Source organism: Solea solea, chromosome 11 (genome assembly GCF_958295425.1).
Source record: "Solea solea chromosome 11, fSolSol10.1, whole genome shotgun sequence".
Classification (NCBI taxonomy): Eukaryota; Metazoa; Chordata; class Actinopteri; order Pleuronectiformes; family Soleidae; genus Solea; species Solea solea.
In genome coordinates this window covers 25,307,242-25,440,626 of record NC_081144.1, presented here as the reverse complement: position 1 = coordinate 25,440,626, position 133,385 = coordinate 25,307,242, and the positions used below count along the sequence as shown (strand labels likewise).

The 133,385-nt window shown below is 40.8% G+C and overlaps 8 protein-coding genes and 1 long non-coding RNA gene across 16 annotated transcripts; 6 read left to right on the top strand and 3 right to left on the bottom strand.

Annotated features, from left to right (window-relative positions):
- Window positions 1-10,185: 10,185 nt before the first annotated feature.
- On the bottom strand, window positions 10,186-26,157 carry atp6ap1lb (ATPase H+ transporting accessory protein 1 like b). Its single transcript, XM_058644048.1, has 7 exons — window positions 26,005-26,157; window positions 17,403-17,440; window positions 16,929-17,011; window positions 14,421-14,659; window positions 14,218-14,268; window positions 12,742-12,985; window positions 10,186-12,415 (listed from the first exon to the last, which is right to left on the bottom strand). The coding sequence occupies exons 1-7, from the start codon at window positions 26,142-26,144 to the stop codon at window positions 12,179-12,181; spliced, it is 1,032 nt and encodes a 343-aa protein (XP_058500031.1). The 5' UTR covers window positions 26,145-26,157; the 3' UTR covers window positions 10,186-12,178.
- Window positions 26,158-34,558: 8,401 nt separating this feature from the next.
- LOC131468111 (galactose-specific lectin nattectin-like) lies at window positions 34,559-40,409 on the top strand. Its single transcript, XM_058642006.1, has 5 exons — window positions 34,559-34,639; window positions 35,079-35,219; window positions 38,998-39,132; window positions 39,205-39,325; window positions 39,636-40,409. The coding sequence occupies exons 3-5, from the start codon at window positions 39,007-39,009 to the stop codon at window positions 39,704-39,706; spliced, it is 318 nt and encodes a 105-aa protein (XP_058497989.1). The 5' UTR covers window positions 34,559-34,639; window positions 35,079-35,219; window positions 38,998-39,006; the 3' UTR covers window positions 39,707-40,409.
- Window positions 40,410-44,042: 3,633 nt separating this feature from the next.
- Window positions 44,043-45,164, top strand: LOC131468110 (galactose-specific lectin nattectin-like). Its single transcript, XM_058642004.1, has 3 exons — window positions 44,043-44,174; window positions 44,247-44,367; window positions 44,678-45,164. Exons 1-3 carry the CDS (start codon window positions 44,049-44,051, stop codon window positions 44,746-44,748), a joined length of 318 nt encoding a protein of 105 aa, XP_058497987.1. The 5' UTR covers window positions 44,043-44,048; the 3' UTR covers window positions 44,749-45,164.
- A 1,174-nt stretch (window positions 45,165-46,338) lies between these two features.
- LOC131468109 (galactose-specific lectin nattectin-like) lies at window positions 46,339-52,484 on the top strand. Its single transcript, XM_058642003.1, has 6 exons — window positions 46,339-46,389; window positions 46,749-46,835; window positions 47,048-47,188; window positions 51,360-51,494; window positions 51,567-51,687; window positions 51,998-52,484. Exons 2-6 carry the CDS (start codon window positions 46,749-46,751, stop codon window positions 52,066-52,068), a joined length of 555 nt encoding a protein of 184 aa, XP_058497986.1. The 5' UTR covers window positions 46,339-46,389; the 3' UTR covers window positions 52,069-52,484.
- Window positions 52,485-53,695: 1,211 nt separating this feature from the next.
- On the bottom strand, window positions 53,696-85,706 carry LOC131468105 (acetyl-coenzyme A synthetase, cytoplasmic-like). Of its 7 annotated transcripts, none has more exons than XM_058641993.1 (19): window positions 84,928-85,706; window positions 83,459-83,654; window positions 80,191-80,282; window positions 79,974-80,077; window positions 79,820-79,892; window positions 78,600-78,675; window positions 77,500-77,644; window positions 77,315-77,347; window positions 75,282-75,419; window positions 74,405-74,575; window positions 73,657-73,790; window positions 72,773-72,905; window positions 72,556-72,612; window positions 71,881-71,961; window positions 71,675-71,783; window positions 70,965-71,033; window positions 70,621-70,797; window positions 69,958-70,032; window positions 53,696-55,345 (listed from the first exon to the last, which is right to left on the bottom strand). In XM_058641993.1, exons 1-19 carry the CDS (start codon window positions 85,052-85,054, stop codon window positions 55,218-55,220), a joined length of 2,118 nt encoding a protein of 705 aa, XP_058497976.1. In that variant the 5' UTR covers window positions 85,055-85,706; the 3' UTR covers window positions 53,696-55,217. The 7 variants fall into 7 exon arrangements, with proteins under 7 accessions (XP_058497976.1, XP_058497975.1, XP_058497977.1 ...); XM_058641992.1 differs by lacking the exon at window positions 53,696-55,345 and adding an exon at window positions 67,533-69,181 and having other exon boundaries at window positions 84,928-85,703; XM_058641994.1 differs by lacking the exon at window positions 53,696-55,345 and adding an exon at window positions 67,533-69,181 and having other exon boundaries at window positions 77,315-77,344; window positions 84,928-85,702.
- LOC131468107 (galactose-specific lectin nattectin-like) lies at window positions 58,113-59,614 on the top strand. The gene is made up of 2 exons (XM_058642002.1): window positions 58,113-58,255; window positions 58,328-59,614. Exons 1-2 carry the CDS (start codon window positions 58,130-58,132, stop codon window positions 58,481-58,483), a joined length of 282 nt encoding a protein of 93 aa, XP_058497985.1. The 5' UTR covers window positions 58,113-58,129; the 3' UTR covers window positions 58,484-59,614.
- LOC131468106 (galactose-specific lectin nattectin-like) lies at window positions 60,370-66,324 on the top strand. Of its 2 annotated transcripts, XM_058642000.1 has the most exons (7): window positions 60,424-60,452; window positions 60,566-60,669; window positions 60,812-60,898; window positions 61,111-61,251; window positions 65,198-65,332; window positions 65,405-65,525; window positions 65,836-66,324. In XM_058642000.1, exons 2-7 carry the CDS (start codon window positions 60,604-60,606, stop codon window positions 65,904-65,906), a joined length of 621 nt encoding a protein of 206 aa, XP_058497983.1. In that variant the 5' UTR covers window positions 60,424-60,452; window positions 60,566-60,603; the 3' UTR covers window positions 65,907-66,324. The 2 variants fall into 2 exon arrangements, with proteins under 2 accessions (XP_058497984.1, XP_058497983.1); XM_058642001.1 differs by lacking the exon at window positions 60,566-60,669 and having other exon boundaries at window positions 60,370-60,452.
- Window positions 85,707-85,745: 39 nt separating the features above from the next.
- On the top strand, window positions 85,746-87,809 carry LOC131468108 (uncharacterized). The gene is made up of 3 exons (XR_009241675.1): window positions 85,746-86,069; window positions 86,684-86,824; window positions 87,275-87,809. It is a non-coding gene; the product is annotated as an uncharacterized LOC131468108 (long non-coding RNA).
- Window positions 87,810-104,256: 16,447 nt separating this feature from the next.
- Window positions 104,257-114,556, bottom strand: LOC131468927 (protein Wnt-2b-A). Its single transcript, XM_058643640.1, has 5 exons — window positions 113,984-114,556; window positions 109,661-109,881; window positions 107,699-107,976; window positions 107,168-107,432; window positions 104,257-105,399 (listed from the first exon to the last, which is right to left on the bottom strand). Exons 1-5 carry the CDS (start codon window positions 114,163-114,165, stop codon window positions 105,170-105,172), a joined length of 1,176 nt encoding a protein of 391 aa, XP_058499623.1. The 5' UTR covers window positions 114,166-114,556; the 3' UTR covers window positions 104,257-105,169.
- Between the last annotated feature and the right edge of the window lie 18,829 nt (window positions 114,557-133,385).

Genomic DNA, 133,385 nt, shown 5'->3' with positions numbered 1-133,385 from the left:
TGACGGTATACGACGCTCTGGCGGTATGTGGCGCTCTGACGTATGTGGCGCTCCGACGGTATACGACGCCCTGACGTTATACAACACGACAGAGCGATGGTATACGATGCAACAGAGGGATGTATGCGACGCTCTGACAGTATACGACGCTCTGACGGTATATGACGCAACAGAGGGATGTATGCAACGCTCTCAGGATTTGTCTTGGCAGCAGCAGTGGCATCTTTTAAGTACATGCCGTGCAGAGCTGAATGGACGATTAAAAAGCTTCTTTTCTTTTCTTGGAAATTGCTCAGATTCTTCAGCGATGCCTCGTGTGCTGCTGAAAAGTCGGTATACGGTATACGACACTCTGACGGTATACGACGCTCCGGCGTATACGACGCTCTGACGGTATACGACGCTCTGGCGGTATGTGACACTCTGACGGATGTGACACTAGCGGTATGCGATGCTCTGACGTTATGTGACACTCTGGCGGTATGCGACACTCTGGCGGTATGCGACACTCTGGCGGTATGCTGTATGCGACACTCTGGCGGTATACAACGCTCTGGCGGTATGTGACACTCTGGCAGTATACGATGCTCTGGCGGTATGTGACGCTCTGACGGATGTGACACTGCGGTTTGCGATGCTCTGACAGTATACGACGCTCTGGCGGTTTGCGATGCTCTGACAGTATACGACGCTCTGGCGGTATGTGACGCTCTGGTGGTATGTGACGCTCTGGCGGTATGTGACGCTCTGGTGGTATGTGGCGCTCTGGTGGTATGTGACACTGGCGGTATACGATGCTCTGGCGGTATGTGACGCTCTGGCAGTTTGTGACGCTCTGGCGGTATGTGACGCTCTGACGGATGTGACACTGGCGGTATGCGATGCTCTGACGGTATGTGACGCTCTGGCGGTATACGACGCTCTGGCGGTATGTGACACTCTGGTGGTATACAACGCTCTGGCGGTATGCGACACTGACGGTATACGACACTCTGACAGTATACGACACTCTGGCGGTATGTGACACTCTGGCGGTATACGATGCTCTGGCGGTATGTGACGCTCTGGCGGTATGTGACGCTCTGAGGGATGTGACACTGCGGTTTGCGATGCTCTGACGTTATGTGACGCTCTGGCGGTATGTGACGCTCTGGTGGTATGTGACGCTGTGGCGGTATACGACGCTCTGGTGGTATGTGACGCTCTGACGTATATGGCGCTCTGGTGGTATGTGACGCTCTGACGATATACGGCGCTCTGGTGGTATGTGACGCTCAGACGGTATACGGCGCTCTGGCGGTATGTGACACTCTGACGGTATACGATGCTCTGACGGTATACGACGCTCTGACGGTATGCGACGCTCTGGCGATTTGTGACGCTCCGACGGTATACGACGCTCTGACGGTATGCGACGCTCCGACGGTATACGACGCCCTGACGGTATACGGCACTCTGACGGTATACGACGCCCTGACGGTATGCGACACTCTCACGGTATACAACACGACAGAGCGATGGTATACGACGCAACAGAGGGATGTATGCGACGCTCTGACAGTATACGACGCTCTGACGCTATATGACGCAACAGAGCGATGGTGTACAACACTCTCAGGATTTGTCTTGGCAGCAGCAGTAGCATCTTTTAAGTACACGCCGTGCAGAGCTGAATGGACGATTAAAAAGCTTCTTTTCTTTTCTTGGAAATTGCTCAGATTCTTCAGCGATGCCTCGTGTGCTGCTGAAAAGTGGCCTCATTTCACAGACTTGACATTCTTGCTTCAGAGAATTGCAGATGTTCAGATGTCATTTGAGTGCATTTAGAACAAAGTGAGGAAGATTCTCCTTCAGCACCAGTTGTTATTTTCTTCTGTTAAATCTAAAATTGACAGTTTAGAGTTGTGAAAAAAACTAACTCAGATTAAAGTTTGTTTTCCCATTTTAAAACAAAGGGTTCATGTGTTCAGCAGAGCTGTGGCTGCCTTCTCTTTCTACTCATTTCATTACACTATATTATATATTGATCATAACTGTATACAGTCTGTCTGAGGTTGATTTTGTCTGTAATTAATATTCCCCAAGACTATGATTATTTACTAAATATTAACTCATATTAGCCGCCATGAAAAATGCTGTTATCAGACTCTCAGAGCACCAAAGTCCTCAGGAGTAAATTTCAGGTCGAGTCCAGCACAAGATCCCGTTTCCTGCATCTGAAGCTGAGTTTCCATCCGGATTCAGTACGGTACAGTATACATACGTTATTTAACTGTAAATATAAATATATAGTACTATCTTATAAATGAAGTCTGGAGTTTATGATTCGACCTTCATAGTTACACATTTCTTAACCACCATCAAACTCTGTGGCAGCTACAACAACTTCAATTAAGCAAGTAATTAGGTCATATATCAAAACAATGGAGAACCTGGATGAGGAGGGAGCGGAGATGTTCAGAAGAGGAGATGAAAGACGCAGAAGAGAAAAGGAAAAGGAAGCAAGGATGGGTCGGGGAATTAGACGAAAGAGGGGAAGGGACAAAGAGAGAGAGAGAGAGAGAGAGAGAAAGGGAGAGAGAGAGCATCTGCTTTTAAAAGCATGAATGAGAGAAAGAAGAAGGTGCAGAGGAAAGATGGGCCGGTAAATTGGAAGCAACTGGAGCAGAGTGTAACAGAGGCTGAGGAGGAGGGAGATTTGTTGGGCCATATAATCCGGTTTTTAAGAGTGTTGACATGGTGACGAATCAGCTCGGCTCTCCATGCCGTTCGGTTTGTGAGGAAATGGAAAAGCCGCTCTGACACTTCTCTTCGTCTCGTGTTACAAACCAGCAGAATTATTTGGCGTCTATTTTTGCCTCGATTACCTCCGTGGAGGCCGTCTTTGTGAGCAGGATTAAAGACGCAAATACTCCACTGATTTTATTTCACATTAATGGGGAAAATGTATTAAACTGAGGAGCGTGTTTGTGAATGTCTCAAAAAATAAGAGAGATTTTAACGTCAGACGAGTGAGGAACTTTTTTTAGTTTTGTAAGATTTTTCTTTCCCTTTAAATCTGAAACAGAAAATTTAATCTGAAACATTTATCAGAAAAGTTAAATACACCTGATTTTCTTTTTATTCAGGAGAAAAATGGAGCTTTACTTGTCCACTTTTTTTTATTTACTTTAAGGAAGTAGCCTTGCATTACGGACGGTGCCATCTTGTGACGCCCTGTTTCTAGCCTAGATTCCACATTTCAAAGCAGAAGCTTACGAGACAAAGATTCACATGAGTCACACAAAACACACGAAGTGTCCGCGAAAGTTCCACAAATCTACTCACAATTTTGAATGATCTGATGTTAGAAAACACTCGGCCAACAGAACACAGTCAATCAAAATCAATCAAAGTCAATCAAGCACTTTCCTTAAACAGCTGCCTGTATGTGCACCACAGAACAGAACATGACATACTGAAGCAGAAGTGTGTTTTTATCCTTATTCAAACCATTAAAGAGATGCTTGAAGTAATATAAGGACTTTTGAAAACACTTAGGGATGCACAGTGTCGGTATCTGCTGATATCAGCAAACACTGAGATCCCCTGATCTGACTGATGACTGAAAAAGCTGCTGCCTCCCTGACTTCGATGCTAGCGCCCTCTACAGCTATTTTTATTTAGGTTCATTCATTGTGTGCAAACGCTGCAGGAAAGCGACAAAGACTGATGTTGACCAAGATCCCGAGGACAATCCCTTGTCCAGATGCAGAGCATCTTAAGCTGTGTCAGCCCATTTGGTCCTTGAATTTGAGAGAAACGGTCCTGGGAAGTCCTTGAATTTCATGTCAACCAAGGTGTGGGAACCATAGGTTGTACAAGCCAAGTTGATTGGAGCATTCTTCTCAGCAGACAACAGAGCTTTTCATAAACTGCACTTCATGATGTGTCCTCACACTGAGGTCGTGTCTATAGATGCAACTCAATCCAGTAAACAACCAGAGAGCGGGGGGGCGGTGCCGCGTCTGTGTGAGCGATACAGCCATCTTCATAAACGACAGTAATACTAAAAGCACTATGACAACATGCATAATTAAAGGCACTCTGTCCTAAAAATAGAAGACTGGGAAAGAGACGGAACAGAAATAAGAGCTGCGAGAGAAACCAGAGAAAGGTAGAGAGCGTTCAGACGCTTCCACGTCTCTAATGAGAGTTCAGAAGAGTGGAGTTCCACTTTTCTTATTTGGGAGTAAACTTGTCAGTTTCACCAAACAAACAGCGTGAAATGTGTGGAGTGTCTGTCTGAGAGAAGAAAAGACGACGTGCCTTCACATGTGGAGGAATCACAGGAAGCCTGAGAGAATGACGTCTCCGGTATTTGCATCACTTTGCGTGACAGATTAAAAATTGGCTGAAATATGCTCTACATTCACCACATGTTCACAGTGATATCGCCCAAAGCCTCCCATTCCATTTAACTCTCCCTGCCACTTCAATTAAAAAGAAAAACAACATCTTTCTGTAACACGTCCTCCCTTTACTTCATTATTCTGTCTCTCCTCCTGTCACTTCTTGTTTGCACTCTCCTCTTCAAAGCCTCGTGCGTCGCTGCATCTTCTTTAAAATGTTCCGTCTGTCGTCAAATCGTTGTGCGTCAACAAGTCGTTAACCTGAAGAACTGAAAACAGGAAATGACTGAGAGACTGAGCAGAACTGAGGGGAAACTCATGTTATTTACATTGATTTGGCAGAAATGAGGGTGATCATGAAAGAAAACCTTCAACTTCAAAGATCTTACATCACATTCCAATGTGAGGGACACATCAACGTCTACAAAGATCCAAGTTCTTCCTAAAAAAAGTATTTACAACGACGCATGTTGTGAATCCTTAGTCGCACAATCAATTCCTCGACCTTGAATGAATGCTAATGAGGAGTCTTGTCGGACTGAACGAGGACGGTTTCGTCTCTACAAAGGAAGGATCCTCAAAGGATAACACGTCAAGTGACCACCAGAGAAGACAAAGACAAACACTGGAGAAGACGGCAGAAGAGCAAAGGAGAGAAGAAATCGACCGAGACCCAAGAAAAAGCAATTCACCAAATGGCTTCTGAAGGTTGGTCTCCTGCTTGGCAGATGCTTGGCAACATACCATCCATGGTCTACTGCAGATGAACCAGTAGACCATGGATGGGCACAAATACATCAAAATGTATTTCCAAATCAAATACAAAATACCCACCTTAAAAATGTATCAAAATAAGCTACAAAATACAGCAGCCAAAAATGTATCAAAATAAAATACTGTATTTTTGTATTTTCAAAATACTACGAAATACTTCTTTTTAAAAGCCTTTTTCGTCTATCCCTTCACTTGTGCACAGTATCTGGAAAAACATCTGAAAGCAAGAGACTCCTTCCATAATCAGTCAACAGATTAGATATGCTGACCCCTCATGTTAGACATCCCAATATAAACTTCTGCCCTTACTCTATAGTTGTATTACATTGCCCACTATGAATCAGTGACAATAACTCAAAGACAATCCAAATGGATGATTTATTTTGAAATTTAAACTACAGTAGGAAGCATAAACACCACCACTACCACACTTGGTGAGTTTTCATCACAATGCACAACAAAAAAGTAAAAATAAACAGTAACAGTAACTGAGGTTGTTGGCATGCAGAGCTTCAAGCTTAGCCTCTATTGCAAATAAGGTTGGAATTAATTCTGCGTAATAGCACGGTGACTGGCTCTGCAATTGATCAATTGCCTGCGCAAGGGGTTTCAGGACTTTGGTATACTCTTCAATGTACTCCATCTCTGCATCCTTAAACATTGGCAGGTTTAACTTTGTCATGAGATCATGGAGTGTCTCGCGGATGCTGCAGAGCTGATGAAGGCTGTCATATAGAGAGTGCCAATGCTTCGCACAAGGTGTAATCAACCTGAATTTCAGTACTGCAGACACCACTTCAGCACTTTTAGGCCTTCCTGCTGCATTCCACAGTGCAGAACATTTTCCCATTGTAGAGTTGTTAAGACACGACAAGCTAGAGTGTTCTTTCATGGCCTTTTTTGCATCAATTGTCGCAACCAGACTTAGAGTATGGCACGCGCATCGCAAATGAGTTGGTAAAATAATGGCAGTCTCATTTTCCTCGGAGTCTGAAGAGTCTATTGCGATAAATGAGAGATCTTCTCCACCGTTTTGACTCTCCTCATCCACACACACCACTGAAATATTAAATTCTTTAAATGCTTTTACAAAATTGGACCCATTGTCTGTTACTGTAGCAACAACACGTTCATGGGACAGCCCATATTCGGCGTGGATTTCATCCAGTGTCCCTAACCCTAACCACATATTGACAATGACTTACAAAACTCCTATGTAGGCTACATGAAACAAACGGAACCCGTGTAACAACAATAACTTTAAAAATGTGATTCTTTGAATGTTCACTGGCGAAATCAAAGAGAGTGAAACTAACACAGCGAGTTAGTTAGCAGCTAACATTCAAAAGTGAAATAGCCTAGCCTTACAAAGAACACCTGAAATTACACTGAACAGGAACATGCCATAAAAAGAGTGATTCATGGTTGAGAATAAATGTGTTACTAAAATGAACTAGGTCAATTTGGATGCTCACCTTGCTTTGAAACAACTTCTGACAGGTAACGACAAAGTACCAAGTACCTGACTCAATCTGCAGCACTGTACGTTTTGTGTTGTGAGTGCAATCATGTGCATACCCATAGCAGAAAGTATTTTACAGTATTTTGAAAATACAAAAATACACAACACTGAGGTATTTTGATACAAAATACGAAGGCATTTCGATCATCTCAATAAAATACAAATTACAAAATAGTATTTTGTATTTGAAATACGTATTTTAAATACATGTATTAGAAATACTGCCCATCCCTGCCACCATGGATGGCATGTTGCTTTGTGGACGTCTTTCCTCCACAGAACGTACAAATATAACATTTACTCTGTTTGGCAGCAGAATACAAGAGGCTGTTTTCTGGGACAGACTTTAACGCCACACCTTCACGGATTATATTAAGATTTATCCCAGTTATATTTTAAAAATGTGTAAAGTCAGTGCATGCACTTAGCACAGCTGTCAAAACAACCTATTTTCTTTTATATGAATGTTTACAGCACTCGATCTGTAGAGGGAAAGCACAGCTTTACACAAAACCACAGCTCACAGAGAAACTGCTGTCTCAGCTCCACAGTCTGGGCCGTCTCGGTGATAACCAACTCATTTGCAATGATAACGTGCCCAAGAGGCTGAAACGAGGCCGTTCACCGCGGCCGTGCTGATAGAGGATGAAGAACCGCGGAGGCTGTGATTGGCTCAGCCATGAGGTTCAATTAATGTCTAATCACGGTTTCCTAAGACACATCGAGAAAGGCCCATCAGTGATCGACAGAACAGAAGAATCCCAGGAGAATTATTATCTCAAACTATTTACATAAGACGACAAGAGATGGAAAAAGAAGAAAGGCAAGAAGGACAGACGGTTGAAGACCGATCCTCGAGACCTGGTTTCACTGAGGTTCTTTCTGTTTTTGTTTCTGTTTGAAGACGTTTGAAGGCACTTTTGTCTGATGAAGATACAACGTTCTGGCCCAAACATTCAAACGCTTACAAAACTAATTGTCCCTGGACCACATTTACCTGCTGATCTCTGCTCTACGACAGCGGGGGAAGCTCTGCTTCCTCTAAAATATGAACATTTCATGAATAAATGTTTGCTAGAACACAAATTCCTCAACCGTTTATCACAGATCAGCGTTATTTTCATAATCGATGAATCAGTTTTTGGGTATCCTGCGATAATACACCTCAGCTACTTAAATGTGAATATTTTCTGGAGGAGAATGCATGTAGTTCTGACGGTCATGGACATGGATTCCCCCAAAAAACTGAACCCACCTGCCATCGTCAGTGTCCTCCCTCCCTCTCTCTCTCTCTCTCAGAATGTAAAGCAGCTTAGACGGTTGGGCCCGGCCCGCTCTTCAACAAAAGGAGTTGTGCAGCTCGTACCCTGCGGACCGATGCTTTCTGGCGAACAGCTTTACATATAAAACAGGCCGGCATATCTGTCTATGCGCAGGCTGTAGCCGGCAAAGTCCGAATCCCAAGCTCTGAGCGCTCCTGAGCAGCATCCTCTCTGTGGAGTTCTGCACAGAGACAGATTAACAACAAACAGTCAACACCGTGGCTGAAGGCAGCAACACTGAAGTAAAAAAAAGAGTAAAAAACGCTGAAGTAAACACTGGGTTATTAAGACTTCATATATACAAACATATACTATACATTCAGAATTTTAAAAAGTGCTGAGTAACCATTTGGTCATTTCACACTTAAAAACGATACTTAATTAATATTGTGTTTGAACTGCGACGTGCAGTTTTTCCAGTTTTTAGGTTTTCAATGTAATACGGGATCCAAGTGAGATAGGACCATGCTATGGCCTCTTTAAGACACAATCTCCCACAATTGGAAAGAATGTCTTTTTATTGGAAATTTTGAATTTTTTAGACGGCATATATTTTCAATGATGACTTGAGGAACAGCTCTGTCTATATTACAATTTATTTTCAAAACCAAAACATAATAAAGTATTGCTCCAGTCTTCAGTTTTATGCATTACATGTCTTATAAATAAGTCATCAGATCATTGATCAATATGTTAATTTTAACCATTTTTATGTGAAGATAATACTAATTATAATGATAACATCCTATTCTTCATATTTTAAATGTGAACCTTCTACAAATATCACTGACTGCTTTGTTATGCTGACATCTAGTGGACATATGTGAAAGTTGCATGTTCAAAAAAATGCACCCACAATCCTCTGTACGTCATAAACATCATAAAACAGCGCCGGATTTTAACAACGTGGATCAAATTATCAAATAAAACACAAGAGAACATTCACTTTAATCAAGACATCAAACACGTTAGCAAATGTGTTTTTTTATATATTTCCTGTTGAACCGGAAGTTTACTTTGAAAGGATCGACAGAACTTTTAAAAAGGTAAAAAGATAAACTAAGGGTTTTGAGACAAAAAAGAGCGAACGTTGCAGCTGGAGTTCATTCGGCGGTTTAGTTTTCTGAATTCCAAACTAAGTTTCTAAAGAGAGTCTACATATATTGTTTTGTTTTCAATCCATTAAATTTCAACGAGGTGAGTGTTTTCTTTTAAAAATAAAAAACCTGAACAGAATCAACGAAAGATGGTGAGTAAGCAATCACTGAACAGTTTGTTCCAGAAAGACTGAATACAACTAAACTACAGTGAGTCAGAGCAAAGGAAAAGTTCACAATTACCTGAGTTTACAGTCCTCACATGAATCAGTGACACGTTCCATTCACCTCACACGTTCACGCGGTTTAAATCAGTCACTGTTTTCAATTTGATGTATTTCAAACTTGCAAATATCATGGTTCAAGTCCTCAAAAATTATTCAATTTTAATTGTTTCATGGAGCAAAAAAACCCAAAAACCCTCATACTGATTCATTAAATATACAAATAGTTGATAACAATATTCAAAATGTATTATGTTCTGCCTGTTGGTCACATGATAATTAAGTGTATGTCACATGTTACATTTCAGCAGGAAATATTGGAAAAACTCTCATGTAAACAAGATTTCCAATATTACTCTACAATACTCAACAGCCATAATTCTTCTATCACCTGTAGAATCACTTGCTGCCACTAGATGTCCCTGTAGATCACAAGCATATGGAAGATGAATTTGAAAGAAAATGAAATTTAGTTAAAAGTAACAAATATTTTCATTTTATTCACTTTTAACAACGTAGATTTTGTTTTATTCTGTTATTTTTTATTTTTGTAACTGAAAAGTTGTATATGACAGAGACATATTATTGAACTATAGAAGGAATTTAAAAAAAAATGAAGTTATATTTTGAGGATTAAGAGATCAGTGGCTCATTTACAGTATATAATGTCATGTGACCCTTTATTGAACTAAACTCTTAAGCATTTTAATTTTAATCACAAAGTTTCAGCAGTGACTTAGATGCAAATATGTCAAATATCAAAATCTGGTTAAAACATGACTTTTAAGACACCATTTATTTCATCGTCGTTAAATTCAGAATGAACCACTTCACAAACAGCAGCCGCTACTTTCAGTGTCAACGTGGCCGTGACAGCATCGATACATTGATTTACATATAATAACCACAGCACACGTTTTCCTCTGAACACCATTTATTGTTCACTCTACACCAGTTGGTCGTTGAACAACTGTCGCCTCCACTCATTTCATATTTTGTAGGATACATTTATGACCAAACACATTTCACACTGCTACAGATTGACAGAACTGCCATATCGAATGTTAAGATATCTATTTACTGTCATGCTGTTGTGTTTTTTATTTTTTTAATCAGTAGTAATGACTCACTGATGTCACTGTTAACTGCTGCTAGTGTGGCCTCTGGCAAAATAATGATAAGAGTATCTGTAAATTGCCAGATGAGCGGGAACGGCATTCCACGGTATCGTCCATCGATGGTTGGAATTTGTACTGTAATTTACAGTTAAGATGGAACCAGACCTTTAATTGTCGGGTACAGTATGAAACAAAATAAGATAGACAGTGTAATATGTTAATACGTTGTAGAAAAGAAAAGAAAAAAATCATAATGCATTGACACCAATCCTCATAGCACAATGTCTTACTTGTACCTATGTTTATTAGTTGTGCAATATTTGATGATCGTAAACCGCTATGATCGTATAGAGATCGTATCTACAGCTTTGTATATCCTTTTGGTTATGAGGATTAGCATAGTCATCCTGTACCTAATAGTATTTTATGGTTACATTGTATATAAAAAAAGAATAAGATGACCTCCGCGGAGTGACATTTCTGTACATGTACGTGTTTTTTTTAGTTTTTTTGTACACAGCTGTAACGTTAGCTTTCACGTTCACATTGTCTTACACTGTCGCTCACCATGTTTTATGGCAACTCCATTGTAGCTTCACTTTGGCAGTCAGATCCAGTGGCGTCGATGGAGGACGCCGTGGCCTCTTTTTGTTCACATGTCGACTCTTAGAGAGTCAAGTCATCCCAAGACCCCGTGTTCCTGCCATGTACGCCCTCAGACGGGCCGTCTTGTGCAGCATAGTTCCTTGTAAATAGTCTTTTATAGTTTGTTTTTGGTGTTAGCGCTTCGGCGACTAACCAACCAACGTTGTGCTAGTTTATAGAACCCCCCCCCCACACACTTTGAACCCCTTCAGTCTGGCTGGTCTGTAAAAGGCCGTTTCACAGTTGAGTCCCATGCGAGCAGTCATGATCGGGGCAAGGCGAGAGAGACGCCAGAGGCTCTGAAGGGTCAGTTAGTGCTGGTCCGTTCACTCCAGCCAGATGCTAGACCAGTGGTTCCCGATACTTCCATCCAAGTCACACTCAAAAAGCTTTTCAAGCTCCTTCCGCTTTGTGCCATATTTGATCATTTTTTATCTGCATCTCATGCAAGACTCTCCATAATCCTTATTATTAGGAAACACTGCACTAGCCCAGACAGACCAGCGGTTTATGGCATGCAGCTGATACGGCTATTTTAGCTATAAAACTTGTCTGTTTTGAAGTATATGCACATTTCTTGCAGCAGAATTCGACAAAATACACTGTAATGAAAGCTGGAAGGTTGATGTGAGTGTAATAAAAGCTTGATGTAACATACATTTAACCAGGAGCATCTGACATTAGCTGTCTTAGCTACAGTTGCTAGCCTGTTGTGGTTTTTAATGGCTGGCTGGGGTAAAGGCCTGTTGTTGCCCTTCAGGGCCCGGGGGCTGTCCTCGACCTTTAGGATCAGGAACCATCTCCCAGGGAGAGGCTTGAACATCCAAAGGCCTTCATAAAAACATGGATGCCAAGATGCAGGTCAGTGAGGAAAGAAGAAAAAGTATCCAAGCCACGGTCTTTCATGTTTACTTAAAGTAGTTAAGACTAAGGTTTTGGTAAGAACAGGCAAAATTGTCATTTTTCTTTAAGAAATGTTCAGTGGAGGATACTTTTTCACTCTTGGATTCACTTGCTCCTCGGCTTCTCCGCTTTTTTCTCCCTCTCTTCCCCTTTCTTCATCCTTTCGCTCTTCTCTTTTCCCTTCACAGGCTGTTCTTGTCCGGTAACTCGGCCTCCGGACTACGGGGAAAATAGACGGTAGCTTTGTGTTCCTCGTAGCGGTCAATGTGCTTGAGGTGTACCACCATGTGCAGAGCGTAGGCTAAGACAAGTAGCAGGATCAAGGATGTCACCAAGCCCATGAGGATGGCCGGCGTCAGGAAAGTGGCGCAGTCGCTGGCTGATGCAAACTTGTTCGACTGCACATTGAAGGCCTGGATCTGGAAGAGCAAAAGAGATGGTGGAAAGATCAGATTAGACTAAATAAAGAGGACAACTGGCTCTTGCTGGGTTTACCAGGCCTAGAGACATCGGGCAGATGAACGGATCGAGATAACTGAGCAGATGGCTGAACAGACAGACTGCCAAACAGACAGTAAACGGACAGACACACTGACTGACAAGCAGCCAAAGAGGCGGAACACAAAAGGAGACTGTTGGCAAGCTAACAAGCACGTGTGCACTCATGAGGTACAAAGATACATCAGTGATTGTGCCAACATTGTAAGAAGACAAAAAGAAGTGGGCTCCATGTGCCAGAGTATACCTGGAAATCAGTGAAAGTGATGTGCCAGTTAGCGGATGTGTCAGTGTGGGAGCTGGGCACTAGCAGGGTGTCATATTTGTGCAGGCTGCTGACGTGCTGGCAATGGTAGGATGAGGTGGCAGGAGCGTAGACCTCGCTGGCGTTGAACGTAGCCTCTTGGGTCCAGTTGTAGTGGATGTGAACGCTGTCTAGTGTGAACCAGTTTTGACCGGCTGCCTCATAAAAGGTGTTGGACATCTGAAGCCTGACAGAAGAGCAACCCAGTTAGCTACATACACACATACAAACCTTCAACCTATAGGCCTTAGTTGTGATTGTATTATTATATGCTGTATGTTGATGTGATGTGTATGACACACTGATACTTTTACACAAATTCATTTCTTAACAGAATTGAACTGAATATTTTTCTATAGAGCTCCGGACATCATGTAACTCATTCCCTATGAGCCGCCATGTTGGCAGGCAAAGATACAGCCAACGCAAACAGGACCGGTGCTGGATTCAACCTGTCAGAGTTTACTGTCACTTTAAATCCACGGAGATCGACCAATATGACGCAAAATTTGACAGACTGAATATATCTGAGCCTTATAATGCCCCCGGCCATGCATTGTACGAGTTTGTAAACAGGTGGAGAGAACATTATTCCAGACCTGCAGTGTCCTGATATCTTCAACTTCCTGATTATTGGTGAATCTCCATGTCCATGATTTACAGAGAGTTAACCACAAAATCTGTTGCTTGTATTTGTTCCCATTGCTCACTGTGAGCACGTTTCATAGCAGTGATTCACTTTCACCGTCCCTCTGAATCTGTGGGGATCTGGTGAAATGTTCTCCGTTAGCCTGTTAGCCTGTCTCCAACACAGCACAGCACAACATCTATCCACCATCTTCACTTTTATGACAAAAACAGCCAGAGAAAGACAAGTTGTCTGATTTATGTGTTGCCAATGGGGGTCGTTACCTTGGTTGTGTGACGTCAGCTATACCGGAGCTCTACTGGCTATTTTCCAGATTCTTATTACATGCAACATATTGTTGATTTAAAGGAATTTAACATAAAGAATCCACAAACATGAGATGTTTGGTAATGATTTGGTCACCCAGCTCGTAACAATTCATCTAAAGCTGTTTTCAGACATGATCTTTGAATAATGTCCAGAAATTTGGGTTTGGACTTTGTTGTTCACATATCATTTAGGTGTCTGGCATGGAAATAGATATTATCTGAAGGAAAAGTTCCAGAGAATGTCTAGCAACATACAGCCATTCCACAATCTTGGAATTTTGACCACGAAAATGTAGTCCGTTTGTCCGTGCATCCAATAAAGTGTCAGCCAAATTTAAAAGGATTACCTCCCAATGTTGGTGAAATATTACATTATATATATATATATATACACATATATAAATATATATATATATGCAATGCTGGTCAGTAAAAATATTTGAATTAAACGTTGCATTTTACCTGATTACTAGACCTCGCAAGTCCTCCACATCTCCGAACTTTAATGAAAGGCTGTTGCAGAAGATACAGTGAAATTATAAAATGAATGTACAGTTCTTATACGTTCTGTAGATATTTCTATGACTTTCTGGGTGAGGTATCAAATTTATGCAGATGACAAACAAACAAACAAGAAGTTGCTCCTCTGATCCAGTTTGACTTACGTAGCTTTGTCCTTGGTGCAGACGGACCCTTTAGTGTCCACGGGTGCAGTGGGGTTGAAGACCTTCTCTGTCAGATCGATGAAGGTGTGATTCCTGTAACGGATTGCCAGGCGCTTTGCCTTGAACAGAATACAGATCTTCCCATTGTAAGACACGCTCAGAGGCCCATAAGGACCCATCAGAGACTGGAGTAGCTTCCTCTTGCTGTGGGACATTCCCGGCTGGTGCCAATTAAAAGGCTGCAAACACAAAGAAAGGAATTCGAAGCTCAGGGTACATCTAAGAGAAAGTTAGACAGCATCCGACAACAAAACACATCACCCAGGAGCCAGGATTTTTACAAAGAGGCGGTCCCCCCTTCTGTGTGTTCTTGCTAAATGCAATTTAAAAAAAAATCTCGTCACAAATTTCATATGAAGTCAATGCAAAGATGCATCAGATGACATGTTAATTGATAATTGATCAGTATCAAGGTTTTACAGACGTTGTGACATTTCTGAACCCAGCCAACATAAGGGTTATATTCGGACTGAAATTATGGGTCCTAAGTGGGTTTATCCACGGTTTCCATGGTGGCCCCACTCATATTTGGCCACATGGGCTTCCCATCCATCCATCTATCATCATCTACTGCTTTATCCTCCACAGAGGGTCGCGAGGGTGCTGTGCCAATCTCAGCTGACATAGGGCGATAGGCGGGTTCCACCCTGGACCGTTCCACATGGGCTTCCCATGTTACTCAAAACATGTGGGACCTGCATAATTTGCCCACTTAGTACCCAGGTAGCCTGGAAGGGGTCTTAAGTGGCCATGGGCATGAAGTGAGTGGGGCCACCATAGAAACCACGTACAAACCTGCTTGGGACCCACATGGACATACTATCTGGGGGACAGATAAAATGATAGTTGTGGTATGTGGACACCTGGAGCAGTATAACAGTTCTACTTTGAGGACTTAGCTGTGGTACAGACTTCAAACTTGGCAGTTGACTTACTAATGGACTTAAAAAATTTGACATTGCTTGGAAATGAAATGCAAGAGATGTCTGTGGAAATGTGACAGATCCAAGCCAGCGTGTCAGTATGGGTTACATTTGGGCTGACAATATGGGTCCCAAGTGGGTTTGTCCACCCGTGTTTGCCCACTTTAAGCTCACCACCACTTTGTAACCTTTCCAAGCTACTTGGTTACTAAGTGGGCATGAGCTTGAAGTGGTAACCACAGAGAAACCCACTTGGGACATTACATTACATTACATGTCATTTAGCAGACGCTTTTATCCAAAGCGACTTACAATGGAATTGAGTACAATCAGCCAGGGGTAGAGTCGAACTTGCGACCATTGCGACCATGATGTCTTTCGCACACAGGGTACCGGACTTAACCACTGAGCCACTCTACCCCCATATTGACCCATATTGTCAGCCCAAATATAAACCTTATGGGGCCCACAAGGAAAGAAGATGCTGGCTGGTATGTGCCTCTCTCACACAGAGCCCACTGCATTCGTTCTGAGTGCTGCACTGGTATGAAACTATTTGCCAAAACATAACATCCAGACCAGGCTGAAACGTGTGTCGCTGCACTGTGTATATAATTACATAGTAACTCAGTTTTGTATCAAACTGATGAAACTGAGTGTCACAAGCTCGTTCTCCGATCGCAAAGTGTCGCAAAGTTATGTGTGAAGTTCATTCTTCCGCCCACCACTGATTCTCAGAGTTAATTGTGTCCTCACTGTAGAAAACAGATGTCTTCTGAACGTGCGTGTAGCACTCGTTGCTGAACCAGAACAGATAGAAAAACTGGCTTTTTAATCTCTTTTGCATTTGGGCTAATCCAGCTCTGCTTTTACAAGACATGGAGTCACGGCCACAACGGCCATGACGGCCATGATGGCCATGACATTATCTCTATTTGAAATAGAAAGACTGATGGAAATGGAATGACAATGTATATGTACATATATATATATATATATATATATATATACAGTATGTATAAATACTGCTGGGAATTATTAATGTAGAATAGCTTGGAGGAGGTTAGTGGGAGGAATCAGTTAATCCTCGATGCATCAGCTGATGCAACATATGGTTTCACTGTGTTTTCAGTCACATGTGTGTGTGTGTGGGGGCGGGGGGGTGGTTGGACCAACATCCAAGGTCAAGTGTGAGGCTCAGTGGTGTGTGTGTGTGTAAACTCGCACTTATATCTTTGTGAGGACATTTCCTGTGGTTCTCATAATGTTAAAGGGCTTCTTTAGGGTTAAGACCCGGTTTTAGGGTTAAGTGTGTGTGTGTGTGTGTGTTCTTGTATTTGTTGGTTTGTTAGGACCAAAACAAACATACGGAAATCAGGACATTTTGACTGCTGCTTTTTGGGGGGGTTAAGACCAGGTTTTAGGGTTCGACACTTAGTTGTGATGGTTAATGTTAGGGTGAAGGACTGGGAAATGGATTATATCGAGGGTGTGTGTGTTTGTGTGTGTGTTTGTGTGTGTGTACCTGCAGTATTCTCCTGAGTGGGCTTTCATCTTCAGGCGTCAGAGTAACCTCTTCACTATCTAAGCCGTAGCCGCCATCTTGACCTGAAAATCAAACATTACCATACCATGAAAAAACGTTTATATCGGTGCACTGTGCATATATGTACAGATATGTACACACACACACACACGGTGCTGCATTGCAGACTTAATCACAAGAGTTGGTGTGATTTCACACTGACGACACACACACAGGGATTTTGTGCCCACGTCTGAGCTCAGGCTCTATTTCCAGGGGTTTTGCGTCATCGCTGTGACTCATCAGCACTTTGTTTCACTGTTTACAAATAACTGCTCAGCCTCATGCACAAACATATGATTTACCATCACACACACACACATTATTAGTCCCATCCTTGTTTCCGACACATCGGCATCAGAATAACAGGTTTGCTTGAATCAGACCTTGTGTCACTCTGCGTTTGTTACTTACTTGATGTGACTCTTGTTGCTTGTTTGGGATTCTCTTTGCTGCGGAGAGAGAGAGAGAGAGGAAGAGAGAGAGAGAGAGCGAAGACTCAATGAGGTCGTGTGAACACAAGGATGTAGGGAAGTGTTTGAGCTTGCCATGTGTTTTTGTGATAAAGCTATTTACACATTAGCATGTTTCACTTGATATTGAAAGTGTCTTTCAATATCTATATCGGGGCGCATGGTCGGTGTAGTTGTTAGCTCTCTTGCCTTTGCAGCAAGACCCGGGTTCAAGCCCCGGTTGGAACAAGGGCCTTTCTTCATGGAGGTCACATGTTCTCCCTGTGTGTGCGGGGGGTTTTACCGGGTTCCTCCCACAGTCCAAAAACTTCCAATATAGAGATTAGGGATTAGGTAAATTGGTCACTCTAAAGTGATCGTAGGTGTGAGAGTGAGAGTGAATGGTTGTTTGTCTCTCTGTATGTGTGGCCCTGTGATGGACTGGTGATCTGTCCAGGGTGGGTGACCCCAACTATCACCCTTCTGCACTTGCATCCACCTCGGCACTCTCACCCTCTGTCAGTCCACTGCTCCTATCCAGTGGAGTTCTGTCCAAGACTTCTTCTATGGAGTTTATTCCTCTCTTGTAAGTCCCTTTAGATAAAAGCATCTGCTAAATGCTTAAATGTGGAGAATAATGTTTTTATTTACAGCGTATGATGAACACAAACGTATATGAACACTCACCATCGCTGAGCAAACAACACACAACCAAGAGCTTCCCTTGCTGTCACAGAGCAATATGTGGTGTATAAGACGTGTCCACACACACATGCAGGACAACACTGTGTGAACTACACAAAAAAGCCAGCAGGTTTGAAAGAAACTGAACCTTGCCAGACTTCCTGGGTACTAAGTTGACATGAGCATGAAGTGGGCACATTCTGCAGGGTTTCAGTCACATGGATCCCAAATGGACAAACCCAGGAAACCATGGACAAAGCTACTCAGACTGAATATAAGCCTTATGCCAATTAAATTGGTAACTTTTCTTTTTAATCTCATCTCCTAATGAATTCTCTAATCTTTGGAGTGGTATTAATGTTAGAGTTTTTGTAATGAATCGACTGAATATCATAGACAGTTTTCCACATGACTGATGTTTGATGTGCGACTGACCTACATACGTACACAGCTACGTCCTTTACGCTCACATGTTGGCCCCGCCTGTCTTGCTCTTGGTCAAACTAAAGCCCCGGCAAAGCCTCGGGACTTTCTTAAAGCTAATCCTGATCCTTTTAACCGTCTAATCAGAGACATAATGCAGCAGCAATGGGCTTACCCAGCGGCGCTGCCATATTGTGTTGGTCCGTACTGTCTGTCATCTACATCCCGGTCTGTCCTTATACCGATCATCTGGGTCTGACATCGCTAATCTCCACACAACAGTCACTTATAATGGGCTTGACGTGACTTTCTTTATGTGTCTTCCCTCCCGTTTGTCTTCATGTCTCACGTGAATTACAGCACAACAAAGCTTCATCTGGAGTGGAATAACGGATGCTGTGCTTTCAGGGGAGACCTTTTCAGAAGACGAAGACGACACTCTGAACATGACCTAAATATTCACTCTAAATTTACACACAAAAACCAGTCAATGGCTACTGTCGTCACTCTGTTTCCCTCTGATGGTGACCCAGACTGTGGTTACCCACGCCTGCCCTACTTAAAGCTAAGATAAGTGACATAAGAAAAATCAGCCTTGATTTAGAGACACAAGAGTGTGTTTCAGCTGCTTAAAATATGTCCACAAGTCCTTTATTTTCTCCCAAATAAAACAACTGAGGCGTCTCTGGAGTCCTGAGTGACGTTTGGGCAGGTGAGACAAGAACAGGTCAAGAAAAGGTGAGCAGACACTGGCTGCAGTCTCAAAGTGCCAGGCGTCATATCAATGCCAGCAGCGTGAGGCAATAATCTGCCTGTCTGGTGCTTTTTCACCTGGGCAATATTGTACAGTTTAGTGCCAGATGGATTAGGATTAGCGGTAAGCACAGAGCCAGTCCATCACAGCCCGAATATGGAGAGTCGTGAACAAGATGAAGAGATTAAGCCATGATGTCAGAACTTGCGGCGTTCTGGGCAGCTGAGGCGCTAATTAATAGATTTGAAGTGACCCGTGGAATTGTGACTGAGCGTGCACCAGTCTGAGGATTAGAACGTCATCAGCCGCGTTTCCACCCGAGTGGAACGCTTTGGTTTGGTACAGGACGGTAGGGGCGGGTCAAAATACCTGTTTAGATATGGATAATTGATACTCACGGGCAAATATCAATGTTGTAATGATCAAATTAAGATGCTCTAAAGTAAACAATCACTGCCAGTTTCACTCACTGGCCGTCACTACTTCATGTCTCCTCATGGTGGCGCTGCTCAAATGAATGAGTGAAACTTGGGCAGAAGTCACCTGACTGAAGACGAGTGACTTTACAGCGGGATAACGTTAAGAGATGCTCATCCATGTTCATGACCTTTGACCTTTCTCTATGTCGTGAAGAAAATCCTGCACTTTTTCACACAGCCAACGAGTAAAGGTACTCTGACCAGGACTTAACCAATCCAAACTGAACCAGACTGTACTAAACCGTACTAAACTGTACCACACTGTACCAGACCGCACTAAACTGAACCAGACCGTACCAAACTGTACCAGACTGTACCAGACCGTACCAAACTGAACCAGACTGTACCAGACCGTAAACAGAGCAAATGTTAAGTTAAATCTTCCACAAAGATAAGAAAAGCCTAACACTGAAATATAAAGTCGCAAAAATATTCTTTGGATATTATAAATTAGATTACATTAGATTAGCCTTGTGTTTTGTATGTATCTATTTATACACATTATTTACACAATTTATTTTAATATAGTTGATATTTATGTTAAAATGTCTAATGGAGAAGAGTAAATAGATTAAACAAGGTTCACATGTTCCTTTCCTTCATGATTAGATGTTTGTTTTTATACGTTTCTGTCGACCATTTTCTTCATTAATCGATGACTTGTACTAAACTGTACCAGATGGTACTAAACTGTACAATGATGAAAACACAGCACTATAGTAACTGAGGAGGTTCCACAGACCAAGTTCAGTCAGTTTGCACTCACATTTGATTAATAGATAATATTAATATTAATAATATTAATTAATAGAGTATTTTATTGGTCCTGTTCTCGAATTGGATATTGAACGTCATGTTTTTCAAATGTTTGGATATAAGTCGGTGGTAAATGCAACATTCGTCCAGGTTGTGTTTTCACCTCATCGTTCATTGGCTCGTACCTGATCAGTAACACTGCTCAGCTATTCAGCCACTGGGGCCTTTCCTGCCAACATGGCGGTGTAAACACTGAGTCATGTGACGTCCGTAGCTCAATCTTAGTGGACGAGCAGTGGACAAGCTGTCAATCAAACCTGCCGTTCCGCTCAATCACGTATGAGTGCTTCGATTGTTAGTGTCACCAGCCGAAATACAAAAAACTAGAGCCTTCAAAACAGCAAATCACAAAGCGGTGGGAGGCGTCACTGCGTGGTAACACTTAGTAAGCAAGTGAATATGAAAGAGCTGCCAAAGGAGTTCTTTCTTTCTTTGGCACGTGTGTGAATACCTGCACGGATACGAGAAACCTCCGTGTAAACACTTCACAGCCACTTCTGCGATTGTTGTAAACAAGCTGCATCTGCAGCCTTAGCTCAACACAACAGCAGCAGCAGCAGCAGCAGCAGCTCCCTCCTTCTCTGCACCTACCCAGACCTCAGCTGGCTGAAAGGAGCCAGGGAAGTAGGTGTGTGTGTGTGTGTGTGTCAGTGCTAACTAAAGCCGTTTGTTCCTGTGCCAGTTTCGCGAGGTCAGCAGCGCAGACAGGATTGCTACTGCTGCCCCGTCATTGGCTCAGCCTGTCACATGGTGCCTGGGTGCTGAACAGACCCTTTATATAATCAAAGTGCTTCCAGAGCCACTCCTAGACCCACGTCGCCACCTTAAATATGAGCAGGCACAAGTGCATCCATACGTTTCCCTGGTGATTATGTTCATCCACAGATGGACGATCATCCTTCATGTGAAGGCGTGGCCTCCTGTCTGCTCCTCAAACTTGTAAACAAGTCCCGTTCTGGGCCTGAGCCTCTGCACCCACACACACGCTGCAAGTGACCCACTTCTGATCTTAGGGATCACAGGGATGTGCTGATACCAGGATCAGGTGTCAGGTATCAGGTCCGGTGCTGCCCTCGTGTACTCGCACTTGTATTCGTAAAACTACTCCACGATTACGTATCTTCATGTGAGCTGAGCAGGTGTGACGCAACGTCAGCAGTTTGGAAACACTTTGAGAAAAGCAATGATGACAAAACTGTAACGTGTGCTCTGTCGAGAGGAGCAGGAGAAGAAAGGCTCTAATACGTAGAAATAAAAGCTGAAATATTTGAATTCTTTGTCTTATTTTCATCTGCTAATACTAAAGTGGCAATGGCTGGATGATGGATGGACGGTATTCTTAAGTACTTAGTACTGGCAAGTACACAAATTGAAGTCACTGTACTTGGACAGCATCAGTTTCTGGACTCGTTTGTATGTGGAAATAAATCAGATATGAATCAGATACGAGATGTCAAAGCAGACCAAACAGAAGTTCTCCTTCATTGATGATGCGGACACGATCACATGACTCTCTTTCCACCTGTGAAAAACTTGGCCTGTTTCTATGCAGATGATATAACGAGCCTTTCCAAACAAAACAATAGAAATAGAAAGAAACTAAAATAAACAAATAACAAAGGGAAACAGAGCAAATGTTAAGTTAAATGTTCCACAAAGATAAGAAAACCCTAACACTGAAATATAAAGTAGCAAAAATATTCTTTGGATATCATAGATTAGATTACATTAGATTAGCCTCGTGTTTTGTATGTATCTATTTATAAACATTATTATTTACACAATTTATTGTAATATAGTTGATATTTATGTTAAAATGTCTTTAATTGGTGTGTGGGCACACACTGTATATATGAATTATAAGTATAAGGAAATGAAACAGTGATTAATGGAGAAGAGTAAATAGATTAAACAAGGTTCACATGTTCAACATAAACCATTATTTACACTATTCATGTAAATTAGGTTACAGTTAAATCTGCTGTGAACTAAACTAATAAATCAATCACCTTCAGTTTGTCCTATGAATGAAAATGAAAACGTGAAGAATAAAATAACACGTATGAACGGTGGCCTCGTGTTTATCGACGACGTATCAGACAAAAGAAGAACGTGAAACCCGGCGATGATCGTGTGTCATCATGTACTTCTTCATGATTTCATAAAGTACATTAATATCACTGTGCCTCATTCATGGATAAATTCCTACAGTAGTTCTGACCATGAACGCAGCACGCCATGTAGCCTGCTAGCGCTGCGTTAGCATTATTTTGTATTCTGTTAAATGTGATTTTTATTATTATTTATTTCAAAGAGAATTTGATTTGATGCACCAAAAATTAACCTTTTTATTTGTTTGGTTTTTTTTAAAGTAAAATGAATATACAGTGTATTGTTACTCACTTGTGTAAAACTTTAAAAATGTAAATTTTCTTTATTTAACTTTGCAGCTTCCAAATATTAGAATTCTCTTAAAAATTGTACGAGAGAACTTTCCTCATCACTTCATTATCAGACGTTTGTTTTTATACGTTTCTGTCGAACATTTCCCTGATTAATCGATTGATCAGTGTTTGTCAAACCTGGAAATGATGATGTCCTCAAATAAAAATGATTCCGTTTTTAATGATTTCTTTGTTTCATGGAGCAAAGAAACCAGAGTAGCTATCTATCTAGTAAATAAGCTACAAGGTAGTAAAAAAGCTAGTACAGGAGAAGGTAGTAAACAAGGTAAATGCTAATAAATAAGCTAGTAGTTAAGTTAGGAGTAAATAAGCTAGTTACTTATAAGCTTGTAGCTTATTTAGTAGCTACGTATGTACTAGCTTAGAGGTCATTCACCAGTTACTTATTTACTAGTTTGTAGCTTAGCAGAGGAACTTGTTTCAGTCATTAAAATAAAACTCTCTGATCATCTTTTGAACTGCAATGAGTCATGGACAACATTTAATGGGATAAACACAACACAACTATTTCTAAAATTAACTGTGAACATAAGTTCCTCGTGAGCATATGGAGCGCGATGAATCAGGTTTGTTGTCAGAAAAAGAACAAGGTAAGAAAATAACATCAGCTCATGCTGACCTGTGTTTTTAATCATGTTGTAAAGCTCTTTGCTGCTCGTTTATCTCACAAAATAAAGCTGAGTGCATGTTTTCTCCTGCTCTCAGCAGCAGCAGCAGCAGTGATATATACGCCGTGAATGGCTGCTCTTGTATAAGCTCATATGTTCAAGTGTGTCAGGGCTGCGACTGGAGACGCTGCAGAGTTACGCACAAAAGTTTAATGCAGAGGAAACGAGACCAGAACCCCGCGAGAAATCAGCATAAAAGCTACTCGTGTCTGAGCGACACACACGCACACACACGCACACACTCTGGAGTACACTGAGCTGTAATGAGATCAGTCCCATGACACATTCAACTCTAAATCCAAGTTATTGTTCATCGCATTCATGTCGTCAGATTAGATTGTGTCATAAATGAAAACATGACAGTTTGTTCACATAAAGAATCGTTTACATCACAAACAATGAAGCGGGTTGTGTCTTTGAGGTTGTTTGTTGTTTTTAATCATTGGTACGGTGAAGAGGATTCTGTTACGTCGTCATCTGTGACACAGATTTAGCTCAATATTATTCACAGTCTTTGACGCCGTGAGTTTATCTAGAGCTGCAGACGCAGCTACGCCAGTAAACAAGCTACGACTAGTGAAAAAATAAACGGGTTAATAACCTATAAGCTAGTACATAGGTTGCTAGTGAGTAAGCTAAAAGCTAGTAAATAACCTATAAACTAGAACATGAGAAGGTAGTAAATTAGCTACATGCTTATTTACTAGGTAACTAGTAAATAAGATACAAGCTAGTAGTTAAGTACAGAGTAAATAAGCTAGTTACTTTACTAGCTGCTTATGTACTAGCTTATAGGTCATTTACCAGTTACTTATTTACTGCCAATAGCTGGTTAATAAGCTATGAGCTAGTAAACTAATTTAACTAATAAACTAACTCATACATAAGTAGCTAGGATGCTATGAGCTAGAAAATAACTACAAGTAAATAAGTGGCTGATAATTAAGCCACAAGCTGCTAAATAAGAAACTAGTAATTAAGCTATGATCTAGCAAATAGGTAGCTTGTAAAAAAGCTACAAGTTAGCAAATAAGTAGCTAATAAATAAGCTAGTAAATAAGTAATAAGCTTCAAGCTATTAAACAAGTAACACGTAAATAAGCTTTAGGCTAACTATGAGCGAAGTTATCAGCTAAATCATCATCAGGTTTCGCGATCCATCCATGTTCCACCACTTTATCCTCCACAGGAGGGTCGCAGGGGTGCTGTAATCTCAGCTGACAGTTCGCAGTCCATCGCACGGCCACTCGTGATCCACTGAGGCGCAAATTAGCATTAGCATGTGCTATAGCAGGCAAAGAAGAATTCTGCTCTGGTTAACGTTCTGTCCCACATGTTATTAGCATTATGTAAACATTTAGCTTCCATTTGCCGCACTGATCAATCTTTTCTTTTCACCAGTTTGTCTGTGGACGTAGATCGTAGCATCGAACGCGCCGCGATACACTTGTCCTGTATTTTTGAAGCTGTCAGTAAAGTTTTCCAAGCTGCTGTATCGTTAGCCGTTAGCCTCCCTCAGAGTACGACAGAGAAACACCGCTAACCGTCACTGACCCAAAATCATACGATGTTTTAGTCTGACAAAAAAATGTCTCCTGGATTTAAAAGTGAAGAAGTTAGCCACCAGAGGGCGACAAACTCTGAACCTTAAAATTTGAAGTTTATCAGGAAAACGTTGCTTCTTTCTTTTGTTTCCAGCGTCCAGTTTCAAACACAAACTCTCTTCATCTTCATCTTCATGTAAAGTTCATGCTCTGACTGTGAGGAGAACAATTCAGCTGAAATGTTTACGTGGATTTTGTTTTTAGTGAGTGTGAGAACTGAATGTCCAGATTTGACCTGCAGGGCTGCGCATATGTGTGTGTGTGTGTGTGTGTGTGTGTGTGTGATGCAGACATCAATGGCTGCATCAGTAAACAAATCAACCCCTTTACTCTCCTCTGCTTCTTTCTCCTTGTTTACCTCCATCCATATCTCCTCTCTCCCTCTCTGTCTGTCTCCCCCTCTCTCTCTGTCTCTCTCTCTCTCTCCTGCAGGCCTTAGAACAACACTGTACTGTAGCGAGACTGTGATCGATGTGTGGCGTCTGATCTGATGCAGTCCTCCCTGAGACTGAGACAAACAAAGCAGCTCCAGGTTTCACAAACAGCCAAGGTGAAGTGGGAGAGACGGGACGGCAGAGAACGAGAACATCAGCATCCTCAGCATCCCTGCACGTCTCCCCTCCTCCCCTCCTCCCTCCTCCCTCCCTCCCTGGATGGATGGATGTCTTTACCTTCTGTCCAGGATCTCAGGCACTTCTTCATAGACGAGTCCCGGCTGCAGCTCCTCGTCAGAGAAGCAGAGGCCGAGTCGGCTGAGGCTCAGAGTGGAGAGCAAGGCGAGGGAGCAGAGGAGGAACGCGTGTGCAGCCATGGAGACAATGAGAGGAGACTGCTGCTGCTGCTGCTGCTGCTCGAACTCCGCTTCATAATCTGCTCTGCTGACTCTCCCAGCTCCTGTGAGCGGCGGCGGCGGCAGCCAATGAGCAGCGAGCAGAGCCAGGCAGCGTGCGTCACAGTCTCCCCGGCTGCTGCACCTTCTCCTCCCCTCCTCTCCTCTTTGTCATCCTCTCCCTCCCTCCCACATCTACTCCTGTGCTCTCTATCTCCTCTTCCTCTCTTTCATGCACACACACACACACACACACACACACGACTGCAGGCAAGCCCTAAGTATAGACAGAGGCTCATTCTTTTTCACAACACATCCCATCATACTTATGCTTCCTACAAATAACAGTGTGTGGACCTGCATACACACACGCACACACGCACACACACACACACAAGCGCACGCACACACACACACACACACACACAAGCGCACGCACACACGCACACACACACACACACACACACCAAGGTGGAGAATCACCCTGAGAATGTCAAGGTCAAGATTGTGCAGGAGGATTTGTATTATAATTATTCATTCATTCATTCATTCATTCAGTGCAGATCAATCTGTCTGTACATATTGTGCACACACGTGCGCACGCACACCCACACTCACACACACGTTTGCTTGCGCTCCATTCATAGTGAGGACGCTCATAGACATAATGCAAACCACTTATCTTAACCTTTACCCTAACCCTAAGACCAGGTCTTAAGCTCCAAAAAAGCCTTTTAAAGATGTAGGACCAGACCAAAAATGTCCTCATTGCCTATGGTTTATAACATTGTTGGTCCACACAAAGGCACAAATACAAGAACACACACACTTTCACACACCACCGTACACACGACATTAACAAAAAGGCCACAATCAATGTTAAAAAAAAACCAGATAAATACATAAATAAAACAGTAATATGAAAGAGTAAAAAATAGGTTAAAATATCAATAAATGGAAAATAAATAAATGAGAACTCAACTAAAAACCGAGTTTGAGCTTTTAAAAATATCAAAATAAAAGTTTACACGTGTGTTTACATGTCGACCAACAACTGATACTGACATGAATGTGGATATTTAGATGAAAATAGAGCTAACTTTGTATCTAATGATAAATGGTTTGTCTCCACATTCTGTCTGCACTCGTATATTTCAAATTTTCTTCCCCAACAATCGCATTTTTCAGGCACGAACAAAACGAGCTGCACCAGTAAACAAGCTAGTAAAAAAAAAGTAACTAGTAAATAAGAAACATCACCTATAAGATAGTACATAGGTAGCTAGTAAATACGCTAAAAGCTAGTAAATAAGAAACTGGAAAATAATCTATAAAATAGTAAATGAGCTACAAGCTAGTAAATAAGTAACTAGTAAATAAGCTATCAACTAGTATAAAAGCTATTAGCTGGTAAATAAGTAAATAAGATATCAAGCTAGTAGTTAAGTAAGAAGTGAATAAGCTAGTTACTTATAGGCTTGTAGCTATATAACATTTACCAGTTACTTATTTACAGCCACTAACTGGTAAATAAGCTACGAGCTAGTAAATGAGAAACTATTAAATAATCTTGCAAATAAGCTAGGAACTAGTAAATAACTGGTAAATAACCTAAAAGCTCGTACATAAGTAGCTAGCAAACTACGAGCTAGTAAATAACTACAAGTAAATAAGTTGCTGCTAAATAAGAAACTAGTAATTAAGCTACATGCTATTAAATTAATAACTAGTAAATAAGCTTTGGGCTAACTCTGAGCTAAGTTATCATCAAAAACATCAGCTGCTACGGAAGTTGGCAAAGTCAGGTTTCGTGATCACTAGCATGTGCTACAGCAGACAAAGATGAATCTGCTCTTGTTAACGTTCTGTCCCACATGTTATTAGCATTATGTAAACATAAAATAAGGGAAATACGTAAAAATGGTGGAAAACAGCTCCGTAATAAAAACTAAGTTGCACCAAATTCCAAGAAACTTGGTGGAAACATGTCTCAGACCACGAGGAACAAAAAAGGCCATTGTGACCTCGGCCTCAGCTCAACAGGAAGTTGGCCATTTATAATCTGGTGTCCATCTTGGCATTTATCGTACCAACGTAAAAATCGTGTCAATTTGTACTCGACACATCAAAGATGAAACATGGCCACGGCAAACATCGGAAATTCGGGTGAATTTCGACCATTCGCTGCATAAGAGACCGACCCTGAACACAACATGACCTCCAAACAGGAAGTGGGCCACCAGAAGCAGGACGTGCAGGGCAACTTCGCTGTACGTTGACCAATGTGCACAAAACGTCACATGTGAGACCTGGCCAGAACACGTCAGCACAGAACACAGGGCATAGCGCCACCTGCTGGTGGGGCGGCTGCGAGGGCCTGCACAAGGCGTTGTAACATTTACTTAGCCTACTTCTTAATCCCAGAGTTTTCCCAAACTTTAAGATAACATTTATGTGTATTAAATAATTTTCTCTTTTACCGATGTTTGGATTTGACAGTTTTCCACTTTTTAAAAGTGGGTCCACGTATACAAAGTTTGGGAAACACATTTATTAGGTTCCCCTTTTTTTATCCCATTTATAATTTGGCTTCTATTTTATATTCGATCTTATTATAAGTACACATATTCTGCTTATTTATCATTACCTTTTGATGTGTATAACACATGACTCTGGGTTACAGTTATGTGAGACATTTTAAAATAAATATTTCTTATTATAATAATAATAATAATAATAATAAGCCATGACTGCCTGACCTACATCTGCACTGTGCTGCCACAGGAGCAGAATGAATGGACTTGATCTGCGGGGGGGGGGTCGTGTGCACTGACGCCCTGCAGCTGAGGAAATTGTCCACTGAAGCTGCAAATATGGACGACAGGAGCAGCTGAGACCCGGTCCAACGCTGACTGACGTCCCCGGTGACTGATCCCGTTTCCTCCCCGTTATTTAGGCTCATGTGCGGGTGATTCAGACGCCCTCGGGCTTCTCTTCATTCATCCTTTCATATCTCCTCTCTTTTCAGAGCGGTTACACAACCAAATGTTGTGCCCTACCATCTCAGCGGATTTCCACATGGATGAAATGTGAGGTACTGACTCACTTCTGACTCCTTTTCTGTCATAAATCAAACACCAAAATGCAGAGGTGTCAAAGTCGAGGCTCGTGTTTTTCAGAGCGGTACGGAGGCTTTTCAGCATGTGGAAGAGGGCGGAGCAACAGTTCAGCTATTATTTCAATTTGACATGCCCAATGTCATTTTATGACTTAATATGACCCATTTCTCACAGGAAGCTGAAGTTTAAACCGCTCACTCTCCCAGACCAAAGCCCACAGAGAAAATCATGAAAATCATGAATCTCTGACAAATCAAATATGCAGATCCTCCGCTGTGGCGCCCCCTAGAGAGGGAGAAGTCTTTTTTAATTCAAACCTGTCATGTGACTTTGTCAGAGTTGAGACGATTAATGAGAGAAAGTTTTAGTAGAAATGGAAACAAGTTCATCGCTGACAAAGAAATCCACTGATATGTAACATACAATAATACACTTAATAAATTTAATTGATTTGATATTGATGTAATCAGATTTGTCAATCGTGCGGTCGTTGCGATCTTCACAGAGGTCTCACGCAGAAAAACGGTTGTTGGAGGCTGCAGTCGGCGGCGTGCAGACGACCTGCGACACATGAAATCCACGCGTGAGTCACTGATTTATGTTGGGAAAAAAACTTAACCTTAAATATTTCAAATACGTAAAAATGACAAGAGAAGTGTACAAACATTTGGAGATTGTCACCCTGGATTTCCACTGGACGCGGAACGGCCGCGGAACGGCCGCGGCGCGGTTCTGCTTCGTCCTCTCCCAAACGTCAATCCCCACCGGGCGCGTTACGGCAGCGGCGCGGAGCCTTTGGAGCCAGCGGTATTCACGGAAGATCGCGCGATAATCTCGAACGGACGCGAGATCCCGCGATAGACTGTGTGTATAAAGGAAACAACAACAACACAGCTTCTTTAATTTCTCCACTTCCATAATCAGTCTCTCGTCGTCCATTGTCTCCGAGACCCTCGGATCAAATGACTGTTGACCTGGGAGCACCGGTTATGACGTAACGTTGAGGTGAAGTTGTGACCTGCGTATTGTGTTTTATTTTGAAAGGGGGGCGGAAGTGTTTTACTTTGATACTGTGTCGGACTTCCTGTCTTGTGCGATCTGCTTCGTTGAAATTTACGAGGTTCAGCAGCGGCAACGGAAAAAATAGAACTGATTCCTATCGATAGCGCTGCGGCGCGGCGAGCCGCTTCTGGGCCGCTGCTGATCCGCGCCGCAGCGCGGCCGGTGGGAATGCTCACATTGATTAGAATGGAAGCGATTTGCAACGGCTGCCGTTCCGCGGCCGTTCCGCGGCCGTTCCGCGTCCAGTGGAAATCCAGGGTTAGAAATGAATCAGCCTCATGTTGCCGAAAAGTACCAGAAAAAATTTCATCCAAAGGTTTTTTGTGTGTGTTTTTCTGATACTTTAGTTTATTTTTATTGAAAATACTAAAACAAAATAAATGCACCTCAGACACAAAATGTAGAGGACAGACAATTAGTGTTGTTCAATAACTAGTTAGTAAACTAAAGTAATGTAATGTTTCGGTTTTATTTGTGTTCATTTATCAGTGAAGAAAATGGCATCAAATTCCCGACAAACATGAGCCAAAATGTTACTTTTTAAATCCAAAGAAATGTTTCCACTGAAAATGTGTGCGTTACATTCATCACCTTAAGTACATAAATGTACCACTTATTGACTAAATGTTTTCATCCTTCTTTTTGAGGCCCTGGTTTCACATATACTGTATATATACTGTATGTATATATATATACGCAGCCTATGTGTGTATATATGCATATATACATTAAAAATAAATACTAAAATAATAATTATTATAATTTTTTATTTAATAATGCCTCAAATCTCTGATGTTTGAGAAACTATGGTCGGTTCGTTGTTCATTGAGGCTTTTGTGTTGTTTATATAAATATAAACTATAAACAGTGCAGCATCATTCATAAATGTATTAAAGGAGAAACTTGTGTTGGCATCGATCTGTGGATCTCGACTTTTAAAAACCAAGTCATTTTAAGCAGCCGGCGGTCAGAATTTACCGTTGGTGCCCAGCGCCAGGCATTGGTGGTTCTGGTGATGGTTGTAGGGCTGGTGCTCGGACCACTCGTTAACACAGAACTCGGAATCATCGCTCCACATCCACGTTCCTTCCTGCGAGACAAAAAGTCCTCAGAGATCTCAGCGCTCGCACACATCACCGTGACGACCACAATAAAAACAGAATAAAGCCTCAGTAATAATCAGATTAAACACTCATGCATCACTTACTCTGTCAGAGAAACTGCCCCCGAGCCAAACCTGCATGTGATGACCAGTCAGACACACGGTCATGTCATACAAGGCTGTGAGAGTTCTCTCGTCAGGGTACGAGGCCAGGCGTCCACTTCTGGAAACACATACGCTCTAAAGGGTGAGAGAGAAAATCAGTGATTTTAACATCACACATCCACTGCTGCCTCCATCACTAAGTTCTAATGTCTTATTTTGTCACTTCGGCTTTTAAAAAGTGACACAAAGTGACCACACGAGGCAGCAGAGGACCAGCAGCTCCTGTGTCCCCGCCAGCTAAAATCACTGATTTTCTCTCTGGACTTTGGTGTGGGAGAGTGAGTGGTTTACAAACTTCAGTTTCTTGTCAGAAAAGGCTGTTTCACTGATGAGCCTCAGCAGCAGGGGGCGCTCACACTCATACAACCACAGGAGTTTAGGAGGAGGAGTTTAGCTCTCAGCCATGTGAGTTATAATGAGCTGCTTTAAAGGTTCAGTTTAGGGTTAGTCTGCTTTTTAATGACGCACCTCTGCTTGTGTCCAGAACTTCTCTTTGTGTGAAAAGAAAAAACAGTTCCTGCCAAGTTTAGTCCAACCACTCGGGCAGCGGTGACATTTTTCAGGGCAGTCAGGAGCTAGATGTTGATGACAGAACACAACGATGTATGTATTTATGCATGTACAGTGTAGGTATGTTGATCACATGTTTAAACTTAACGCTTACAAAGTGTCATCTACACATCTACAGCCATCCAAAAATACCAACCTTGACTTTGCACCTGTGGGAAACAAGAAAAAGAAAAAACTTTAGGAAAAAGATCTTCTGAAACGTTTGTAGCTTAAGTTCAATGTCACAGACTTTAGGGGTGGGGCTTTCCTCAGAGGCGGGGCCTTCATAGACTGCACAGATCTTCATGACATACTCATCAAAGTCGTCTGTGTCACCTTCTTTGCCGTCATCCTGTCAGGATTGATGGATATTCTGAGGTTACACACTGACCTAACATGTCTAAATACTGAGGTTCATTTAAAAATGACCTTGTTTTCTTCGACAAGCTCTTCGATTCTCCCAGGATTTCCTTCAAGCAGCGGGCAATGGTCTCCCGACTGTCTTCCGTTTGTTTCTGTTTATACAGACGGTGATGTTTAGTGAAAACAACCGTACACAACTGTAAACTCACTCGCAGATAACAATGTTACAGTGGAACTTTACCGAACTGAGTGAGTCGAGCTCGGAATTCGTCTTCGTTCCTGCGACAAAACCTTTGGTCCCAAACTTGACAAACTGTGACAAAAACCAAACATACTGTATGTCTTATTTTGTTTGCACTTGTTTCTTTTCAGTGTCGAGTATTTTCCGGAGTCACAAAGAAAACCTTAGTGTAGATGTCTCAGCATTCACACACTGTAGTTTATATTCATGTTACTTACCAACACTTCACAGTTCAAACAGAGGAACACCAACAAATAAAGGTGTGATGTCATCTGTTCAAAACAATAATAGTGAAATAAAATAAATAATAATACAAATATATAAAATCATTTTTAAATACAGATATAATAACTTGTAATTTATATATAAATAAACAGTATATATTATAAAAATATTTAAATATTTAAAAAAAATTATAATTTGTTTTCAAATTGTTCAGCGACGATATTCATTTCAATACTTATGACTTATGACCGGGGTAAAAAATCTAACACAGCTATTAATTCAACATGCTGTTGCTTTAAAGCCAAAGCTAGACCAGAAAAAGACAAAACATGATTTTCACATTGATGTCGCTGACCAAATAACAGAATTCAGAAACTTGCAGCTCAACAAGTGAGAACAAACACATGCGTCAACATTACCTACAACTTTGTTAAATGGAATCTTTTTTGTAAGCATTGAAGAATATTAGTGAAAAATAGGTTGTGGTGTTCCACAAGGCTCCACTCAGGGCCCTACTCTTTTTTGAACTTTGGACACGACACCAGACGTTGATGCAGTTTTAAAATCTTATCGTACCAACACGTTTTGTTTTTTTAGGCATCAAGAAAATTATTGTTCTAAAAATATGAGAGAATAAATTGTGGTGTTCCCAAGGCTACATTTTGGGCCCCAAACCTTTTAACCCTTTACATACTGACACTTACCATGGTGCGATGATCAGCTGAGGTTGCACTTTAACCCTCTCATGACGCTCGGACTTGTCACACATCTTCCCCTCAAAGGACATTGTTGAATTATTATAATGACTTTTGTTCATAATCTATTGACACAAACCAGTTTAGGAACCAGAATGTTCTTCAAACACTGTCAAAACTAAATAACTTCTAACAGGGTCATTAACTCATGGTTTCTGGACTCATTTCACTTCATTTCAGATCAAAGCAAAAACAAATTATTTTATTTTGCGTAGTTAAAATTCAGATTTGTCACTGTGGGTCTTTTCATAACTTACCAACCGTTTTTCACGCATGACATGAGCGGCTCTACTGCAAACTCTAGTGCAGATATGAATCATTATCAAAAGGCTCCATTTGGGGCCATACACTTTTTTGACTTTTGAATAACTTTGGAACTTTGGGGAAAAAAAATATTATTTTTAGATTCATTCAACCGTTTTATTTAACGTTCACAAGGTCGTACACTGTAAGAGATCCAACAAAAATTTTGTTAAATCAACTTTCACTGAAAATATATGAATAAATCTTTTCCTGGTTAATTTAAATCTTGTTTTAATTTGTAGATTTTAAAACTTTTAAACATGAACAACTGAAAATATAAATTTGAAAACATGCTCATGGGCATTTTTATGTTTAACATTCGTTATTGGCTCGGTCTATTTTGTACTGTCGTGGCAAAGCCTGATCAAAGCGTGTGGCTCAGTTTTGATAAATATTTGAGTATTTAAAGAGTATTTAAAGAAAATTGTCAGTAAGTTCTGAACAAGTCTTTAATTCAACAATGTCCCGTGATGGGAGGAAGACACGTGACGTGACAGTCCGAGCTATTGAGAAGGTTTATAAACACCAGGTTTCTCTCTCTCTCTGTCTGAGATTCCACGTCTTGCTGCTGCCTCAGCTGATCATCACAACTGGTAAGTGTTTGGGGCCCAAAGTGGAGCCTTGGGGAATGCCACGATTTATTTTATAATATTTTTAGAAAAATATTTTTGTTTTTTGTTGATGCCTATAAAAAAAATTATTTTTAGGACAAGATTTGAGGGAGTTAACGCTGTATCAACGTCTGATGTTGAATCACACGTTTAAAAATTGTACCAGTTTAAAAGACCATCAGCTTCTCGGCATATTAAAGTTTTGTAAAAAAGGTAAAATGTTTATCGGTGTTTGTCAAACTCTGGAAATGATGTTTCTCAAATGTCTTGTTTAAATATAATAACTTAACCAAATTCATTGATTATCCAAACAAAATATGTTATTATGATAATTAATCTAGTCGTAGATTAATCTTTGCAGTCATATCTAAAGTATATGTACATAATTAATGTGCTCATGAATGTTTCCTTGTGTTCACAGGGGTTCAAAGGTCGACGATGTGTTTCATCGTCAACGAAACGAGGTTGTGTGAAGAGTGACAGCTGCCCTGATGGTTGGCTTCAGTTCAGCTATAAGTGCTTCATCTACTACAGCGACCACAGAGTGTGGGACGAAGCCGAGGTATTTTAATCCAGATTTTTATTCCTTCATTTTCACTTTTGGAGTTTTTGGTCTTTTCTCTTTAACTTTAACTTCTCTAAACTCCTGTCATCCACACACGTGATGTGTGATAAAAATTAAATGTTAATTTACTTAAAAACATATTTACATTTTTTTTTAAAGTGAGGACATTTTCAAAAAGTGGGGACGTTTTTCCAAAAAAAGAGGACATTTTAAAAAAGTGTGGACATTTTCAAAAAGTGGGGACATTTTTTAAAAAAAAGGTGAGGATATTTTCAAAAAGTGAGTACATTTTTAAAAAAGTCAGGACATTTTCAAAAAGTGAGTACATTTTTAAAAAAGTCAGGACATTTTCAAAAAGTGGGGACATTTTTAAAAAAGTCAGGATATTTTCAAAAAGTGGGGACATTTAAAAAATGTGGATATTATTGAAAAAGTGAGGACTTTTCTAAAACATGGGGACATTTTAAAATAGTAAGGACATTTCCACCACTGAATAAGGTCACATGACTTAACTGAAAAGTTCACAAAATTCTGCTAATTTGTTTGGGTGCCCAAAGAAAAATCTCCTGGAACCCATCTGTGGGTCCCAGGCCAGAGTTTGGGAACCACTGATTTAACGGTTTCTGTTGATTCTCTTTGTTTCTGTTGATTCTCTTTGTTTCTGTTGATTCATTGTGTCTCTGTTTTTCACTTTGTTTCACTGTGTTTCAGTTGATTCACTGTGTCTGTTGATTCTATTTGTTTCACTGTGTTTCTGTGGTTTCACTGTGTTTCTGTTTCACTGTGTTTCTGTTGTTTCACTTTGTTTCACTGTGTCTCTGTTGTTTCACTGTGTTTCTGTTGTTTCACTTTGTTTCACTGTGTCTCTGTTGATAAACTGTGTTTCTGTTGTTTCACTGCGTTTCTGTTGTTTCACTGTGTCTCTGTTGTTTCACTGTGTTTCTGTTGTTTCACTGTGTTTCTGTTGTTTCACTTTGTTTCACTGTGTTTCTGTTGTTTCACTGTTTCTGTTGTTTCACTATGTCTCTGTTGTTTCACTTTGTTTCACTGTGTTTCTGTTGTTTCACTGTTTCTGTTGTTTCACTGTGTCTTGTTTCACTGTGTCTCTGTTGTTTCACTGTGTCTCTGTTGATAAACTGTGTTTCTGTTGTTTCACTTTGTTTCACTGTGTCTCTGTTGTTTCACTGTGTCTGTTGTTTCACTTTGTTTCACTGTGTCTCTGTTGATAAACTGTGTTTCTGTTGTTTCACTTTGTTTCTGTTGTTTCACTGTGTCTCTGTTGTTTCACTGTGTCTGTTGTTTCACTTTGTTTCACTGTGTCTCTGTTGTTTCACTTTGTTTCTGTTGCTTCACTTTGTTTCTGTTCTTTCACTGTCTCTGTTGTTTTACTTTGTTTCACTGTTTCTGTTTCACTGTGTTTCTGTTTCACTGTGTTTCTGTTGTTTCACTTTGTTTCACTGTGTCTCTGTTGTTTCACTGTGTTTCTGTTGTTTCACTGTGTCTCTGTTGTTTCACTTTGTTTCACTTTGTTTCACTGTGTTTCTGTTGTTTCACTGTGTCTCTGTTGTTTCACTTTGTTTCACTTTGTTTCACTGTGTTTCTGTTGTTTCACTGTTTCTGTTGTTTCACTGTGTTTCTGTTGTTTCACTGTGTCTCTGTTGTTTCACTGTGTCTCTGTTGTTTCACTTTGTTTCACTGTGTTTCTGTTGTTTCACTTTGTTTCACTGTGTCTCTGTTGATAAACTGTGTTTCTGTTGTTTCACTTTGTTTCACTTTGTTTCACTGTGTTTTTTGTTTCACTGTGTCTCTGTTGTTTCACTTTGTTTCACTGTGTGTCTGTTGTTTCACTGTTTCTGTTGTTTCACTGTGTTTCTGTTGTTTCACTGTGTCTCTGTTGTTTCACTGTGTTTCTGTTGTTTCACTGTGTTTCTGTTGTTTCACTGTGTCTCTGTTGTTTCACTTTGTTTCACTGTGTTTCTGTTGTTTCAATGTGTTTCTGTTGTTTCACTGTGTCTCTGTTGTTTCACTTTGTTTCACTGTGTTTCTGTTGTTTCACTGTGTCTTGTTTCACTGTGTCTCTGTTGTTTCACTGTGTCTCTGTTGTTTCACTTTGTTTCACTGTGTCTCTGTTGTTTCACTGTGTTTCTGTTGTTTCACTTTGTTTCACTGTGTCTCTGTTGATAAACTGTGTTTCTGTTGTTTCACTTTGTTTCTGTTGTTTCACTGTGTTTCACTGTGTCTCTGTTGTTTCACTGTGTTTCTGTTGTTTCACTGTGTCTCTGTTGATAAACTGTGTTTCTGTTGTTTCACTGCGTCTCTGTTGTTTCACTGTGTTTCTGTTTCACTGTGTCTCTGTTGTTTCACTTTGTTTCACTTTGTTTCACTTTGTTTCACTGTGTTTCTGTTGTTTCACTGTGTCTCTGTTGTTTCACTTTGTTTCACTGTGTTTCTGTTGTTTCACTGTTTCTGTTGTTTCACTGTGTTTCTGTTGTTTCACTGTGTCTCTGTTGTTTCACTGTGTCTCTGTTGTTTCACTTTGTTTCACTGTGTTTCTGTTGTTTCACTTTGTTTCTGTTGTTTCACTGTGTCTCTGTTGTTTCACTGTGTTTCTGTTGTTTCACTGTTTCTGTTGATAAACTGTGTTTCTGTTGTTTCACTGTGTTTCTGTTGTTTCACTGTGTCTCTGTTGTTTCACTGTGTTTCTGTTGTTTCACTTTGTTTCACTGTGTCTCTGTTGTTTCACTGTGTTTCACTGTGTTTCTGTTGTTTCACTGTTTCTGTTGTTTCACTGTGTCTTGTTTCACTGTGTCTCTGTTGTTTCACTGTGTCTCAGTTGTTTCACTGCGTCTCTGTTGTTTCACTTTGTTTCACTGTGTCTCTGTTGTTTCACTGTGTTTCTGTTGTTTCACTTTGTTTCACTGTGTCTCTGTTGATAAACTGTGTTTCTGTTGTTTCACTTTGTTTCTGTTGTTTCACTGTGTCTCTGTTGTTTCACTGTGTTTCTGTTGTTTCACTGTGTCTCTGTTGATAAACTGTGTTTCTGTTTCACTGTGTTTCTGTTGTTTCACTGTGTTTCTGTTGTTTCACTGTGTCTCTGTTGTTTCACTGTGTCTGTTGTTTCACTTTGTTTCACTGTGTCTCTGTTGTTTCACTTTGTTTCTGTTGCTTCACTTTGTTTCTGTTGTTTCACTGTCTCTGTTGTTTCACTTTGTTTCACTGTTTCCGTTGTTTCACTGTGTTTCTGTTGTTTCACTTTGTTTCACTGTGTCTCTGTTGTTTCACTGTGTTTCACTTTGTTTCTGTTGCTTCACTTTGTTTCTGTTGTTTCACTGTCTCTGTTGTGCCACTTTGTTTCACTGTGTTTCTGTTGTTTCACTGTGTTTCTGTTTCACTGTGTCTCTGTTTTTCACTTTGTTTCACTGTGTTTCAGTTGATTCACTGTGTCTGTTGATTCTATTTGTTTCACTGTGTTTCTGTTTCACTGTGTCTCTGTTGTTTCACTGTGTTTCTGTTGTTTCACTGTTTCTGTTGTTTCACTGTGTCTCTGTTGTTTCACTGTGTCTCTGTTGTTTCACTTTGTTTCACTGTGTTTCTGTTGTTTCACTGTTTCTGTTGTTTCACTGTGTTTCTGTAGTTTCACTGTGTCTCTGTTGTTTCACTTTGTTTCACTGTGTTTCTGTTGTTTCACTGTTTCTCTGTTGTTTTACTTTGTTTCACTGTGTCTCTGTTATTTCACCGTGTCTCTGTTGTTGTTTCTGTTGTTTTTGTCGATCAGAGCTTCTGCATGGACATCGGTGGAAATCTGGCCAAAGTTGAAGACATTGCAGAAGTAACTTTCCTCAACTCTCACCTGAAAGAGGCCACAAAAGAAGTGAAGAGAGTTTGGATCGGAGGCCACGACAAGTTCCTTGTGAGTGGAAAATAATTCCATCGCTGGTAAAACTCTGAGGACACTCATCGTCTTTTGTCTTTCTTCTTACAGGAGGGACAGTGGATGTGGACGGATGGTTCCGCAGGTCCTGCGATGGGGTGGAAGCTGTGGAGTCCAGGTCAGCCCAGCGACAGCAGCAGAGCAGAACACTGCATGGAGATGAACTACTTAGGTAAACAGGGATATTATGGGATGTCATGTCTATGAGAGTTGTCACCATTCCCCAAATCCTGCATTCCAGACTAGTGTAGTCCAAGATCAGTGGACAGGATTAACCAGGACAGAAAGCAAGGACATTTTTAAAAAGTGAAAAAATGATTGACATGAGACTTTGAGATTTTGGATATGGTCGTGTGATCTGCGATCTGTTTCTCAGAATTCAGGCTGTTTTATTTTATTTATTTTAAATGTTTGACATGTGGTCCTAATCCTCTTCCGTAAATACAACAAAAACAAGTGTCTTGTTATCTTTTTAACTGTAGGGGGCATGAACGATGACAAGTGCCATGAAAAGAAACCCTTCATTTGCTCCCGGCCTACAAGACCTTTTTAACGTCCTCAGAGAAGTCACGTCCTCTGGTGTCAACGTCTCCAGGATCTTTTCAACAATTGTGAAGACTATTTGGCAGCCAGCTTCTGTGTGGGTGTATGGAATGGTGCATTATTTGGCAGTTTCTGTGTGGGTGTCTGAAATGGCTCATTATTTGAGTTCCAACATTACATTAAACACAAGATTCAACATTATGACTTAAAAAACATGTATAAAGCTTTTAATTCACACAAATTAATCTGAAATTTCAATTTTGATGAAGCTATTGCTAAAACAGATTTTAACCAACTTAACGGATAAAATGTAATCGAACGAAAGATTTCCAAAGCCGAAGTGACCAAATCAGACATTTGAACCTAGGGATGGAGGCAGAAGTGGATCAACAACTCCTGTGTGTGTGTGATGTTAAAATCACTGATTTTCTCTATGGACTTTGGTGTGGGAGAGTGAGTGGTTTACAAACTTCAGTTTCCTGTTGGGAAAAGTCTGTGTAACAGTGAGATAAAGACGTGAACACCGTGTCCGAACTTCATAAAACTCTCACTTTGTGTTAACACAAATGTTTGCATGCTGCTAAAGTTTGAAAATAACAATATAAACAAGCTCTTAACCAGCCACAGCACAACTTTAACTCCAAAAACATTAGAATATTTAAGTTATTTTCCACACTGAACAGAACAGAGACAAACAAAATAATCAATGGGTTTAAAATAAAGGCTTTTTTGTTAGTTTTTATTATTTGGTGTCCTCAGAAATTCAGCTGCTTCAGTTGTGACTCACCGTTTCATAAAAGTGTCTTGACGTTGTCAGACACTGCCCTCTAATGGATATGACTGAGTATTACACCAGTGTCACACTCGACTCAAGGACATCCATCATTAGAAGAGTGAAGAGTCAACAACAATTTAGATGAAAGATTATAATAATTTGGGTGTTTCTTTGCTCGGAAAAACTAAAATATCTTTGGTTCTTTTGAAGACGTTTGGGACACAACAGTTGCTTTTTTCACCTGTTTCTTCTTCTGTTCTGAATAAAATAATAATTAGTGGCAGTTTTTCCTTAAAGGAGCAGTCAGTGAAAACAGAGTTGGAGGCAGTAGTCATGTCCATTTACTGTCATCGCAGATACTTTGATACAAACAAACCACAGTCAGAGATTAAACACAAACATTTGTCCTTCACCTGAATTAAAAACACAAACACTGTAAGTAATAAGCTACTGCACTATTTTGTTGTTTTATTTTTTTTTACAGTATTATTATGGTAGTGCACTGAGCTCTGCTGTTACTGACGTTGGCACATTGAAACCCACACGGCAACAAACAGATGACATAAAAGACTTAAAAAAATATGACGAGACGAGATGCCAAAGATCCGCTACTCGCTCCGACGTTCACTCGACTCTGAACTGAATTTTCACGTGTGAATAACAGGTTAGTGAGGAGCAGGAGGTTCTCCAGATAATTAAAGTCTTATGTTAAGTTGTGAAAGTTGCAGTGAGACGGATTTAAAAATGACAGAAGCTTCAAAATGGTTTTACTTCTCGGTGATTGAACCATGAGATCTGCTGCAATAACCATTGACACGTCTTTATCTCACTGTCAGACAGACTTTTCCACCAGGAAACTGAAGTTTGTAAACCACTCGCTCTCCCACACCAAAGTCCATGGAGAAAATCAGTGACACAGGAGCTGCTGGTCCTCTGCTGCCTCGTGTGGTCACTTTGTAAATCCAAATGTAGGATTTTAGCTCCTGTGTGTGATGTTAAAATCACTGCTTTTCTCTATGGACTTTGGTGTGGGAGAGTGAGTGGTTTACAAACAAGTCTGTCGTACAGTGAGATAAAGACGTGAACGTGTTCTTAAGACATCGTAGACTTCATCGTAGACTAAAATTTCATCGGTGGAGTGACACGTGTCCTCTGACACACATCGCGATTCAAAAAGAAAAAAACCTTTAACTTTACCTTTATTAAGTATCTATGAAGTCTCCAACCAATCACCACCTGGTTCTAATATTTTCTCGTACACGTTTACATTTCAGTTTAGATCAAAATATTATTTTTAAAGTTTCTGCGTCAGTTTGGAGACGAACTTTGCGAAAGCACAAAACTACAGAAAAAATAAACATCCGTGCTCACAGACAGAAAAATAAAATCCTCTAAATTCTCTCCCAAAAACAAAGACATGGATATGTAGATCCTTTCAAAACAAACACAAATTAACTCATAAGCAGAATTAGCTAATGACCTGCGTTGAGTGCCGGGACGCGACGCACTCAGACGCTGACGCTCATCCTTTCACCTCAGACAGAGCGACTTTGCATGTTAACGTATTTCTGCAGGTTTTTTGGGCTAAAAACACGAAAATAAATAGGATGAAGCGTCTTCCACTTCCACCACAGGTCCACTAGAGGGCGGTCTTACCCAAAAACAACCTCTGGCTTTGCCGCGTCGTCCTCATCAGGAGCCAGAAGTTGTTTTTGTGAGACAAGACCGCATTCGTCCACATTCTCCTCGTCATCTTCTTCTTCCTCCCTGGCTGCGTTCTTTTTTTTTTTGGCTGGCGACGCGCGGCCGTGTGAGGAGAGAGGATCTCGGACTCTGTCACACGGCGGCGCAGTGTCTGTTCTGAAAGAGCTGCTCGACTACGGACGAGTCCGCCAGCGTGGAGATGTCGCCCAGCTCGTGCTCGTCACAGGCGATTTTGCGTAGAACCCTTCGCATGATCTTACCTGCGGGGGGCGCATGTAGAGGTAAAGGTTGAGTACGTCAGTTTTAGTCATTGACAAACATTTTCCTTCATAGTTTTCGTTAACAAAATGATCACTGTTCGACGGGGACATTTTACGATCTGGCAGTATATACAGTCTCACCAACATGGATGCTACAGCACAACAAATGATGGCGCTATTTACCAATTTAAATGCAAGTTTTTGCTGAAAATGTGCGTAAAGCAACAACATTTTGTCCTGATAATACGGAGAAGAACGCACGACCACAGCGTGTCGAGATTAGAGGAGCAGCTACAAGATACATTCAAGGAACCTTGTAAATTTTTAAATTTCCGAAAACTTGCAAAATGCTTTCTGCTGCTGCCACCTTCGGGGTAGTAGATGAACTACAATGGACCGAATGCACGAAGCTAAAATATAATCCAGCTCCATGATTTCCAGGTCGGTTGTGGCAAAGGGGAAATTTGGGATTAAAACTTGCGATATCGTTTAAAAACATTGATGTAGGATTCAACAGCGCAGACTCGCAAAATTTCCCTAAAGTTTTTCATTAGTTTTAATCACCAATGTTACCTTACAACATCCTTAGTGACAACTGAGTGGAAGTTAAGGAGCGACAAATCATTAATCAAATGATTTTTTGGTGTGTTTTAAAATGGCGGATGAGCCAAACCGGATTTCCACATTTGATTTGGTTCACGTATCTGAGTCAACAAATTCTCACAGTTGACGTCAAAAGCTCCTCATTAGTCGCATCATCATAGTTTACGTCTATAACACTTACTGTAGGTGCACTTTGTTTCAGTCGTTTCACTGTGTTTCTGTTGTTTGACTTTGTTTCACTGTGTCTCTGTTGTTTCACTGTGTTTCTGTTGTTTCACTTTGTTTCACTGTGTCTGTTGTTTCACTGTCTGTTGTTTCACTTTGTTTCACTGTGTCTATGTTGTTTCACTGTGTCTCTGTTGTTTCACTTTGTTTCTGTTGTTTCACTGTCTCTGTTGTTTCACTTTGTTTCACTGTGTCTCTGTTGATAAACTGTGTTTCTGTTGTTTCACTTTGTTTCACTGTGTTTGTTGTTTCACTGTGTCTGTTGTTTCACTTTGTTTCACTGTGTTTCTGTTGTTTCACTGTGTCTCTGTTGTTTCACTTTGTTTCACTGTGTCTCTGTTGTTTCACTGTTTCTGTTGTTTCACTGTGTTTCTGTTGTTTCACTGTGTCTCTGTTGTTTCACTTTGTTTCACTGTGTTTCTGTTGTTTCACTGTGTTTCTGTTGTTTCACTGTGTCTCTGTTGTTTCACTGTGTCTCTGTTGTTTCACTGTGTTTCTGTTGTTTCACTTTGTTTCACTGTGTCTCTGTTGATAAACTGTGTTTCTGTTGTTTCACTTTGTTTCACTGTGTTTCTGTTGTTTCACTGTGTCTCTGTTGTTTCACTGTGTTTCTGTTGTTTCACTTTGTTTCACTGTCTCTCTGTTGTTTCACTGTGTTTCTGTTGTTTCACTTTGTTTCACTGTGTCTGTTGTTTCACTTCGTTTCACTTTGTTTCACTGTGTTTCTGTTGTTTCACTGTTTTTCTGTTGTTGTTTCTGTTGTTTTTGTCGATCAGAGCTTCTGCATGGACATCGGTGGAAATCTGGCCAAAGTTGAAGACATTGCAGAAGTAACTTTCCTCAACTCTCACCTGAAAGAGGCCACAAAAGAAGTGAAGAGAGTTTGGATCGGAGGCCACGACAAGTTCCTTGTGAGTGGAAAATAATTCCATCGCTGGTAAAACTCTGAGGACACTCATCGTCTTTTGTCTTTCTTCTTACAGGAGGGACAGTGGATGTGGACGGATGGTTCCGCAGGTCCTGCGATGGGGTGGAAGCTGTGGAGTCCAGGTCAGCCCAGCGACAGCAGCGGAGCAGAACACTGCATGGAGATGAACTACTCAGGTAAACAGGGATATTATGGGATGTCATGTCTATGAGAGTTGTCACCATTCCCCAAATCCTCCATTCCAGACTAGTGTAGTCCAAGATCAGTGGACAGGATTAACCAGGACAGAAAGCAAGGACATTTTTAAAAAGTGAAAAAATGATTGACATGAGACTTTGAGATTTTGGATATGGTCGTGTGATCTGCGATGTGTTTCTCAGAATTCAGGCTGTTTTATTTTATTTATTTTAAATGTTTGACATGTGGTCCTAATCCTCTTCCGTAAATACAACAAAAACAAGTGTCTTGTTATCTTTTTAACTGTAGGGGGCATAAACGATGACAAGTGCCATGAAAGGAAACCCTTCATTTGCTCCCGGCCTACAAGACCTTTATAACTTCCTCAGAGAAGTCACGTCCTCTGGTGTCAACGTCTCCAGGATCTTTTCAACAATTGTGAAGACTATTTGGCAGCCAGCTTCTGTGTGGGTGTATGGAATGGTGCATTATTTGGCAGTTTCTGTGTGGGTGTCTGAAATGGCTCATTATTTGGCAGTCTGTCTGATCAGTATGTGAATATTATATCTATATTGTGACATGATTAAGTTTAACTACTAGTAATTACCAGTTTGTCAGATTGTTTCAGCTTCTTAAATGTGAATATTTCCTGGTTTATTTTGCTCCACAGAACAAAGAAATCATTAAAACAATCATTTATGCACCAAACAACACTTGATTCATCGAGAAAGCAATCGACTTAAAATATTGTAAAGCACTTCATGTGAAATAAATAATATTATTTACTACTTCAAAATCTATTGAATCCTGGGAGTGAATTCAACCAAATGCCGTGAATAAGGTTTTACAGTGTAAAGTGTGATGAAACTCACCAGAGCGAGGTTCTGTGCATGGAGATGTAAACGTGACGAGTGTCAGCCTCTGGATGTTGTTTGAGCTGAAACATCGCAGGTTGAACTTCACGTGTCCACAGACTTCACAGGAAAAACACACAAGCAAACAGACGGCAGCAGGACACAACATACAACATCCTGGAGGAGACACGATATACACAAACTAAACATTGGACTGAAAACAGAGTTCCAACATTACATTAAACACAAGATTCAACATTATGACTTAAAAAACATGTATAAAGCTTTTAATTCACACAAATTAATCTGAAATTTCAATTTTGATGAAGCTATTGCTAAAACAGATTTTAACCAACTTAACGGATAAAATGTAATCGAACGAAAGATTTCCAAAGCCGAAGTGACCGAATCAGACATTTGAACCTAGGGATGGAGGCAGAAGTGGATCAACAACAAAGCAAAAACAAATTATTTTATTTTGCGTAGTTAAAATTCAGATTTGTCACTGTGGGTCTTTTCATAACTTACCAACCGTTTTTCACGCACGACATGAGCGGCTCTACTGCAAACTCTAGTCCGATATGAATCATTATCAAAAGGCTCCATTTGGGGCCATACACTTTTTTGACTTTTGAAAAACTTTGGAACTTTGGGGAAAAAAAATATTATTTTTAGATTCATTCAACCGTTTTATTCAACGTTCACAAGGTCGTACACTGTAAGAGATCCAACAAAAATTTTGTTAAATCAACTTTCACTGAAAATATATGAATAAATCTTTTCCTGGTTAATTTAAATCTTGTTTTAATTTGTAGATTTTAAAACTTTTAAACATGAACTACTCAAAATATAAATTTGAAAACATGCTCATGGGCATTTTTATGTTTAACATTCGCTATTGGCTCGGTCTATTTTGTACTGTCGTGGCAAAGCCTGATCAAAGCGTGTGGCTCAGTTTTGATAAATATTTGAGTATTTAAAGAGTATTTGAAGAAAACTGTCAGTAAGTTCTGAACAAGTCTTTAATTCAACAATGTCCCGTGATGGGAGGAAGACACGTGACGTGACAGTCCGAGCTATTGAGAAGGTTTATAAACACCAGGTTTCTCTCTCTCTCTGTCTGAGATTCCACGTCTTGCTGCTGCCTCAGCTGATCATCACAACACGGTAAGTGTTTGGGGCCCAAAGTGGAGCCTTGGGGAATGCCACGATTTATTTATAATATTTTTAGAACAATATTTTTGTTTTTTGTTGATGCCTATAAAAAAAATTATTTTTAGGACAAGATTTGAGGGAGTTAACGCTGTATTAACGTCTGATGTTGAATCACACGTTTAAAAATTGTACCAGTTTAAAAGACCATCAGCTTCTCGGCATATTAAAGGTTTGTAAAAAAGGCCTAAAATGGAGCCTTGTGGAACACCGCAATTTCATTTGTAACTTTAAGATTAACATTGAACGACAAAAAAAGCCTCTTCATCATTCATACATTGTTTTGTTTTGACTCACGACCTCTTCCTCCATAGATGCCGTGGACTCATTTGCTCGCCCTCCTCTGTTTGGCCAGTGGAATCACATTTTCTCCATCAGTTGCTGGGAAGATAAAAAAAAAAGTCAGAAAAATGTTTATCGGTGTTTGTCAAACTCTGGAAATGATGTTTCTCAAATGTCTTGTTTAAATATAATAACTTAACCGAATTCATTGATTATCCAAACAAAATATGTTATTATGATAATTAATTTAGTCGTAGATTAATCTTTGCAGTCATATCTAAAGTATATGTACATAATTAATGTGCTCATGAATGTTTCCTTGTGTTCACAGGGGTTAAAAGGTCGACGATGTGTTTCATCGTCAACGAAACGAGGTTGTGTGAAGAGTGACAGCTGCCCTGATGGTTGGCTTCAGTTCAGCAATAAGTGCTTCATCTACTACAGCGACCACAGAGAGTGGGGCGAAGCCGAGGTATTTTAATCCAGATTTTTATTCCTTCATTTTCACTTTTGGAGTTTTTGGTCTTTTCATTTAATTTTAACTTCTCTAAACTACTGTCATCCACACACGTGATGTGTGATGAAAATTAAATGTTATTTTACTTAAAAACATATTTACATTTTTTTTTAAAGTGAGGACATTTTCAAAAAGTGGGGACGTTTTTCCAAAAAAAGAGGACATTTTCAAAAAGTGTGGACATTTTCAAAAAGTGTGGACATTTTCAAAAAGTGGGGACATTTTTTAAAAAAAAGGTGAGGATATTTTCAAAAAGTGAGTACATTTTTAAAAAAGTCAGGACATTTTCAAAAAGTGGGGACATTTTTAAAAAAGTCAGGACATTTTCAAAAAGTGGGGACATTTTTAAAAAAGTCAGGATATTTTCAAAAAGTGGGGACATTTAAAAAATGTGGATATTTTTGAAAAAGTGAGGACTTTTCTAAAACATGGGGACATTTTAAAATAGTAAGGACATTTCCACCACTGAATAAGGTCACATGACTTAACTGAAAAGTTCACAAAATTCTGCTAATTTGTTTGGGTGCCCAAAGAAAAATCTCCTGGAACCCATCTGTGGGTCCCAGGCCAGAGTTTGGGAACCACTGATTTAATGGTTTCTGTTGATTCTCTTTGTTTCTGTTGATTCTCTTTGTTTCTGTTGATTCATTGTGTCTCTGTTTTTCACTTTGTTTCACTGTGTTTCAGTTGATTCACTGTGTCTGTTGATTCTATTTGTTTCACTGTGTTTCTGTGGTTTCACTGTGTTTCTGTTTCACTGTGTTTCTGTTGTTTCACTTTGTTTCACTGTGTCTCTGTTGTTTCACTGTGTTTCTGTTGTTTCACTTTGTTTCACTGTGTCTCTGTTGATAAACTGTGTTTCTGTTGTTTCACTGCGTTTCTGTTGTTTCACTGTGTCTCTGTTATTTCACTGTGTTTCTGTTGTTTCACTGTGTTTCTGTTGTTTCACTGTGTCTCTGTTGTTTCACTTTGTTTCACTGTGTTTCTGTTGTTTCACTGTTTCTGTTGTTTCACTATGTCTCTGTTGTTTCACTTTGTTTCACTGTGTTTCTGTTGTTTCACTGTTTCTGTTGTTTCACTGTGTCTTGTTTCACTGTGTCTCTGTTGTTTCACTGTGTCTCTGTTGATAAACTGTGTTTCTGTTGTTTCACTTTGTTTCACTGTGTCTCTGTTGTTTCACTGTGTCTGTTGTTTCACTTTGTTTCACTGTGTCTCTGTTGATAAACTGTGTTTCTGTTGTTTCACTTTGTTTCTGTTGTTTCACTGTGTCTCTGTTGTTTCACTGTGTCTGTTGTTTCACTTTGTTTCACTGTGTCTCTGTTGTTTCACTTTGTTTCTGTTGCTTCACTTTGTTTCTGTTGTTTCACTGTCTCTGTTGTTTTACTTTGTTTCACTGTTTCTGTTTCACTGTGTTTCTGTTTCACTGTGTTTCTGTTGTTTCACTTTGTTTCACTGTGTCTCTGTTGTTTCACTTTGTTTCACTGTGTCTCTGTTGTTTCACTGTGTTTCTGTTGTTTCACTGTGTCTCTGTTGTTTCACTTTGTTTCAATTTGTTTCACTGTGTTTCTGTTGTTTCACTGTGTCTCTGTTGTTTCACTTTGTTTCACTGTGTTTCTGTTGTTTCACTGTTTCTGTTGTTTCACTGTGTTTCTGTTGTTTCACTGTGTCTCTGTTGTTTCACTGTGTCTCTGTTGTTTCACTTTGTTTCACTGAGTTTCTGTTGTTTCACTTTGTTTCACTGTGTCTCTGTTGATAAACTGTGTTTCTGTTGTTTCACTTTGTTTCACTTTGTTTCACTGTGTTTTTTGTTTCACTGTGTCTCTGTTGTTTCACTTTGTTTCACTGTGTTTCTGTTGTTTCACTGTTTCTGTTGTTTCACTGTGTTTCTGTTGTTTCACTGTGTCTCTGTTGTTTCACTGTGTTTCTGTTGTTTCACTGTGTTTCTGTTGTTTCACTGTGTCTCTGTTGTTTCACTTTGTTTCACTGTGTTTCTGTTGTTTCAATGTGTTTCTGTTGTTTCACTGTGTCTCTGTTGTTTCACTTTGTTTCACTGTGTTTCTGTTGTTTCACTGTGTCTTGTTTCACTGTGTCTCTGTTGTTTCACTGTGTCTCTGTTGTTTCACTTTGTTTCACTGTGTCTCTGTTGTTTCACTGTGTTTCTGTTGTTTCACTTTGTTTCACTGTGTCTCTGTTGATAAACTGTGTTTCTGTTGTTTCACTTTGTTTCTGTTGTTTCACTGTGTTTCACTGTGTCTCTGTTGTTTCACTGTGTTTCTGTTGTTTCACTGTGTCTCTGTTGATAAACTGTGTTTCTGTTGTTTCACTTTGTTTCACTGTGTTTCTGTTGTTTCACTGTGTCTCTGTTGTTTCACTGTGTTTCTGTTGTTTCACTTTGTTTCACTGTGTCTCTGTTGATAAACTGTGTTTCTGTTGTTTCACTTTGTTTCTGTTGTTTCACTGTGTTTCACTGTGTCTCTGTTGTTTCACTGTGTTTCTGTTGTTTCACTGTGTCTCTGTTGATAAACTGTGTTTCTGTTGTTTCACTTTGTTTCACTGTGTTTCTGTTGTTTCACTGTGTCTCTGTTGTTTCACTGTGTCTGTTGTTTCACTTTGTTTCACTGTGTCTCTGTTGTTTCACTTTGTTTCTGTTGCTTCACTGTGTTTCTGTTGTTTCACTGTCTCTGTTGTTTCACTTTGTTTCACTGTTTCTGTTTCACTGTGTTTCTGTTGTTTCACTGTGTCTCTGTTGTTTCACTGTGTTTCTGTTGTTTCACTGTGTCTCTGTTGTTTCACTGTGTTTCTGTTGTTTCACTGTGTCTCTGTTGTTTTACTTTGTTTCACTGTGTTTCTGTTGTTTCACTGTGTCTCTGTTGTTTTACTTTGTTTCACTGTGTTTCTGTTGTTTCACTGTGTCTCTGTTGTTTCACTTTGTTTCACTGTGTTTCTGTTGTTTCACTTTGTTTCACTGTGTCTCTGTTGTTTCACTGTGTTTCTGTTTCACTGTCTCTGTTTTTCACTTTGTTTCACTGTGTTTCAGTTGATTCACTGTGTCTGTTGATTCTATTTGTTTCACTGTCTTTCTGTTGTTTCACTGTGTTTCTGTTTCACTGTGTCTCTGTTGTTTCACTGTTTCTGTTGTTTCACTGTGTCTCTGTTGTTTCACTGTGTCTCTGTTGTTTCACTTTGTTTCACTGTCTCTGTTGTTTTACTGTGTTTCTGTTGTTTCACTTTGTTTCACTTTGTTTCACTGTGTCTCTGTTGATAAACTGTGTTTCTGTTGTTTCACTTTGTTTCACTGTGTTTCTGTTGTTTCACTGTGTCTCTGTTGTTTCACTGTGTTTCTGTTGTTTCACTTTGTTTCACTGTGTCTCTGTTGTTTCACTGTGTTTCTGTTGTTTCACTGTGTCTCTGTTGTTTCACTGTGTCTGTTGTTTCACTGTGTCTCTGTTGTTTCACTTTGTTTCTGTTGCTTCACTGTGTTTCTGTTGTTTCGCTGTCTCTGTTGTTTCACTTTGTTTCACTGTTTCTGTTTCACTGTGTTTCTGTTTTTTCACTTTGTTTCACTGTGTCTCTGTTGTTTCACTGTGTTCTGTTGTTTCACTGTGTCTCTGTTGTTTCACTTTGTTTCACTGTGTCTCTGTTGATAAACTGTGTTTCTGTTGTTTCACTTTGTTTCTGTTGTTTCACTGTGTTTCACTGTGTCTCTGTTGTTTCACTGTGTTTCTGTTGTTTCACTGTGTCTCTGTTGATAAACTGTGTTTCTGTTGTTTCACTTTGTTTCACTGTGTTTCTGTTGTTTCACTGTGTCTCTGTTGTTTCACTGTGTTTCTGTTGTTTCACTTTGTTTCACTGTGTCTCTGTTGTTTCACTTTGTTTCTGTTGCTTCACTTTGTTTCTGTTGTTTCACTGTGTCTCTGTTGTTTCACTTTGTTTCTGTTGCTTCACTTTGTTTCTGTTGTTTCACTGTTTCTGTTGTTTCACTGTGTCTCTGTTGTTTCACTTCGTTTCACTTTGTTTCACTGTGTTTCTGTTGTTTCACTGTGTCTCTGTTGTTTTACTTTGTTTCACTGTGTCTCTGTTATTTCACCGTGTCTCTGTTGTTGTTTCTGTTGTTTTTGTCGATCAGAGCTTCTGCATGGACATCGGTGGAAATCTGGCCAAAGTTGAAGACATTGCAGAAGTAACTTTCCTCAACTCTCACCTTAAAGAGGTCACAAAAGAAGTGAAGAGAGTTTGGATCGGAGGCCACGACAAGTTCCTTGTGAGTGGAAAATAATTCCATCGCTGGTAAAACTCTGAGGACACTCATCGTCTTTTGTCTTTCTTCTTACAGAAGGGACAGTGGATGTGGACGGATGGTTCTGCAGGTCCTGCGATGGGGTGGAAGCTGTGGAGTCCAGGTCAGCCCAGCGACAGCAGCGGAGCAGAACACTGCATGGAGATGAACTACTTAGGTAAACAGGGATATTATGGGATGTCATGTCTATGAGAGTTGTCACCATTCCCCAAATCCTCCATTCCAGACTAGTGTAGTCCAAGATCAGTGGACAGGATTAACCAGGACAGTAAGCAAGGACATTTTTAAAAAGTGAAAAAATGATTGACATGAGACTTTGAGATTTTGGATATGGTCGTGTGATCTGCGATCTGTTTCTCAGAATTCAGGCTGTTTTATTTTATTTATTTTAAATGTTTGACATGTGGTCCTAATCCTCTTCCGTAAATACAACAAAAACAAGTGTCTTGTTATCTTTTTAACTGTAGGGGGCATGAACGATGACAAGTGCCATGAAAAGAAACCCTTCATTTGCTCCCGGCCTACAAGACCTTTATAACTTCCTCAGAGAAGTCACGTCCTCTGGTGTCAACGTCTCCAGGATCTTTTCAACAATTGTGAAGACTATTTGGCAGCCAGCTTCTGTGTGGGTGTATGGAATGGTGCATTATTTGGCAGTTTCTGTGTGGGTGTCTGAAATGGCTCATTATTTGGCAGTCTGTCTGATCAGTATGTGAATATTATATCTATATTGTGACATGATTAAGTTTAACTACTAGTAATTACCAGTTTGTCAGATTGTTTCAGCTTCTTAAATGTGAATATTTCCTGGTTTATTTTGCTCCACAGAACAAAGAAATCATTAAAACAATCATTTATGCACCAAACAACACTTGATTCATCGAGAAAGCAATCGACTTAAAATATTGTAAAGCACTTCATGTGAAATAAATAATATTATTTACTACTCCAAAATCTATTGAATCCTGGGAGTGAATTCAACCAAATGCCGTGAATAAGGTTTTACAGTGTAAAGTGTGATGAAACTCACCAGAGCGAGGTTCTGTGCATGGAGATGTAAACGTGACGAGTGTCAGCCTCTGGATGTTGTTTGAGCTGAAACATCGCAGGTTGAACTTCACGTGTCCACAGACTTCACAGGAAAAACACACAAGCAAACAGACGGCAGCAGGACACAACATACAACATCCTGGAGGAGACACGATATACACAAACTAAACATTGGACTGAAAACAGAGTTCCAACATTACATTAAACACAAGATTCAACATTATGACTTAAAAAACATGTATAAAGCTTTTAATTCACACAAATTAATCTGAAATTTAAATTTTGATGAAGCTATTGCTAAAACAGATTTTAACCAACTTAACGGATAAAATGTAATCGAACGAAAGATTTCCAAGGCCGAAGTGACCAAATCAGACATTTGAACCTAGGGATGGAGGCAGAAGTGGATCAACAACTCCTGTGTGTGTGTGATGTTAAAATCACTGATTTTCTCTATGGACTTTGGTGTGGGAGAGTGAGTGGTTTACAAACTTCAGTTTCCTGTTGGGAAAAGTCTGTGTAACAGTGAGATAAAGACGTGAACACCGTGTCCGAACTTCATAAAACTCTCACTTTGTGTTAACACAAATGTTTGCATGCTGCTAAAGTTTGAAAATAACAATATAAACAAGCTCTTAACCAGCCACAGCACAACTTTAACTCCAAAAACATTAGAATATTTAAGTTATTTTCCACACTGAACAGAACAGAGACAAACAAAATAATCAATGGGTTTAAAATAAAGGCTTTTTTGTTTGTTTTTATTATTTGGTGTCCTCAGAAATTCAGCTGCTTCAGTTGTGACTCACCGTTTCATAAAAGTGTCTTGACGTTGTCAGACACTGCCCTCTAATGGATATGACTGAGTATTACACCAGTGTCACACTCGACTCAAGGACATCCATCATTAGAAGAGTGAAGAGTCAACAACAATTTAGATGAAAGATTATAATAATTTGGGTGTTTCTTTGCTCGGAAAAACTAAAATATCTTTGGTTCTTTTGAAGACGTTTGGGACACAACAGTTGCTTTTTTCACCTGTTTCTTCTTCTGTTCTGAATAAAATAATAATTAGTGGCAGTTTTTCCTTAAAGGAGCAGTCAGTGAAAACAGAGTTGGAGGCAGTAGTCATGTCCATTTACTGTCGTCGCAGATACTTTGATACAAACAAACCACAGTCAGAGATTAAACACAAACATTTGTCCTTCACCTGAATTAAAAACACAAACACTGTAAGTAATAAGCTACTGCACTATTTTGTTGTTTTATTTTTTTTTTTACAGTATTATTATGGTAGTGCACTGAGCTCTGCTGTTACTGACGTTGGCACATTGAAACCCACACGGCAACAAACAGATGACATAAAAGACTTAAAAAAATATGACGAGACGAGATGCCAAAGATCCGCTACTCACTCCGACGTTCACTCGTCTCTGAACTGAATTTTCACGTGTGAATAACAGGTTAGTGAGGAGCAGGAGGTTCTCCAGATAATTAAAGTCTTATGTTAAGTTGTGAAAGTTGCAGTGAGACGGATTTAGAAATGACAGAAGCTTCAAAATGGTTTTACTTCTCGGTGATTGAACCATGTGATCTGCTGCAATAACCATTGACACGTCTTTATCTCACTGTCAGACAGACTTTTCCACCAGGAAACTGAAGTTTGTAAACCACTCGCTCTCCCACACCAAAGTCCATGGAGAAAATCAGTGACACAGGAGCTGCTGGTCCTCTGCTGCCTCGTGTGGTCACTTTGTAAATCCAAATGTAGGATTTTAGCTCCTGTGTGTGACGTTAAAATCACTGCTTTTCTCTATGGACTTTGGTGTGGGAGAGTGAGTGGTTTACAAACAAGTCTGTCGTACAGTGAGATAAAGACGTGAACGTGTTCTTAAGACATCGTAGACTTCATCGTAGACTAAAATTTCATCGGTGGAGTGACACGTGTCCTCTGACACACATCGCGATTCAAAAAGAAAAAAACCCTTTAACTTTACCTTTATTAAGTATCTATGAAGTCTCCAACCAATCACCACCTGGTTCTAATATTTTCTCGTACACGTTTACATTTCAGTTTAGATCAAAATATTATTTTTAAAGTTTCTGCGTCAGTTTGGAGACGAACTTTGCGAAAGCACAAAACTACAGAAAAAAATAAACATCCGTGCTCACAGACAGAAAAATAAAATCCTCTAAATTCTCTCCCAAAAACAAAGACATGGATATGTAGATCCTTTCAAAACAAACACAAATTAACTCATAAGCAGAATTAGCTAATGACCTGCGTTGAGTGCCGGGGCGTGACGCACTCAGACGCTGACGCTCATCCTTTCACCTCAGACAGAGCGACTTTGCATGTTAACGTATTTCTGCAGGTTTTTTGGGCTAAAAACACGAAAATAAATAGGATGAAGCGTCTTCCACTTCCACCACAGGTCCACTAGAGGGCGGTCTTACCCAAAAACAACCTCTGGCTTTGCCGCGTCGTCCTCATCAGGAGCCAGAAGTTGTTTTTGTGAGACAAGACCGCATTCGTCCACATTCTCCTCGTCATCTTCTTCTTCCTCCCTGGCTGCGTTCTTTTTTTTTTTGGCTGGCGACGCACGGCCGTGTGAGGAGAGAGGATCTCGGACTCTGTCACACAGCGGCGCAGTGTCTGTTCTGAAAGAGCTGCTCGACTACGGACGAGTCCGCCAGCGTGGAGATGTCGCCCAGCTCGTGCTCGTCACAGGCGATTTTGCGTAGAACCCTTCGCATGATCTTACCTGCAGGGGGCGCATGTAGAGGTAAAGGTTGAGTACGTCAGTTTTAGTCATTGACAAACATTTTCCTTCATAGTTTTCGTTAACAAAATGATCACTGTTCGACGGGGACATTTTACGATCTGGCAGTATATACAGTCTCACCGACATGGATGCTACAGCACAAGAAATGATGGCGCTATTTACCAATTTAAATGTAAGTTTTTGCTGAAAATGTGCGTAAAGCGACAACATTTTGTCCTGATAATACGGAGAAGAACGCACGACCACAGCGTTTCGAGATTAGAGGAGCAGCTACAAGATACATTCAAGGAACCTTGTAAATTTTTAAATTTCCGAAAACTTGCAAAATGCTTTCTGCTGCTGCCACCTTCGGGGTAGTAGATGAACTACAATGGACCGAATGCACGAAGCTAAAATATAATCCAGCTCCATGATTTCCAGGTCGGTTGTGGCAAAGGGGAAATTTGGGATTAAAACTTGCGATATCGTTTAAAAACATTGATGTAGGATTCAACAGCGCAGACTCGCAAAATTTCCCTAAAGTTTTTCATTAGTTTTAATCACCAATGTTACCTTACAACATCCTTAGTGACAACTGAGTGGAAGTTAAGGAGCGACAAATCATTAATCAAATGATTTTTTGGTGTGATTTAAAATGGCGGATGAGCCAAACCGGATTTCCACATTTGATTTGATTCACGTATCTGAGTCAACAAATTCTCACAGTTGACGTCAAAAGCTCCTCATTAGTCGCATCATCATAGTTTACGTCTATAACACTTACTGTAGGTGCACTTTGTTTCAGTCGTTTCACTGTGTTTCTGTTGTTTGACTTTGTTTCACTGTGTCTCTGTTGTTTCACTGTGTTTCTGTTGTTTCACTTTGTTTCACTGTGTCTCTGTTGTTTCACTGTCTGTTGTTTCACTTTGTTTCACTGTGTCTCTGTTGTTTCACTGTGTCTCTGTTGTTTCACTTTGTTTCTGTTGTTTCACTGTCTCTGTTGTTTCACTTTGTTTCACTGTTTCTGTTGTTTCACTGTGTTTCTGTTGTTTCACTGTGTCTCTGTTGTTTCACTTTGTTTCACTGTGTTTCTGTTGTTTCACTTTGTTTCACTTTGTTTCACTTTGTTTCACTGTGTCTCTGTTGTTTCACTGTGTCTCTGTTGTTTCACTGTGTTTCTGTTGTTTCACTGTGTTTCACTGTGTCTCTGTTGTTTCACTTTGTTTCACTGTGTCTGTTGTTTCACTTTGTTTCACTGTGTTTCTGTTGTTTCACTGTGTCTCTGTTGTTTCACTGTGTTTCTGTTGTTTCACTGTTTCTGTTGTTTCACTGTGTTTCTTTTGTTTCACTGTGTCTCTGTTGTTTCACTTTGTTTCACTGTGTTTCTGTTGTTTCACTGTGTCTCTGTTGTTTCACTGTGTCTCTGTTGTTTCACTTTGTTTCACTGTGTCTCTGTTGTTTCACTGTGTTTCTGTTGTTTCACTGTGTCTCTGTTAATAAACTGTGTTTCTGTTGTTTCACTTTGTTTCACTGTGTTTCTGTTGTTTCACTGTGTCTCTGTTGTTTCACTGTGTCTGTTGTTTCACTTTGTTTCACTGTGTCTCTGTTGTTTCACTTTGTTTCTGTTGCTTCACTTTGTTTCTGTTGTTTCACTGTCTCTGTTGTTTCACTGTGTTTCTGTTGTTTCACTTTGTTTCACTGTGTCTCTGTTGTTTCACTGTGTTTCTGTTGTTTCACTGTGTCTCTGTTGTTTCACTTTGTTTCACTGTGTCTGTTGTTTCACTGTGTTTCTGTTGTTTCACTGTGTTTCTGTTGTTTCACTGTGTTTCTGTTTCACTGTGTCTCTGTTTTTCACTTTGTTTCACTGTGTTTCAGTTGATTCACTGTGTCTGTTGATTCTATTTGTTACACTGTGTTTCTGCTGTTTCACTGTGTCTCTGTTGTTTCACTGTTTCTGTTGTTTCACTGTGTCTCTGTTGTTTCACTGTGTCTCTGTTGTTTCACTGTGTTTCTGTTGTTTCACTGTGTTTCTGTTTCACTGTGTCTCTGTTTTTCACTTTGTTTCACTGTGTTTCAGTTGATTCACTGTGTCTGTTGATTCTATTTGTTACACTGTGTTTCTGCTGTTTCACTGTGTCTCTGTTGTTTCACTGTTTCTGTTGTTTCACTGTGTCTCTGTTGTTTCACTTTGTTTCACTGTGTTTCTGTTGTTTCACTGTTTCTGTTGTTTCACTGTGTCTCTGTTGTTTCACTTTGTTTCACTGTCTCTGTTGTTTCACTGTGTTTCTGTTGTTTCACTTTGTTTCACTGTGTCTCTGTTGATAAACTGTGTTTCTGTTGTTTCACTTTGTTTCACTGTGTTTCTGTTGTTTCACTGTGTCTCTGTTAGTTCACTGTGTTTCTGTTGTTTCACTGTGTTTCTGTTGTTTCACTGTGTTTCACTGTGTCTGTTGTTTCACTTTGTTTCACTGTGTCTCTGTTGTTTCACTTTGTTTCAGTTGCTTCACTTTGTTTCTGTTGTTTCACTGTTTCTGTTGTTTCACTGTGTCTCTGTTGTTTCACTGTGTCTCTGTTGTTTCACTTCGTTTCACTTCGTTTCACTTCGTTTCACTTCGTTTCACTTTGTTTCACTTTGTTTCACTGTGTTTCTGTTGTTTCACTGTGTTTCTGTTGTTTCACTGTGTCTCTGTTGTTTCACTGTGTTTCTGTTGTTTCACTGTGTCTCTGTTATTTCACTGTGTCTCTGTTGTTGTTTCTGTTGTTTTTGTCGATCAGAGCTTCTGCATGGACATCGGTGGAAATCTGGCCAAAGTTGAAGACATTGCAGAAGTAACTTTCCTCAACTCTCACCTGAAAGAGGCCACAAAAGAAGTGAAGAGAGTTTGGATCGGAGGCCACGACAAGTTCCTTGTGAGTGGAAAATAATTCCATCGCTGGTAAAACTCTGAGGACGCTCATCGTCTTTTGTCTTTCTTCTTACAGGAGGGACAGTGGATGTGGACGGATGGTTCCGCAGGTCCTGCGATGGGGGGGAAGCTGTGGAGTCCAGGTCAGCCCAGCGACAGCAGCGGAGCAGAACGCTGCATGGAGATGAACTACTTAGGTAAACAGGGATATTATGGGATGTCATGTCTATGAGAGTTGTCACCATTCCCCAAATCCTCCATTCCAGACTAGTGTAGTCCAAGATCAGTGGACAGGATTAACCAGGACAGAAAGCAAGGACATTTTTAAAAAGTGAAAAAATGATTGACATGAGACTTTGAGATTTTGGATATGGTCGTGTGATCTGCGATCTGTTTCTCAGAGTTCAGGCTGTTTTATTTTATTTATTTTAAATGTTTGACATGTGGTCCTAATCCTCTTCCGTAAATACAACAAAAACAAGTGTCTTGTTATCTTTTTAACTGTAGGGGGCATAAACGATGACAAGTGCCATGAAAGGAAACCCTTCATTTGCTCCCGGCCTACAAGACCTTTTTAACGTCCTCAGAGAAGTCACGTCCTCTGGTGTCAACGTCTCCAGGATCTTTTCAACAATTGTGAAGACTATTTGGCAGCCAGCTTCTGTGTGGGTGTATGGAATGGTGCATTATTTGGCAGTTTCTGTGTGGGTGTCTGAAATGGCTCATTATTTGGCAGTCTGTCTGATCAGTATGTGAATATTATATCTATATTGTGACATGATTAAGTTTAACTACTAGTAATTACCAGTTTGTCAGATTGTTTCAGCTTCTTAAATGTGAATATTTCCTGGTTTATTTTGCTCCAATGAACAAAGAAATCATTAAAACAATCATTTATGCACCAAACAAACACTTGATTCATCGAGAAAGCAATCGACTTAAAATATTGTAAAGCACTTCATGTGAAATAAATAATATTATTTACTACTTCAAAATCTATTGAATCCTGGGAGTGAATTCAACCAAATGCCGTGAATAGGGCTCTGGTCACCAGAGCGAGGTTCTGTGCATGGAGATGTAAACGTGACGAGTGTCAGCCTCTGGATGTTGTTTGAGCTGAAACATCGCAGGTTGAACTTCACGTGTCCACAGACTTCACAGGAAAAACACACAAGCAAACAGACGGCAGCAGGACACAACATACAACATCCTGGAGGAGACACGATATACACAAACTAAACATTGGACTGAAAACAGAGTTCCAACATTACATTAAACACAAGATTCAACATTATGACTTAAAAAACATGTATAAAGCTTTTAATTCACACAAATTAATCTGAAATTTCAATTTTGATGAAGCTATTGCTAAAACAGATTTTAACCAACTTAACGGATAAAATGTAATCGAACGAAAGATTTCCAAAGCCGAAGTGACCGAATCAGACATTTGAACCTAGGGATGGAGGCAGAAGTGGATCAACAACAAAGCAAAAACAAATTATTTTATTTTGCGTAGTTAAAATTCAGATTTGTCACTGTGGGTCTTTTCATAACTTACCAACCGTTTTTCACGCACGACATGAGCGGCTCTACTGCAAACTCTAGTGCAGATATGAATCATTATCAAAAGGCTCCATTTGGGGCCATACACTTTTTTGACTTTTGAAAAACTTTGGAACTTTGGGGAAAAAAAATATTATTTTTAGATTCATTCAACCGTTTTATTCAACGTTCACAAGGTCGTACACTGTAAGAGATCCAACAAAAATTTTGTTAAATCAACTTTCACTGAAAATATATGAATAAATCTTTTCCTGGTTAATTTAAATCTTGTTTTAATTTGTAGATTTTAAAACTTTTAAACATGAACTACTCAAAATATAAATTTGAAAACATGCTCATGGGCATTTTTATGTTTAACATTCGCTATTGGCTCGGTCTATTTTGTACTGTCGTGGCAAAGCCTGATCAAAGCGTGTGGCTCAGTTTTGATAAATATTTGAGTATTTAAAGAGTATTTGAAGAAAACTGTCAGTAAGTTCTGAACAAGTCTTTAATTCAACAATGTCCCGTGATGGGAGGAAGACACGTGACGTGACAGTCCGAGCTATTGAGAAGGTTTATAAACACCAGGTTTCTCTCTCTCTCTGTCTGAGATTCCACGTCTTGCTGCTGCCTCAGCTGATCATCACAACACGGTAAGTGTTTGGGGCCCAAAGTGGAGCCTTGGGGAATGCCACGATTTATTTATAATATTTTTAGAACAATATTTTTGTTTTTTGTTGATGCCTATAAAAAAAATTATTTTTAGGACAAGATTTGAGGGAGTTAACGCTGTATTAACGTCTGATGTTGAATCACACGTTTAAAAATTGTACCAGTTTAAAAGACCATCAGCTTCTCGGCATATTAAAGGTTTGTAAAAAAGGCCTAAAATGGAGCCTTGTGGAACACCGCAATTTCATTTGTAACTTTAAGATTAACATTGAACGACAGAAAAAGCCTCTTCATCATTCATACATTGTTTTGTTTTGACTCACGACCTCTTCCTCCATAGATGCCGTGGACTCGTTTGCTCGCCCTCCTCTGTTTGGCCAGTGGAATCACATTTTCTCCATCAGTTGCTGGGAAGATAAAAAAAAAAGTCAGAAAAATGTTTATCGGTGTTTGTCAAACTCTGGAAATGATGTTTCTCAAATGTCTTGTTTAAATATAATAACTTAACCGAATTCATTGATTATCCAAACAAAATATGTTATTATGATAATTAATTTAGTCGTAGATTAATCTTTGCAGTCATATCTAAAGTATATGTACATAATTAATGTGCTCATGAATGTTTCCTTGTGTTCACAGGGGTTAAAAGGTCGACGATGTGTTTCATCGTCAACGAAACGAGGTTGTGTGAAGAGTGACAGCTGCCCTGATGGTTGGCTTCAGTTCAGCAATAAGTGCTTCATCTACTACAGCGACCACAGAGAGTGGGGCGAAGCCGAGGTATTTTAATCCAGATTTTTATTCCTTCATTTTCACTTTTGGAGTTTTTGGTCTTTTCTCTTTAATTTTAACTTCTCTAAACTCCTGTCATCCACACACGTGATGTGTGATGAAAATTAAATGTTATTTTACTTAAAAACATATTTACATTTTTTTTTAAAGTGAGGACATTTTCAAAAAGTGGGGACGTTTTTCCAAAAAAAGAGGACATTTTAAAAAAGTGTGGACATTTTCAAAAAGTGGGGACATTTTTTAAAAAAAAAGGTGAGGATATTTTCAAAAAGTGAGTACATTTTTAAAAAAGTCAGGACATTTTCAAAAAGTGGGGACATTTTTAAAAAAGTCAGGATATTTTCAAAAAGTGGGGACATTTAAAAAAATGTGGATATTTTTGAAAAAGTGAGGACTTTTCTAAAACATGGGGACATTTTAAAATAGTAAGGACATTTCCACCACTGAATAAGGTCACATGACTTAACTGAAAAGTTCACAAAATTCTGCTAATTTGTTTGGGTGCCCAAAGAAAAATCTCCTGGAACCCATCTGTGGGTCCCAAGCCAGAGTTTGGGAACCACTGATTTAACGGTTTCTGTTGATTCTCTTTGTTTCTGTTGATTCTCTTTGTTTCTGTTGATTCATTGTGTCTCTGTTTTTCACTTTGTTTCACTGTGTTTCAGTTGATTCACTGTGTCTGTTGATTCTATTTGTTTCACTGTGTTTCTGTGGTTTCACTGTGTTTCTGTTTCACTGTGTCTCTGTTGTTTCACTTTGTTTCACTGTGTTTCTGTTGTTTCACTGTTTCTGTTGTTTCACTGTGTTTCTGTTTTTTCACTGTGTCTCTGTTGATAAACTGTGTTTCTGTTGTTTCACTGTGTTTCTGTTGTTTCACTTTGTTTCACTGTGTCTCTGTTGATAAACTGTGTTTCTGTTGTTTCACTTTGTTTCACTGTGTTTGTTGTTTCACTGCGTTTCTGTTGTTTCACTGTGTCTCTGTTGTTTCACTGTGTTTCTGTTGTTTCACTGTGTTTCTGTCGTTTCACTGTGTCTCTGTTGTTTCACTTTGTTTCACTGTGTTTCTGTTGTTTCACTGTTTCTGTTGTTTCACTATGTCTCTGTTGTTTCACTTTGTTTCACTGTGTTTCTGTTGTTTCACTGTTTCTGTTGTTTCACTGTGTCTTGTTTCACTGTGTCTCTGTTGTTTCACTGTGTCTCTGTTGATAAACTGTGTTTCTGTTGTTTCACTTTGTTTCTGTTGTTTCACTGTGTCTCTGTTGTTTCACTTTGTTTCACTGTGTCTCTGTTGATAAACTGTGTTTCTGTTGTTTCACTTTGTTTCTGTTGTTTCACTGTGTCTCTGTTGTTTCACTGTGTCTGTTGTTTCACTTTGTTTCACTGTGTCTCTGTTGTTTCACTTTGTTTCTGTTGCTTCACTTTGTTTCTGTTGTTTCACTGTCTCTGTTGTTTTACTTTGTTTCACTGTTTCTGTTTCACTGTGTTTCTGTTTCACTGTTTTTCTGTTGTTTCACTTTGTTTCACTGTGTCTCTGTTGTTTCACTGTGTTTCTGTTGTTTCACTGTGTCTCTGTTGTTTCACTTTGTTTCACTTTGTTTCACTTTGTTTCACTGTGTTTCTGTTGTTTCACTGTTTCTGTTGTTTCACTGTGTTTCTGTTGTTTCACTGTGTCTCCGTTGTTTCACTGTGTCTCTGTTGTTTCACTTTGTTTCACTGTGTTTCTGTTGTTTCACTTTGTTTCACTGTGTCTCTGTTGATAAACTGTGTTTCTGTTGTTTCACTTTGTTTCACTTTGTTTCACTTTGTTTCACTGTGTTTTTTGTTTCACTGTGTCTCTGTTGTTTCACTTTGTTTCACTGTTTCTGTTGTTTCACTGTTTCTGTTGTTTCACTGTGTTTCTGTTGTTTCACTGTGTCTCTGTTGTTTCACTGTGTTTCTGTTGTTTCACTGTGTTTCTGTTGTTTCACTGTGTCTCTGTTGTTTCACTTTGTTTCACTGTGTTTCTGTTGTTTCAATGTGTTTCTGTTGTTTCACTGTGTCTCTGTTGTTTCACTTTGTTTCACTGTGTTTCTGTTGTTTCACTGTGTCTTGTTTCACTGTGTCTCTGTTGTTTCACTTTGTTTCACTGTGTCTCTGTTGTTTCACTGTGTTTCTGTTGTTTCACTTTGTTTCACTGTGTCTCTGTTGATAAACTGTGTTTCTGTTGTTTCACTTTGTTTCTGTTGTTTCACTGTGTTTCACTGTGTCTCTGTTGTTTCACTGTGTTTCTGTTGTTTCACTGTGTCTCTGTTGATAAACTGTGTTTCTGTTGTTTCACTTTGTTTCACTGTGTTTCTGTTGTTTCACTGTGTCTCTGTTGTTTCACTGTGTCTGTTGTTTCACTTTGTTTCACTGTGTCTCTGTTGTTTCACTTTGTTTCTGTTGCTTCACTGTGTTTCTGTTGTTTCACTGTCTCTGTTGTTTCACTTTGTTTCACTGTTTCTGTTTCACTGTGTTTCTGTTGTTTCACTGTGTCTCTGTTGTTTCACTGTGTTTCTGTTGTTTCACTGTGTCTCTGTTGTTTCACTGTGTTTCTGTTGTTTCACTGTGTCTCTGTTGTTTTACTTTGTTTCACTGTGTTTCTGTTGTTTCACTGTGTCTCTGTTGTTTTACTTTGTTTCACTGTGTTTCTGTTGTTTCACTGTGTCTCTGTTGTTTCACTTTGTTTCACTGTGTTTCTGTTGTTTCACTTTGTTTCACTGTGTCTCTGTTGTTTCACTGTGTTTCTGTTTCACTGTCTCTGTTTTTCACTTTGTTTCACTGTGTTTCAGTTGATTCACTGTGTCTGTTGATTCTATTTGTTTCACTGTGTTTCTGTTGTTTCACTGTGTTTCTGTTTCACTGTGTTTCTGTTTCACTGTGTCTCTGTTGTTTCACTGTTTCTGTTGTTTCACTGTGTCTCTGTTGTTTCACTGTGTCTCTGTTGTTTCACTTTGTTTCACTTTGTTTCACTGTCTCTGTTGTTTCACTGTGTTTCTGTTGTTTCACTTTGTTTCACTGTGTCTCTGTTGATAAACTGTGTTTCTGTTGTTTCACTTTGTTTCACTGTGTTTCTGTTGTTTCACTGTGTCTCTGTTGTTTCACTGTGTTTCTGTTGTTTCACTTTGTTTCACTGTGTCTCTGTTGTTTCACTGTGTTTCTGTTGTTTCACTGTGTCTCTGTTGTTTCACTGTGTCTGTTGTTTCACTGTGTCTCTGTTGTTTCACTTTGTTTCTGTTGCTTCACTGTGTTTCTGTTGTTTCGCTGTCTCTGTTGTTTCACTTTGTTTCACTGTTTCTGTTTCACTGTGTTTCTGTTTTTTCACTTTGTTTCACTGTGTCCCTGTTGTTTCACTGTGTTCTGTTGTTTCACTGTGTCTCTGTTGTTTCACTTTGTTTCACTGTGTCTCTGTTGATAAACTGTGTTTCTGTTGTTTCACTTTGTTTCTGTTGTTTCACTGTGTTTCACTGTGTCTCTGTTGTTTCACTGTGTTTCTGTTGTTTCACTGTGTCTCTGTTGATAAACTGTGTTTCTGTTGTTTCACTTTGTTTCACTGTGTTTCTGTTGTTTCACTGTGTCTCTGTTGTTTCACTGTGTTTCTGTTGTTTCACTTTGTTTCACTGTGTCTCTGTTGTTTCACTTTGTTTCTGTTGCTTCACTTTGTTTCTGTTGTTTCACTGTGTCTCTGTTGTTTCACTTTGTTTCTGTTGTTTCACTGTGTTTCTGTTGTTTCACTGTTTCTGTTGTTTCACTGTGTCTCTGTTGTTTCACTGTGTCTCTGTTGTTTCACTTCGTTTCACTTTGTTTCACTGTGTTTCTGTTGTTTCACTGTGTCTCTGTTGTTTTACTTTGTTTCACTGTGTCTCTGTTATTTCACCGTGTCTCTGTTGTTGTTTCTGTTGTTTTTGTCGATCAGAGCTTCTGCATGGACATCGGTGGAAATCTGGCCAAAGTTGAAGACATTGCAGAAGTAACTTTCCTCAACTCTCACCTTAAAGAGGTCACAAAAGAAGTGAAGAGAGTTTGGATCGGAGGCCACGACAAGTTCCTTGTGAGTGGAAAATAATTCCATCGCTGGTAAAACTCTGAGGACACTCATCGTCTTTTGTCTTTCTTCTTACAGAAGGGACAGTGGATGTGGACGGATGGTTCTGCAGGTCCTGCGATGGGGTGGAAGCTGTGGAGTCCAGGTCAGCCCAGCGACAGCAGCGGAGCAGAACACTGCATGGAGATGAACTACTTAGGTAAACAGGGATATTATGGGATGTCATGTCTATGAGAGTTGTCACCATTCCCCAAATCCTCCATTCCAGACTAGTGTAGTCCAAGATCAGTGGACAGGATTAACCAGGACAGTAAGCAAGGACATTTTTAAAAAGTGAAAAAATGATTGACATGAGACTTTGAGATTTTGGATATGGTCGTGTGATCTGCGATGTGTTTCTCAGAATTCAGGCTGTTTTATTTTATTTATTTTAAATGTTTGACATGTGGTCCTAATCCTCTTCCGTAAATACAACAAAAACAAGTGTCTTGTTATCTTTTTAACTGTAGGGGGCATGAACGATGACAAGTGCCATGAAAAGAAACCCTTCATTTGCTCCCGGCCTACAAGACCTTTATAACTTCCTCAGAGAAGTCACGTCCTCTGGTGTCAACGTCTCCAGGATCTTTTCAACAATTGTGAAGACTATTTGGCAGCCAGCTTCTGTGTGGGTGTATGGAATGGTGCATTATTTGGCAGTTTCTGTGTGGGTGTCTGAAATGGCTCATTATTTGGCAGTCTGTCTGATCAGTATGTGAATATTATATCTATATTGTGACATGATTAAGTTTAACTACTAGTAATTACCAGTTTGTCAGATTGTTTCAGCTTCTTAAATGTGAATATTTCCTGGTTTATTTTGCTCCACAGAACAAAGAAATCATTAAAACAATCATTTATGCACCAAACAACACTTGATTCATCGAGAAAGCAATCGACTTAAAATATTGTAAAGCACTTCATGTGAAATAAATGATATTATTTACTACTTCAAAATCTATTGAATCCTGGGAGTGAATTCAACCAAATGCCGTGAATAAGGTTTTACAGTGTAAAGTGTGATGAAACTCACCAGAGCGAGGTTCTGTGCATGGAGATGTAAACGTGACGAGTGTCAGCCTCTGGATGTTGTTTGAGCTGAAACATCGCAGGTTGAACTTCACGTGTCCACAGACTTCACAGGAAAAACACACAAGCAAACAGACGGCAGCAGGACACAACATACAACATCCTGGAGGAGACACGATATACACAAACTAAACATTGGACTGAAAACAGAGTTCCAACATTACATTAAACACAAGATTCAACATTATGACTTAAAAAACATGTATAAAGCTTTTAATTCACACAAATTAATCTGAAATTTCAATTTTGATGAAGCTATTGCTAAAACAGATTTTAACCAACTTAACGGATAAAATGTAATCGAACGAAAGATTTCCAAGGCCGAAGTGACCAAATCAGACATTTGAACCTAGGGATGGAGGCAGAAGTGGATCAACAACTCCTGTGTGTGTGTGATGTTAAAATCACTGATTTTCTCTATGGACTTTGGTGTGGGAGAGTGAGTGGTTTACAAACTTCAGTTTCCTGTTGGGAAAAGTCTGTGTAACAGTGAGATAAAGACGTGAACACCGTGTCCGAACTTCATAAAACTCTCACTTTGTGTTAACACAAATGTTTGCATGCTGCTAAAGTTTGAAAATAACAATATAAACAAGCTCTTAACCAGCCACAGCACAACTTTAACTCCAAAAACATTAGAATATTTAAGTTATTTTCCACACTGAACAGAACAGAGACAAACAAAATAATCAATGGGTTTAAAATAAAGGCTTTTTTGTTTGTTTTTATTATTTGGTGTCCTCAGAAATTCAGCTGCTTCAGTTGTGACTCACCGTTTCATAAAAGTGTCTTGACGTTGTCAGACACTGCCCTCTAATGGATATGACTGAGTATTACACCAGTGTCACACTCGACTCAAGGACATCCATCATTAGAAGAGTGAAGAGTCAACAACAATTTAGATGAAAGATTATAATAATTTGGGTGTTTCTTTGCTCGGAAAAATAAAATATCTTTGGTTCTTTTGAAGACGTTTGGGACACAACAGTTGCTTTTTTCACCTGTTTCTTCTTCTGTTCTGAATAAAATAATAATTAGTGGCAGTTTTTCCTTAAAGGAGCAGTCAGTGAAAACAGAGTTGGAGGCAGTAGTCATGTCCATTTACTGTCGTCGCAGATACTTTGATACAAACAAACCACAGTCAGAGATTAAACACAAACATTTGTCCTTCACCTGAATTAAAAACACAAACACTGTAAGTAATAAGCTACTGCACTATTTTGTTGTTTTATTTTTTTTTACAGTATTATTATGGTAGTGCACTGAGCTCTGCTGTTACTGACGTTGGCACATTGAAACCCACACGGCAACAAACAGATGACATAAAAGACTTAAAAAAATATGACGAGACGAGATGCCAAAGATCCGCTACTCGCTCCGACGTTCACTCGACTCTGAACTGAATTTTCACGTGTGAATAACAGGTTAGTGAGGAGCAGGAGGTTCTCCAGATAATTAAAGTCTTATGTTAAGTTGTGAAAGTTGCAGTGAGACGGATTTAAAAATGACAGAAGCTTCAAAATGTTTTTACTTCTCGGTGATTGAACCATGAGATCTGCTGCAATAACCATTGACACGTCTTTATCTCACTGTCAGACAGACTTTTCCACCAGGAAACTGAAGTTTGTAAACCACTCGCTCTCCCACACCAAAGTCCATGGAGAAAATCAGTGACACAGGAGCTGCTGGTCCTCTGCTGCCTCGTGTGGTCACTTTGTAAATCCAAATGTAGGATTTTAGCTCCTGTGTGTGATGTTAAAATCACTGCATTTCTCTATGGACTTTGGTGTGGGAGAGTGAGTGGTTTACAAACAAGTCTGTCTTACAGTGAGATAAAGACGTGAACGTGTTCTTAAGACATCGTAGACTTCATCGTAGACTAAAATTTCATCCGTGGAGTGACACGTGTCCTCTGACACACATCGCGATTCAAAAAGAAAAAAAACCTTTAACTTTACCTTTATTAAGTATCTATGAAGTCTCCAACCAATCACCACCTGGTTCTAATATTTTCTCGTACACGTTTACATTTCAGTTTAGATCAAAATATTATTTTTAAAGTTTCTGCGTCAGTTTGGAGACGAACGTTGCGAAAGCACAAAACTACAGAGAAAAATAAACATCCGTGCTCACAGACAGAAAAATAAAATCCTCTAAATTCTCTCCCAAAAACAAAGACATGGATATGTAGATCCTTTCAAAACAAACACAAATTAACTCATAAGCAGAATTAGCTAATGACCTGCGTTGAGTGCCGGGACGCGACGCACTCGGACGCTGACACTCATCCTTTCACCTCAGACAGAGCGACTTTGCATGTTAACGTATTTCTGCAGGTTTTTTGGGCTAAAAACACGAAGATAAAATAGGATGAAGCGTCTTCCACTTCCACCACAGGTCCACTAGAGGGCGGTCTTACCCAAAAACAACCTCTGGCTGTGCCGCGTCGTCCTCATCAGGAGCCAGAAGTTGTTTTTGTGAGACAAGACCGCATTCGTCCACATTCTCCTCGTCATCTTCTTCTTCCTCCCTGGTTGCGTTATTTTTTTTTTTGGCTGGCGACACGCGGCCGTGTGAGGAGAGAGGATCTCGGACTCTGTCACACGGCGGCGCAGTGTCTGTTCTGAAAGAGCTGCTCGACTACGGACGAGTCGGCCAGCGTGGAGATGTCGCCCAGCTCGTGCTCGTCACAGGCGATTTTGCGTAGAACCCTCCGCATGATCTTACCTGCAGGGGGCGCATGTAGAGGTAAAGGTTGAGTACGTCAGTTTTAGTCATTGACAAACATTTTCCTTCATAGTTTTCGTTAACAAAATGATCACTGTTCGACGGGGACATTTTACGATCTGGCAGTACAGTCTCACCGACATGGATGCTACAGCACAACAAATGATTGATGATATTTACCAATTTAAATGCGAGTTTTAGCTGAAAATGTGCGTAAAGCGACAACATTTTGTCCTGATAATACGGAGAAGAACGCACGACCACAGCGGGTCGAGATTAGAGGAGCAGCTACAAGATACATTCAAGGAACCTTGTAAATTTTTAAATTTCCAAAAACTTGCAAAATGCTTCCTGCTGCTGCCACCTTCGGGGTAGTAGATGAACTACAATGGACCGAATGCACGGAACTAAAATATAATCCAGCTCCATGATTTCCAGGTCGGTTGTGACAAAGGGGAAATTTGGGATTAAAACATGCGATATAGTTTAAAAACATTGATGTAGGATTCAACAGCGCAGACTCGCAAAATTTCCCTAAAGTTTTTCATTAGTTTTAATCAACAATGTTACCTTCCATAGTGACAACTGAGTGGAAGTTAAGGAGCGACAAATCATAAATCAAATTATTTTTTGGTGTGTTTTAAAATGGCGGATGAGCCAAACCGGATTTCCACATTTGATTTGATTCACGTATCTGAGTCAACAAATTCTCACAGTTGACGTCAAAAGCTCCTCATTAGTCGCATCATCATAGTACACATTTCCTGTTCACTCACCAGATCGGGTCTTGGGGAGTCCCGGAGCGTTCTGGATGAAGTCCGGTGTAGCGATGGCACCGATCTTCTCTCGAACTGTGGAAAACAACAAAACATGAACAAAATCAGACTCACAAACAAAGCTTCCAGACTTGTATACAATCTTTTATGTAAAGAATCAAAAGTCTGATTAAATGACAGTGTACGACATGAAATGAGATTTTTGTTAACCATTAGACAAAGATCAGTGTTGAAATAATGTAACATTTGAGAACCAAACGATGGGAAAAGAAAAAGTGAAACTGCCGTGGATCAGGTCTCTAATCTGATCTGAAGGCGACTTGCGTTCACGCTCAGGAACGTGAACATGTGTACGAAAACCACCTCAGAACGTGGTTCCTGTGATCTGTTCTGGGAACCGATTACTTTACTTGACCGATTCATGACCTGAAGTGACAGAAATAATTACTGTTCACAATTTAACTTCATGTCAAATAAACGTGAGGAATTGTTTTACGTTGCCACTTTGAGCGGTGATCCCAGTTAGCATCTCTGCACCTTACCACATTATATACAACCGATCTGCTACTTTGGGAAAACGCTGATGTCAATATAAGAAACATCACATCTCCTCATCCAAGCCTCAATTTTGTTGAACAGAAAATTCCTGATGCCTTCACACACCTTGTTTTTTGAGTTCCGCCTCCAGCGCGCGGTTGTACGTCACGCCATCGGTGAGCGTGACGAAGCAGTAGAGACTCTCTCCTTTGACAGGATGCGGTCTGCCCACCACGGCAGCCTCGGCGACAGACACATGCTCGACCAGCGCTGACTCCACCTCCGCTGTACTCAGCAAATGACCTGAAGAGATGAGACGGGTGGAGACGTCTATAACACTTTAAATCTCATTACTGTAAGTGCAAAACCATTTAAATACTGAATTAATGATCACACGTCAGAGTCCAAACCTTTAAATGATTGTTTCCACTGGCTGAAACTGCAGCAGAACACTGTAAACTGAATCCTACCTGAGACGTTCAGCATGTCGTCTATCCTCCCCGTTATCCAGTAGTAGCCGTCCTCGTCTCTACGGCAACCTGGAGATCAAAGTTTCATTTACAACGCGCCGCTGAGAGGAAGATGCAGTAACATCCTCTCATGCACTTCATGTCACTCCAACTATTTAATGAGACATCTTTATTTTTCTTGGTGTACAACAAAATTCTACAGAAAGATCATTCATTTGTACCGACTATATTTATGTTTCCACATTTCCTCCTTCATACACATGTTCATGTCTTTATCTCACTGTGAGACAGACTTTTCCAACAGGAAACTGACGTTTGTAAACCACTCACTCTCCCACACCAAAGTCCAGAGAGAAAATCAGTGATTTTAACGTCTCACACTCACACACACACACACACACACACAGGAGTTGTTGATCCACTGCTGCCTCTATCACTGTCTTATCTGTCAAATGTCTTATTTTGTGAATTCAGTGTGAGGAAACCTGTGTTTAGATTGACCTCAGTTACACAAAGTGACCACAAGAGGCAGCAGAGGACCAGCAGCTCCTGTGTCCCCGCGAGCTAAAACCACTTTTTTTCTATATGGGGTTTGGTGTGGGAGAGTGAGTGGTTTACAAACTTCAGTTTTTTCCCCTCTTTCTCTGCGTGTCATCCTGGTTCATCACACCTCAAAGTACTTAAACTATCTGTTTAAACTCCTCCCTCACCGTCTCCTGTGACGTAGTATCCTGGAAACTTTTGGAAGTAGATGGTTTCAAACCTCTGATGGTTTCCATACACTGTCCTCATCACGCCGGGCCACGGCTGTTTGAAAACCTGTTCACACACAGTATAGACAGCAGCGACAGGTCAACGGCACGCTCACGTCGGCTCTGATGGTGTTTTAAATTCATGGTGACATCATTGTCCTGACCAGATATCCTTCACTTGGTCCCTCCAGCTCCTCTCCAGACTCATTCAAAATGGCCGGCACCACGCCAAAGAACGGGAACGTCTGAAATAAAATGACGTGAAGAAATATGTCACAGACTTGGACCATTTTGTTCTCTTGATGATGTCTGAAGGCAGACACTGTACATGTGACCATGAAGAAGATCTTGTACCAAGGTTCCACACTGATGGTCTTCAATTCTAGCTCAACTCTGCTCTCCTGGTTATTGCTTCTTCTCCATCAGTGACAGAACCTGGTACCTGGGAGCCGTTTTTTTAGTTCCTGCTCTGACGAGGTTTAGTTGAGACGACGGTCACTGATTGGTCAGAGAGTGTCGTCACTGAAGAGTCGTGAGCGCATTTAGCAAAGCAAATGTGTAAAATGTCAATATTGAACAGAGTAGTCCGGTGGATTTAGAGACAGCTGCTGTGTCTCTGTCACATTCTGTCAACTCATCTGAACTAATGATTCACTGTCAACCAAAACATCTGCTTTACAAGTCACGTGTTTATGTTGCGGAGAAAACCACGTGCCGTGGTGACTCCGCCCACTTTGAGGAGGAGCTAGAGCAGTATAATGGAATGTGTCCAATCTATCTAGTTTCAACTCATCCATCCATTTTGTGTGTTTCACCGTGTTCGTGGGTTGTGTACTCACGGCAGATCCTGGTTTCATGGGCGTGGCTGCAGGTAAAGGAGTCAACACGTGTCCACCCTGAAAGACAACATTATGCTTTAATGTGAATCCTACATGGTTTGAGAGGCCTGTGCTACCACCAGGGGGAGCCACAACTCAAGAGTCAGCAAACACCGGCTCTTCCAGTGTCCAAACAAGTAGGAGACGGAGGTTCAGAGTGTTTTCTCGGTGAACTTACGGTTTCTGTCTGCCAGAAGGTGTCGACGATGGGACATCTCCTCTCTCCCACAACAGTGTAGTACCACTGCCAGGCCTCGGGGTTGATGGGCTCACCCACTGTGCCCAGAATCTTCAGAGAGTCTCGCTTGTACCTGTGGACAGATGTTATTATTACCTGTTAAATTGTGTGAGCATTGAGATGCTGTTCATGAGTTAAATTCACACACTGAGCTCTGTGAGAGATCTTTTTCACAGCAGATAACTTTCATTACAAGCTCAAACGTGAAGTTTACACCACACGTTTGAAATAATATTACATTCCCAAATAACAGACAGTCCCGTTACTTGGCAACGATAACAATTATAATTGTTGTATTTTTGATTATCATTCCATGAAAGAAAGGTTAAAGAAAATGTACAAAAACCTTCACTAAACACTTGCTTTGGTTATTAATGGACAAGAGAAAACTCACACAGAAAAAGTCAAACGCAGCCATCAATCATTCATTTGTGTAAATTTCCAGAAACTTTCCATTGGAACTTTAGTTTGGGTACTTTGGAAATATTCCAAATTGGAAACTTTCTATGGGAATTTATAAGACTTCATGGGAACAGGAATTTTGCATAATTTAAAGAAAGTGTTTCATATACAAATACAAACATGTTTGTTTTCAAAAACTTTCAAGGGCCTTGAATTGTTTTTAATTCCCAAACGTTCAAAGATTTCAAAGGCCCAAGTCTATTTAGGGCATTGAGAAGGGTCTTGAGAACATTCTTTCAGATTCGCAAACTTTCAAGGATTTCAAGGACCCGTGGGAATCCTGTAATTCGCATTTGGAAAATTCCTGGAACCGTTTGCACGTTCCTGTTCCTCTGCTGTTGCAGGAGGAGAGAGTGACTCACTTGTACACAGGCTCGCTGCCGTACTTCATCAGCATCCTGATGGCAGTCGGCGCCGTGTAGAACTTGGTGACGCGGTATTTGTCGACGACCGCCCACATGCGACCCACGTCTGGGTACGTGGGCAGACCCTCGAACTGAGACAACAGACACACAAGAGTTTAACACACAAAAACATTAACTAATTAATAAATCATCATATATATATATATATATATATATATATATATATATATATATATATATGTACATACATATATATATATATATATATATGTACATACATATATATACATACATATATATATATATATATATATACACATACATATATATACATACATATATATATATATATATATATATACACATACATATATATATATATATATATATATATATATATATATATATATATATATATATATATACACATACATACAGTACATATATATATATATCATTTCCAGGTTTGAGAAACAATCAATATTTTTCAATATTTTATGGACCAAACAATCATTAATATAAGTTACATGTTCTAACTGTGACTTTACACATCATTCCACATTAAAACAAACACTTATACTTTAATTCTGTGAGATATCGTAGTGGAGGGGGGCCCCTCTGGACACCCACTGCCCCCCCGGTCATTTGAGTTTGACACCCCGCATTTTTAAATGGAGGAAAGAATTGTTGAATTGAAGAATAAATAAATGATAGAATGGAGAAATCCCACAGTCCCTGAACTCACCAGCACGCTGGTGGCTCCGTTGGCGAGCGGGCCGTACGTGATGTACGAGTGTCCGGTGATCCAGCCGATGTCGGCCGTGCACCAGTACACGTCGTCCGGCTGGTAGTCGAACACCAGTTTGAAGGTGGCGGCGGCGTAGACCATGTAACCACTGACGGTGTGAAGAACACCCTGAAGAAGAAGAAATAATTCAATTTCTGTGGAAAAAACTTTACATATAAAGACAACCATATCTCCTATTTATTTAACAATTTACTATAAATAAACAATTTATCAGTTTGAGTAATTTTAGAAATAATTAAAACCAGTTTGTGTGATTTTTCAGCTTCTGAAAAGTGAATATTTCCCTATTTTTTCGCTCCACATAAAGAAATCCTTAAAACTGAATCATCATGAAGATAAGATGATTCCTTTACTTGTTCCGCAGTGGGGAAATTTACATTGTTACAGCGGCAAAGACAGTAAAAATAAAGATAATAAATAATAAACATGCATAAGCAAAAATGTACAATATATAAAGATATTAACACTAAGACTATAAAACGAATTACAAAAGAATATACATTATAGACAGTTTGCAGTATGGACTTGATATTTACAGTATAAATAAACAAAGGTTGAACATGGGAAATCGACTGAGAGCAGCGCTTGTTGTACAGTCTAAAGACGTCTTTACTGCCCACCTTGTACTGTCCCTCTCCTGACCAGACTAGATGCTCATTGAGTCGTTTGATTTTGAAAGCCCGGGCTTAGCGGACTATCGCGGTCACGTCTTGTGGGGTTTGTGCAGAAAATCGCTAGGTTTTATAACCGATTATACATTTATGTCGGAATTTGTTCAATGTTCGTGAACAGAGACGCACAAAAACGTACAAACCTTCGGTTTGCCGGTGGAGCCGCTCGTGTAGAGGATGAACAGCGGATCTTCAGACTGGCACCACTCCGGTTCACACTTGTCTGAGGCCCCGCCCACCAGAGTGAGCCAACACAAGTCCACCTCGGGGTTCCACGGAACCTGGTGCGACAAAAAATATAAAGAAACGCACACACAAAATACAAACAAAGTCAAAGTCTGCATGCGCTTAAAAAAAAACGTCCCTAGGATCTAAAGCACAAAAAAGTCGAATAGTTAGTTCAGTGAAAAGAGAGAAGAGGAAAAGTTACAAACTTCAGTTGTAACTTATTCCATTTGTTGATCAGAGCTCAGTCACTTCCTGTCCGACAGGCTGGCTCAGTCACTTCCTGTCCGACAGGCTGGGCCACCATGAAGCTGGCTATGGGCCACGTGTGGCCCACCAGCCACCATTTGAATGGCTGGTTGAACTGCATCTACTGTATCCATAATATTAACCAGTATGTCATATGTAAGCATATCTAGCAGGGTGTGAATCACAGGTTACCTCGCGATACAACAATTCTGTGATAATCAATCGCGATATCTCATGATTGGAGATGTGAAGTAATGGCGCTCAGTGAGTGAAACTGGCAGGGACTGTTTACTCTAATGCGCCTTAATCTGTGAATTAAAATATGGATATTTGGCCTGGCGTATGGATTATCTTGTCACACGAGGAAGGATGACGACGACATGTCACCAAATTTATATTTTGAGCCGCCCCTAAAGTGAGTGATTGAGCTCTGTTCACACAGTCACAGACCTGCAGTCGTTCACAAAGCTGCTCTCATGCTTTAAAGAGGAACCCACACAGATCTGTTAAACATGACGACACACAGGAAGCGCTTCATGTACGACCAAAACGTTTCCTTGTCACTCAGATTAAACAGCTGATGTGAGAGAGAGAGAGAGAGAGAGAGACAGAGACAGAGACAGAGACAGAGAGCAAACACCAGGCTTCACTAAACCTAAATACAAGCAGAGAAGAATCAGGACAGAAAGAATCAGGAGTCTCTGTCTTTAAAATGAAGCAAAACAAACATCTGTGTAACTATATATAACAAAATAAAATAGACATGTGGTGTTAACATCACAGGGCTGCAACTGAGAATGTGAAAGATCAAAATATGCAGCTTAATTAATAGTGAAAATAATCAATACTACTTAGTTCTTGCTCAGTTTTAAGTGAAGGTTCAAAGCCTCCTGAGTCTTTCTCCTGAATTTTGGAATATCTCCTGAGTTCACAACAAACAGAGTGTTAATACAAATCCACAGAATTTACATTTTATTCTGATGAGTTCAGACACTCCAGGGGAAAAAACACAAGGAACATGAGTGAAACTTCCTGATGTTTAACTTCTGCAGGTATGATGTGTGTGTGGTTGTATGAGGTCCACGTGTGTGGATAAATACAGTCAGTGTGATAAATACAGACGCTCTGAGAAGCAGCCAAGGATTTTCTTTGATTTTCTCTATGGACTTTGGTGTGGGAGAGTGAGTGGTTTACAAACTTCAGTTTCTTGTCTAACAGCGACGACAAACATATGCTTAAGATATCGTAGACTTAAAGCTGATGCAGATTTTATTATTAGAGCATTTTGTTAACTTGCTAAGATCTTGTTTTTTTCTGATGTTTCCCGGGCTGCTTCTCTCACCACTACAGTACGTAACATACCGACTACTTTTTATTATATGTCATTATTATTATTATTATTATTATTATTATTATTATTAATATAATAATAAGTAGAAATGTCTATGTGCGTTTGTCATGTTCCCCACATGCTGTCTGAATTGTCAACCATCAGGAATAAAAACTGCTGTGTGGTAAAAACAACAACTACCTCTTCAAATGCATTTCTAAAAAAGTTTAAACCAGAAATTAAGTTGTTTCTTTCTTTCTTTCCTTTTTTACCTTTTTTAAAACAGCAGTAAGGCTGAAATTCTGCTTCAGAAAGCAACAAAACCAAAGGTGTTATGGGGGATTAAGTGGAGGGAGAAGGTGATGAAAGTACCTGCGGAACAGGGCGCGTTCTCTGTTTCTCCTGCTGGACAAAAGCGAAGGAATGAGGAGGAGGAGTAGGGAGAAGTTAATCAGGGAGAACCAAAATGGACCCAAAGAGGTTTAGGGACATTGTTTAGAAAATAAAAGACTGATTGAATAAATGCGATGGGATGATAAAACTATGGCAGTACAAACATCATCAAAGCGTTGGTGTTGTTGTTTGTTGTTCACCTGCAGGCCAGGACAAGTTCGTTTGGCTGGAGGAGACTGAGACCCTGGAGACGTGTCGTCTCCTTTGGACAAATGCTTCAGCATGATGCACTTGTTCACTGGAAAACCCCTGCAAAAAAGGGCAGATTTTCAGGGTTCCCACACCTTGGTCAACACCAAATTCAAGGACTTTTCCAGGAACAATTCCTTCAAATTCAAGGACTGAATGTGCAGACACAGCTTAAGATGGGAGGGGACACTTTTCAGAGATCTGGAGTTCGCATTTTCCAGGCATCACGTTGCCATTCGCTCTCTCTTGTGTAATGTCACTCGCTCATGTGGTGTTGTAACAAAAAAAAGAAAAAAAAAAAAGATTAGATTAGATTTGTCTAACCTAATCTAAACAAGGGCACATTAGCGGCGGGAGACATTTACCTAAACATCAACTTAATTTCTTCATTGCACAAAACTACTTCCAAGGGCCTTGACATGTTTTTTTTATTCACAATCTCTCAGGGATTCCAAAGACCTGTGAGAACCCGTTTTTTTATTAAGCTTCAATCATAAATGACATTAAAAGGTCAACCACTTTTTTAAAGGCTGGGCTATAAAATAAAGGCACAAAAAAGCCTATTTATTTGTCGATAACCGACTGAGCTACCATTTCCAAAAACTGAACACCAGACAGACTATCTATGCCAGATTTTTACCCTAATTGAACAGTTTCAGAGTCATTGTGATGGATACTCCACTGCCCCCTGCTGTCTGTTAGCAGAATACCAGCCTCACAAGATCAGCGCAGCCTCTGAATCAGGAGGTCTCACAAACAAACATGAATTGCTTCACGGTACCGGCGATAAGATCAAGGCAGACATGCCGTTATTTTATTTTAGTTTGTTGAAAAAGAAGAAAAATGTTGTCTGAGGAAAAGGAAACGACTGTCTGACCGAGCGAGGGGTCAAACACCAGGAGAACATCTGCCTTTTTCTGCTTTAAGGACTAAAATTTGAGCTGTGGTTGTGCTAATTAAGGTTAGTCTGTCCACATGGAAGTGTGTGTGTGTGCGTATGTGTGTGTGGACTTACTTGTCTCTGCATTTCTGCAGCGCTTCATCAGATAAGAGCTTCAAGTTGATCAGCTTATCTCCACGATAGAAACCATCTGAGAGAGCACAGAAGAGACAGAGCGTCTGCATAACTAACATATACATACATACGTCAATATTCACTCTGAACAAAATCAGACAGCCATCACACTGCACATGACTGTAACTGTTGTTCTTTTAACCACGTGTCCCATTTGACTGTTTTTACCTTGTGAGTTTGAAAGTGTCTCGGGTGTCGAATGTGTCATATTTTATTGTTGCAGCCGTGTCAAAGGAAGATTTCTGTCACTGATTGGGGACTGACAATAAACTTTATCTATCGAGTCTATCTTCTCTGTCTATAAGAGAAACACTGATATCACATACACGACGGTCAAAAACAACAGATTTAAGCAGTTGATAAAAGTACTTGACCCTCGTTACCTCGCTATTTTCTAGTTTCTGTGATTTTTCAGCTTCTTAAATGTGAATATTTTCTAGTTTCTGTGATTTTTCAGCTTCTTAAATGTGAATATTTTCTAGTCTCTGTGATTTTTCAGCTTCTTAAATGTGAATATTTTCAAGTCTTTGTGATTTTTCAGGTTCTTAAATGTGAATATTTCTAGTCTTTGTGATTTTTCAGCTTCTTAAATGTGAATATTTCTAGTCTTTGTGATTTTTCAGCTTCTTAAATGTGAATATTTTCTATTTTCTGTGATTTTTCAGCTTCTTAAATGTGAATATTTTCTGGTTTCTTTGCTCTATAAACAAAGCAATCATTAAAACTGAATAATTTTGTTTGTTGACCAGGCATGTACTCAAAAATGTTTGCCCCATCTTTACATTTCCCTTCAGAGTAAAGTGGAACCTTTAAGCTTGATGTGATTTATATCCTGATATATATATATCGAAATCGAACGACATAAAAAGTATATCGCAATGCAAATTTTTTTCCAAAGAAATGTTATTAAGTGACTCTTAAAAAGAATTTTGTCACTTTTATAACCAGGAGAAGTTGATGGGCAGCAGGTGAAAATAGGGATGGGACTTTTTTTGCCAAAACGACGACAATCGACACAAGCTCACCTCGACAAAAATTTTCGTGGAAAAAAGAAAAAAGGTTGAAATGTCAGGGGGGAAAATACAAGGTTTTTTGTTTTCTTGTGTTTAAACTGTGTGTGTGTGTGTGATGAAGTCGCACAGCAAACATGTGATACTAACCTGCTGTGATGAGCAGAGAACACTGAGAGTCCATGATCCTCTCACACAGAGACTCAGCAGAGAAACCTGCAAACTGGAGACACACAGACACACAACTGTTTTTAAATACATACACAAACACATAAATACGCCACATTTCACCGGCATAACTTACCACGATGGAGTGAACGGCTCCGATGCGGACGCAGGCCAACATGGCGACCACCAGTTCGACCACCATGGGCATGTAAATGGACACACGGTCACCCTTCTTTACGCCTGCAGATGAGATGAGACGTGTGAGGGACAAAGACAGACGGCAACAGAACTTCTCAATGACACAGACGCAGGAGAAGAGATCATCTTCAGCTGCGATGAAGGTGGTTCTTTACCCTGAGACTTGAGGACGTTGGCAAACTGACAGACTTTCTGCAGCAGCTCTCTGTAGGTGACTATCAACTCATCACCGGGCTCGTTGCCTTCCCTAAGAAATAAAGAAACAAATGTGAACATTAAGGGTGGGAATCACAGTACCTCATGATACATGGTCACCGATACCAATAATATCACGATACAACGATTCCGTCATAATCGATGCAGTGTAAGACAACCAAAGAGCGATACATGACGTATATATATATATATATATATATATATATATATATATATATATATATATATATATACACACACACACACACACACATATATATATATATACACATATACATATATATACACACACACACAGGTTCTGTGTCCCAGAGATGAACGTGCTTTGGTCCGAAATGTGCATATCAACCCAAGAACAAAAGCCAAAGACATTGTGAAGATGCTGGCTGAAGCTGGTAAGAGTGTGTCATTATCCACAGTGAAACGAGTACTGTACCGAAAGCCAGATTACAGTTTGCAAATGCACACAGGGACAAAGAACTTAATTTTTGGAGACATGTCCTGTGGTCTGACGAAACAAAAATCAAACTGTCATAATGACCATTGTTACGTTTGGAGGAAAAGGCGGAAGCTTGCAAGCCTGAGAACACCATCCCAACTGTGAAATATGGGGGGGGGCAGCACCATGTTGTGGGGTTGTTTTGCTGCAGGAGAGACTGGTGCACTGCACAAAATAGATGGCATCATGAGGAAAGAACATTATGTGGAAATACTGAAGCAACATCTCAAGACATCAGCCAGGAAGTTGAAGCTTGGGCACAAATGGGTCTTCCAAATGGACAATGACCCGAAGCATACTGCTTCTGAATCAGTCTGGACATTGCAACCAAGGATGAACCAGACTTGTGCAAGTCCAAAATTCTCTTCCTGATTTATTTTGACTTTCACATGATGTTACACAAAGTGTGTGTTCAGGTGTGCCTTAAAATACATCCACAGGTGTGTCTCTAATTAACTCAAATGTTGCCAATAAACATATCAGAAGCTTCCAAAGACATGACATCTTCATTTGGGCTTTCCCAAATTGTTTAAAGGCATAATAATCTTAGTGTATGTAAACTTCTGACTTTGAAGAAAGTAATAAAACATTGTCTAAAAAAAAATCCTTCTCTCATTATTCTGCCATTTAGCAAATAGAAATAATTTTGGTAATCTAACGGACCTAAAACAGGAAAAGTGATTGTCTGATTTCATGTCAGACAGTGAGAAAAAAAGCATACGTGTCTTTTTATATAGTGTATGTAAACTTCTGGTTTCAACTGTACAAACATACATGTATAAAGAAAATTAGATGAACAAAAGGAATAGTTTAGAAAATATTTAACAGCTAACCGTACATTCTTGTATGGTTACAGAGAAGTATCCAGCAGGGGGCAGCAGAAGAAACAGCGTTATATTCCAGCTAGCTCAGATTTAGCATATCTGGTTTAGCAGCTAATCCATGTTGATGTACTAGTTAAACGGTCTACCAGCATAGATCCAATACCAGCCTCATTACTGACTTTATTTAGTCCATGGGCTTAAATGTGTGGCTTCAATAGTTCAGGTTTTTAGGTCATGTGACCGTGCATGTAGGGGGCGGGGCCTCAGCCGTGCACCTGTGATTGCGGTTTTCCCATTTTGAGAAATCCCTGGAATTTTGCAACAGGGGTTGTGAAATTTGACTCGTTTCGACTTTCCCCATTTTCACAACAGACCCACCGTCCCGGGGCGATTGAGAAACTGTGTGTTTGCCAATGCATCGTTCAATGTCACAACACACACACACACACAGCCAATCTGCTGGAGTACCAGCATTAAATTAACAACGTTATCTTGAGAGTGGACGGAGAAGTGGATTAGCTTTGACAGGTCTGTCTCTGCAGATAATTAAATGTTCCTGTAAATGGACGCTGTCCTCCTCCCCCTCCCCCTCTCTCTCTCTCTGTCAGCATCACAGTCTCCAGACTGGAAGAAACCACTGACAGAGGCAGAGAGGAGACTCAGGCAGGGGCTGAAGCTGTGTCCCAAACCCAGTGTATAAATATAAATGATTGACTGTGTGCAATAAAGCTGCAACTGAGTCAGAGAAGAAACATTTACATTTTGTGTGGTTGGCTTTGAGGCAGGAGGAGGAGGAGAAGGAGGACGACGACGAGGGTTGGGTCATAAATATTGTGACATTTCTTAATAACGGTGCAGGCAAGAGGCTTTTCTTCATGTTGTTAAGACAGAAAAAGAAATTGTCAGATGAGAAGAGTTTAAGGAACAGTCATTATCAGTGCTGACAGCACCGTGAGCACCCCCTGCTGCTGAGGAGCAGCCCGAAACATGGAGGATCACAGATTTTAGCTTAAAAAAAGTCTCTGCTGAAAAAAAATCGACGTCTTTTCTCATTGTTAGACAGACTTTTCCAACAGGAAACAGAAGTTTGTAAACCACTCACTCTCCCACACCAAAGTCAGAAAAACAGTGATTTTAGCTCACGGGGACACAGGAGCTGCTGGTCTACTGCTGCCTCGTGTGGACACTTTTTTTCACTGAGTTCAATCTGAACGGAAGATTTCAAACACTTCAGTCACTGAATAAGGCTTTTGAACTTAGGAGTTGTTGATCCACTGCTGCCTCCTTCACTGTGTGCTGTGATGTTAAAATAACTGGTTTTCTCTGTGGACTTTGGTGAGGGAGAGTGTGAGGTTTACAAACTTCAGTTTGTGACATCATTAATTGTAATAAAAAGTCACTAAATGTCAGCTTTTCACAAACTTGGAAAAAATTACAGTCAGTCACACACACGCACACCCACACACGCACGATAACTGAACCACTTCAGTTAATGAAATGTCTTCTCCCTGCTGCACAAAGAAGGAAGTTTTGCAAACGTAAATCATGATGTAGAATTTGTTTTTGGCTGGAACCCAGGGGGTGTGTGTGTGTGTGTGTGTGTGTGTGTGTGTGTGTGTGTGTGTGTGTGCGCGTGTGTGTGTACATTGCTGAGAAAGCCTGTCTGTCAGGTCTCTGTGACCCAGTTTGGCACTGATGGACGAGGAGAGCTACATTCACAGAATAACTGGCACGACGATAAAGGTCTGACCTTCAGAATCACTTCCAGCGTGATATCTGAGCTGTGAGTGAGTGAGTGCATGCTCTGATCACCTCCAAAGTTCTTAAAACAGGAAAAACACTGTGATAAAACTGTTGCAGTGGACATGAGAGTCTGATACTGACCAGTAGAAGGCCACTTTCTCCCCAAGCTTCTTCTCGTGGACGTTGTGGTCCAGGAGGTTGTAGCAGATGTTGGTGGAGGCTCCTTCCATACACTTGATGTAGATTTTCCCTTTGGTCACATCAAAGTTGTAGTCGAGGAACGGACCCGTGTGTTTGGTCTTCCAGTAGAAGTCTTTGGTAATGTCTTCCCAGAATTCTGCAGGATGCAATTCATGTTTTCATAAATGTGTCCACAGTCACAGATTGACAAAGGGGAGCTAAAGGGTGCTGCACATTCACGACTAGTACACTAGTACACATATAAACACTGTTTATATGTAAACATATAAACAGTGTAAATAAAATACTATTCAAATACCCAATGGTGTTTTTTGTTGAATATAAACCTTTTGGACATTTTATGTAACAAGACATTTGAGAATTTGAGAGTCATTTCCAGGTTTGACAAACATTGATCAACATTTTATGGAGCAAGAACTCATTAATTCATCGAGATCAATAATCAACATTATGAAAATAATCATTAGTTGCAGCCCTCAACTTCTACCGTCTAGTCTTGACCCGCCAAATAAAGGGATATTCACCATGTCTTACATTTTAAATCATTTGTTTTAAAATTATTTAAAACAAATAAAAGATTCAAATATCTGTAACAGATTAAACTTGATATGTACTGACTTCCCGACAGAGCCCATAAACTTTGATCGTCTTAATAAAGTCTCCGTTAATAAATAACTTTCTTCATTCAAGGTAAAAATAAAACCAACTCAGCGAGGGGTCAAGTTTCCTGATTTACTGTGACGTTCAATTACTTTGGTCCGAAGGCCTATAGATCCGTGTGTGTGTTTGTGTGTGTGTGTGTTTGGCTCCTCCAGTGCACACCCCCTAACTAACAATTGTTTTCATAAGGCTGATTATTTTCTCGACTATTTGGTTGGTCGATAAAACTTGATAAATGTTTGTCAAACCTGGAAATGACAATGTTCTCCAGTGTCTTGTTTTGACCATAAACCAAAATGATTCAGTTTTTAATGATTTGTTCTTATATGGAGTAGAGCTGCAACGATTAATGGATTACTACTAAATGAATCTATAACAATTTTTTACAATCAATAAATTAAAACCAGTTTGTTTGATTTTTCAGCTTCTTAAATGTGAATATTTTCTGGTTTATTTGCTCCATATACAAAAAAAGAAATGATTAAAACTGAATCATTTTGGTTTGTGGACAAAACAAGACATTTGAGAACATCATCATTTGCAGGGTGACAGTGTCTCTGTATGTGTCCCAGTGATGGACTGGTGAACTGTCCTAAGTGTGACCCCGTGTTTCGCCCCATGTCAGCTGAGATTGGCACAGCGCCCACTGTGACACTCACGTGGAGGATAAAGTGAGAAAGACAGACAGACAGAGAGAAGGACACAGACAGACAAACAGGTGAATTGCAGGTGGAACACCTGTGTCTTACCGTCTGGACTCTCCACGGACTTCAGGTAGAGCTCCTTGTATTTATCGAAGCTGCAGACGTGGGCCGTCTTCTTCAGGTCCTCGGACCCGTGGAAGACGTCCTCCTGCGGGACTTTGTCTGGAATCATGTCCGACACTGTCCTCTGTCCCGCTCTGAGCAGCAGCACAATTAACAACAATCAATGCGCGGAGCTAGTAGGATGCTAGCAGCGAAGCTCATTCACACTTCCTGTTTTGTTTGTATGTTTGTTTTGTAATGTCCGTTTTTTTTGTTTGTTTTTTCGTGGTTGTACAGAGTTGGAGTAAAGTTGTCCTCTGAAGCTCCGTCTCTGTTTGTGGTGTTCACTCCTGCGCGCGCACAATGTATCCTGCTAAGCTAACAGGCTAACCTAGCTCACTACAATACAATAGATATAATACAGAGGAGAAGAACGAGAGCAACGAACCTCTGCGCATAGGCGAAGCTTTTCTCTTTTACACTATTTGGAGGTGTTTTCCTTTCATTTATTAAAATTAAAAAGTCGTTTTTGTTCAGTTTCCGCTTCCTGTCCCCGCTCTGGCTGAATCCACTGTCCCTCCTCCTCCTTCTCTTCTTCTTCTTCTTCTTCTACTACTTCTTCTTTTTTTCCTCCGAGCTCGATTCCGTTTGCCTGTGAACAGCAGCCAATCAGAACTCACGTTGCGTTCACGTACTGTGATTGAGCTCGAAATTCACAGCACTCACACCGCCAGGTGCGATAAATCCATCACCGTGTTGCATTCAAGTGCCGGAAAGGAAGGTTTATGGAATGGAATGTTTGAGAAGGGTCTAGCTGCAGACCCGCAGACCACTCAACGACACACCTATCCACTCAACGAAACACCCCTCCACTCAACGAAACACCCCTTTACTCAACGAAACGAGAAGGGTCTAGCTGCAGACCCGCAGACCACTCAACGAAACGCCCCTTTACTCAACGAAACGCCCCTTTACTCAAAGAAACGCCCCTTTACTCAACGAAACACCCCCTCACACTACCCGACACTCTGATTGGCTCTCAAGAGACTGCGTCTGAAACGTGATGAAGTTTACGTTGACCGAGTATGAAGAGAGAACCCGAAAAAGTAACACGGTTAAAACACGGGAAAATAACGGAGGAAAAGGTAAGAATGGATAAAAAACACATTAAGATATTGAACACTGGATGAATAGTCATTATTTGTATCCATTAAATCAATTAAGTGCGGTTTATTAACCAGTAATGTCTGCATGCTGTAACGATAGCGATTGTAACAGCAAGCAAGACGCAGCGATTTTCTCCCTTTTTTTCCCTCTTTTTCCTTTTTTTCTTTTATTTATATGTACAGGTTATAACATTGACAATATAACCTTGTCTAATTTTCAACCAAGAAACGTATAAGATAAACTATATGATCTCTATATATTAGTATTTATCTGTTTTTTAATCTTTAAATGACTCTGAGAAGTTGCACACAGCTTTGCTCATTTGAAAACGTGTGACCTCAGTTCTACAATTGTTAAGATAAAAGATTTGATGATGAATAATATTTTTCATGTTTAGAAATTAGAAGTTCTGTTGAATCACGGTCAACAGTGTCATTTGATTTGATTTATTTCAGTTAGCCTGCATATATTTTAGGACAGGGAAAGTCTTAAAGGCAAATGCAGTCCAGTTTATGTCTACTTCATTCTGGATTAAAAATGTTCCCATGTTAAAAATACAAAATACAATTTTATTTTACATTTTCTCTTATAGAGCAATACTAAGTTTAGTGAAGGAGCAGGCCCTGAGCTGAGAAGATGCGACTCGGACACTGATCTGCACAAAAAAAGGGGAGCTATGCAAAGCTTGTGGCTCATCTGCAGGGACACCAAAGGTCAATGGTGGAGTACGGTGGTAAGTCCTAAATTATCAAATATTTTTTCATTTCAACCCTGAAAGGCTGTAATTTCCCCATGAGCCTTATGTATTATGAAATGTGATGTTATTTCTGTTTGTCCTGACCATGGATAACTGTGAGCATCAAACTATTCAACTCATCCATTTGAGTATCAGAAACTCAAAATAAGTAAAGTAAAGTAAACTAATGCTGGAGCCATTTCATCTATGTGTACTGTACTTCATGTGTGTAGAATCTTAAGTCAATGTGTATTTTATTTTCACTCTTGTTGAGAATTTAGATATTGAGAAAAAGTTTCAAGATTCCTGTATTTTTATAGATGTCCCTGATAATAATGATTGTTCTCAGAAGTAATGTCACAATTTCCCTCTCGGACAGGGTTTAAAGAAATATTGTTTTGTGTGTTTCTTGAAACGTCTGAATCACTTTTCCTATCTGTCTTTTAGGATACAGTGTATACAGATGCCACCTTGACTGTGTGAAAAGCAGTCACTACCACTGTTGGTTTTGCACAACAATCATTGCGACCAAACAATATTTCATCAAGCATTTCATAACCTGCTGCAAGACAGCATCCACAGCAACTCCACAATCCACAGTGACCCTAGCACCTAGGGTCACTCCACCATCGTCAGCAACTCCGACAGCCACAGTGACCCCAACAGCCCCAGCAGCAGCCCATCGAAAAAAAATATTGTTGGCAAAGCACTCTAAAACAACATGCGGTTTTTGTAGCAAAACAGTGCTTAGAAAAAACCTCAAAACACACATTGAAAGGCAACACAAGGTGAAATCATTGGACATAACAGCAGATCACCACCTTAACTCTGTGTGTGTTGACAGGAGAAAATGTACCTGGGGTAGTAACCCTAGTAGGCCTATATTAAACACACCTTTTTGTAACAGACAGGTTGCCATGATGTTGAAAGTTTGCAAAAACAAATGAAATTATTCAAAACGTTACATTGTACAGAAGTGTGTTCACAGTGGAATTTGTGATACTATATTGTATAAACGTGATATTATATCACAAACGTGATATTATATTGTATAAACGTGATAATTATATCACATAAACGTGATATTATATTGTAAAAACGTGATAATTATGTCACATAAACGTGATATTGTATTGTATAAACGTGATAATTATGTCACATAAACGTGATATTATATTGTATAAACGTGATAATTATGTCACATAAACGTGATATTATATTGTATAAACGTGATAATTATATCACATAAACGTGATACTATATTGTATTGACGAGATAATTATATCACAAAAACATGATACTATATTGTATAAACGTGATAATTATATCACAAACGTGATATTATATTGTATAAACGTGATAATTATATCACAAACGTGATATTATATTGTAAAAACGTGATAATTATGTCACATAAACGTGATATTATATTGTATAAACGTGATAATTATATCACATAAACGTGATATTATATTGTATAAACGTGATAATTATATCACATAAACGTGATACTATATTGTATTGACGAGATAATTATATCACAAAAACATGATACTATATTGTATAAACGTGATAATTATATCACAAACGTGATATTATATTGTATAAACGTGATAATTATATCACATAAACGTGATATTATATTGTAAAAACGTGATAATTATGTCACATAAACGTGATATTATATTGTATAAACGTGATAATTATGTCACATAAACGTGATATTATATTGTATAAACGGGATAATTATATCACATAAACGTGATATTATATTGTATAAACGTGATACTATATTGTATTGACGAGATAATTATATCACAAAAACGTGATATTATATTGTATAAACGTGATAATTATATCACATAAACATGATATTATATTGTATAAACGTGATAATTATATCACAAAAACGTGATACTATATTGTGTAAACGTGATGTTCAAAGAACTTTTCCAATCGGCATTTATATATTTTAGCAGTTAGGCTATAACATTTCATACTTTACAAAGTGACATTAATTATTCACAAATTTCACAGAAAGTACATTTCTGTGTTCATAAAAGTCAACACGAGTATTTATTCTTCTCTATTCCTGTCGCACACCGGGATAAAAGTCTCTTGTCAACAAGTGTCTGTGAAATACGCGTGTGTAAATAAAGTTTCAAAAAAAGACGTTATCACGTTAGTAAACGTCATCACGTTTCAGACGCAGTCTCTTGAGACCCAATCAGAGTGTCGTGTAGTGTGAGGGGGTGTGTCGTTGAGTGTGAGGGGGTGTTTCGTTGATTAAAGGGGTGTTTCGTTGAGTGGAGGGGTGTGTCGTTGAGTGGTCTGCGGGTCTGCAGCTGGACCTACTTGGGAGAGTTTTACAGATCGAGCTATCTCTATATGTCAGCTGTTTCGTCTGTATTTTAAACGTTTGCCACCAGGGGGAAGCACAGGCTAACACTTTACTCAGTCTCTGCTCCATCAGTTTGATTTAATCTGATCTCCTCACTCACCAGTTTCTATTTTAAGACCAACTGTGAGTCTGTCTGTCTGTCTGTCTGTGAGCTCAGAGTGACTGTATCATATTCTATATGGAAGTGATATTTAAACATAGTATTACACATATTGTGTTGGGATTTATTCTTATTCTATTTATTTTATTTATACTTCTGGGACACATTTATAAATGCTTGCTTTTACAAAGAGATTATGGTGTTTGTGTATCCATATATATATATATATATATATATATATATATATATATATATATATACACACTCACACACACACACACTTTGTGTCACTTTGTAAACCACTCACTCTCCCACACCAAAGTCCATAAAGAAAATGGGTGATTTTAGCTCGCACGTACACAGGAGCTGCTGGTCTTCTGCTGCCTTGTGTGGTCATTTTGTGTTACTTAGTTAATCTGCTTGAACTTAGTGATGGAGGCAGCAGTGGATCAACAACTCCTGTGTGTGTGATGTTAAAATCACTGATTTTCTCCATGGGCTTTGGTGTGGGAGAGTGAGTGGTTTACAAACTTCAGTTTCCTGAAGTCTGTCTAACAGTGAGATAAAGACGTGAACGCGTTCTTAAAGAAATCATAGACTTGAGTTTGTGGAGATTTTATTTGATGAGTCATGTGTCAGGAGGCTAAAATCAGTTTTTGTTGACATACTTAAAGAAAAAAAACTGAACTATTGTACTGGTCAGTTTGTGTGTGTGAGGTGTTTGTTTATTCTGACCAGTGTTAGTGCTGTGAACATGTGTCTGTTCCTGTGTGTGTTTATATCAGCCTCCTATCTGTGTGTGTGTGTGTGTGTGTGTGTGTGTGAATCTCCAGTGAGCGGTGACTCAGCCCTTCCTGGTCGTCTCACTGTAACACCACTCCTCTCCACACCACACTGACGGACGATGACTCAGCGTGAGTGGTCATCTTGCTGTCCTGTCCTGACGGCCGTGACCCCCCCCCCCCCCCCCCCCGAGAGCAGAGAGTGGTTGTTCCAGCATTCGTGTGTGTGTCAGTGACCCAGAGAAGACATCACAAACGGCGCAGGGATGACTTAAACGGCCACAGCTGCGTTGCCACGGCAACAGGACATTTTAATGGAGGGACATTATGGGCTAGAGAGCAGGGTAATGACCGCTCAGGCTGTCGGAATGCCTTGATCTTATCACCATGGCGAGAGGGGATGCTCCCACTTTCTGATGGTCTAATAGCCCCCCCATACACACACACACACACACATACACACTCCCCTGCTGTAATAGAGAGAGGCCGCCCAGGCCACTGAGGTCACCCGGAAACACACACACACACACACACAGCCCTGAACAAAGTAACCATAACCACAACCAGTTAATGACTAACCCTAACCTTAACATAACCACAGTTCAAATCTTACTTAACCAGTTCTTCAGAAATGAGGTTCTACCTCACTAGGACCAGGTCTTGTTCCTCCATGGGAGAAGAGAGAACAGTAAGGTTAGTCACTCACTCACACATCACATGTCAGTCATCAACATTGTTTATTAAAACTGCAAATTACGTTCTTTAAACTGAAGTTTGTAAACCACTCACTCTCCCACACCAAACCTCATAGAGAAAATCAGGGATTTAAACATCACAGCACACAGGAGTTGTTGATCCTCTGCTGCCTCCATCACTAACATCAAATGTCTTATTTTTGTCTCCTGTGTCCCCGCGAGCTAAAATCACTGATTTTCTCTCTGGACTTTGGTGTGGGGGAGTGAGTGGTTTACAAACTTGAGTTTCCTGTGAGAAATGTGTCATATTAAGTCATAAAATGACAATGGCGTGTTCTGAATCCCTGATGACAGTGAGATAAAGATGTCAACATGTTTTCAACAAGAGCAAAATTCTAAAATAAATGTTAACTCCAATTAAAATTATTATTGTTTTTATTATGTTTATGTTATGTTAGAAATGAGGGAGTGTAAATAAAACGGACATAAAACTGTTCCCTGTACTGGTGTGGATCAGTGGTTCCCAAACTCTGGGTCGGGTTCCCACAAATAGGTCGTGGGAGAATGTTTTAGGGTCCCTAAAACAGATACAATACAGATATGGCTGTAAATTTAAAATCTTTCAAAAAAGCGGGTCCTTGTGTATAAAGTTTTGAAATCAGTGGGGAAGACGGTGTCAGACAGCCTCTCACACACACACACACACACACACAGCCTTGTGAATCTCACAGCACGGCCGAGTGTATACACAGACAAATCCCGTACATCGGTTTGAAAACCACAACAGTCGTCTTCTAATCTGTTTGTTTGAAATTTGTGATGAATCTGCAGGTTAACCTGCAGAAAACCAACACTGCACTTCTTATCCACGCCTGCTTCTCAGCACGACCGCTGGGATGCCAGCGGAGGAGTGTGTGTGTGTGTGTGTGTGTGTGTGTGTGTCTGTTACATCTTTATCTCACTCAATGAGTGAGTGGAGCTTGTCTTTCGGGCTATCTGTCCTCTCAGACACCCAATCTGTCTTTGTCTCACTCACACACACACACACACACACTGTGCTGTGAGCGCCGCCCTCAGACACAGACCTTCACTCTCAGTGAAAACACGGCAGAGGAACACAAGAATTAACTCATTTTAGCCTCTTAACAAAAGACCCAGCGAATAAAATCCATGTCAGTTTAAGTCTACGATCTCTACGTCACATGATCACGTCTTTATCTCACTGTTAGACAGACTTTTCCAACAGGAAACTGAAGTTTGTAAACCACTCACTCTCACACACCAAAGCCCATAGAGAAAATCAGTGATTTTTAATGACATGATGAAATCTAAATTTCCTGGTCAGTTTGCAAAGTGAAGCCTAAGACATGGGGCCACCAGGGGGCGCTTCAACTGAGCTTCTGCTCGATGATTGTTCTCATATGTTTCAGCTTCTTCTTCAACAGAACACGATGAGGAAAATACAGTAATATAACCACACTTAAAAACACCATGAACTATGCCTTTAAAGATGCTGAGCCTCTCTGTGAGGACAGGTGACACACACAGTGATTGTGAAGTGTTACACTGAGCTGGTTCAAGTGGTTTTTATCTCCAGACAGACGTGAGCGACACACACTCGTCCACACAGACGCCTCTGTCTGTCTGTCTGTCTCTCTCTCTCTCTCTCTCTCTGTCTCTCCACACCCCTGGACTCAGTCTCTCGCCCGTCCCGTGATGACATCCACATGGATGAAGATGCTGTGACCAAGCTGATATGTAAGCTGATACCAAGACCTGAAAAAACTGGACTTAAAGGTCCAGTGTGTGAGATTTAGAATAAGCCAAATATTCTTAAAGGTGACATTGAATGCTTGTATCGCACATATATGTTAGTTATGGAGGTCTACTTACATATATTAACTTGTTTTCATGGTCACATATATGTTAGTTATGGAGGTCTACTTACATATATTAACTTGTTTTCATGGTCACATATATGTTAGTTATGGAGGTCTACTTACATATATTAACTTGTTTTCATGGTCACATATATGTTAATTATGGAGGTCTACTTACATATATTAACTTGTTTTCATGGTCACATATATGTTAGTCATGGAGGTCTACTTACATATATTAACTAGTTTTCATGGTCACACATATATGTTAGTTATGGAGGTCTACTTACATATATTAACTTGTTTTCATGGTCACATATATGTTAGTTATGGAGGTCTACTTACATATATTAACTTGTTTTCATGGTCACATATATGTTAGTTATGGAGGTCTACTTACATATATTAACTTGTTTTCATGGTCACATATATGTTACTTATGGAGGTCTACTTACATATATTAACTTGTTTTCATGGTCACATATATGTTAGTCATGGAGGTCTACTTACGTATATTAACTTGTTTTCATGGTCACACATATATGTTAGTTATGGAGGTCTACTTACATATATTAACTTGTTTTCATGGTCACATATATGTTAGTTATGGAGGTCTACTTACATATATTAACTTGTTTTCATGGTCACATATATGTTAGTTATGGAGGTCTACTTACATATATTAACTTGTTTTCATGGTCACATATATGTTAATTATGGAGGTCTACTTACATATATTAACTTGTTTTCATGGTCACATATATGTTAGTCATGGAGGTCTACTTACATATATTAACTTGTTTTCATGGTCACACATATATGTTAGTTATGGAGGTCTACTTACATATATTAACTTGTTTTCATGGTCACATATATGTTAGTTATGGAGGTCTACTTACATATATTAACTTGTTTTCATGGTCACATATATGTTAGTTATGGAGGTCTACTTACATATATTAACTTGTTTTCATGGTCACATATATGTTACTTATGGAGGTCTACTTACATATATTAACTTGTTTTCATGGTCACATATATGTTAGTCATGGAGGTCTACTTACGTATATTAACTTGTTTTCATGGTCACACATATATGTTAGTTATGGAGGTCTACTTACATATATTAACTTGTTTTCATGGTCACATATATGTTAGTTATGGAGGTCTACTTACATATATTAACTTGTTTTCACGGTCACGTATATGTTAGTTATGGAGGTCTACTCACATATATTAACTTGTTTTCATGGTCACGTATATGTTAGTTATGGAGGTCTACTTACATATATTAACTTGTTTTCATGGTCACATATATGTTAGTTATGGAGGTCTACTTACATATATTAACTTGTTTTCACGGTCACATATATGTTAGTTATGGAGGTCTACTTACATATATTAACTTGTTTTCACGGTCACATATATGTTAGTTATGGAGGTCTACTTACATATATTAACTTGTTTTAATGGTCACATATATGTTAGTTATGGAGGTCTACTTACATATATTAACTTGTTTTCATGGTCACATATATGTTAGTTATGGAGGTCTACTTACATATATTAACTTGTTTTCATGGTCACATACGTATTAGTTATGGAGGTCTACTTAGATATATTAACTTGTTTTCATGGTCACGTATATGTTAGTTATGGAGGTCTACTTAGATATATTAACTTGTTTTCATGGTCACGTATATGTTAGTTATGGAGGTCTACTTAGATATATTAACTTGTTTTCATGGTCACGTATATGTTAGTTATGGAGGTCTACCAAGATATATTAACTTGTTTTCATGGTCACGTATATGTTAGTTATGGAGGTCTACTTAGATATATTAACTTGTTTTCATGGTCACGTATATGTTAGTTATGGAGGTCTACTTAGATATATTAACTTGTTTTCATGGTCACGTATATGTTAGTTATGGAGGTCTACTTACATATATTAACTTGTTTTCATGGTCACATATATGTTACTTATGGAGGTCTACTTACATATATTAACTTGTTTTCATGGTCACATATATGTTAGTTATGGAGGTCTTCTTACATATATTAACTTGTTTTCATGGTCACATATATGTTACTTATGGAGGTCTACTTACATATATTAACTTGTTTTCATGGTCACATATATGTTAGTTATGTAGGTCTACTTACATATATTAACTTGTTTTCATGGTCACATATATGTTACTTATGGAGGTCTACTTACGTATATTAACTTGTTTTCATGGTCACATATATGTTAGTCATGGAGGTCTACTTACGTATATTAACTTGTTTTCATGGTCACACATACTGTATATGTTAGTTATGGAGGTCTACTTACATATATTAACTTGTTTTCATGGTCACATATATGTTAGTTATGGAGGTCTACTTACATATATTAACTTGTTTTCACGGTCACGTATATGTTAGTTATGGAGGTCTACTTACATATATTAACTTGTTTTCATGGTCACGTATATGTTAGTTATGGAGGTCTACTCACATATATTAACTTGTTTTCATGGTCACGTATATGTTAGTTATGGAGGTCTACTTACATATATTAACTTGTTTTCATGGTCACATACATGTTAGTTATGGAGGTCTACTTACATATATTAACTTGTTTTCATGGTCACGTATATGTTAGTCATGGAGGTCTACTTACATATATTAACTTGTTTTCATGGTCACGTATATGTTAGTCATGGAGGTCTACTTACATATATTAACTTGTTTTCATGGTCACGTATATGTTAGTTATGGAGGTCTACTTACATATATTAACTTGTTTTCATAGTCACATATATATGTTAGTTATGGAGGTCTACTTACATATATTAACTTGTTTTCATGGTCACATATGTTAGATATGGAGGTCTACTTACATATATTAAATTGTTTTCATGGTTAAAAACCTCCTAATCGCTGCAAACGAGCCGATCAAAATATCTCCTCACTGACGCTCTCGTCAGCCGCGCTGTTTCAGACCAAAACCACACCCCCAGAACGTGGACTGTGTTGTGATTGGCCAGCCAACGAGAGCTTTCCCACTGTCCTGTGATTGGCCAGGTACCTGGAAGTGACGTAATAGATAGGCCAGCTCTCAGATACACAGCTCCCCCTCTGGCACGGTGGATGCTCTGCATCTCAGCAGCTACAACGAGAGTAGTTCTTCTTCTTCTGCGGTTGAATGTTCGCAACCGGATGTGCCCAGACTAGTGCCCGCACCAGGAGGCGCTACGGTGGCGAGAGGAGTGGTGAGGTTTACTGATGACATCATCAGCATACGGAAGTGTCGATCCGCTTCGCAGAGCCCAGGAAAACAATAAAAGCTTATTTTCTCAGCAGTGGCTGAACTGTTTGTTCTGAAACTTTAGGGTTTCATAAACGAGGTAATGACGCAGATACACACACAAACGCAGCGTTAATTGGAGCTTCTGGTCTATGTGGCCTTTAAATTCATTCAAATGTTCTTGTTTTAAGAGAAATGACCCGTCACTGCTGCGATGTTAAAATCACTGATTTTCTCTATGGGCCTTGGTGTGTGAGAGTGAGTGGTTTACAGACCTCAGTTTCCTGTTGGAAAAGTCTGTCTGACAGTGAGATAAAGACGTGAACGTGTTCTTAAGACATCGCAGACTTAAAGTGACTGAAGAAATCTCTGCCTTTAGATTCATGGGGGAGTGAATGTGTGGAAACATGAATAAAGTCAGAATTAAAGGTTCTATTCCAGAGAATTTTTGATTCACATAAACATTTGGCCAAGACACACAAACAGTGTTGACAGTGACGACGCGCTAACGTAAATACTTAATGTTAGAGGCAGATGAAGTGCGTCACAACGAGCTCGGAGACAAAAACGGGGGGAATTTTATTTATTTGTCGTTGGAGCGAGGAGCTCACGCTCAGCTGCACGCTCTCGTTTTATCTGTTGTTCTCAAATAAGAGGAACAAATATCGTTCTTATCATGTTGAGTGACTGTGACGGAGAGTTTATGTGTGTTTTTGTTTGTGGTTTTTGTCAGGAACAGTGTGTTGTTGTGAAGTGGAGACATGTTTGTTGATTTATTTGCATGGATTACATCTGAGCAGCAGCAGCAGGAGGAGCAGCAGCATCAGCAGCAGTTGTTGTTGTGTGCAGAGTCTCCGGCTCTCGCTGAAGTAAACAACTGTTGCCGCACGTTCTTGTGTGCGATAAACACATCGGACGGTTGTTTACGCTTGGATAGACTTTCCCCTCGTGCTCCGACACACGGGACGGAGACGGCGCTCAGAGCAGAAAACAGCACCGTCCTCACACACATGTGTGTCAGTGTGAGCGCCCCCTGCTGCTGAGAGCCAGCCTGACACACAGTGCACAGTTTACAGAAACTGTTAGAAAACCGACCAAAACCAGACTTTAAAAAAAACACACAAACATGTTTGTCTGATTGAATTGTTCTAAAATTAATTCCTCAAAGTTGAACTAAAACACTTTAATATTTTAAACTACCAGGTAAATTTAATCACTGTCAGGCTGAAATGTGACAAAACTGAGCAAAAATGAAGAAAGTTTGACTTAAAGGGGACATATTATCCAAAATCAACTTTTTAACCATTTCAATACTTATATTTGGGACACTGGAGGCCCTACCAGTCGCCAAAGTGTGGAAAAAGAATACTTAGTCCTTTTTTCGTGGTCCCCCTTAGTGTAAGTATAGGCGATAAAACACGCCATGTTGAATTCCCTGCGCTTATGACGGCAGCATGCGCATTTCACCGCGAATGTTACTACCCCACCAGTAAGTTTACTTCGAGAGCTCCACCTTAGCTCCACCTTAGCACCACCTTAGCTCCACCTTAGCTCCACCTTGTCCCTATAAAATGCGAGAGTGCAGTCGAGGGAGGAAGAGCGGTGTTATGTCAACGCGGAGGGACAAGTGTGCTGTTGGTGGCTGCACAGTGGAGCACAGTGTTTTACACAAACTTCCAGCCTCAGAGGATTTTATATATGAAGCTAATGTGCCGGATAAAGTCAGCAAACGTGTGTTTGTGTGTTCGCACCACTTCACATCAGACTGCGGCCAGCGGTCACCGTATTTAGTCAGCGACCGTATTTCACCGACGTACAAACACACACATTTTTAAGAAAAGGTCAAATAGAGGTCATAACTGACCATTCTGACACGTCCTAATTAAAGATATTTGTTCAGTACGTCCTTCATGACCGGAGCACAGACTCGGTCCGATACAGTCACATACAGCAGCTGGCGATCAGTGGTGGCGATCAGTGGTGCTGTTCCTAAGTGTATTTAACTGATTTACAGTTCGTCAGTGTTCGGCTCGATCCTTTTGTAGGACGTCTCTTCCTGTGACGGCACTCTCGCTGTTTTCTGCGCACGCTGCCATGTTGATATTGTCAGAGAACTAGTGGAGGGAGGGGGAGACGAATAGAGCTGTAAAGCGCTGTAACGAGGACAAATCAGAAACCCCCTGGAAGAAGTGGGTGTGTGTTTGCCTGTGTCTCATTTGCATATAAAGGGACCATGCACGAAAACCGAGCGTTCTGAAAGGGGCGGGTTTAGCAGGGTTATTGAACTGCTATGGTGCTTCATCCTTATGGTATTTTGACCAAAGCATGTCACTGACATGTTCATTAGGACACCAGGGAACTATTTTAATGGGGGAAATAGGGTATAATATGTCCACTTTAAAATCAGTCGTTCTTTCCTTAAATAAGATTTTCTTCTGTACAGCAGTAAAATATTAAATATAATATAATATAATCAAAAATAAGCCTAATTTCTGTGAAACTGTTCTTATTTATTGCCGAAAATTAAAAAATTGGCAAAGCAAATGTTGCACGATTCAAAGATAATCTAATTTTATATTAAAAAAAAAAATCGTACTTTGTCTTGGAGTATAATTCAAAACTATTAGAGTTGAATTATTCAGTGTTTAATATTTTCAGAAATAAGACAAATATTCTTACATTTATTTAGCAAAAATAATCTGCCTGCGACTTTAAGAAATTTTGCTTGACTAGAATATTTAAAACTAGCTCATAAATTTTAAATATTTATTCGTCTCTCTTTCCTTAAATGAGCTGAATTTAATCTGTGACTTTTGTTAAGCCTTATTTCAGGGAATTGTTGTTCTTCTTCTTATTCAGAGTATAATTTAAAACTATTAAAGTCAAATTATTCAACGTTTACCTTCAGCTGGACTTTGCACATGTCCTACAGTTGCTGTCCCCGACCTTTGACCTGGAAATAATCGAAGCTGGTAGAAGAAGAAGAAGACACACCAGCTTAATCAGAAACTGTCTGACACTGGCGAGCTGAAAGATGGCATATCACACACACACACACACACAGTGAACCGAGAGAGAAACACCTGAGCGCCTGCAGGTTTGAATGATCCTCAGTGTGTCACTGCCACAGAGGACAGAACTTGCCGTGCTGCTGCTGCATCCTTCTCCTCCTCCTCCTCCTCCTCCTCCTGCTGACAGTGTTTTGATGGAGCGCAGTCTGCTGGAGGTGTTACTGTAAAGATCCCACATGGGACGTGTGTCGACGTGTATGTGTTTATGAAATCATGGTGCACATGTATGTGCGCTGTGTGTACGCACACGCACACGCGGTTAAATCGCTGTTACACGTCACACGTGGTCTACAAACACTGGAACTGATGCACAGTCAGCGCCCCCTGCAGTCAGAGCCAGCCTCATCATCATTTTAGCTGCTGGTCCTCTGCTGCCTCGTGTGGTCACTCTGTGTCACTGAGGTCAATCTGAACAAAGGATTTCAAACAGTAAAGTGACAAAATAAGACGTTTGAAGTTAGTGATGGAGGCAGCAGAGGATCAACAGCTCCTGTGTGTGTGATGTTAAAATCACTGGTTTTCTCTATGGACTTTGGTGTGGGAGAGTGAGTGGTTTAACTACAAGCTAAATTGCTAAACTTTCTGCTCCTGAGAAACAAAAGTAAGACACTTACACTTACTATGCCCATGAAAAGTTTCCACTGTGGTGGTGACACATGTTGACAGCACATCTGTGACGTTGTCCGTCTCTGTCTCCGTCCTCCTCACGTCCTCAGCGAGGACACAGCACAGTAGCCTCAGTCGCTCCGTAAACAGTGGTAAACACAACGCGACGCCGGCGTGAAATGGAAGAATACAGCTGGTAAAAACGTTTACACAGAGCTGCCACGGGAACAATATCATTGCAGATTTTACAATAAAGTGCTGCTGTAACTAAAACAACAGCACAGGAATCTCATCTGTGTTTATGCTCTCGACCTCACACTCTGACGACAGAGATCATTCAATCAAGCCTAATTGAACTTTCCCACACTTTCACATTTGACTCTATTTTCACTCAATAAATGACACAAATCTGGAGACTTTCAACCAAATGCAGTAAAACAAATGTGATGGAATCAATGAGACATGTTAAAATCACTGATTTTCTCTCTGGACTTTGGTGCAGGAGAGTGAGTGGTTTACAAACTTGAGACAGTGAGATAAAGACGTGAACATGTCGTCGACTTAAAGAGTCACAGATCTGTTCAGCTCTGACCACGTGTCATGTGACGCAGTGTGTGTGTGTGTGTGTGTGTGTGTGTGTGTGACGACTCACTTCTATCGATCAGTGTCACTCAGGTATCACTGTTAGTGTTAGCATCAGTGTGTGTCAGCTGGTATCACTCACTGGTATCTATGTGTGTGAGGCCGACACTGTTTGACCCTGACCCTGTATCTCTGCTGTTTCCCACACCTCTGTCCGTGTGTGTCTGTCTGTGTGTGTGTGTGTGTGTGTGTGTCCGTGTGTGTCTGTGTGTGTGTGTATTACATTCCCTGGTATGTTGGTGGAATTTGGACTATTTTTCCAGGTCACCATTGTTTGTGCCTTGCGAGGTGTGTCTGTAAATTCCCACACAGGGAGGCAGATAAACACACTCACAGTGTCACACACACACACACTGACACACACTGACACACACTGACACACGCACATCTCGTCACATCGCGGCCCGCAACTCGTACAGTGAAGAGTCTGACCTTTGACCCTGATGCTCGTGGCTGTCTGTGACTCAGTGTGTGTCTGTGTGTGTGTCCGTGTGTGTGTGTGTCAGAATGAAAGAATGAGTGCCATCTAATGGTGAGACAGAAGAACGCGCTCCTCCTGCGCTCAGAACTCGTCATTGAACACAAAATCAAAAAGGTACAAAAAACAGCCCTTTTTAAAAAGACATTATAAAAACAAACACTTTTTCTTTCTAAATATATTGCGATTTTTGATGCTGAACTTAATCTGGAAATAAGACACAAAATAGTGCCACCTAGTGGAGCGGAGTCAGACGCTTCATTTCAACAAGTTCTTTTGTTTTTTTGAGAGATATTATAAAACAAAGAATGATGTAAATAATTGTTTTTCTTCTTCAGACTTTTGAACCTAAATCAACAAAAAAAAGATACAATAACGCTTAGTTTTTGTTTAGCTTCTAAAACTAAGAAGCTGCTTATATGTGTGTGTGTGTGTGTGTGTGTGTGAGTCAGACGCTTGATAATAAGTAAATAAAATGATTCCCTGCTCGTGTTTGTTTTCTGGGACCAGAACAGACCATGGAAACGTTCCCTCTGACCTCTGACCTCACCAGAATCCCAGGTTCTACTCGCCCTGAGGTCTAAACGCAGCACACACACACACACACACACACACACTGAGTGTCTCAGCAGACAGGTGATGGGTGAGTTCAGGAGGTGCTGGTGGGGGAGGAGGAGGAGACTGGGCGTCGTGTCCTCGCCTGCAGGTACATGCATGTGAATATGTGCCAAACCGCCCCGGACCACCCCAACGTGACTGTTACTGCCGGGGTAAACGTTGGAGGGCTGTACCAGAGGCACGGAGCGGGAGGAGGGGGGAGGAGGTGGGAGGAGGGGGGAGGAGCAGTCAGAGATGTGGCAGGTGGGGCGAGTAACGATGATGAATTGAGGGTAACATGGTTCTTTCTGCTCAGATTAAGATCTGCTGATAAACATGCCCGCCAGGTCCAAGTAACACTATACACGTCTCTCTCCCCGTTTCACTCGCCCGCTTCCTCCTCGCGTCTGCTTCTTTTTTACTTCTGTCTCACAAAGTTCAGAAATGTCGCAGAAGCCTGTAAAACACTCACTCTCCTGCACCAAAGTCCCGGGAGAAAGCCATTGATTTTAACATCACACACACAGGAGTTGTTGATCCTCTGCTGCCTCCATCACTCACTTCAAATGTCTTGTTTAGTGAATTTGGCATTTAAAATCCTTTGTTCAGATTTATTTTAGTGACACAAAGTGACCACACGAGGCAGCAGAGGAGCAGCAGCGCCTGTGACTCCACAGATTTTCTCTCTGGACTTCGGTGTGGGAGAGTGAGCGGTTTACAAACTTCAGTTTCCTGTTGTAAAGTCTGTCTGACGGTGAGATAAAGACGTGATCATGTTGTTGTAGACTTAAACTGACGTAGATTTGACTTCATCCAGGAGCAGGACACTGAGACTCGTCTTTAGAATCGTCTCATGAGGGACAATAAAGCTTATCTTATCTGTCCCACACCAAAAATTAACAACATATTTCTATTGTCATTTCAGTTTGGATTTGTTTTTAATGTGAGTTTTTTGGTTACATCAGTAAACTAATAAGTATATTAAGAGCTTTTTTGTTTTTTTGGAGTTAGAAATAAAGATTTTCTGTCACAAAATTAAAATTATTTCTTTTAAATTTCTCTATTTAAAAGATTTAATGCTGCTGCTGCTTGTGTTTTTTGTCTTTCTGTTTTACTGTAAAGCACTTTAAAATGTGCTATAATGTAAGCTCCTGCTTACTTCTAATTTCTCCGTGCATATTTAAATTCTATGCAAATGTTTCATTTTGCTTCATATGTTTCATTTCATTTCTTTGATTTCTCTGTACACATTTAAATTTACATTTATCTCAGCTCAGGTCAAAAATCTATCTATCTATCTATCTATCTATCTATCTATCTATCTATCTATCTATCTATCTATGTATCCATCCATCCATCCATCCATCCATCCATCTATAATGGTCAAAGTGTAAATGACGCTCACACATCATCATCATCCTGTTTTGAAATATCACAACTTTAAAACACGTTCCTTTCTCACCGATTTTGGACAGTTAGAAACAGGTGTTTGGAAGGGGGAGGGGGAACAGGGAAGGGGAGGAGCTTGTGAGTCAGTCTCCCTCTCTCTCCAAGTTTTAAAGGTTGATTCCAAACAAATCGACAGCAAGAAGCCAGCACGATCCAAATTTCACCGCGGAGTTTTCGAGTTGAATGTGTTGAGCTGCGTGTCTCATCAGGAGTCTGTGGAATAAACGAGGGAGTGAGCAGGACGAGTGGAGGCAGAGGAGATTACGGGGAAGGTATTCCCCTTTGATAAGTCGGCCAAGAAGCCTTTGATTAAACGTGGTCCCAGCAGGAGCTCACACTGGCTCCTCTGTGACACGGCCGCGTCCAATCACCGGCTATCAACAGCCGCGGGTAATTACAGCCGTCGAGTCGTCAGCCTGGGAACCACCTGGAATTCCACATGGGGGGGGGGGGGGGGCTGAGGCCAGGAGGGGTTGGGGCTTGGGTCGGACCTTTAATCAAACACTCCCCCCCCACCCCCCGCCCCTCACTGATAGAACACACCCCACTCTGACCCACAGAATCAGCCTATTGTCTTATCTCTGCTGCAGTGTGTGTGTGTGTGTGTGTGTGTGCTCTTCACCTACAGCTGCACAACATATTGACTGAAGCTCGAACATCTGCGGCTGACAGGGACACACATGAATAACAAGACTGGAAACAGCTGCTGGTCCTCTGCTGCCTCGTGTGGTCACTTTGTGTCACTGAGGCCAATCTGAACAAAGCCGAAAATAAGACATGTGAAGACACTGCTGCCTCCGTCACTACGTTCAAATAAAATCTTTTATTCAGAATGACCTCAGTGACACAAAGTGACCACACGAGGCAGCAGAGGACCAGCAGCTGAAATCCCTGTGAGTGGTTTACAAAGTGACAAACACTCAGATTTCCTGTTCAACAGTGACATGACGTAATGAACATGTTCCTAAGAGATCGCAGACTGAAGCTAACATTGATTAGTGTGTGTCATGGTCAGGTGACTCGTTCAACCACGTCTGATTCACGTTTTAAGTTCCTTCTGTGTCGCTTTGAGTCATACGTGTAAACCACCAATCACCACATTCACACTGAAAAGTCCAAAGAAATAATAATAATAATCATATATTGTTGTTGTCATGAGGAAATAACGAAGCGTGATAACGAAGCTATGCTTCCCTCCCTTTACACTCATTTTCCAGCTTTTTATGACGATTTCTCTCTATGCAGACGACACACGCCTCGTCACAGCGACAACTCTGCGAGGATTAAAGATGGAATATGTAACATTCGGCCCATAGAGGAGGTCAGCAGACAGATCTGAGCTGTGTATCTACACTGTAGGGTCATGATTTGATGAGTGAGCTGCTGTCGTGGTGCGGCTCCTGTGTGTTGGAAGAATAAAACAAAGATCCCAGTGTCGTACTAATGCACCATATATTTCAATTGAACTTCTGTTTAGATGAGGTTAATATACACATTGTTATACAAGCAAGCTGGAGAGCAGAGAAGTGACATCTGTCTGATGTTGTGGTTACGTGTGACTGAGTGAATCATCCAGGACTTAAACATGCTGAAAACTAACGTACGTGGTTACAGGTTCTCTCTCTCTCTCTGTCTCTCTCTCATGTAGTGCAGCCTCGTCCGCGGGCGAGGAATGAAACACTTAAACATTTTAAATAAATCACTTTTTTTGTTTTTTTACAGTTGCATAATGCATCCGTGCATTTACTCATCTGTCTCCATGTCCTCCGCTTGTCCCGCGTCCGGACTCCCGGACGTCCACTTCTCAAAGTGCACTCGCAAAGCTTCTCCCCAAAGTCCGAGTGAATACTGTTTTGGGTCAAATTTAAAAAGAACCAAAAAAAAGAGAAAAAGAAGAGGTGTATTTTTCCCCACGAGGATAAAGGAACTATGTGAGTAAATGATGTTGTTGTAATAATACTGGATATGTTTGAAGGCTCAGTTCATGTAACATGTGTCTGTTAAAGCGTCACAAAAGCAGCAAACTCCCGACCACGCGCCAGAGAAAAGTTCCGCTCAGCTTTCACTGGTTCTCGCTGGTTTTCCGTCGTCAGATCCCAGCGCTTCAGTCTCGCGGGCCGTTCACACACAGGGATTATGGGTAATAATTCATATTGACGGGTATTGGATTCTAGTGCTTTCACAGAGACGAGGAGACAAGCCATGCAACGAGGAACCGGACGCAGCGCACTTTTCGGACAAACTTTCCCAGAATGCCATGTTTCTACAGGACGTCCTGCAAAAGGGGGGGGAAAGGGGCGGGGCTGCTTTGCAGGAGGGTGGGTGGGTGTGATGGGGGGCGTGTCCTCAGGTCTGGTCCAGCCATTCGGCTCGTTTGGGCGCCTTGCACGTGTGCACGTCCACCGCCTCCTCGCAGTCCTTGCACTCCACGGCGCAGCACCACTTGAACTTGCACTCGCACTTGGTGATCTGCTTGACTCGCGTGGTGTCGTAGCCCCGCCCACAGCACATGACCTCGCAGCCGTCGGTGCCGCGTGACGTCTTGTTGCAGACGCGCCCGGCTGTTCCCAGAGAACCTGCGCCAGAGCACAAAAACACAACAGTTCCACTTTTACAGTCAACAGTTAAAGATTGTTTTTAAACACCTTCAAGCAGAATTCAACAGCTTCACAGTCATTGAGATGGTTCAGTGTCTTAGTCTCTGTCTCTACTGCCCCCTACTGTCTGTTAGTGGAAACCTATCCTCAGAATCATGAGGTTTTGGCCAGAGTGAAAATACAGAAGCATGAAAAACAGACGTCGACCGACACGGACACGAACACGAACACGGACATGGATGGATGAATGTTTGCGGTGGTGTCGTAAAAACATGTGAAACTGTAGGGGGAGCTCTGTGGAGAAAAAGCAACCAGAATCATCTGTGAGCGCCGTGTGGTTGTGTGTTCCTCTCATGACCGTCGCGATGTCCAGGGTGTGACCCCGCCTTCTGAGATTGGCACCGCACCCGCCGTGCGACCCTTGTGTAGCCTCTGTGCCAGTGTGTGTGTGTGTGTGTGTCGTCCCCACAGAGATTAGCGCCGGTGTTCAGTGTGAGAAGCTCCATGTTTGAGCAGCTAACTGTCACAACAAGCTGCTGGTACAACAACAGACCCACACACACAACTATGCAGTGTTGGTAGAGCGACCTATAGTCGCAGTGCCTTTCCCAAGCCACCGCTCCCTTTGAAGCCGCTGTGTGTGTGTGTGTGTGTGTGTGTGAGAGAGGGTTAAATGGACAGTGGAGCGTGACAGACAGACAGACAGACAGGCTCTCACACTCTGAGGCCCACTCTGCCCTCCAGCTATGCTTAGTTCAGACAGAGAGACACAGACAGAGAGGTGAGCTGCTTCTGTCCCGAGGCTGTGGATTCCAGTGTTAAGGTGAGGAAGAGGAGGGGGGAGGATGGACGAAGGGTGAGGGAGAGACAGTTCCAGCTCGGCTCAGTTTGGTATCAGTCGCATTGTTTTCCATAACTTCACAGCTCCTCCTCAACAGGGGCGGAGTCATCGTATCACGCCTGACGCGACACAGACGCACAAACTAGTGACGGTCAAAGCTGCAACTGAACAGAAGTTCAGCGACTGAACGTGTCTGTGATCCTCAGCAGAGAACAGTCATGGACGTGCAAACACAACTCAGCTGTAACTGCAGTACACAATGCTAATATAATATATAATATATAATATAATATATTATAATATTATAATATATCAGAGTCTGAGCGTTACAGCAGCAGTGACAGGACTTTAACGAGCGTCTTGGACGTCGTGTTTCTCTGTGAATTAGTTTTCATTCATTGTGTCGAGCAGCGACGAGGTCAGACAGGTTCTGGCTCACGATCTCTGTTCCAGTTCATCCTAAAGGTGCTGGATGGGGTTAAAGGTCAGGGCTCTGTCTTCCACACCAAAGTCAAACCAAGTCCTCACTTTGTCCACTGGGACACAGTCATGGTGGAGCAGGAAAGGTGGACACAGAGTTGGAAGTGTAGCATTGTCCAAAATGTCTCTGTGTGTGATGAAGCGTTCACATCGTCTTCACGCGGAGGAAACATTTACATTTGCTGCGGTTTGCAGACAAATAAAGTGTGTGTGTGTGTGTGTGTGTGTGTGTGTGTGTTTGGTTGTGTTGACAGAAACTGACAGAGGTCAGGTGGTCACGGAATCACTGTGTCCTCAGGGGACAAGGATATTAGCTTCCACAGACATCACAGAGGAGACACACACACACACACTAGTCATGCATAAACATACACACAACACAGCGAGGTCGATCCATCACCGCGACGCCGACGAGCCGCCTCTCACCTGCTGCTTTGTCCTGTAAGCAATAATCCGGAGAGTTCTCGAAGTAGACCAGGTCGTTCTTGGTGGCCTTCCTGAAGGCTTTGTTGGCCACGGCGAAGCCCGTCCCGTCCTGGTTCATCGTCACCTCGATGGCGCCGTTGTATTTCCTCCTCAGGTAGTCGCCGGTCTTCCTGAAGTCCGACATGGCCATCCAGCACGTGCGCAGCGTGCAGGAGCCGCTCACACCGTGACATTTACACTTCAGCTTCATGAATCGCTTCACGGCCTGAACACACACGCAAAAACACAATCTTTATATTCTTACATATGAATATATAGGACTTTTCCCACAGGAAACTGACGTTTGTAAACCACTCACTCTCCTGCACCAAAGTCCAGAGATAAAATCAGTGATTTTAACATCACACACACACACACACAGGAGCTGTTGATCCACTGCTGCCTCCATCACTAAATGTCTTATTTTGTGACTTCCGTGTTTTGAAAACTGGCTCAGACAAAGTGACTCTGCATGGACTGTGGTGGACTCACAGTTCTGCCGCAGCGGTTGTTGTGCAGGTTCATGAGCGCTCGCGCGTCTCGCACCGTCCTCTCTTTGGCGTCGATGAAGGCTTTGGCGAACTTGATGCCGTAGTTGATGTTGTCGCTGCAGCCGCCCCAGTCGAAGTCCCCCCGCTCGTCGCTGGCTCGCCCGCGCTTGTGTGGGTCGCAGTGACACGTCTTCAGCTTCCCCTGGCTGCAGGCGCGGGTCAGCGCGTACACCACGCCTGCCGACGAGATGGCGTAGACGAAGGCCGCCTCGCGACTGCCTGTTAGACAGAGAAGGAAACACTTCATATTATACTAGATAAAGTGGCTCTGCTCTTCTATTTGTGCGTGTGAGTGGGTGAGTGAGTGAGTACATTATAACACTGGGATGCACGATATTAGACTTTTCGCCGATATATCGTGAGTGTTTGGGCCGATAATCTTTTGCCTGCAGGTCTTTGGTCACACGTGAATTTTCATGGGAATTTACAGGAATTTGTGGACACTAACGGGAATAAAGTTCAGGTTGTGAACTCCAGGTTTTTCTCTCCTGTCTCTACCTCACCTCCCTATTGTCCTTTCTCTGTCCCCCATTTCTTCTTTCACCCCAACCTGTCTGGGCAGATGGCCGCACATCTTTGTGTCTGGTTCTTCCTTTTTTAAAAGTTTTTTTTATTGGATTTTTTCATGTTCTATGAAGTCATAGAACATGATGGTGAATCTCCCAAGTGTGCAGCAGAAGAACAACACTCTGATCTGAAGCTGCCTTTTCTCCCCGTCACTGGAATGTCCCGTCTGCTCTGTGAGGGTGAGGAGGGTGAGGAGGGTGGAGTGTGTGTATGGGGGAGTGAGGAGGAGGAGGAGGAGGAGGAGGAGGAGGATGACACTGCTGGTCATCGTTCAAACCTGCGCTGTTTGTCTGACAGTGAGAATATCTCTAAATATTTACATCTACATTACTGTTTATTCCTCTGCACCACACACACACACAAGCGCGCACACACACACACACCCACGCACGCACGCACACACACACGCACACAGCTTGTATCTACATATCTGCTACTTCTTTCCATGCATCATTAGCCACACACACACACATGAATAACAAACTGAGGACACTTTCCTCACTTTTCCACAGACAAATGTCTTCATGTACTTTAAAGGAAGAGTTTGGAGGTTTTTAAAGACGTCTCCTGAGTCCTGGTCCCACACTGAGATCTGAAAACCCTCTGAAAATCCTCAACCGAAACTTAAACCACGACTCTGATCAATAATCCCCATAAATATGATTGTTTTTATGTGAACATGGGGATTAAAATACCCACTTACTTCATACAGGGTTCCCACACCTTGATTGACATCAAATTCAAGCACTTTTCGAGCACTTTCCAGAACCAATTCCCTCAAATACAAGGACAAGGAAATATCAACTTCACTTCTTTCTTGCACAGAATCGAATTCTGTCAGAATTCAATAACTTTTAAGGGCCTTGAAAAACAATGTTCAAATTCAAAAACTTAGGCCTTAAAGGAGCCATGAGAACCCTTAAGGGGACACCAGTGGCTGGAGACATTTACCGAAATATCAACTTCATGTCTTTCCTGCAAAAAATTCAAGCTCTTTCAGTGACCCATGTCTATTTAAGGGCAATTTTTTAAAACATTCAAGGCATGGAAAGTTTCCCATTTGGGGTATTTTTTTCCCAAAATTCCTGAACTACAGTTCCCAAGGAAAGATTCTGGAAATTTTGCAGCCTGAGTTGCCAAAATTGCTGCCAGTTTCCTCGAAGGACTTTGCTGTCACTCAAAGATGAAAGAAAAAGAAAAAGCTCCACGACTCATCGTTTAATCGACTGCAGCTGGATTAAGACGTGTTTTTGGTTTTTTTCCCACATCCAAAACACTCATGGCTCAGATCTCACGGCTGCATCAGCTGCAGAGACGTGGACACACGTGGACTTACTGCGTAGCAGGACGCGTCCGAACACGGTGTGGTCGCGGTCCAGCGTGCTGCAGTTCCAGCGGTGGTGTCTGAACTGGTGCTGGCACTCCCTGATCCACTCCTTGGTTCCCTCGCCGATGGCCTGCATGATGTCCGGGTGACGCTGGCACAGTTGCCGCTGCTTGTTCACCAAACCTGGAATGTTGTCGCAGATGACGCGGGCCCCGAGAGCACCGATGTACCTGAGGATGCGGGGAACACCAGAGAGTGCCCGGTGGTTTCACGTCACAGTTATCCTCATAAATCATGATATTAGTGCAGAAATGTCAACGATATCTACGTCACATGTTCACATCTTTATCTCACTTATCCAACTGAAGTTTGAAAACCACTCACTCTCCCACACCAAAGTCAGTGATTTAAGCTGCGGGGACACAGGAGCTGCTGGTCCTCTGCTGCCTCGTGTGGTCACTTTGTGTCAATCTGAATGAAAGATTTTAAAAGCCGAATTTCACAAAATCAGACATTTAAACTGAGTGACGGAGGCAGCAGTGGATCAACAACTCCTGTGTGCTGAGATGTTTAAATCACTGGTTTTCTCTCTGGGGTTTGGTGTGGGAGAGTTTGTCGGTTTACCCTCAGTTTCCAGGTCAAAGAAGTCTATAGTTTATTTAAATATATCATCGACATAAGCTGGTGTAGATTTTATGAGGCCAGACCTTTTTTTTTAAGTGGCTAAAACCAGATCGCTCCATCCCTAATCTGCACTGGAACTGGATTACAGTGTGATGCAGTGACTTACAGCTAAATAGATAAACTGTAAGTGCCCTCACACACACACACATACACACTCACTCAGAGGTGGTGAGTGGCAGTAACAGTCCTATATGAGTCACAGTTCACTTAACAGTTTAAGGTTTTTGTGAGTAGGAGGAGAGTGGAAACCATTTACTCTGCTCTCCAAATAAATAAGCACTTAACCTCTCCCCACAGGACCTGTGTGTGTGTGTCTGTGTGTGTGTGAGAGAGAGAGATCACGTCATAAATCAGAGATCAGAGGAGTCCGACGTCTCCAATAACCCTGTCAAACCAAGACGGCGTCCCTCTCTGTCCTCGCTGTCCCTGATCACTTCCTCCAGTCTCTGATTTTCTTTACAGAATCAACATCACATACTTTTCCAAAACACGCTTAAAAAACCCTGATCTCCATCTCGTGAGATCTTCTTTGCCGAGGTCACGGGGAGCGTTAGCTGTGTGGTCGTGTTTTACGAGGCTGGTGGAGAGGCTCCCTGCTCCCCAGAGGAGGAGGAGGAGGAGGAGGAGAAGGAAGACGAGAGTGCTCATCAAAGGAGGAAAAAAAAGCCAGAGCAGCGAGTCACACTTAATTTTCTCTCTGTGAATCGTAGGTTTTATAGCAGCGTAAATCTGCATCCACGAGTCTGAAACAACACGCTCTCGTGATGTGACTGCAATCATCTTAAAATTCTGCTTTGAAGCAGACTAAGATTATTTATTTACCCTGTTTATGATAATCCAGATTATGGTCATTCACCAGAATGAAGTTTGAATGAATTAAACATGCTAATTTTTATGTCAGGAGCAGCTAACAGCTGCTAGGGATGTTAGCTACAGCAACAGCTACTGCAGCTACAGTAACCACATCAGTGTTTGACATTAGCAGCTAAACTAGCTAGGTACTGTAGCATACGCATTAGACAGTAGCAGCTAATGTAGCCACACGCCGCGGCAATAGCAGCTAATACAGCCAGATACTTGATGTTTAAAGTTTACATTTGCATCTCCTGCAGCTCGACACCTAAAACCTTCTTGTTTGATATTAGCTGCTACTTTTGTCAGAAATTGTGTCGTTAGCAGCTAATGTAGCCAGATACTGTGACAGTGATGTTTGACGTTAGCAGCTAATGTAGCCAGATACTGTAACAGTGATGTTTGACGTTAGCAGCTAATGTATCTTAAAACTGTGACAGTGATGTTTGACGTTAGCAGCTAATGTAGCCAGATACTGTGACAGTGATGTTTGACGTTAGCAGCTAATGTAGCCAGATACTCTGACAGTGATGTTTGACATTAGCAGCTAATGTAGCCGAATACTGTGACAGTGATGTTTGACATTAGCAGCTAATGTAGCCAGACACTGTGACAGTGATGTTTGACATTAGCAGCTAATGTAGCCGAATAGGTACTGTGACAGTGATGTTTGACATTAGCAGCTAATGTAGCCAGATACTGGGACAGGGATGTTTGATGTTAGCAGCTAATGTAGCCAGATACTGTGACAATGATGTTTGACAATAGCAGCTAATGTAGCCAGAAACTGTGACAGTGATGTTTGACGTTAGCAGCTAATGTAGCCAGATACTGTGACAATGATGTTTGACAATAGCAGCTAATGTAGCCAGATACTGTGACAGTGATTTTTGACGTTAGCAGCTAATGTAGCCAGATACTAGTACAGTGATGTTTGACGTTAGCAGCTAATGTAGCCAGATACTGTGACAGTGATGTTTGACGTTAGCAGCTAATGTAGCCAGATACTGTGACAGTGATGTTTGACATTAGCAGCTAATGTAGCCAGATACTGTGACAGTGATGTTTGACATTAGCAGCTAATGTAGCCAGATACTGTGACAGTGATGTTTGACGTTAGCAGCTAATGTAGCCAGATACTGTGACAGTGATGTTTGACGTTAGCAGCTAATGTAGCCAGATACTGTGACAGTGATGTTTGACATTAGCAGCTAATGTAGCCAGATACTGTGACAGTGATGTTTGACATTAGCAGCTAATGTAGCCAGATACTATGACAGTGATGTTTGACATTAGCAGCTAATGTAGCCAGATACTGTGACAGTGATGTTTGACGTTAGCAGCTAATGTAGCCAGATACTACGGCATCTACGTGCGATTTGAGCAGCTTTAGCCTCAGTAGCTGCTACAGAATTAGCTCAATAACGATTTCTGCCCATTTGAATCGACTTATTGTGACATTTTTAACATTTTGTGATCCTTGAGCTTTGCCTGATGTTTTGTGATATTTTTCGCTGCATTATAAATAAAATCAGTCATATAATAAATAAAAACATTTTTGGATGTCATACTTTACAGGTTTTTTTGGGCCTCATCTTTTTAGGTCATACCGGACACCTTATTTGTTTCCTAACGTCATATACAGTACGTCTCACTTTATGATGACGTTTGTGTGATGTTTTTGCCGCGTCATGATTTATTTAAGATGCTTTTGACACTTTACCAGATGAGAAAATATTGATGTCTCTCAGCAAAACGTTAAAATACAGCAGTGTAAACAGAGCGAGGCAGATTTCTCCTCTCATCATCATCCTCTTCCTCACATATACCTCTCAGAGATAAGATGTTTTATTTTGTTCCTCAGCTCCTCTTTGATCATATACCCTGGTTTATACAGTCGAACAGTATTCATGATTTTCTTTTCCACCAGAGGAAGCTCATGTACCACTGGTGGTACATGTACCACAGTGTGAGAACCATGTCATTAGATAATTCAAAGTGCTTGTAATCATGACACCGTCCACCAACTGGTGCAAATGCAACAAAACTAAAACTTTTCTTTTTACTTTTTTTCCCCTTTTAAGCAAATGGGACATCCCATAATAATAATATCTGAGGTGTAGAACACACGCACACACACACACACACATCATTTCATGTATGTTTTTGGGCAGTGAGATCGTTGGTTCCCTCTCATCTATGATCTACATGACTGACTGTGTGGTATTTAAGTGAAGTTATTAGTGTGTGTGTGTGTGTGTGCGCGTGCGCCTGTGTGTACCTGGTGAATTAATGACTTGTCTCCAGCTGAGCTGAACACACACATTCAGTCAACAGCAGCACTCATAAACTGCGTTTATCACTTTATTAGTATAACACACTGAAACAAGAAGAAACTAAGTCATAATCAAATAAAGCTTATTTATTCTCATTTAACTGGATTTTTGCTTTAACTTTAAAAGAAAGTGTGTTTTTTAAATAAATTCAATTTAAAAAAGAAAAAAGCCTAATCATTTTAATTTTAATGTGAGGAAAACTTTCTGCTTCAATAAATTAAAGGATACAAATCCTTATTTAATGGAAAAAATATTTCGCTGTGAAATAATTGGAATGTGTTTTTTTGGAAAATGGTTTAAAATCATGAGATTTAGAGATTCGAGTTCAACTCCATGACAGGTCGAGGATTAAAGGCTCAGAAACAGTCTAGACTCTAAATGATTATAAATATCATAATAATTGTTTCAAAATAAAATAAAGAAGCTTGTGATGATGGTGATGATGATGATGAAGACTCACCACCATGAAGAGTCCACGCGCGGTGTGAGCAGCAGCAGCAGCAGCAAACACGCACAGTAAATCCTCGAGCTGGCACCAGGGCTTTGGCACGAAGGAGCCCGGGATGAGAGTCTGACTCCCGGGGAAGCGCAGCTCCGCGTCCGCGGCGCCCGGAGGCTCAGAATGTGCTTTAACCGCAACATGGATCACTCTGCGCTCTTTTTTTCCTTTTCAACCTTCCACAAAAAAGCCCCCAAAATGTTTAAAAAAAAAAAAAAAAAAAAAAAAAGTTTAGTTCAGCAGCTTTGATTCTCCAGCGCGAGGCTCCATGCTGCGCGCGCGCTGCGTCCAAGGTGCCATGTGCGCACCAGACTGAGCCAGAGCGTCTGCGTTTACCTGACGACAGAACAACAAGTGTCCGCTTCACACACACCTTTACACACAGACACACACACACACTTTAATACTCTAACCCACACACACACACACACACACACACTGTAACACTGTAACACACACAAAGTGATGTGAAGACAGAGGCTGGAACAGATGCTGCTCAGAGAGTGCGCGCGCGCTGAGATGATCCACACCGGAGCTCTGCTTTATCAGAGGACAGAGTCAGAGCTGAGGGAGAGAGAGGGAGAGAGAGGGAGAGAGATGAGGGAGGGATGAGTGCTGAGAGCTGCTGTCTCTCATTGGACAGAGCAGATTACAAACTTTATCAGACAGGTTTTTTGAGGACATTAAACACAAATATGACTTAAAATGTCCACTAATTATGTGCTCAACATTTGTATACATATGTACAGTATACAGTATGTATATAAAGGTGAACAGGGCCGGCCCAAACCTTTATGTGGCCCAAAGCTTAATCTGAATCTCAAAATAAAACCCAATACATATAGATATTGACATATATTATAGTGACAGGTTTTTTTGGACGTTAAACACAAATTATGACTTAAAACATTGGCAAATTGTGACTTAAGTTAAAAAAAAAATCAATACCACAGGGAACAGGACACAATGAGGACACACCTGAGAGACCACGAGACACAGGTGAGAGTGATGAGGGTGGGCAGGTCATCAGGAGACGACCATGTGTCAAAATAAAAGCACAAAATAAAAAACTCAAACCAAAAAATAAATGAAAATAAAAGTCTTTGTTTTTGTAAGTAATGACATAAATATCACGATAAAAAACACATTATGAGGCAAAAATCGATCAATAAATAAAATAACTCGTTATATAATTATAATTAATGATATTAACATGTCACTAAACCCATCAACCAGTTCATCAAATAAATAATATATAGTATCTACTGCCCTCTCTGGGCAATCAGCAGCTACTGCATTCAAATTTTGCCATTGGTTATTTTAGTCACCTCTTTCTTCACTCGTTATTATTGATCTTATTGGAATTCCTGAAATTATTCTTTGTTCTCTGGCAACGATTGCATTTTTTGAGGCACTAAACAATGGTGAAATCGGACGAAAATTGGCACGCAAATCAGAACTGCCGCAAAATTTCATAAAGTAAGGGTAATATGTAAAAAAGGTGCAAAATGCCTCAGTAGCGCCCCCATAGGTGAAACCCAGTAGGACAAAGCCAAAACTAAGTTGCACTAAATTTCACAACTTGGTGGAAACATGTCATATCCCGAGACAAACAAAAAAGTCTATTGGGACTATGGCCTCAACTCAACAGGAAGTCAGCCATTTTGAATTTTGTTGTCCAATTTGCACGTTCGGTAAATGAAGACGCCCGTGCGTTGATCTCACCAACTTAAAAAAAAGTGTCAATTTGTACTACGACACATCAACGATGAAAAGTTACCAAAAGGTCTCGCAAATTCAAAAGGAGGCGAGGGCTACGGCAAACAGGAACATATATTTCTACTTTAATCCTTTTTTTGTTACGTCAAGCTGCAAAATGACATGTTTACGTCACAAAGTAGCGCAAATCTATGACACCGTCTCATCTTTCAACATGTGCTTGTTTAAATATTTGTCGTGTGGCACCTGAGGCCGAATGTTAAAGCGAGAGAAAAAAGAAAAGAATGTGGGAGAATGTGTGTGGTTAAATATGAACCACATGTGTAAGAGACGGGAGTGCTTTGACAGCACACACACACACACACTGTACATTGTATCATCTTTACCTTTTGTTCCCACACGTTTCAGGTCGTCCTCAGGCCTGGACATTTAAAATCTCTGATGTTTCTGCTTGGTTCCTGAATGCCTCGTCAAACTTGATCGCAGTCAACAATTTGTGGTTATTTTTTCCTCCTCGCCGACTTCAGAACACCAGAGTGGATTCAGCTGAGATTCCAGTCCCACAAACACACCAGGAAACAAAAATCAGGAAAAAAAATCCCTGTCGGAATTGAAAGTATTAGAATTATTAGTGTTAGCTGTCGCATGTGGGTAATTTGTCAAAAAGCCTGAGAAAACAGCTCCAGTGTTTACCTCAAAGTGGCTGTTGATGCTAAGCTGCTTTTCAGAAACACACACACACACACACACACACATTCTTATACAGACATAATGCATTCTCTAACCCCTTACCCTAACCCTAACCATGACAACTAAATGCCTAACCCTTAACTTAAACTTAATTCCAGCCCTAAAACCAGGTCTTAACCCTGAAAGAAGCCCTTTACAGTTGTGTGATAGGTTTGTATGTGTCGACCTCACAAAGATACAAAGATGCAAATACACACGTACACAAGTACACACTCACATTTACAGATATAATGCATTCTTACATGCTTACCTGAAACTTAACCATCGCAACTAAATATCTAACACTAACCCTTAACCTAAACTCAGTACTAACCCAAACCATGAAACCAGATCAGTACCCTAACCCACCCCCAAAAAAGCCCTTTAAAGTTGTAAGGACTAAACAAAATGTCCTCGCGTTCCCAAAATGTTCTCACAAGATCAAAATGTCCTCACTACAATGGATTATCAGGGCTGTCCATCTGTCCGTCAGTCCGTCCATGGGGGTAGCAGCTCTAGCAGGAGGCACTTCCCTTCCCTGGCCACATCGTCCAACTCTGGTTGGGGGATCCCCAGGTTCTCCCTGGCCAGCGAGGAGATATAATCTCTCCACCTAGTCCTTGGACATTTGGACGTGTCCAGAACACGCAATACCGCTCGCACTGCTCCGATTCTCCCTCACTCTTGAACAAGAACATCCATCCATCTCTCCATCCATTTTCTACCACTTACCCGAGGTCAGGTTGTGGGGTTAGCAGCTTGAACAGAGAAGCCCACACTTCTCTCTCCCCGGCTACATCGTCCAGCTCTTCCGGAGGAATCCCGAGGCATTCCCAACCGAGAGACAGAGTCTCTCCAGCGAGTCCTGGGTCTCCCCTGAGGCCTCCTTCCAGTGGGACGTGCCCGGAAAACCTCACCAGGGAGGCGTCCAGGAGGCATCCTAACCAGGTGCCCTGAGCCACCTCATCTGGCATTGAACAAGATCATACAGAAGAAATAAAATAATAATGTTACTGGGGGAAAAAAAGTCACATTATTACAAGAATAAAGTCGTAATATTCTCAAGCAAAATCAGCTTCAACCTGCGACAAGACGAGGTAACTGTGAAGTCCTACTTTGGTTTGGTTCTTCATAAATCTTTGGTCACAGCTTCACAATCACTGACGTGGAGGAAATGGCCTGTGGTGGTCAAATGTGAGGCTGATTGTTTGGATAAAGTGAAGATCTTGGGGCATACATGGCAACCCACAGCCAAGCAGAAAGAGAACTGGGTTTGTGACCGACGGGTTGCCAGTTCGAGTCCCCGCGAGGTCAAGGGCTGGTGTACGATGGCGAGCAGTTTTAACATTTGCTACAGTTACAGACAGACGGATATCTACAACATCGTTGTGACAATGGGAAACTTAATTAAAGATATCTACAGAGGAAAGTGTAGATATCGTCTAAAGAATTAAAGATATCCTGAACTATCTGCAGTTCACTCACAGATATCTGCAACTGAACTGCTGTTAGATATCGGTAGTGAAATGTTAAAACAGTGCGCCACAGTGGTACCGCTGAGCAAGGCACCCAGTCCCCAGTGGACCCCAGCAGTCCTCGTCCTGGACCCTGACCTGCATAAAAACCTCTGCCAAATCCAACATGTGGATCATTCTTCAAAGAAAAAAATTCAAATCAAGCAATGGATGGACCAAAGGGAACCAACACAGACATCGAGGAGGCGGGGACAAAAGACACTGAGGAGGCGGGGACAATCAAACACAGGTGAGACAAACAAGACACAGGTGGAATTTATGAGGGCGGGGCAACAATCAGGGAAGACAGGACACGAAGCAAAGCTGGACAAGGTACGCACAAGGGAAAACATCCCCCTGAATTCAGTTTCATGTCGCTCTTTATATAATCAGACTGTAGAAATGCTTCATTATATACAAACGCCTGCGTCACTGCATCAGACAAAGACACACAAAAAAACTTCACTTCACAACACCTTGTAATTAAATCCCAATACCTGAAAATAATCTCTTTATGTTGTAGTTCCACACACACACACACACACACACACACTGAGTGTGGAGTGGGCAGAGGTTTGTGAAAACTAAGCCCTGGTGAATATTCTCTGCGCTGCAGCTCCACTCACAGTTTTCTGTTAAATCAGAAGGAATTAGGGAAGCACAAACACAGCTGAGTTATGTTCTGTCTCATGAGGCTGGAGCTGGAACACATTCTCTCTCTCTCTCTCTCTCTGTGAACTTGACCTCTTCGCTTTCTCTTCGTAAACAATAACAGAGTGGAGCACCTTCTCGTCAGACGGAGGAGAAGTTTGGTCTTAAAGGTTGTGTCGAGGTGAACGAGGGATAAAGGTGAGATTTACACGGCACTGGACTTTTCCTCACTAATCCAATTGATTTCTGTGCTGATACATTCTAATCATTCAGGATTATTTCTGAAAGGAAAGTTGCACTTAGTCAAAGGCTGAAGGAGGCCAGAGTCCGTCTGTGTGTGTGTGTGTGTGTGTGTGTGTGTGTGTTAGACACAGAAAAGGCAGAGCAGGTCCATGAAAGGTGTGAGGACCAGGGACAAGGACCACACAGAAGACCACATCCACAATCACTTTCCAACCAGAGAAAACTCTCCAGTCTTAATGTAAGGAGGAACCTTGAAGTCCTCATCAGTCCTCGCCAGCTTCGTCATCCTCTTTTACGAGTCTTCATACATCCTCACACGTGCTCACAAGTCCTCATAAGCTGTGACAAGTGCTTGTAAGTCCTCATGAAATGTATACCAGTCTCATTAGGTGCTGACCAGTCCTGTCTTTGTAAGTGTGTTGTGACTCGTGACGAAGCTGCTAAAAATGCCACGAGGACAAAGTGTGGCTCCATTTCAACAAAAGTAATACACGCAATATTTGTAAAATAGATATCGCCACTAAGGTTCGGCAACACGACATATTTCCTCAGAGCAGGAAGTTGCTTAGTATTTGAATGTAAGAAGAGCGGAGCGCAGACATCCACCTGTTCCACCACCATCCGGCCAGATTTAAAACCACCACCAGACTCCACAGTTCTGACGGCGCTGTGTCGGGGTTTCAACAGGTGAGTTTACGTGTTACTGCAGATATGAGTGTGTAGTTTTATGTTATGGCTATATAGCTCACTAAATGAAAAGCTAACTGAATATAGACAGTAACTGATAAAGTGGAGCCTGTTAAACAGCTCACTGTTATGTTTATCTTGTCCTCACAGTGACCTCTGACCCTGGTGTGAGGAGGAGGAAGAGGTCAGAAAAAGAAAATGAGTAAAGAAAAATAAGACGAGTGCCACAGTCACAACTTTATTGTTAAAGGTTTTCACCCGTTTCTACAGTGGAGGTGAGTAAACGGTTGCTATTGTTGACCAGTTAAGCCTAGATTATCATAGATTATGGTTTTTGAGTAATAATAATACAACCATGTTATTGTTATGTTTTATGTTCTAATGTCAAATAGGGAGATGATAAGACATTGATTTTACCTCTGTAAGTTTCTGTGAGATCTTAAGTGAAAATGACTTGTCACTTTTTTGCGATTGTTCTTTTTGCACTGAAAATAATTTGTAGTTCATTTCTTTTTATGTAAAAAAAAAAAACCTGCATTGAGTGTAAAAATGTTAAAACTGAAAAATAAAAACTAAGGATGGATTTTTACCATATTGTGTAATTTTTAGAAAACTGGTATCGAAAAAAGTATCGACCAGGAACCAGTATCGAAATGAAAGTATCGGTATTGATACAGGTATCGAAAATGTTTGATTGCTACTCAGCCCTCGTCCTCATAAGTCCTCAGTTTCAAATGAAACAATGAAACATAAATGTTAACTGAGGTGAGAAACACAATCTTTGTCAATTCTCACCTTTGCATTGACTTTGTTTGTCGTGTGTCATCCTCCACACGGCCACCAGAGGTCACTTTTCCACATCTTAGAGCCGGATTGAACTCCACAATTAGTGTCGAGGAAGAAAACGCTACTCGTGAGCAGCGACTGTTTAGTAAATAGTCAGCTGAATCAGCTGAAAATCCTGCGACAAGGTCAGAGCACATGACCCGCGACAGAGGTCAAACACAGCGGACAGTGACTGTCTGTGACTGTCAGTGACTGTCTGTGACTGCGGTGACGCTGTCGGCCTCCACGGCACTGAGCTCTGCGCTTCACCAGGATTCCCCGTCATTAATAGATCTTATATAGAGCTGCTGTGCTGCGATGTTCTGCTGATAACTAAGATGGACGTGTTCATGCTGTCATGCCGGACACACCCAGCGCCTGAACACACACTGACTCACACTTAGACTGTGGTTTTACGAGGATAGTTGAAATAGATTGTTTGAAATGTGTGTGTGTGAGGTTCTGAAAACAGGAGGATCCCTCACTCTGTCCAACTAACTGAGTTTAGCCACTTAACAGAAGATTCAGTGAATAAAATCTACGTCAGTTTAAGTCTGCGATGTCTTAAGAACATGTTCATGTCTTTATCTCACTGTGAGACAGACTTTTCCTACAGGAAAGTCAGTGATTTCAACTGCGGGGACACAGGAGCTGCTGCTCCTCTGCTGCCTCGTGTGGTCACTTTGTGTCACTGAGGTCAGTCTGAACAAAGGATTTCAAACACAGAATTTGCTTAATAAGACATTTGAACTTAGTGATGGAGGCAGCAGTGGATCAACAACTCCTGTGTGTGTGACGTTAAAATCATTGATTTTCTCTCTGGCCTTTGGTGTGGGAGAGTGAGCAGTTTACAAACTTCAGAAAATCAGTTATTTAAACAGAAATAATAAACAAAAAAAATCGACTTATTTAACTCTAATTTAACACTTTAAAAAATGTTTAAACGGCACGGCAACCATCGGAATTTTGGCAAAGCCGAACTTCAGTTCCACCAAATGTAACAACACTTGGTGCAAACGTGTCACACAAATGTGTCAAATGACATCAAAGATGAAAAGTTACCAAAAGGTCTTACAGATTCAAAAGGGAATTTTGACCATTTGCCACGAAACAGGAAGTGGCCTGTAACTTCGCCGTACATTGACCAATCAAGCCATGACCTCCCAACAGGAAGTCAGTTATCCGAAACAGGAAGTGCAGTGTAATTTTAGTGTGCATTGACCACTCTGCACAAAACTTTACGCACATGAAAACTGAGTTAAGAGTATAGTGCCACCTGCTGGTAAGCAGCTTTAATTCTGCAGGTTCCCGTGACTCCTGTGCTGAAGGATCCAGATCCTTTTGTGAGGCTAGTATTAGCTGTAGTTGTCATATGTTAATACGTTGAAATATGACAACAAATATCTGAGTTTCACTACTTTACACTACTATAAAGTATTTTTATTTCATGTATGTTGTGATTTACAATGTGTACTTGTTTATATGCAGACGTGAAACCCCGAGTGTCGTCTTATTCTGTTTGGACGTTTTGTTCTGTTTTATTTACAGTTCCTTGTTTCCTGTTTTATTTTGAAGTTTTTCCTTGTGTGTGCCTTGTCCACTTCCTGTCCTGTCTTCCCTGATTGTCTGTGTTGGTGCATTTTGATTTACTTGTTGATTTGTCTGTTCTTTCAGTTCATGTTTGAATCTTTTCGTTTTTCTTGATTAAAGACTCTGTTTGTTCATGTTTGAAATGTGCGTGTGTGTCCGGTGACGGCGATCCCGGTCCTGTGTGAGCTGTGATTGGACGATGCCTCGACGCTGCTGCGCTCGCAGCGTGTGACTGACATTCAGCTGTGCAGTAAAAAGCTGCGTGGGATACCTCGTGTTTCTGGTTGAGTTCTTGGTCGCGGGCCATCATGGCCGTGTGGTGGTGAGGGCTCAGTTGTAGCAGAGGTTCTCTCCGCTCTCTCTGAGTGATGAGAGCAGGGTTTAACCGGGTGCAGGTGCGCTCGAGACGGGCGGATCGGGCCTTTTGAAGTGGAGGCCAACTGGGACGGCGGCCCATCTCTGACCAGCAGCCAGCAAAGACACATTCGCTTTCAATTAACACTCTCCCTTCCCCCGAGATCGCAGCTCTCTTCTCTGTGTTCTTGTCTTCTTCTTCTCTTTTTTTTGTGCATATGTTAAGACGAGAATCATTCAGTCTGAACACAAAGGTGCAGTCGGTGCGGTTGGGTGCCTGGCATCCTTCATTAGCGAGGCGGTGAACGCGGCCCTGGCATCGCGACGGCAGGATTCCTCCTCAGAAGTTCTTTGACCGTCTAACTGCATTTTATGTGAGGGTGTGTGCTCATTTCTTCACCTCTCCTTCTGACTCCATGAATCTTCCCGCGTGTCAGAGCCAGCGGCTGCACATCCAGAAAACTGCGAGTCCTCAAAGCCCCGAACTGTTCTCTCTCATTTATCTTCATGTGATGAAATCATGAAGCTCCTCGCTCTCATGCTCTCTGTGTCATTCTGGACACAACACATCCTGTCTTCCACCACTTCTATCACCTGATAAAGAATAACGCAAAGCTGTTTTTACTTGTACTTTTATCATTTAAAGTTTACGATATCTTGATAATATATCCAGACTTTTCCAACAGGAAACTGAGGTTTGTAAACCACTCACTCTCCCACACCAAACCCCAGAGAGAAAATCAGTGATTTTAACATCACACACACAGGAGCTGTTGATCCACTGCTGCCTCCATCACTAAGTTCCAATGTCTTATTTTGTCACTTCGGTTTTTAAAATTCTTCCTTCAGATTGACCTCAGTGACACAAAGTGACCACACGAGGCAGCAGCGGTCCAGCAGCTCCTGTGTCTGCATGAGCTTAAATCACTGATTTTCTCTCTGGACTTTGGTGTGGGAGAGTGAAAAAGTAAAATACAGCTTCTGACATCAGTCTTTGTCACGTATCTAAAATTCCATGATTGACTGCTAGCGAGTGAGCGAGCGGGAGCTAAGTGAAGATGGCGCTCACAGCGTCAGTACCTCTCACAAACCACACTCCAAAAGAACTTTAAACATACGTACATGTGTGAATGTAAGCACGCATACATGCACACATCTCATTAAAACAGAGAAAAAGGAGAAATAAATGGCTGTTTGGATGGTAAAGCTCCCTGGAGGCAACAACATCTGGCTCCTGTTAGCCACAAGCGTATAAAAATCAAATGTGGTTTACTCCCAGGCATTCTATACTACACACACACACACACACTGGGAGGTGGGACTCCAGCATGGTGGTCACCCCCACCAGTGGCACCGAGGCTCAGACAGGAGCAACTGCTCATATACTGAACTGTTTCTATACAGAAAGTTGAACCTGTGGATCCTGAAGTCTGACTGAAAGTCACCAATAATTAAATGGGCGAGCAGCATCGTTGTGGGCCCTCGCAGCCGCCGCCCTGCCAGCAGGTGGCACTATGGCCATCACTCAGATTTCACATGCCGATGTTTTCTGTCCAGTGTGAAGTTTTGCACAGATCAGTCAATGTACAGCAAAGTTGCACTTCCTGTTTTGTATGGCCGACTTCCCGTTGGCAGGTCATGGCTTGCAGATGTGTTAACAGTCGGTCTCTTGTCTCACATTTCAAAGTTTTAATCGATCGGTCAACGTACGCCGAAGTTACAGGCCAAAGGCCACTTCCTGTTTCCTGGCGAATGACCAAAATTCGCTCCAAATTCTAATGTTTGCAGTGGCCACGCCCTTTTGAATCTGCAAGACCTTTCGCTAACTTTTCATCTCTGATGTGTCTACTACGAACTGACGCAATTTTTATGTTGATACAATAAAGGTGCACAGGCGAGTTTCTCATTCACGAAACATGCGAATTGCCAAGAAGGACGCCAAATTCAAAATGATTGACTTCCTGTTTGAGTTGAGGACACGGTCCCCGAGGACTTTTTTGTCCTTCCCAAAGACTTCACAGATGGGTCATGAGAGCTATTTTAGGGTCAGTTTCCTGTAAATAATTATTACCTGTGAAGTGTAATTGTGAACATTTTTAAGGAAAAACTGATTTTAGCCTCTTAACAAAAGACTCAGTTCACAAAATCTACGTCAGTTTAAGTATACAAAATCTTTAAGAACATGTTCATATCTTTATCTCACTGTTACACAGACTTTTCCAACAGGAAACTGAAGTTTGTAAACCACTGACTCTCCCACACCAAAGTCCAGAGAGAAAATCCGTGATTTTAGCTCATGGGGACACAGGAGCTGCCTCGTGTGGTCACTTTGTGTCACTGCAGTAAACCCCAATATAGGATTTCAAATTCCATTGACAGAATAAGACATTTGAACTTAGTGACGGAGGCAGCAGTGGATCAACAACTCCTGTGTGTGTGTGATGTTAAAATCACTGATTTTCTCTATGAGGTTTGGTGTGGGAGAGTGAGTGGTTTAAAAACCACGGAGGCTCCATGAAAAACACATTTTACTTAAAAAAAACTTACCTTATAAAATCTATGTCAATTTAAGTCTACAAAATCTTAAGTTTGTTGTCCAACAGGAAACTGAAGTGGAAACATTGCTACGCTGTTGTTGTGTGCAAGAAAACCCCAAAACACCCAGATTGTTGTTATAGACTTGTGTTACTAACAGCGGCTTTCCACCTTCTCAACCGGAACGTCGAGTAACTTTGATGCAGCATTGGGCACAGGGGGGCGCTCACATGCCGCCAAAGAACCTGATCTATCACGAGACGTCTTCACCGTCAGTTTATAAAGTGGCGTTGAACAGAATCTGGACACTTTCATGCTTCTCTAGCCGTGTGTTAATGTCAGCGAGGTCATGTCGGCTCGTCCTGTGTGTTCCTCCAAAGCCCGGCAGGCATGTCTCAAAGACTCTGAGACCCTGTGAGTCCGACGCTGCCTTTCAATTTCCTACCGTAGTAAATCCTGGATACAAAAAAAAAAGAGTTTGATGTCAGCTTGGGTGGGATGGGGAAGCTCTGTATTACTAATATCAGCAGTATGCAAACATCCTGGTTCTATGTCTCGATGATATTTGTGTTTTTGACGCAGTCTCGGTTGCACGCGCTGCCCTCTGGTTAACCAGATCCATGCAGAAGCCTGAGGATCTGCCAGGCTCACGTCTGAGATTCTCTTTGTGGAGAACATTGACTTTCACGCCATATTTGTGCAATAGTTGTGCCGTGGCCGACTGAAGGTGTCCAGTCGGAGCTGGCGCGGCCGTGGCAGCTGGTTGGCTCCGGTCCTGGACTGTCAGAGTGAAATGTTGCCCTGATGTCAGATGTGAACTCTACCATCTCTGACGGTGATGTATGATTCCTCTCATCGTCTCTGGACATCTGACACACAGCGAGATACACCAGCGCTTAGATCAGACTCTGGACCGACACGAGAGCCTGAAATCGTCTCCCGACCACTTGTTGCCAGTTTCCAGTCCCCGATGAGGATGAGAGAGTTTGACGGCTGCTTCTTTTTGTCCTGTTGCTATGTGCTCATATTTTATTTAACCTTTAATCATATTGAGATTACAGCCTTGAGTGGGACCCAGACTTTGTCCCTCACTCCTGCTAATCTACAACCTGGGTTTAAAGAAGAATCAAAGTCATCTTTAGCCACCAGGGGGCGACTCCACTGCAAAAAGAGCTCAGTTTACTTCTCTGGATTTCTGTAAAGCAGAACTTTGCGAGTCATGGTCGGTTTTTCGCCTTCTTCTGTACGGAGCTCCCCCGTGAGTCCACCGCTTTGTCCTCACTGTTGTAAAAAACTCACCACTAACTAAGGTCATCACGTCGTCATTTTCTCTCTCTTTCTTAGCTTTACTCGCTCATTGTTCTGCACGGAATCTCAAGTCAACGGCGGAGAGAGAGACAGTGGACAGTGAGTCATGATGTCTCCAAGTCTGTCCTGCGTCGTCTCGTCTACGTACATCAAGCAACGCAGGGCATCAAACACTAGGCGCGTGGTCACAAACAAGGGAGACATTTACCTAAATATCAACTTCACTTCTTTACTGCACAAAATTCAAGCACTTTCAATGACCCATGTTTGTTTTGGGCAAAAACTTTCAAGGACCTTGAAATTTGTTTTTCAAATTCAAACTTTCAAGGATTTCAAGAACCCATGTCTGTTTCGGGCAAAAACTTTCAAGGACCTTGAAATTTGTTTTTCAAATTCAAACTTTCAAGGATTTCAAGAACCCATGTCTGTTTAGGGCAAAAACTTTCAAGGACCTTGAAATTGTTTTTCAAATTCAAACTTTCAAGGCTTTCAAGAACCCATGTCTGTTAAGGGCAAAAACTTTCAAGGACCTTGAAATTAGTTTTTCCAATTCAAACTTTCAAGGATTTCAAGAACCCATGTCTGTTTAGGGCAAAAACTTTCAAGGACATGGAAATTATTTTTTTCATATTCAAACTTTCAAAGATTTCAAGAACCCATGTCTGTTTAGGGCAAAAACTTTCAAGGACCTTGAAATTTGTTTTTCAAATTCAAACTTTCAAGGATTTCAAGAACCCGTAGGAACCCTGAAGGTTTTTTTTCCTTTCAGCTTCAAATTTGCTGTCCGTCTGGAACTCGTCGCCTTTCCGACAAAATAATTGTAAATATCTAACGTTTGTCAAATTCTTACAATTATTTTATCAGATGTTGACGGGGGAAAACTTGGGAAACGAGTTGCAGACAGACAGTTACTCCAAGCCTGGGACGACTTCTGGTTCATTGAGTGGTCGCTCCAAAACACAGTAGCCAATCAGCAGGCAGCATCCTTAAAACGATATTTTTTGTTGTTTGAAAATATTGACACAAATCTAATTCCATGCACCTACTGGCCAGACATGTGTACTGCAGCGTTTAGACCTTTTCAAACTGACTTTGTTCTATATCAAGCTTACCTATTTTTTTTGCAATGAGCCTTTATGATGATTAATCATTTCTGCTGTAGACGTCTGAGCTCCTCCTCGCTCTCGTTTCACCATGTGCTTCTAATTGTCCTCAGTGTCCTCATCGTCCTCTCTGGTGGTCAATCAAAGTCTCCCAGTGGGATGTCAAACCAAACCCCCCACCACCACCACCACCACTGTCCCCTGACCACACACACACACACACAGGACTCTTCATTATTGAAAAAATCCACAGTTTGATATTTTTTGATTGACAGCAAAAATAGTTTTTCATATGAAAATGAAATAAACCTAATTTCTGGGAACTGGGAAATTGTTCTTTTTTCTTGTTTTTTGCCTAAAAAGGAAAATAAATATTTTGGCGAGCAGATTCTGCATTAGAAATATAATCTATTATCTAAGAAAAATATGTAAATACACATATTACAGCTTATATTAAGCTGTTTATGTGTTAAATCACTGCAACAACGGCCCATAACAAACAGGTCAAACTTTCTTCAATGAACATGTTTTAAAGGATTTTATTGTCTGGAATACTTAGCGCTGTAAATTTAAAACCTTAAAAAAAAAAACAAAGCAATTTCCCTGAAACAATAATCAATTTTTTGTTATCGATGAAATCTATTTTTGGTTGACCCCTACTCTACATTTGCTTTACTTCAGTCTTTAAAGGAAAAATACAGGCGTTTTCTCCTCTACCCTACTCTACTCTACTCTACTCTACTCTTACTCTACCCTACCCTACTAGGTCGTCCCCAAAGTACACAGCGAGAATCGTGAGAACTATGGTGCGTTACATGAACTCTCTGTTTGTGTGGATTTGAAACAGACGCTGCAGTTTTCCTTGTTCGGTGTATGTACATGTGTGTGTGGCAGCCTGGTAACGGGGGGGGGGGAGAACACATGTCCGCATTAAGCACTTGCACTGATCACGCCGATACGACTGGAGATGAAAGAGGAGAGCGGGTTCTCGTCCCCCTCCTCCACCAGAGCTGCTGCTGCTGCCGCTGCCAGCTGTCAGCAGCAATCCTCGCCGAGGCTACTCATGTTTTCATTAAAAGTAAAAGTCAATTTAACAGTGCCGCTTACAAGGCGGAATAAAATACAACAGAGGCACGATCAAGGTAGCGATCATCCGCTTGGATTCGAGTGTCTGCGGAGCATCTGATTTTCATTGTTTGTGGCAAAAAGACAAGAACCATCATGAGGTTTTGGTGGACGTCTCCAGAACGAGAACAATGAGGAGGAAAGACAGAGCGGAGTGGTGACTGATCGCAGGGCGTCCGACCAAATGGGACCAGAAACTGTGAGATGTCAAAGCTGTGCTGGATTTATAAGTTACCTGCTCCCATGAGATCTGCCACACATACACCCCATTCTGAACAGAACAAAAACGAGTGGAGGGAGGTTGGGGTTGGGAGGTAAGGGGGAGCTAGAGACGTGAACAAGTTAGGGCACTGAGTCAGAGGTCAGACAATGCCAGAGGATTAGCATAAGAGGCCCAAAAAGATGAGTGAGAGATGAAGGAGCGGAGAACCAGAGCAGAAAACAACTTCAGCTCAGCTGGCTCTTATTTAGATAAAACTTTTGTTCTATGATACGAGCCTCGCCGCTACAGCACCCGCCGCTACAGCACCCGCCGCTACATCTGCCCTCCGCATGTTGGACTGCGATGGGTGGGCTGCCCAGTTCTGCCTCTGCCCTCTCCACGCTTTGCCCTGGGGTACAGTCCTCGTCAAAGCACCCAAATAATTTCAATTACCTACAAATTCTGATAGTTCTGATTCAATATTTAACCGCTAAGCAACCTCTGTGGTCCTTCTACGAGGGTAAATAAAATAAAATAACATGAAATAACATTATCAATTGCACCTTGTGTTGGTGGCTTTTTACATCCTTGTGTGTTTTATGTGTATTTGTGGTTGTACTAAAAATAGTTACATTCATCACCTTAAGTACATAAATGTACCCAATGAAATCCATTACAAACATAATTTGAACATTAAAAAAATAAATTCAACATAATTTTGACCAGGCACAGTTGTTTAAGCTTATAAGCTAGTAATTAAAGTTTAAAGTAAGATGTTATATCTCATTAAAACAATGTTATTTTTTTAAGCTTATTTTAGTCTTGAAAAAAATGTGTTTTGCAGTTTAGAAAGGATTTACAAGAACTATTAGAAATTAGAAGGTGGTCCTTCTACAAAGGTAAATAAAATAAAATATGGGTAAATAACATAAAATAACATCATCAGTGGCACTTTGTGTTGATGGCTCTTTACATTCTTGTGTGTTTTATGTGTATTTTTGGCTGTACTTGTTGTATGTGGGGTGGAGTGGCTCAGTGGTTAAGACCGGTACCCTGTGTGCGAAAGACATCAAGGATTCCAATGGTCACAAGTAATGAAATTTGGTTTGCAGTTTTTGTGATTCTTTAAAACTGAAACTACTCTTCCTAAGATGCTTGTTAACTAGTAATTATGACAACATCAGAACATTTTTTTAGGCAAAAATGTTGTAATTTTTTTATTTTACAGTCTTGACTACTAGAAATTCTGCTACTTCTGATTCAGTATTTAACCCTCAAGCAACCTCTGTGCTCCTTTTACGATTGTTTATTTTTGGTTTTTAGTTTTTATGATAATCTAAAATTGAAGCTACTCTTCCGAGGATGCGTCTAGACTAAACCACAATAAAGTAATAGTTACATTCATCACCTTAAGTACATAAATGTACCCATTGAAATAATCCATGAAAAACATAATTTTAACATAAGGTGTTTTAGCTTATTAGCTATTAATTGTGTAAAATGTTTAGGCAAAAAAAGAAAGAATTTCCCAGAAACTAAGCTTATTTTACAGTCTTGAAAAATATTATAATTATTATTATTATTTTTCAGTTTAAAAATTCTAGAAGGATCTAGAAAAACGACTAGAAATTCTGGTACTTCTGATATTTAACTCTCAAGCAATCTCAGTCCTGCTACATTTTTTCATCTTTGATTTGTTTATATATACGTATAAATATATATTTATACATATACAGTACATGGTTATATTTGTCCGTGTTAATGCACCAACCGTGATATGTTTTGGTTTGTAGTTTTTGTGATACTTATATAATAAAATAACAGTTCATTCATCACCTCAAGTACATAAATGTACCCATTGAAATCCATTAAAAATACAATTTATAATAAGTTTAAATATAGTATATAAATATAGTAATTAAAGCATAAAACAAGATGTTATAACTTATTAAGACAACGTTCGATTCTTCTTTTTAGGCAAAAAAAGAAAGGATTTCCCAGAAACTAAGATTATTGTTTTGTCTTGAGAAGACAGACACAGTCTGAGTGTGATTGACAGGGTTTATGTGATTGACGGGGTTTGTGTGATTGACAGGGTTTGTCCCGGCACCGACAGCTTGTTGGACAAAACCACGGAGTGTAACTGACAGACACACATGACAGGACATGACCCGCTCCACCAGCTAACACAGCGTGGAGCTGCTACTTTGACTGAAGCCTGGTCTGAATTAGAGCTCCTCACCTCCTCCACAGACCCCGCCCCCCATCCAAACCTATACCTTCTGTATGTACGTAAATCAGGTGATTTCTAAATCCTGACATGTGTTTCTTGTCAATGGCTTAACTTAATCTATCTTCTCTCGAGCTCCATCTCAATCACTACTTTTTTCAGGCTAAGGTTGAGTCTGTCCACCAGCAGCTACAATCATCTCCCTCTACCTCCTGGGTGTCTCTGTCCCAGGATGTAACTTCCGCTGTCTCTTCTCCTTCCCTTTCCTCCCTAAATCCAGTTGAGGCCAGCTATATTGCTGAGTTGGTCACCAAGGCTAAGGCCTCCACATGCTCTCTTGACCTTATGCCCCCTGTTTTGGTCAAAGCCTGCCTTCCCTCTGTCTGCTGTCACATTCGAGACATGGTTAATTCATCTCTCCAACTCGGTACTGTACCCATTAGCCTGAAAACCGCCTATGTCACCCCCAATCCTGGAAAGGGCCAGGATCGGCCAATCTCCAACCTCCTGTTTCTCAGCAAGATCATCAAAAGAGTAGTTGCTGCCCAGCTCCACCATCACATGTTCAACAATGAGCTCTATGAATCATTCCAATCTTATGATCACATATGATCTTATGATGGCTGCCAACTCTGGTTGCATCAACATCCTGGTCTTGCTGGATCTCACCGCAGCCTTCGACACTGTTTCCCACTCTATTCTGCTGAAGGGCCTTTCCACTCACCTTGGACTCAACGGTACTGCTCTGTCCTGGTTCCACTCCTACCTCTCTGACAGGAATCAATTTGTCTCCATTCATGGTTCATGCTCCCACCCCGCCCCAGTCAACCATGGTGTTCCACAAGGTTCTGTCCTCGGCCCTCTCCTCTTCTCCATATACATGCTCCCGCGCGGACAGATTATTTGCCACCATGGTCTTAACTTCCACTGCTATGCTGATGATACTCAACTGTACCTCAGCACATCTCCATCCACTCAGCTCCCTCCACAATCACTCATCAACTGTTTACAGGAAATTAAATCTTGGTTGACCTCTAACCTGCTCCAACTATAGAGCCTAAAAATAGAGTTGATAGTGGTTGGTCCAAAGTCTCTCAACAAGGTGGGAGATCTGGTCCTCTCTGTCGATGACATCACCACTTCACTTTCTACAGAGGTTCAACCTGGGTGTCATTCTGAACTCAATCTATCATTCAACACACACATCACAAAATCTGCATTTTTCCACCTCAAAAATATCTCCCGACTCCGGCCATCGCTCATTGACTCTGTCGCTGAAACCCTCATCCATTCCTTCATCACATCACACCTGGACTACTGCAATGCCGTCCTATTTTGGGTCCCAAAGAAAACCCTGGACAGGCTCCAACACGTCCAGAACTCTGCTGCTAGGGTTCTCACTCAGACCAAACCTTGGTAACACATCACCCCCACACTGAAACAACTGCACTGGCTCCCCTTCAAGCTTCTCCTCTTTTACTACAGGTCTCTCCATTCACTTGCTCCACATTATCTCTCCGACCTCCTCCATGTGCACCGCCCCTCCCGGAACCTGCGGTCTGCTGACCTCGGTCTCCTCTCCGTTCCACGCACATGCAGACAAAGCTTTGGCAACAGGGCGACAAGTGAAGCAACACTGGTCCCAGCAAGCTCTTGCCACCTGATTGTTTGTTTGTTTGTTTGTTAGTGTTTGTGTTTTCTGGTTTTCTTTTTTTTGATCTGTTCTCACCTGTACAGTGACCTTGGGTTTCGTGAAAGGCGCTTTATAAATCGAAGTTATTATTATTTATTATTATTATTACATTTTCAGTCCATCGTCCGATTCAATCCAACTTATTTTGTGAAGCACTTTAAAACAACCACAGTGAACCAATGGATAATAAATACAACGACATAAAATCTCTGTAATACAAAGCAATAAAATAAATCATAGAACAATCAAATAAAATAAAATCACGTCATCAATGGCACTTTTATTTGTATGTGTATTTGTGGTTGTATTTGGTGTGTGTCACTACAGGTAACCATTGGCAACTTTATGTGACATTGATTTTTTCATTTTCTAAAAATAACATATCTGATCAAATATAACAGTTTAAGTTTGATGACAATAAATGCAAAAAAAAATAAAAAAAACATTTTATTGAAAACATTTAAGTTTTAGTGACGTTTGTGATGTTTCTGATTTCTTTACAAACTTCAGTTCCTGTTGGAAAAGTCTGTCTCACAGTGCGATAAAGACGTGAACGTGTTCAGAAGACATCGCAGACTTTACGAGGTGAGACTGTTGGACTCGACACTTTCAGGCTGATTATATGTCAGAGTCTCATAAAATCACACATCAGAAAACCTGAACCCGTGTGACAAAGTGTGACAACGATTTATCGTGAAACCTGTGGACATGAGAGCGTGCAGGTGTGTGTGTGTGTGTGTGTGTGTGTCCTCAGACAGTATGAAAAGGTCACATGGAGTGGCAGAGTGTGTGCAGCGGTGACTGTTTGAGGGGAAGCATATCCAGATGTGTGTGAGTACACATGCGTGCAGAGGC

Coding starts and splice junctions, on each gene's coding strand:
- LOC131468109 (XM_058642003.1), top strand. CDS start 46,749: ATGCCGTGGACTCATTTGCTCGCCCTCCTCTGTTTGGCCAGTGGAATC. Junction 46,836..47,047: donor CTGGGAAGATAAAAAAAAAA/GTCAGAAAAATG, acceptor TTGTGTTCACAG/GGGTTAAAAGGTCGACGATG. Junction 51,495..51,566: donor GAGGCCACGACAAGTTCCTT/GTGAGTGGAAAA, acceptor TTCTTCTTACAG/AAGGGACAGTGGATGTGGAC.
- LOC131468107 (XM_058642002.1), top strand. CDS start 58,130: ATGGACATCGGTGGAAATCTGGCCAAAGTTGAAGACATTGCAGAAGTA. Junction 58,256..58,327: donor GAGGCCACGACAAGTTCCTT/GTGAGTGGAAAA, acceptor TTCTTCTTACAG/GAGGGACAGTGGATGTGGAC.
- LOC131468105 (XM_058641993.1), bottom strand. CDS start 85,054: ATGATTCCAGACAAAGTCCCGCAGGAGGACGTCTTCCACGGGTCCGAG. Junction 83,655..84,927: donor GTCCGTGGAGAGTCCAGACG/GTAAGACACAGG, acceptor TGCATCCTGCAG/AATTCTGGGAAGACATTACC. Junction 75,420..77,314: donor GAACGCGCCCTGTTCCGCAG/GTACTTTCATCA, acceptor TTGTCGCACCAG/GTTCCGTGGAACCCCGAGGT.
- LOC131468927 (XM_058643640.1), bottom strand. CDS start 114,165: ATGTTGCGGTTAAAGCACATTCTGAGCCTCCGGGCGCCGCGGACGCGG. Junction 109,882..113,983: donor CGCGTGGACTCTTCATGGTG/GTGAGTCTTCAT, acceptor CCGCATCCTCAG/GTACATCGGTGCTCTCGGGG. Junction 105,400..107,167: donor CTTACAGGACAAAGCAGCAG/GTGAGAGGCGGC, acceptor GCTCTGGCGCAG/GTTCTCTGGGAACAGCCGGG.
- atp6ap1lb (XM_058644048.1), bottom strand. CDS start 26,144: ATGGCTGCACACGCGTTCCTCCTCTGCTCCCTCGCCTTGCTCTCCACT. Junction 14,269..14,420: donor TGCACCAAGGACAAAGCTAC/GTAAGTCAAACT, acceptor CTTCTGCAACAG/CCTTTCATTAAAGTTCGGAG. Junction 12,986..14,217: donor TTGCGAGGTCTAGTAATCAG/GTAAAATGCAAC, acceptor CTCTTCTGTCAG/GCTTCAGATGTCCAACACCT.
- LOC131468110 (XM_058642004.1), top strand. CDS start 44,049: ATGGACATCGGTGGAAATCTGGCCAAAGTTGAAGACATTGCAGAAGTA. Junction 44,175..44,246: donor GAGGCCACGACAAGTTCCTT/GTGAGTGGAAAA, acceptor TTCTTCTTACAG/GAGGGACAGTGGATGTGGAC. Junction 44,368..44,677: donor CATGGAGATGAACTACTCAG/GTAAACAGGGAT, acceptor TTTTAACTGTAG/GGGGCATAAACGATGACAAG.
- LOC131468106 (XM_058642000.1), top strand. CDS start 60,604: ATGTTGAATCACACGTTTAAAAATTGTACCAGTTTAAAAGACCATCAG. Junction 60,899..61,110: donor CTGGGAAGATAAAAAAAAAA/GTCAGAAAAATG, acceptor TTGTGTTCACAG/GGGTTAAAAGGTCGACGATG. Junction 61,252..65,197: donor GAGAGTGGGGCGAAGCCGAG/GTATTTTAATCC, acceptor TTTGTCGATCAG/AGCTTCTGCATGGACATCGG.
- LOC131468111 (XM_058642006.1), top strand. CDS start 39,007: ATGGACATCGGTGGAAATCTGGCCAAAGTTGAAGACATTGCAGAAGTA. Junction 39,133..39,204: donor GAGGCCACGACAAGTTCCTT/GTGAGTGGAAAA, acceptor TTCTTCTTACAG/GAGGGACAGTGGATGTGGAC. Junction 39,326..39,635: donor CATGGAGATGAACTACTTAG/GTAAACAGGGAT, acceptor TTTTAACTGTAG/GGGGCATGAACGATGACAAG.